Here is a 121,896-nt window from a genome sequence, read left to right as displayed (position 1 = left end):
AGCTATGAGGAGATAATGTTTGTTTTGTGTTGTGTGATAGTCTAACAAAGGAGATGCACTGAAAAAAATAAAATTATCATATCTTTCTTGCTGTTGTACCTTTAAAATATGTCAAATTAGTGTGTGATAAACTTTATACAAGCTGTGGGACACTTAAAAATTCACTTGCACCTTGTTTGAGTGACTTTATCTGTGGAATAATATGGACGACTGCACACTAGTTTCCAACACACTTGAGGAATAAATTGATTTCCACTGTGATTGAGATAAATTACCTCACCAAATCTATTCCTGCGGTGCCTGGGCCGCATCTGTGTCCAGTTTCCCCTGCTGATTTGATGTCCTACTTTACTCTCTCCCATGTCATTCTCCATTGTCTTCTCTCCGCAGATATAATTCTATACTCTTATGGTATTTCAGGGGGGAAAAACAGCGTCAGGGAGCTTACAATCTGACAATCTGATTTGATTGAAAACACGGTAAATCCCACGCTGGCCCGGGCATTCAATCTCTCGCATCATCACTGACACACAGCCGTCCCATAAACCCACTTCTTAATCCCAAAGCCTTTTTATTTTGTGGTCAATGTGCCACCCATTGCTGCAAATACCCCTCTGCCTCAGTCTCGTCCCTCCCCCATCTTCCCTGTGTGTGTGTGTGTGTGTGTTTGTGCAGGGATGGGCCTGAATTCAGGCACAGCTGGCATCATCATCCTGTAACCTGTTCTGCTCTGGGCATGTTTGTGAATGCACTGGCATGAACTGAGTACCTGCACAAGGTCAGACAGGCAGAACAGTGCAGCCTGCTGGTTTGCTGTGCTGTCATTATCATTCTCTGTGGTTCTGCTGCTGATACAAGACAGGACTTCCTTTTTGGGGGGAGCTCAGATGCAGATCTGCATTCCTGGAGAGAAAGACTACTTAACCATCTCCTCACTCCTGAAGCTGGCAGCCAAGAAAAGGGTGCCAAAGGAGATGCCAGGAGAGAAGACAAGAGGAATATTTAGTGCATTTGTGATATAATCCACAGCTCAAATGGAAAGTTACTGTTTCTGACCAGCTCTAGAAGACTCGTGTGGAAATTGGAGGACAACATCCTATTCTTTTAAGTGTCTTGGGAAAATACAACCGATCTGCAGCGGACTGAAAAAGTTTTTCCCCTCCTCCGCATCCTGCAGAGGGACCATCACAATCCCACTCCGACCCGGCCCACCAGCTCTCTGCTAGTTAAGCACGTTTGCAAATATCTCGACAGTTATCACACAGGAGCCACAGCATTTACACGCCGGCCATGTGAATAAAAAACAATTTTAAAAAAGGATATAAAAGAAGAAGTGCGCGCTCTCGGCGAAGCGCAGCATCATCACCAGCATCCGATGCGCGTCCCCGCTGCGGTAGAGGCTACCCGAGATCCCGGGAAGAGGAGTTGGAGCTGCGCTAGTTAAAGTTGGGCTAAAGGGGGTTGAGAGGATGCTGCAGAACAATCTACGATCCAATTAACATAGCCTATGCGGAGAAACGTGTCCTAAGTGAAGGATGACTTGCAAAATACTGAGCATATGCCTCTTATTTTTGGGTTTTCAACATTGCTCATCACGTAAGTCTTGTGAAACAGCAATTGTTCATCTATTATCGGCTGCTAGGGTGATATGAAAATATGTCAAAGTGTGTTTACATGCCTTATCTGCATATTGTTTTGCTTGAGAAAAAAGTTGCAGGATAATCGGTGACGATAAGTGGAAAATACCACTTGAGGGCCAAATGTAGCCTGGGGTGTTGAGTGTCTTTGAAGGGCAACGATAAAACCAGTCACGGACCATTACATTTCACTGCTTGTCTCGGCTATTGTAATTTTCAGTGAGGCATTGTTTTGTGGGATCACACAGAAAGAAAAGTATAAAAGAAGGAGAAGCACGCGGCGTCGGTCCTGCAGAAGGTGCGCACGGCGATCCCCACCGCGCTCAACTGTCTGCATTGCAGTGCTTTGCCTCCTCTCAGCCGGCACGCAAGTTTCTGCACCGTGTGCGTTCAACTCTCCACTTCTTTGCAAAGCACGACGCTGCTCGAGAGTCTATATTCACTTCTTTCTGTAATCGTCCTCCAATCGCTTTGGTAATGTGTGTTGTTGTTGCTGAGAATCCCGCTTGATAAAGTGGCGGTGGGGCGAGCAGGGCTCAGCGTCCTGAGCGGGACCAGCCCACTGCAGTACTTTTTTTTTTAGGGAAGCCTGTGTTGCCAACACCTGTCCGTGAAGCCCTGCAGGCTGCACACGACGGGCGGCGAATGCACCTGGCAGGGAAACCATTACTGCAGGATCAATGAGACGGTCATGTGCTGGGTTTAGTTGGGCAGAGGTGGGGGCTAAAATTGGTTTAGGGAAAATGTGCCATCTCTCTTACAGAGCTTGTATGCATACTAATACGCGTTATGCGTGATGTCAGTGTCAGGATGACCTCAGAGGGTCCTCACTGTTTATTAACCCCATACAGCGCACTGCATGACTCATTAGTTTTGATATGAATGGGAGATCAGGGAACTTCTGGATAATTAGAAATCTCAAATTCTACTGTAGGCTATTTATTTCTGAGGATTAAAGGTGCACTATGTCGTTTTAAGGAAAAATCTTCATTGTGGGCCTTGTTTACCTTGAGGACTGCTTGTGAGATATTCATCCAGTTTGTATTATTTTCTTAAGTATTAACTTTCTGAGTTTTAATTTCTTTCCCCAAACTCCATAGTGCACCTTCAAACATAGCTTATCACCTAATTCTGTATAAAACAAAAGCATATCCACGTTTACACTATCAGCACTGGGTGTTAATGTAAGTAAATCCACTTTATGCACCTCTCTGAGCTTTCTCTGTTAAGATAATATAGGGAGGAAATGTTCCTGTCTGACATCGAGTAATTATTTGAAGATACATAAAGTTTTTCATGATGAAAAACGGTTTGTTTTATTTCACGCTGCAGCTGCTGCTGATTACTAGAAGCTCCCACTCGTGGTTTGCTGCTGAGGGAATGGTGCTGCCTTGCCGTGGTGGTAAGAGAATTAAAAAGTGAATGAACAGGAGAGAATTGAGTGGAAGCTTGTAATCCTCACTGGATCACTGAATGCTAACCAGTGAGTGAGTGCCTGTGGGCTCGGCTTGTAGCAGATCCTGATTGTGCTTTATTGCAGGCCGACTGTATAACTGCTGTTTTGAAGCGCACAGAGGAAGTATGCCTGATTAAAAGAGCCTCAGATCCCAGAGCACCGTGACCCTGCTCTGGGTGAAGCTGAGACTCTGTACAGTCTATGTGTTTGGATTGGAGGATTCTGCATGCTTTGTGGATTCCAACATCTGGAGATTGAGCGTTCGGCCCACGTGAGGGGAACTGATATTACGAAAGAGGAACATTTTGTTCTGTATGTCAACATAGCTGAAACACAGTGAAGCTGTTTGAGATCTGAATTTCAATCTGAATGTGATCCTGAGGTGCTGCACTGTTTTTTGTTTTTTCTTATCCATGGCTGAAGTCAGACACCACCCACTGTGATGCCTGCCTGGGTATGAATGATTTATTAAAACCCCTGTTCCTAGCTAAACATGCCATGCAACCCCTTTGTTCCCTTGCAGTGTTTTAAGATATAATATTGGTGGACATCTACATTCAGCTGCACACATCTGAATCCTCAGCTGCCACGCATCACTGGCGAGTGACAGCGAGAGGAGGCGCCTCTCTGCATACTGTATGTAACCAGCATTAATGATGTGTCAGTCCAGACAGAGCAGCCTACTCTTACAGCAGACTGATGATTCAGCAAGCGTGGTGCTAGAGCTCTACGCAGCCACACCGTTCCCCACAGCACTGCAATGATAAATGGAGAAGAGACTACTCTGTGTGGTGCAGAGAAGGGAGGGGACGCAAGATCACAGGGAGACGGGTGAAAACCTGGTGACTGGATGCTCTGCGCAGCCTTACACTTTAGCTACTGCAACATGACGACGCCCACTTGGGGAGAGAGAGGTAGAGAAGTAAAAAATAGCAAGATGATGATTAGGGAGAGTATGAGGTAATGGGATGCTGTGCAAGAGAGCAGGGAAGAGTGGATGCTTTTCTGAGCTGGGATGGAGATAAAGAGCGTGGTCTCAGAGTCAGGGAAATGAAGCAAGACATTGAATAGCTGGGGGTGTAGAGTGCGTGACAGTCAGAGTGGCCTGGGTTAACCTGCTGTGGTCTGGGACGGAGCTGCTCTCCAAATTTAAAGTCAAATTCCTTTCCTTTAACTACTTAGAGAGGGATTAAAACAAATCAATATACATTAAGCCATTAGCTGCAAATGAACTTGAAGTTGGCTGTGAAACTGCTGCACAAAGCTGCTAAATATTTTTGCTTGAATAGCCATTCGACCAGTGGATCACTTGAAATGGCTCTACAGTTTAGTAATGGAGTGACTCATCAGGGATGTGTATTGATCATCTGCAGCATAGGAGGGATTTCTGTATGATAACTGGAAGAGTCAGAAAGGCTTTTAGGGAGGCCGACAGAGGCAGAAAGTCAAGGTCACGTTTCCCTTGCTCAGCATGCCCCCTCCACCTGAGTGTACAGTGTGTCCTTGCATGAAAGGTGACACATCTCACGCTCCTGTGACTAACTGAGGGAGAAAATGGTAAATCCGTGCTGTGTAATGGCTTGTGTGTGTTTCATGTGTCATTTAAGGTAGTGAAAGGCAGTGGATGAACGCTTCTTGATGTGATCACTCGAAAAGTTATTTAGAATTTGATTGTTATGCAGCACTCTCCTCGTCTTGCTCCATCTGCAGCCTGCATACTAATTCTGCTAATGTGTCCTGTTTCCAGCCTTCTCTCCCCTGCTCTGTGACCTCTGTGACTGTAAGAACAGGGATTACAATGCCAGGACCCCTGTTTACCAGTAAACAACTCCAAATGTTTAGAGATGGTTTTACTGTTATAAAGGAGGAGGAAGACGAAGGTCAGGTTGGACCTTACTTTTATTTTATTTGGTCCTGTGCACACCCAGAGTAAACATCCTTATTTGTTTCTATCTGAATACCCTCCTTTTCAAATAAAACAAGATCCATCTATATTTTGAGCCTATCTATATTAAATCTCCCAGGGGTATTAAAAGGCATACTTTGGCACTTAAAATGAGACAGTGTTTCTCTTGCAGCTCGAGGTGAGGGCATCATGCATTTATCCTCAGCAGTGACACAAGCAAGATTAGGTAGAATTATGGTCAGTTTTAATAGCCGTGGGCTGGAGAGCAAGCCTGAGCAGATGGGTGACGGCCCTATCAGTCTCATAACCCCCATGCAGAATCACTCTGACTTTCCTGCCCATGAAACTGCATTTACTTTGAAGGAATTACACAGAAATCTAAAGACATGCAAGCACCAACAGGCGCACCCACCCACAAAGATATAAGTGCGATGCTGCATCGCTTTTATTCTGTCTTGGCAACAGTGAACAACACAAGACCAGATCCATTTTTGAACTCTTGAAATATGAAGGCGGTGTTGTGTAACTGCAAGGCATTCAAAGCAGTTGATCTAAGAGAAAGTGTGCGTCATCAGTACCTTTTTCCAGCTAGTTCCACTCAACTTGTGAAGAAATTTAGATGCAAAGATGATGCACTCTCAGATGTCAGAACAGTTTTAGATTTATAAACCTTGGTCCAGCACATTATGAGGAGGATATTTAGGGACTGTGGATTATGAATGTGTGACCTCGCTATTTGTATACCTTTACCGGCAGAAAGACTTAATGTGTTTGTGCTACGCTTTGGATTTAATTGAATTGATCCAGCAACATTTTAGTTTTATGTCTAATGGAGCATGCACCAGCCTCTAATTAAACTCGTAATGGTCTTCTCTTATCAGGCTGTGCAGCTGTGACGGTCTTTTGTTGTGTTGCTCAGAACTGTATTATTCTGAATGTGATGTGTGAGAAGAAGTCCTTCTGAATAACTCCTGACCTTGGTGTTTTTGTTATTATCCCTGCAGATGAATGTGTTGATCCGCTGGTCTCTGGGCTCTATGCCTCCTCCTTCCTGGCCTCCTCCAGATATAACTTTCTTTACTCAGCCAATTTTGCCAAATTATATGGTAAGTTAATTGTAGTGTTGAATTAATCCATTATTTCACACCATTTACCATTCATACCTTACTATTTGCTCAGTTAACTTATCATGGCACGAGAAGCAGAAGGGTAACAGGTAACATTAATATAGATTCTGGTCTATTTAGGTTCTCAGTCACATTTAAGTTAATTGTTACATCTGAGTCAATACTGATACCTTGACTACCTTGACCAATTTTAGGAAATCCGTTCTAACAAAAAATTACATTCCCCGTCTTGTGGCTAGTGTTTTTCCTGCATGCCTCGAAACAGCCAATCACCAGCACTATTAGATCTTGACACATCAAGCATGCTGCATGCTTATTGGCTTACTAAAACTGATAAGATTAACTCCTTAGGTACTGAAATTTCGTATCAAATGACAAGATCATTTTCGATACTCGATATAATTGAGGAAGTTCGGCCCATGCTCTGAAAGTATCAAAGTTAGATACCCGGCCCTAGCAGTATCTGTGTGCCACACTCAGATTTGGTGAGCCCTTAAACTCTTTGGGGATCTTAAACACTATATATTTAAAGTCTACTTTCACTTGAGCAGAGGAATCAGGACCTCAGACTACATAATTGAGGGAACAATTATAACCATGTAAATTTAGTTGGGCAATCTTCTAACTTCCTTGCTAATTAGCATGTCCAGACAAAACAGCACCTGCTCATTAGTATTCCCACCACAAATTTGATTGGAATTTAATAAGCATTGCCATAAATTACAGGTTCAGTTGATGTCACAATTGCTTTGGTCATGGTTCAATCTCTGTCAAACTGTATCTGTCAACTTCCAAATCCTCTCTCTCCCCCTCAGGCAGCAGCGGTTGGTCCCCGTCTCCCAGGGACAAACAGCCATGGCTGCAGGTAGACTTGGGCAGGAAGTATCGGCTGCAGGCCATCGCCACCCAGGGCACCTTCAACTCATATGACTGGGTCTCCAAGTACACCCTGCTGTATGGAGACCGACCGGACTCCTGGACGCCGTACATCATGAAAGGAGGAAACTCCGTAGGTGTCAACGATCCATGACGTTTGGGGGGGGGGTGAGGGCCATAACAGGGATGAGGCGAGGATTAACTAGTCAACGTAATCTTTACAGCCGATTCTCCAGTCAGTGGGTGTTCCATTATATCTCATTGTCACTGCCAGAGAAACAAAGACAGCGCAGCATATTATCTCTCTCAATACTGACAAAGCTAATCTCATCATCAGTTCATCTTCAGTCCCTTAATAAGGCGTTAACAGCATTGCAGTGACTCAATAACTCTCCCCCCGCTTACTCGGTGTAATCTGTTTGCAGACGCTGCCTGGGAACTGGAATTATTATCAGGTGAAGAGGAATGTCTTCCATTACGCCTTTACTGCCAAACACATCCGTCTGCTTCCTCTGGCGTGGAACACAGAGAATGGAGGGAAGATCGGCGTGAGGCTAGAGCTGTTTGGTTGCTCTTATGGTAAAAATAACTGATGGATGATGCTCCACAGGGATTTACTGCCTCTGATTCACATCCAGGGACTTTTTACAATCTGGATGCTTAATCATATTTGGTAATATGCCAGTAAATGTAAGTGCCAGATATGCTACAATATGTTCTTAGTTAATAAATGACTAAGCTCGGTATCACCTGATTCATACTCAGGAAGATCAGAGCGAATGCCAACACATTTGAAGAGCTAAAGGAGATGTGCTACGTATCGTTTACTCATATAATCTTTAAAACCTCACTAAGTGCTACATAAGACTGTATAACTGCATGAACACCTCACGTAAAGTTTGAACAATATCTTAAATCCTCTGAAGTAATTTCTGGAAAAAGTGAATCCATTTTAAAAATGTTCTCTGCAGATTCCTACGTGCTACAGTACAACGGGGATGACTCAGTGGTCTACATGTACCCAGAAAAGAGATCCCGTACACTTCAGGACCATATTGCCATAAACTTCAAGACTCTGGAGCAGGATGGCCTGCTGCTGCACAGTGAGGGGATTCAAGGAGATCTCTTCACCCTGGAGCTCAAGAGAGGCCGTCTTTACCTGCACATCAGCCTAGGTACAGCTGAAGAAGTTGTTTGTTGGATAAATAAAGCTGAGAATATTTTGGACATACCTTTATTATAAAGACAGGACCACAGGGGAAGACATAAAGATGAAATTTGTGGAAGGGATCCTGTTGTAGAGAAAATATTGACAGTGGCATCAATCTCAGAACGAAGCAGGCTTTTCTCGATCCTGAAATAAAGCCTGTTGTCTGAGGGGGAGATCTCAGTATCGCATAACAATTCAGCATATTCTCTCTGAGCATTTATATTTAGTTATATTTCTTCCTGTCCTTGCCCTCTGTTTTCAGGAAGCAGTATAATACACAAAGTTGATGGTCGAATCACTCTGACTGCTGGCAGCCTTCTTGATAATCTACACTGGCACTATGTCACCATCAAGCGCTTTGGGCGACAGGTGAACTTCACAGTGGACAGTCAGACTGTGACAGGCATCTGCAAGGGAGAGTTCATACATCTGGATCTGGATACGCAGGTACGGGTCATATCCATGTGTGTGTAATTACAGCAATATCATATACAAACCGACTGCTCAGATAATCAAAGGAAATGATCAATGAGCTGCGTGCTGAGTACAATTACTGAATGTTTCTTTGGGAGAGACTTCTAAATGCATTTTAATTGCAACTTGAGGGCAACTTGTAAGCTCTTTAATTCATTACAAGCCAGCTAATGAGCTAATTTGAATGCTCAAGTCTTACTTTTGTGTTTATTTACAATGTGAATTAATTTCCTGGTAAATGACGATGATTGAGTGCATTAATCTCTTTCTCCTAGTTATATGTAGGAGGTGTCATAGAGCAAAATTTGCCTCACCTGCCCACCACACCAAATTTCCGGGGCTGCCTTGAAAACGTCTTCATCAATGGCATCAACATCATCGACAAGGCTCAGAGAGAAGAGCCTGAAATCCGCATCCCGCGAAAGGTGGGGCATCACACAAACCATTACACGGCTTATCGGTAATAACATCGCTGTGTCTGTTTTCACAGTTACTGATAAGGTCTTATTTGTCTTTCTCCCCACAGAAAAAGATGCATTATGCCTGCAGAGACATTCTGCTCAAACCGATGACTTTTGCTGGGCCCAACAACTACCTGCAGGTCCCGGGCTTCTTCAGGAGGCCTCGTATGTTTGTCAAGTTCAAGTTCCGCTCGTGGGACTACACGGGGCTGCTGATGTTCACACGATTTGCGGATGACCTGGGCGCCCTTGAGCTGGGCCTGAGTGAGGGACAGATCAACGTCACTATATTCCAGCCTGGCAAGAAGAAACTCCAGTTTGCCGCAGGTGGGTTTTATGCATTTTTTAGCCTTGTCACGTATGACAGCTTGATTAACTCTCATTTAGCCACTTTCTTCCGGGTTTTAGGACTCCATGCTCTATGTTCCTTGCTGCTTCGCCAAGTATTGAAATCCAAAGCTTGACAGACCTGCTGCACCCAGTTGCGGTTGCTAAGCTATCATTGGACAATCCCTGTTTTGGGGTCAGGGTTTACTTCACTGTCAATTCTGGATGCATTGTGACATGACAGGCATCTCTCCAATCTCTAGGATACAGGCTAAATGACGGTTACTGGCATTCAGTGGACTTGGCAGCCAGAGACAACCTGCTGACACTCACAATTGATGAGGAGGAGGGGTCCCCGCTGAAGATCACTAACCCTTTCACAATTCGGACAGGAGACCGCTACTTTTTTGGAGGTGAGCGGATGATTTAAAACAGAAACCTGAAAACAACTCCTCAAACAACAATGGACTGTTCAACTCACGCATTTGCATCCTCCTTCGCAGGCTGTCCCAAAACCAATAACACAATTCGGAAGTGTGAGACCAAGCTGAACCGCTTCCATGGTTGCATGCAGCATATATTCATAGACAATGAACAGCTTGATATCGACATTATTCTGCAGCGACAGTGGGGGCGCTATGCTGAGCTGTTGTTGGGCACATGTGGCATCACTGACAGGTAAGAAATGTCTTCTTGTTTACAATATGTGGCAGAAAGCATCCACATATAATTTCATGAATACCAACACACATTTATAGCACTTCAAAACGATCTTCTCAAGTCATTTGAGTCGAGCAAGTGACCAATTATAGTCATAGTCCTTGAAAGATACACACATTCTTATTAGGATTCATTATCTCTTGATCATCTTGGCTCTTTTATGGTGGAGTGTCGTGATCATATTCAAGATATTAATAAAGAATTTAGTTTTGAATTGTAAGTCCTTAGAGTGACATCTTCTGAATGGCTGATGGCATTCATCACCTCGTAAAACATTACCTCGTTAAACCTTATCTAAGGGCTCTAAACAAGAGACAAATAACACAGAGAAAATAGAGAATTACACACTTGCATCAGCCTCACTTTGTCACATCAAAATACTCAGTATAAGAATATCTTTTGTGTACAGATGTTCTCCAAATCCATGTGAACACGAAGGCAGATGCATCCAGTCGTGGGATGACTTTATCTGTCTGTGTGAGAACACAGGCTATAAAGGAGAAGTGTGTCACATGTGTAAGTGCTTCTCATCACCTTAATAGATGTTTCTTTACAGTTAATAACACTTGGCCCACTCTAGATATCTTCCTCATAATAACAAATGAATCATCTCGCCCCTCGAACAGCGGTTTATAAAGAATCGTGTGAGGCGTACAGACTCAGTGGAAAGTATTGGTCTGGAAACTACACCATCGATCCTGATCTCAGTGGACCGCTGAAGCCATTCGAAGTGTACTGCAAAATGAAGTGTAAGTAATCACTGTCATGGATAAAAAACCGCTTCATCAGCAACATGTTCAGTATTATTTTGATTCTCTGCAGGCTGTTAATGAAAAGTTAGACAGAGAAACGTCAGGTTATTATGTTCCTGTAATGAGAAATGTGCTGAAGTCCCATGTGAAATTAAAGGGTTTATAAAACAAGCCTGGGCAAGCTGTTTTTGTCTGTGCCTGTATGTGTGTGTTTGAACTAGTACTCCGTCTCTCACCTTTTTTAATATTAATCACTGTGACCCATATCTGTCATGCCTCTTCACAGCATACAAAGCTTGGACAGTGATTTTGCATGACCGAGTGGAAGGTACCAAGGTGACTGGGAGTTCAATAGACCGGCCGTATATAGGAGACGTCAACTACTGGAACGCCTCCTGGGATGAAGTCACTGCTCTCGCCAACACTTCCATGTACTGTGAGCAGTGGATCGAGTACTCCTGCTACAAGTCTCGTCTTCTCAACACACCCAGTAAGTAGGATCAGGTAGTTTATTAAATTAGCAGTGTGCTAATGGAGAACAATTGAAAGATATCATACCTAACATTTCTGCATTAAAATGTCTAAAAATGACCACAGCTTTGTTATACATTTTGTTGAATTGTGCACTTGCATTATCCCAAATGTTTCCAACAATGTTTAAACCCAGAGAAATGCCACTAAAACATACTGAAAATCACTTACGATCAACTTATGAGTGTTTTTATCCCGATCCGCAATAAAATCTTTACCCGTAGCGGCAGATATTAGATACTCTGCATTTAAATGCACCATTTCTTTTTTAAAACAGATGGAAGACCTTTTGGTTACTGGATTGGTCGTGACAATGTGAGTCACTATTACTGGGGTGGAACATTCAGAGAGGTCCAAAAGTGCGGCTGCGCCATCAACCAAACCTGCACCGATCCCAAGTTTCAGTGCAACTGCGATGCTGACTATCGACAATGGTGAGAGAAGAATACAGCGAGCAGGTTTAGTCTGTATCTGTAACAATGACGATGAAGTCTTAGCATCCTCACTCTGGCTTTTCAGGTACTCAGATAAGGGCTATTTGGACTTCAGAGACCATCTGCCTGTGAGGAGGGTGGTGGTCGGGGACACCAACAGGACCGGCTCAGAGGCACAGTTCACCGTTGGGCCCCTTCGTTGCCAAGGCGACAGTGAGCTTTAATATCACACCGTTCATTGATGTTGGAGGGATGAGAGCTGTTTTTCTTTATATATATACTTTATATTTTGATGTTTTCCACAGGAAACATCTGGAACACCATAGCCTTCGTCAAGCCCACCTACATAACCTTCCCCACCTTCACGCCTGGCTCCAGTGCTGACATCTCCTTCCACTTCAAAACCTATCGAGACCACGGCGTCTTCTTGGAGAACTCTGATGACCAACTCCGAAACTTCATACGAATAGAGCTGAATAGTGAGCTGACTTATCTCCTTATACAATTTAGAGATTTCTCTAAGAATTACTGGAAGTTTTTAATTTTTCCTTTCTATGTCTTCTTTCTTCTTACAGCCACCCATAACCTTGTGTTTTTATTCATGGTCGGTGATGGCATCATCAATGTAACACTGAAATCCCCTGTGCCGCTCAATGACAACGAGTGGCACTTTGTTCAAGCCGAGATTAATGTGAAACTGGCCCGGATCAAAGTTGATTATCAGCCTTGGGCTGTTACGCGTTTCCCAGGTCAGACCTTCGTCACTATGAAGTTTACACATCCTCTCCTAGTAGGTAGGTGCCTTGAGGTAAACTTGGAAATTTGGTATTTAAACCTTGCATGACATACAGTACATTTAATAAAAACGTTTAATCTAAAAATTAAATACCACTGATAAAAATATTCTTTGTATTAGGTGCAGCCAACCGCACCCTGAGACCTTTCTTGGGGTGTCTTCGAGGGTTACGGTTGAACGGTGTTCCTCTTGATCTGGAGGGGAAAGTAAATGAAGAACAGGGTATAAGAAGGAACTGTACAGGACAGTGTCTCAATGCTACCATACCATGTCGAAACGACGGCCAGTGTATAGAGGGCTACGCTTCTTACACTTGTGACTGTAACAACACAGCTTTTGATGGCTTCTACTGCCATAAAGGTGAGTTCATGCATTTTTCATTAGACTTTTTTCAAAAGCCAACTGACATCATCCGCAGCTTTACTTTGAAACTGCTGTAATTCCACAATGATCTTTCCTCAGACATCGGAGCTTACTTTGAGATTGGCTCGTGGCTGAGATACAACATACGAAAGAAGCCTATATCAGACGAAGCAGCGTGGGCCAACTGGATCGACCCGCACTACGACAACTTCAGCCTCGGCTACAACGACACAGCGGATGACATAGAGTTCAGCTTCAGCACAGTTCACACGCCAGCTGTGTTGCTCTACATCAGCTCCTTTGTCCAGGACTACATCGCCATCATCCTTAAGACTGACGGTAGGAGAAGCTCAGAAACATGAAATCTAGAAATTTGTGAAGCAGAATTACATTTGTAAGGAAGCAGATTTATTTTATCCACAGATTAGATCTGCAGAATCTCATTAAAATGACCTCAGGAGATGATGTAATGCATGTATCAAAACAGTATATGCGGTTGATGTCATTGATTTCTTTTATCCCCACAGGAAGTGTAGATCTGAGGTATAAACTGGGGCTCATAACACACAAGTACCAGCTGACGCACCGAAACCTGGCAGATGGATACCCCCACTATATCAACATAACCAGACACAACAGAACCATCAAAACACAGGTTCATGCTCTCACTGCTGTCACTGTGTAAACTCTGATCTGTGGTTTGTTGTTTTTTATTCTGTTTTATGTATGTATAAACTCACCGAAGTAATGAATTATGTCTTGAAGAAACATAGACTAGTAGGTAATAAAATGTGCAAATAACAAACCATTCCGATGTAGGGCCTACTTTTCTTAAAATAACAAGGGGATCCACACATTTCAACATATCTTAGAGGAAAGGTTTGACATTTTTGAGAATATGCTGTGTTAGATAAGAAGACTGATACCACTTTCATACTATGTGTAGCTGGAGCCTGTAGGCAGTTAGCTTAGCTGAGCATAAAGACTGGAAATACTGGAAACTAGCTTGGATCTAGAGGAAACAAATTCTGCCCACTAGCACCTAACTCAGCTCACAATGTGGGTTTTGTGACCTTTGTACAGGCTAGCTATTTCCTTTGGTTGTAAATATATAGCCTTTATTTTATTTTGAAATCTTGCCTTGCCCTCAGGTGGATTACATGGAGCCTATCGTGGAAAAGATAACCTTGGTGGAGGATGCCAGATTTGATTCTCCAAAATCCATGTTCATGGGCAGAGTGATGGGTAAATATTTTATTTCCCACTTGTTGATGACAACATGTAGCCTAAAGTATTTATTTGCTGTCAGGAACAGCATCATACAGGCTGCAAAATGTGTACATTATTGTTATTTTATGTTTAATGTATGTTTTTAATATGGACCCCATTAGGACTAACTGGGGTTTAGAGCTCAGGTGATTTGGATCCTATTAAATAAACAACCATTAATACATTTAATATTTTAAGTGGGAACCTTGTTGATGTTTCTTTCTGCTCTTCCAGAGGTTGGTGACATCGACTATGACATCCAGAGGCACAATGCTCCAGGCTTCATCGGCTGCATATCTGGGGTGAGATACAACGTCTACGCTCCTTTAAAGGCCTTCTTCCGTCCAAATGAAACAGACCCTCCGGTGACGACGCAAGGCTACGTCTCTGAGTCCAACTGTGGCGCCTTCCCTCCTGTCCTGGGTTACGTACCGTGGGAGGTAGACCCGTGGTTTACTGGCATAGGTGAGTTTATATGTCCCATAATGCATCAGTATAAAAGGAGAAATATGACTTTGTGTTCATCCACTTACTTGTGTACCTCTTCATTTCAGAGTATTTTTATATCCATGATGACCTAGGACTATTTTGGATAACAGGTAAGATTAAATGTTTTTCTCTTGAGACGTTGCAGTGTATACACAATACCGCCAATGTTTCTCAATGGCTGCAGTCAAAAATGAGACCAGTAATGTGACATTTAGCGGTTTATTCAGTCGACTTTGAAGCACTGCTCCTCTCCCTCATTTCTGTTTTATTTCCCTCCCGTCCCAGATGACACAAATCAGGCGTTTGAAATTCTCTCTCCTTTTTTCCTGAAATCCTCTAATCCTAAATTAGAGCAGGGTTGTCAGAGTCCAACGTGGGCTTTTGAGTGTTATTCAAGCGTCTGACTGCAGGCTCAAATTTATTACATGTGGGACAAAACATACTTATAGAAAAATACACAGCCAGACACGTCTCATGCTTTATTATCATGATACGGAAGATCAGATTATCTTTTTAATCTACTTTAGTATATGAGTGAAATGAAAGTAGAATAGATCTATCTGTCTCTGATCAAGACACAGTTTATAAACTAATATTAGAAATGATCAGTCACTTTTAAATGTTATTTTTATACAATATCCTGAAATAGATATTTATAATGAGCCTCTATTCACTTAGTGACAAAAAACAATCCCCAAAATCATACTGCAGAGACAACGGAAAGAAAGAGAAGGGAAATAAAAAAAGTTATATTTTAGTGTAATTAAAATTATGAAAGCTGCCTACGCCATTAGTTAGAAATGTTAGTTGTTATGGACAGATCAGAGGTTCCCCAAGGTCCTGATGTTAACAGGGATTTCTCAAGATCTAGGTCACAGGTAGTCAGAAGCTACTGGGTGCACCTGTGATGTTCTCCCTCAGCTGGCTGCAATCAGTCAGCTGCTCAGTTGGTTTTTGTGTTTTCAAGGAGTCAACTCCATCAGTTGGCTTTCTGCATTTTCTGTTTGGGTGAAAATCTGGGTTGAGTGTGTGTGAGATTTCTTTCTTTTGGTCATTTTCCATACATTTTGTCCCCCCCCCTGATCAGTGACTCCCACGTCACCTTTGGTTTTTGGGTCCAATGTTTTTTGTTCGTCTATCATTTTGATAGAATCAGAATCACCACCTTTTAGACACCAAGGGTACAGTTTGCTTTGACCCTTTTGTGTTTTGTGCAGTGCTTTGTTAGTTTCCCAACCTGCGACCCCCGTCCTTCAGGTTTTGTTTTCTGGGGAAATGTAACATAGTAAATATATCAGCATGGATTTTATGTTCATTCATTTTGATGTAATTCGTCATTTTGAGAGGAAATAATGGAGCCATTATATCAAAAAACTGCCTACACAGAAATGAGAACATCAAAATGAAAACATGAAACTGAGTCCGAAGTATGACAAATGAGTTTTTCTCTGTCTACATATGGATTTCTGGGAAACATCAATATTTAATATACTTCCTCATCTATTTTATCCCAACGATAACTCTGCACTTTATTACAAGGGGACATGTTGAGTGCTGAGACCAGAACAGCAGTTTTTGCAGCACAGTATTACAGATGATGGGAAAAATTAGAGCAGGTCCCTCTGCTGAGCAGGAGAGGCTGGAGTCTCAGGATTAAACTGCGGCAGAGACTCTCTGCCCTGTCGCTGTCTGAGACCTCCACCGGATCAGCTATATTTAGTCTGTGTGACTCCAGCTTACTGTTCATCATTGGTAGACGCTTCAGCTTAATAGATCATTCAGATTCAGAAGTATTATGCTAATGCAGGACATCAGGATGTCATTTAAGATCTGTGCACCACTCAGACATCCCAATGATCGTCCCCCCTGGTTATCAGACACCATCCCTGTCTGATATATTGCTCAGCATAAAATGGTTACGACTGAGAAATGACACCACTTGTTTTAAATGTCGTTGATAAAACATAATCGTCACTTGTGCTGCTGGACAAATTCTGGGGACATTGAAGACATATGTTTTTCCTCCATTTATCTCGTGACAACAGCACTTTGAATAACATTTTTGCTTCCTTACTGCTCTAAGCTCTGCGTTCAGTGCAGTATATCTCTGCAGCAGCATCGATCCATTCTCTATAGCCATTTATGAGGGTATGATCCTGAGGGGCTGTGGTGTTTCCAAGCATGCATTAGCAGAGGTTAGGAAACACTGTGTATCTGACGCTGTGTTGTTCCAGGGTTTCATTTCGACTTAAAGCCACAAAGTCTCCATCTGGAGCAAGCCATTGTGACTGAATTATTATTTTTACACTTATACTTTTACAGTTCGCTTATTATTTTCCATTTCTTTTTAATTTTCATTTGTGAAAATATTGTTACGGCCCCAGAAAAACACACAGTTGGCTCTACCTTGTGACCGGCAACATATTAAAAGGACGCCATACCGGAGTACAAGTTTCTTGTTCTCCTTACCGTTCATGTCCTTTAGTCTCTGGGTCATTTTATCGGATATTAACACAAGAACTCTGAGCATGTACAGTTTATTTTTTTCCGACCCCCTTAGAGATTGATTGCCTAGAATCAACTGATGTGGTTCAATTGGTTTCTCTAGATTCAGAATTTCTCGTATTGTCTTTTTTACCCTCTCCCAATAAATTTGTAATTTGAGGCAGTCTCAAAATATGTGAGAAAAGCCTCCTGTTAAGCCTCTCCAACAGAGAGGATTAGATTTAATAACGTCTTTTCAGTTTTCTGTTGCTATTTGATAAGGTTTAAGTAACGAAAATTGCTTGGTTAAGTTTAGCAAAACGTGACTTGGGTTAAAATACACCCTTTTGCAAAGCTCTGACATTTCAAACATGATGGTCAGTTGCAATGATGGTCCTGGAGCAACATTTATTATGTTTTTTCAGAACAACAACAAGGCGATGTGCAGAACACACCAGCTTTTGTCCAGTCCATTACACAGTAGCAACGCAGTGACTGACAAACAAACACACACCTGCAGGCAGCAGTTCACCTGACCTGCTTTTGTTGGACTGTGACAGGAAACCCAAGCAAGCGCAGGGGGGACATTAACTCTACCCTTTGTTGTAAAGCAACGGCTTGAGCTACTGAACAATAACTGTGGCTGTAGGTGCCGAAGCTCACAGGCAGCTGGTCTGTGGATGCTTAGAGTCATGGTCTTCCTCTCTAGGAGTCATTTTTTATGCTGACTTGACCTTTTAAAAATCGAATTATCTTTTACCATTCAGACCATCGTCTGTTGGTAGAAACTCAGGCTTAGACAGCAGCTAATTAAAAAATACAGCAGAATGGGTACCATCCAGGACAAAAAGATCTGCCTGGTTCCACAGTTTATTAGATTATGCTCTCAAGACCTCTCAGGCCACAAGACAACAATCTCCTTCCTGTCCAGAGAGCCTTTTGTAAGTTTTGACAATATTTATTAACAAAAAAAATATGGAAACGGTAATGTGGTATTCTGTTACGAGCACTCCCAGTAAGTTAATTTTCAGTAATTGTTTTTCTGTCTTTTATCATCTGTTATGTGTACATGTTGTTCTCCCGTGCTGTTGCAATACTGCCGCTCTTCTGTCTTTTCTTTTCATACCATTGTTATGCTTCGCTGCCTTCCCTCCTCTACAGCACCTTGAGCTGCATGCGAGAAAAGGTGCAATAGAAACAGGCAAAATGAACATAAAAGAATAAAAAGAAAAAGCTTGGTTGCGTGAGCAGTGATGCCTCGGCTGAACAGACATAAAGAACAACCAGAATTGGCCCTTCCTGATCAGAAAAAGACAAATACTTTGCAAATAGTGCTGGGCACTCAGTGTCAATGGCAGGTGAAATTCTGGGCTAATACATGCTAAATACTAAAGCACATAGCCCCAAAGATGTTGCAGAAATACAGAGTGTAGTATTCAGTCATTTCTGATGTAGCTGTACTTTGCAGTTTGGACTGACTTCCTGTTAGAAACTTGGAAGTTAGAGGCAGGAAGTTTTTTGGACTGGACTTAATCATTATTGATATAATCAGCCCTAAATTCACCAGATGGCTCATATAATGTAATAATGTAGCATCAAAAATTCAGTCAAACAGTGCCTGCTCCTCATCAGTATTTCTCGTAGCACTTCTCTCTTTCTCCTCATTGTGTTGCAGATTAACTCTGATTGTGCTATTTTTATCCCTTAGTCATTGTCATCCTGGCGCTGCTGCTGCTCTTCGGAGGCCTGTACAGCATCTACGTGTATGCGTATCAGCAGAAGGGCAGCTACCGCACCAATGAGCCCAAGAACCTGGAGTCCCCGAGCAGCGCCAGGCCGCTGACCGAGACCCTGAGGAGAGAAAAAAAGAACCTCCCAGAAATTGAAGAGGAGTTCAGGAGCGACTAGCATCACAGGACCTTTTGGGGCAGCGGGTGGGGTTTGACTGAGGGTTGGGGAGAGGGAAATAGCACTTACAACAACCACAGATACCTGTTGTTAAGTTTTCTAATTCTTTTGTTTTCTTTTTTTTCATATTCTGGTTTGTGTTTCTTTCTCCACTTGAGATGGGATCCTATGCCCGGTGCTCTACATAGTCCGTATTTTGGTAAAGGGTTTAAAGTTCACATCGAGCCCCATGTTGCGTGAGTAGCCAACAAGTCTCACACTGTAATGCAGGGTGAAATACTGAAGTGCCTCATCTGAGCAAGCTTGACCTGAGGAAACCATAATAGCTTATTCAGATAGGGTTTAGATTAGACACGGTGGGGACAGGATTTTAAGGGATGTTTAATTCTAGTTGGAACATCAGTTTCAAGTATTCAGATTTTTATTGATTGATTTTGTTTTCCTGAGCCATTTTTGAGACCGATTAAAGCTACCAATATCCTACTGTATAGATTTATCGCCATCTAGAATATACCTTTCGATGACAATCTCTCATGGAGCCACTTTTGACACAATCGCTCAGAATCCTCCTCGAGTTTGAGCCGTGAGCACATCTGAGAACTTAAAAACCAGTGTGACCAAAATCCAGATCACTGAAACAAAACTGGTGTTCATGATTAAAAACAACCAACCGAAGAGAGAACAAGCATGGAGCTTTGAGATGTTAAGCTTTGAGATGATGCATATACAGATTGTAAAAGGTATATACGCTTATATTTGTTGTATTGCAGCCTATAACAGTGCATTACCTATACAGAATGGCACATGTAAGTGGTTCAGAATCGCCATAGTGTCAGTAGATAGCTTTGCCGATCACAGTATGCTCAGATTCCTTAAACTTTCTCAGCTATTGGGGAAATGAGAGTGTGATGATTATGTACCTCTAAGTGTGAGAGCGAACAGGCTGTCGGTGTGCTGCAGAATTAAAACAAAAGTTGAGGTGATGAAGCTCGCCAGGGAAAGGGTGACCTAAAATTATCCACGTTCTCATCCCTTCTGTCTTACTTCTGGTTGCATATATATTACGGTCCAGCTGCCAACAGCTCGGTGCTACAGTGTGTCTGACCCGGCAGACATCTTCAACGACGGTATCACAGAAAAATCAGTCTTCTCACGATCCTTCCATCCTCAGTAATAAGCATCTTTCAGGAAACAGCTGCTCCCGATGGCCATGTGGAGAAGCATACATATGAACACACATGCACACACACAATAACATATGTACAGAGGACCACAAGAGTGTAAATGCTAATATTTTACTTCCAACTCATACTGCTCGAATATTTTTGCATAATGCTGTAGGACAGTAGCCGACCACGCTGTCACCGCTGCTGCTGCTTGTTTAGCTGCTTTCAGTGGAAAGTTTAAAAACTCTACCTGTAGTCTGATGACATTTCCTCCTCTGGGTGGATGAAATTTCATTTGATGTGTGGTGCAACCAAAGCTTAGAGCTTCCATCACTCACCGTGACACTAAAGCACTATTGTGTATGTGACAAAAAAATGGAAAAAAGTGAAACATTTCTAACATATTAGCTATGCATTTGTAGAGCATGAGCGCACTTTGCAGTAACATGCAATAATATGAGCTTTTATCAGCCACCAATAACCTTTATGTCTCGGTTTAATTTGCAGGTGCACAATAATAGCAAGTAGGATGTAATGAGTGTATACGTGAATATATGAATAATGTGTTAAGCGACTTTCTTTTTATTCCTATGGTTTATATGAAACAATTTAAAAACAGTTGAATGGAGTATCTTGAATGTAAATCCTCTGACTCTGTAATGTATGAGCAGACCCCACAGTGAGGACTGAGGTTTTCACTGTGGGCTGCTCAGCACTGAAAGTAAAATCACTCAAGGTAGCTTTTAAGAACGCTCAGGATAACGAAAGTACAGTCCTTGTTCTCTGTAGCACTAAAAAGACCTCCAAACTCAACATTGTTGGTTTCTTCCATTACAGATGGGCAGAGCTGTGCGACATTGTACATTGAACGGATGTACAGTAGATGTAAAAACTGCGATTACTGTAAAGACACGACTTGATGATGATGTATGAAAATGTACAGATTCGGCCAAAACTATATTTTTAAGACTGCTGTGAGAAGATGAATGGTGATGAAGAGTGAGCAAGCAGAGTGAAACTGTTGGTTTGTGATCGACAGAATTGTATGTGTTGTTTGTTAAATGGACAATCACCACTCAAAGTTCATATTAGGCGCAAGCCAACAAACTTGGGTCAAATATGCTTTGTTGCCTATTAGGAAAGAGTCGACTTATGTATTATATAAATGTATACACCTCACTGTACTCATTGGTAAATGGACTATAAACACTCGACGCCTAGCATTGTCACTTCATTCACTATAGTTAATCATGCGTGGTCCCTGGAGCGTGTGTATGTGTGACTGACTGGTTGTTTAGATGTTTGTGTATTCATAGTTTGCCCGCCCAGATACAACCAGCAGACGTTAAAGAATGACTCATTAAAAATACAAACCTGTGCACTGATGCCAACTCACTTATTGTAGTGCACCAACAGTAGAAACAAGGCCTGGATGAAGCTTAGAGCGTTCAGGCATCACGTCTGTGAGGGACAATACAGGCACATTGCATCTGTGCTGAGCTATTCCCAAAGTGTTCATCCTGCATCCTAATGATGAAGGCGAGGGAGTGAATAAAAGGGATTAAGATAAAATGACCAGTAGAGGGAGTAGGTCAGCAGGTTGTTGTTGGCTCAGGCAAGGTATCTGCAGATTTCACAAATAGTGAGATGTTTTGAGTGCTGACTGACATCAGAATGAACTATTAATAATTAAAAAAAGATACAAGCCTAAATTAAGACTTTTTCACACGTTATATGAATCTGCAGATACCCTGTCAACAGTGGTATCATGTATCAAATCAGACGCTAAAGCACCAGAATGAGGCGTAGGCAGGTTACACCAGGTTAGACTTCTCTGCACCGTCCAACTGAATCCTTCTGCAACAAGGACCAGAAAAGATCATTACAGTTGTGTTTGTGATCACACTGAAATTTAGGATTTTTTCTGTTCTTCTGTACGCTCGATTTTGTTTAGTAAAACTCTCACTGTAAATGACCATTACTGTGTAAATCAAGGCCAAACTGTCACCTCAATAAAAAGAAGCTTGAAGGAAATGAAAGCTGTGTGTTTGTGTTATTACCTCCGCCAAGGAGGTTGTGTTTGTCTGTTTATTCGTTGGGTGGTTTGTCAGCAGGATTACACAAAAACTATGATGAAATGAAATGAAATTTAGATGGAGGATGGGTTTTGGCCCAGAATAGACCCCACTTACATTTGGTGCAGATCCGACAAAAGGGACAGATCCAGGAATTTTTTCTCGCTTTGACATATTTCATTAATTTTTCAGGGAATAATTCACTAATCTTGATGAAAAACTTCAGGCGTATTTAAGTGGCTGGTATCTATGAGTGAGTAGTAAAGGGGACCGTTGGGCCTGGCGGAGGTATGAGCTCTACCATTCCAGTTTTAGGTGAGATGCTTTTTGCACACAAGAACCAACACAGCATGTTTTAATGTATAAAGTTAAACTTTTATTTTTATAGGCATACACTGTACATAGCAGTAAACTCCATTTTGTTCATCTCTATTGAGAAAGATCTCATTTCAATGTGGGCTTTAATGTTTTGATAAATGAAAAAAAGAATGAGTAACAAATCTGGACATACACTATAAAAAAATAAAGAAACGATGATAAATGATATTTTACATTCACATGTGGGGGACTTTAATATTTGGTCAAACACTGATAATTTTGCTTTAATGTGGTCACAACCTTGAAAGGGTTTCCTTTAACACATCTGTTTATTATGCGACACATCCACACTGTTTCAGCCTTTTTCTGTGTGGAATCATTTGGCACTTATATATTTATATATATATTTTCCAAAGGAAGACATTTACTGTGTGATTAGTTAATCTTTAAATCATTTCCCTCACAAAGTGTGAAAGCCTCCGGATCATGTAAACATGATGATGTAATGTTTTTTGATGTTGCTCAGAGTACCAATAGAACAGGTTAATGTGTAAAATGAAAAGAGGGATGAGATCTCTTCACCATCATCTACAGGTTACATTCAGTCAGTCGGTTTCTCGTCTGGTTGCCTATTTTTGCAGAACAATGTTATAAATGCACAATAATTTATTTCACCATAAACATGTGGTGGTGATGCTAGCCGCTGAAAGGGTTCAAGGAAGAACGTAACAAGCTGTCAAACCTGCCTCTTCTTCAAAGGTTCCTCTGAAGAACAAGCACTGGGTAACATCACACTACAATACTGAGTGACTGCACGGAGCAGCATCTGACTGAAGCTAATGCTGTGACTAACATGTTTAATGGTTTGTTTATCCAAGAGACAGCACATGCATTTCACTGGTCATCATTAGGTACGATGTAAAAGCTCGCGTTACGTATTGAGAGGTCAAACAAAAAGCCGGTCTATAAGTACAGTAACAAAACTGCTGAGAGAGTAACACACTGTATGATGGGTTATCAAAGCCTCTTTGCTTTGACGAGATGGAACAAAAAGAAAAAAAAAACGTGATCCTCTTGGTGCAGTAAGCGATACGGATTAATAGTATTTCCACTTTAAATAGTTACGTTTCGTAAGCTTGGTGTATACAGTCTTGCAGGTAGGTGGCTGGGTTTGGGCAGATGAGAGGGAGAGCTGACGGCTGTCACTGAGGGAGGTGATGTGGTGTCTGCAGAGCGGGAGCACCTGCAAACAGGAGGGAGGGACTTTCTATTTTTGGAAGTGCAGCAGAGAGGGTGGAGACAGCGACTGTTCAGCTAGATATGACGCTGCAGAGAGGGACAGAAGCACTAGTGGGTGGCTGAAGAGTTCGGGACAGGTTATGGAGGTAGGCTGCAGGTGTAGCTAAGTCATGTCTACCTCCCTCTCTATGCCCACATATTTAAGGGCATCGGCTTGGCTGTATCTGCGGGAGGAAGCAACGAGTTTTAGTTGGTATCAGTGTCTGCAGAAACCAGTAATTCAGACACATGTGCAGCAGCCGGCCTGTGACTCTACCTGTAGTCAAAGAAGAGCTCCTCTCCTTGCAGAATAGCTCGTTTGGCAAAGATTCCAATGCGGTGGTCTCCATTCACCATCACCACTGCAATGGCACACATCAACATCAGCCAACAAAAGAGACAAAATGCAAGAAATTACAGCATTCATAGCAAGAAATTCAAATCCACAGCAAAACAAACCGACTCAGTCTTACCTTTTGCGTAGCAGTTGGGGTTAACTGAATGATTTGCAAAGCGGATTTTGTTCCCCTTTCGTGTGGCATCCACAACAAAGTCTACTGAGAAACAAAGATTGAATCAAGAATTACTTCAAATGCTGTAACAGCGCTATGATTATGACCAGGAGCGGGGATACTTGCCATTGTTCAAGTTGAAAAGGAAGCTAGACATGTATTTGTCATAGATCCTTCCACGTCTGTCTGCCTCATCCTGGGATATCAGCTGCATATGCACACACACAGAAATAGAAAACACTGTAAGCACAACGACTTCAATCAATAAAACTGTTAGAATCTGAGTTCACTGCCAGGACTTGCCTCTCCGCAGTATTCAGAGATAAACTCATTTTTCTGAACTGGTTCTTTGATGAAGGTACCCCATCCAGCGACATCTGATGGAGCCAAAAGCAGGTGCTGACAGAAGGACACCACAAGTCACATGAGTCATCTAGAATAACTAGAATATCAGATTTGTGACATTTAACCATCAAGACCTTCAAGTGTCCTTGTGTACCTTTTTCAGTCCTCTCTGGATGCTGCAGTTCTTGCAGGAGACCCCTTTGCTGTCCCAGTGGTCTGCAGCGCCGCAGGTCATGCACAGATCTGGGTCACACTCCCTCACAGCCAAGTAGCAGGGACACTGTTTAGTGTTGCACTGTGTCTTACACCTGCAGCCTGGGAAGCGGTTCTGGCCTGGAAATCATTTAGACACACAGCTGCTCTGAAAGGGGGACATGCTGAGGACGTTTATGAGCAGCTTGCATGCAGCAATACAGAAATATAAAACATTATATGAGCTGGCAGAACACAATAGGATTATGATAAACAATTCCATCTCAAAATGCAGTTGCTGCACAGAAGCTCGGTGACTGAGTAATGCTGAGAAGCTCATCTGTTAGGGACCTCTGCTGGCAGATATGTTGAAATACAATTTTGCAGGCAGTAACATAACACCCTCCGGGCAGATGAACGGAAGGATCAGGCAAGAAAAACCAAAATGTCTTTCCAGCAGCTTCAGCTTGGGGAGAGCTGTCCATAAGAAGAGCTCAGGGCAGAATTTGTCTTCTCTGTCGTGCCGTTTTAACCTCCCATCCCCAGCCTGTGTGGGTTTTATGTGTCTGTATCATCAAGCGTTGTTTAGCTGGAGCAGTCTGACTCATACTGATGTTGCAGATGATGGTGTATATCAGGCACGGAGCCTGTCACATCCCTTTGATTATTCTCCAGCTCTTTAGAGCACACACATGTGCAACCGGGGGCTGCTTCCTGTTTGGCCCAGACTCTCCTCTGCTACGGGAAAAGGCGAGGTAACAGTCGGGTGAGGAGGAGGGGGGAGAGAAGGTGACTTAACCACAACAGATGAACAAATGAGGCAAAACCATCAAAACTATTGCAAAATGTTTAATTCGACTTATCCTCTTTCTCTGTTGTAAACTCCCTAGAGCAAAAAACAAAATGCATTCCTCCACCATGTGGCCATTTCGGAAAACACAGTTCTGGGTCGCTGCTGCTGCAGCAAATGCCTCATTGTGAACACAGCTCTGTATTAAACAGACACCCACCTATCCCCGCCAGAGGACAGACTCTCCTCTGATCGCTGCCAGAATACTGCAGAATCGTTTCACATTCTGCTGCCCTGCTCTATTGTGGCCTGGCAAAAGGGCTTTGAAGCTACTGAGCGCTTTCAGTGGAAAATGTGGTTATGGCAAAAATGTTTCTTTTAGTATCGCTAGGCGGAGGACGCTTCTTCATGTGGTTTTGTTCGTGTGAGACGAAAGAAGCATGCAGTACAGGAGAGCATGATCTCACAGGTAAATAAGAAAGGTGACACTCACATTCGTGCTCACACTGGCAGAACTTCTCGCAGAAATTCTGGGTCATCACACACGGGCAGGAGCTGTCGCATGGATGGTCGGGGTGATCACATGGCTGGTAGTTGTACACCTGATTGGATGAGTTATCTGGAGCAACAGAGGACAAAACCCTCAGACTGGCACAGCAAGCTGTGCTGTATTTTAGAGGGCATGGTGGAATAACAGAGTAATCAGTGAGTTGAAAATTTTGAGATGAACATACCTTTCTTTAGCTGAATCTTTGCCCATAACCTGCCACATTAAACAAACACAATTGCAAGGTTTACTCTCTAACTCCCCTAACTTGTTCAACACCTATTCTGGTTATGCACATTTCTTTACATCAGTGACAAAACTGTAACAGTAAGACTAAATGCATTATTAGACTAAATACATTATGAGTACTTGCAAAAGTGCAGAATATATTCATCTCTGCATGACTTTGAGGTTTTAAGGTACACACATTCACCATAACTTGTTGCTTATTAGTGTGCGTATTATCTTCATCTTCTTCATCTTCATCTTCATCCGCTTTGTCTGGTGGCAGCAGGCTCAGTACGTATTATTAGTCTCTCTATTATAAAGCAGTTATTAATGCCTTAATCTGCAGGGCCATATTCTGCAACCACTAGGTCATTTCTAGGTCATTTTTCAAGTGTTGTTCATGAATTAATATGCTTTTATCACAATGGGCCTTACAAGCTGGTAGTGCCACAACAATAGTCATACTCCCTTTATAACACTTAATAAATATGGTCCAATCTTATATAACAGGTACAAAACTATAAGAGTTGATAGCGTCAAATGCAAACTCGTGCCGTAGTAGTAGAATATGGTCATGCAGAATAAGGCATTAATAAGCGCTTTGTGATGACTAATAAAGTTAAAAATGCTAATAATAAACATGCTAAAAAGCATCTAGTTAATGGTGAATTTGTGAACCCTAACATGGAGTGTTACACTTTATCTATTCAGAGAAGTTTCACTGAGCGCTAAGCTCTCTTTTGCAAGTGATCATGTTTCAGTCAGTCAGCAAAAGGTGGGCGAGGGAGAGGGAGAGAGAATAAGTGGTGATATCATGCCTGTGTTTCCTTTTCTTCTTTTGGGGCGAGATGCCTCCATCAACCACAGGAACACGATGAATCAGGACCTCCTTCACTGCAAACTCGTACACCTGCGGGAAATGAACAACACATTCCCGGTAATTTCTCACAAATGTACACTACTGTGAGGAAAGTCTGTTCTCTTCACCCTAATTAAGTTGTGTAATGTATTCCCACTCAAGCTGAAAAGCACATCGCCACAAATTACGGCACAGTACATCCTGCTCCCCCCATGCTCTGCTATCAAAACTCCACTGCAGAGGCCAAACATACACATGCATGTGTGTGCGCGTACACACTCAGCCGCTTCTGGCTGCCAAAACCCAGATTTGGCCTCTTCCCTAGGACACAGACATACATAATGATGCAGCTGGTTTCAGCATTTCCACTCAGTTAAGCAGTGGGCGGGGCCCTCTGGTTGCCAGCAGGGCTGTGACAGACAGTTTAGTACAGACTCTGGACTGTACTGTAAGAGGGGCTACGAGGGAAGGATGTAAGGCTGCTTCAACTTGTCTGAAATACTGTGTTAAGATTTGTTTTACCTTTTATTTACTGCGTGCATTGTGCTCTACAGTAAAAAGTTATGAAATCTAATTAAAAAAACTGTAATAATCTCTCTAAACCCCCTCTTGTGTACATGACATAAATCTGTGAATGTCTGAGGCTGAACAACTGCATCATGAGAATATGAGAGACGTCACATCTGGTAAGCATCCTGGTTTATGGTGCCACATGCCATTCTCTCTGTAGTCAGCCCAATTATCCACACCATAAAACCGCAGGCACAGGATGCATGTGTTAGAACGCTTGCACTGACGCAAACGCAACAGGAATCATCGCTATAACTATGATGTCTACTTTATTTCAAAACTACTCTGTATCACTTTCAGAAAGTATTAGTCAGAGTTCATTATTTAACATTGGAAACTACATTTCATAGCTATTAAGGGTAGTAAACAACAGATGCAACAGCAAACAACTCACAATTGATTTTACTGCGAGTGCTGTTCCTCTAAAATTAAAGCCTCATTTCTCAGAAATTGTCTTGCTCCTATTTCCTATTTGTCACCATGCCCTTGTTTTATGTGTGTTCCATTTCTTTTCTCTTCACAATTGTTACATCTATTTCTATCTTTTTTTTTCTCATTCCACCATCTGGTCTTTTAAAGGGGAACTGATTCTGCACATCAAACTCTGTTTACGGGTCTCAGGGAGTATTACTGCATAGGCGAAAAAAAGCTGTACGAAGCCTTTTGTGGCTCCAGCGGCAACAAGAAGGAAAAAATCTGGGAGTGTGGAGTTGGGAAGAAGTGGGTTTACTAGACCTCTGAGGCTCACGGCTCTTGGCTACATTAGCCATTACTAGCATAACAACACTCTGGGAACACTTTACCATGACCATCACTTGATTAAACTTTAGTTAATAGTTATTTGACTGTTAACAATCAACAAAATGCTTCATAAATCAACTACATCAACAATATTTGAAGAAATAACAGTTTTGACATTATGATATGAATGTATTGTGCTGCAAATAAATCTGCTGAAGTTAGCATGCTAACCAGCTAGCCCCGGCCCTTTCGTTATAAAGGTCCTGTGCTAGAAGTGTAAACTCTAACATCCCTCGATTTTCTGTGCTCCTAGTTGCTAGCTGCAAAGCTAACTGAGCTAACTGAGCTAACAGTAGCTACAGTTAGCAACAGTAAAAGATTATTCTGGTCATATGTTGCCCCAAATTGTTTTGATTATGACACCAATACTACTAGGTTTATAAACATACGCTACAACTTTAAAATGGCCATCCAAATAATTTGTAGATGAACTACACAGTTTTTATTCACCAGTATTATAGCAGCTTTACAATAAACTACTGACTTAAGTTCAATTTACTTTAAATGTATCATTAATTAACAATGATGTGTTACCCACGCTTGCAATCCACTTGCATTGTGGGTAATGTTGGCACCAGTTTATGACAAGGAAGAAGAATATACTTTACTATACTATACTATAATACACTATACTATACTATACTATACTATACTGTACTGTATGTAGCAGCTTGGTTAGATTTAAGCCATATTTTGTTGTGCTTTCAATCATTATTAGTCAGTAAGAGATTTTTTTAATTATTAGTTTGTAAACATTTCACCTCCTTGCAGTTCTTTGTACCGATGAGGCGAGCGATGGAGCAGAAGTTGTTGAAATATGTGCCGTGTAGCACCCTGAACAGTGACTCCTCTGCCCCGCTCCACTGGACCACACAGCAAGCTTGCTCTGCACCGTCATCATCCGCTGGACGTAGCTTGGTGGGAGTTTGGCAACGCGAATTCCCCTCTGTTAAACACACACAGACAGAAAAAAAACACTTGAATATCTCTGACTAACCACTCTTGGCAGAATGTTTGTTTCAGATATTTTGAATCTACACACACAAACACTTTTCTATTACTTGGTCTTGGCAAAAGGTTTGTTACACCTTTTTTTCTGCATACACACAATTAATCCTAATTCAACCCTACGTTGACACATATATTACTATTCCTGGGTGTCATTTTTGTGCATCTGCATGTACACACACAGCCACAGGGGACTCTGGGCTTTGATTTCGCTTTTTGGAGATTCAGGACTGATGCTCGTACACCCACAGCTCAAGGCAGAGAGCTGAATGTTGCTTGGCAACAGGCTGAATGCAGCATTGCTGTGGCCACATGCTCCAGCACAGAGTGTCTTTATTAATCTGCTTAACAATCTGTTTTTTCCACATTATCTCAACACGTCCAAGAGAGTTTGCTGAGTCACCGGCTGAGCACGAGCGGTTTCCAAAGCTAACAGAGACTCCAGTGAGGCACTGACGGAGATGAACAACAACCTGAGAGCTCCAGGGGAGGAGAGGACGACAAAGAGCCGGAGGAGATGGCTCTTATTTCCCTCCTGCTGCTCCCCACATGAAGATGTCAACAGAGAGGGGAAAAAACAGAAAAAAAAAAAACACGGTGGGAGGAGGCGGAGAGGGAACAAAGTGTTTATGTTGGGGCTGAAGCATGCAAAACTGATGGCTGGTTTATTATGCTTGGCAAGACGGAGCTGATATTGAGAGGAGATGCAAGAAGAGAAAGGAGAGAGCAGGATATGACTTGAACGCTATAATCTTCAGCCAAATTTCACTTTTCTGAGGGGGCTTTCAGAGAGGGAGGGATCTGGGGGAGGTTATGGTAAATGATGCATTCACTCAGCCATACGGTGACTCAGAAACACATTAAATGACTGTGTCCGTGCTGTGTGAAGCCTCAGAGCTTAAAAACATGAGCAGATCTTTACAATTACGTACTCTAGAGTAGCTGGGAAAATGGGAATCTCAAAACAATAAATAAATAAATACTCAATAAAAACAACAAAGTAAGAAACTGAACCTTTTCCATAACTCCCTTAGTTATCCTACCTAAAGTAGACAAAGCAGATGGCGCTTTCAAAAGTGGCTCCAAACCAATTTCCTGTGAGATCGGACTCCCACCTGAGGAGGAGGTGGTTTCGTGGTCACTGTCGCCCTGTTTGCCTTCCTCAGCAGACTCAGACGGTCCAGGACAGCTGGAGCTGGTGGGACGCGGCTGCCTTCGGCGCCTCCGGGACCTCTGTGATCGTAACATATTCTGATCCACAAACTCTTTAGCCCCTTTCTGCAGGAGAGCACAGGGGATGGGAAAAACAACAAAGAGTTATCAAAAAGATATAACATTCACCACAGCGTACAGAGTGCACTGTGAGCCAGGCATACCTGTAACAGGAAGCAGTCCACACCACATGGTTCGCTCTCCATGTGGATCTCCTTACTCTTCCTCTTGTAAACATTGGGTGAAGCATGGAAAGCTTTACAAACACAAACAAATATGTTTTGACTCTGTTGTACATCAGGGCATTTAGAGACTGTAAGCAATCAATAAAATAAAACATCCGAGGAACAAAAACAGGACATAGTATAATCATAGTGTAATTAATCACAATCTCACTGGAAATAAATAAACAAATCAATTAATACTAAATAAAGACATTACGGTGGAGGAAACAGTCGTATTTGAAGCATCGTCTGCAGAAGAGCGTGTGGAAGGAGTGTAACGACTGCTCCCGCTGCACAGACTTAGCAAAAGGTCCGTCCAGGTTGGGGGTGCAGAGGGGGGGCAGTTTCACCGGGCTGGGGGGCTCCAAGAGGTCCTTGTACCTGTGGAGGTGACAGGATGAGTTTTAGTAGATATATATATATATATATATATCACATGTGTACAGTTCTTTTGCCACAGTATTCTCATTTGAAGTTGGAACTAATGTTTCTTTCAAAGTAAAACTCTTTCAGATGCTGATGCAATGGCTCCTTTGAGTCACAGAGCCTGAGAGGGAGCCTCCATTATTACTTCCCTCCCTGACAGCTCGCGTCGCCATGGTGAACACTAAGCAACGGTCTGTTCAGCATTGTGTTCATAGACCCCTAGTTTCACTGCACTTTTCTTACTTTTCCTTCAGCTCCTCCATGGTGCCCTTGTAAGGAAACATTGAGGCGATGGCTGTAAATATCTTATCGTTGGGGACCTTCTTGCTGCCGGACAGGTCCCTCACTTTGGGAGACAACAGAGAAACAGAGAGTAGGTTACACAAATAACCCTGTTTTGTGCACACATCAGGTTCTGTTACAGATCCACAAATAAAGCTAATGAAATATGTTGATTTAAACATTTTGCAAAGCTACACGTGTTGTCCCAGCGCTCAAGGCCAGTTTGTCCTGCAAACAATTCTCAGTGAAGATCATCGTCGTCACTGTGTAGTTTTCTTTTTTCAGTCTCTTTTATTCATGGACCCTCATAGATGGACGTGTGTGTGTGTGTGTGTGTGTGTACAAGCAGTGGTGTAACTAAGTACTTTTTCTCAAGTACAAATTCAAGGTACTCATACTTTACCTTGGCATTTCCATTTTATACAACTTTGCACTTTATCTCCACGACATCTCAGAGGCAAATATTGTACTTTTTGCACACACACAACTGCCTAACAACTTTAGTTTCTTTTCAACCACGTATCTTCAAATTTGGTGACTTTGAATTTTTCTGATAAACTGAGGATGACATGGTCTTTTATGGGTTGAGACAATTCTCCTACCTCTTAAGATAAATAAACTATTTAAAAACCCTCTAGGATTAGCATGAAAATACATTGTTGCAAAAAACATCATGTTTTTCTGAGTTCATGAAAAGATGAAGCATCTGGGTACTTCTTCCACCACTGTGTACCAGTAGCTGAATGTCTGAATGTGTAATCAGGTGTGCTTGCATTTCACTATCACTAAGTGTGTATACAGCCTAGTTTCCCATAAAGCCTGGTACGAGAGGTCATTAAGTCCTGTAATTAGAGCCAGGCCATATCAGTGTCATGGACAAACAGGTTCCCTCACTCACAGCACCCGTGCGGGGCTACAGAGACAGCTTTAAAGTAAACAATGCCTGTGGCAAGAGCTGCTGTGGCAGGGCGACCTTGTGGCAGCTGTACAGTGTAATGAGAGGAACAGTACCGGCCTTGTTCATGCTACAGCCCTCTTGTTCTCTCAAACAACACACAGCTGAAGACTTGCTCACCCTCAGTTGTGCTCTTCCTCTTCCTCCTGATGAATGCCACTGTACCAGGTTTGGTGTCTTCTGAAGCCTCCACTGAGCTCCTCCTCATCACTCTCTCGTCTTCCTTCTTTCCTGTCACCTCCACCGCCGCCGCCACTGCCGCTACTTCCTCCTCATCCTCCTCCTCGTGGTCAGAGTACTGACTCAAGGCCTCCACCAGCTCCTTAAAGATCTCGTCACTGATGAACCCGCCCTCTGGGAGACAATTAACATGTCAGAGCATAAACATTGCCAATCCATTAAATATTTGTTTTCCACAGGCTTCCAGAAATGCTAAAGGATGACATCAGCTGCATCATCAACATATAATTAAACAAAGTTCCCAAGTGAATGTTGCAGTGATATACATGATGAAAGGGGTCGGATTATGGGATCTGTGGAGACATCTTAAAGGATCAGTTCATCCAAAAATGATAATTCAGTTATTATGTACTCAACCTCATGCTGATGGAGTGCCGGGTGAAGTTTTGTAGTCCTAAAAACATTTCTGGAGCTTCACAGAAAAACAGCGTTGCAGCGTTCTCCTAAACAACTAAATTCGATGGGGACTTCTAAAAAACAGCAGAAAAAAACACCTCATGAAATAGCATGCAGCGCATCCGGCGTAATCCAAGTCTCTGAAAGCCTCGAGATGACTGATTTGAAAAGACATTACACACACCAATGTGCACTCACTTCAAATGGGAAACACGCTAATGCTTTTAGCTTAGTCGCTAAACTTAAGCTTTTTAAAAAGGGTGCAAATAATGTCTTTTCAAATCAATTTGGGATCTCCAGAGACTTAGTATTGAGCCATTTTATGATTTTTTTCACCATTTTTTAAAATGTTTTGTCCCCATCTTCATCTGTTGTTTGGAAGAAGGCTGCAACGCCCCGGAAATGTTTTGTGGACTACGAAGGCTCGCTCAACTTCCTACGGCATGGGGGTCAGTAGGTATTGACTTAAATCTTTATTTCTGGTTGAAATAATCCTTTAAAGGGACAGAGGATTCAACAGGCTCACCTCTGTCTCCATGGACACCATCGTAGTTGTCGATGAGCTCTTCCAGGAAGGCCTCGTCCTGTTCCAGCACCTCGTCGCCCATGTACGGGATGTTGTGAAGGAAGGTCTCATCCTCGACCTAAGAAACAAAAAATACTGTTCGCAAATTGTTCACATAATGTTCACACAGTCCTGCCTCACATTCCAACAAATATACACAAACGGACTGGAAATAATAAAATTAATGTAAACCAAAGGGAAAGAACATGCTTTGAGCTTGATGACATGTGTTCTTGAGCTCATACAACTGGTTTAGATGTTCCATAAACCCACAACTGGTATAATTGAATAAACTCATACAATGTCATGTTCGTTTCCATTGAACACATGAGAATCTTCAAAATTGGAATCAGGTGAATGAGCCAAACCTTATATAAGAGCTGTCTGTACCTGTAATAACACTATAATCGCATCACCCACAACATAATATGGTTTATTTAATACCATGAAGTTGTGCTGCAGAGGCGACCAGGAGTACATGAAGGGGATTCCTGCCACCGTTGACAGCGGTCTCATGGCGATGGCTTGGCCTTTGAATCCTGGGAAGCCAAACTCCACTGTACACATCTGTAAGAGCACCAGAGTCGAGGTGGCGTTGACAAGACAACAGAACATTCCTCAACATTATTGGTATATTTCATAACTATATAATCGGATACCCATGCTGCTCAACCCCCAGCAGGGAATATAAACCCATGAAACACAATAAAGTGGACCCTGACAGCATGTGGAAAGAGAAAAAGATGCTGTTATGTCCTCACTAGCTCCCACAGGGCCAAAGACCACTTCAGGCTGGCATGTGATCCAATTCTGGCACACTGCCTTTGTCCTGAGATATTTTAGTAACACCTGACAGCCAGGTGGTAATCAGAGCATAACACTGGGGCTGGTGAAGAGGACGCGACGTGATGGACATGAGGAGTTTTTCTCACGATGCATTCACACAGTAATAATAGATCGGATTACTAGTTCAGCAGGAAAATGAAGACAGTGCCGACAAGATGGTATGTAAAGTGATGTGTTGCAATGGTTATTATTTTACTCTATACAGTACACCACACACACACGCACACACGCACACACACACACACCTTCTTGTTGGCCAGAGCTCCACTGGAAGTTGACAGAGGGATGGACTGAATCCTGAGCCTGGACCACTCTGCATTCAGGAGGTTTGTCTGCTGCTCAATCTTCTGCCTGTTGGACATGAAGAGGGTCTACAAACAAACAAACAAACAAACAGAACAGAGAGCATGTCACACAGCCCCCCACACATTTTTATAAGCAGAACTGTCAATAATTGAGTCGACCCACCTTGACCTCCTCTGCTTTTTTAAGGCGTTTTAATTGGCGAAGCCGCATATACTCAGACTTGACCCTCCGTCTCCACTCTAGCAGGCTGCGGGAGGGTGCAAAGGAGGAAGGCTGAGGTCTTGGGGTTGGTGGGGCAGCACCCGTGCCAGGGGCTGAAGCTGCAGCAGCTGTTTCCTCCATGACTCTTTAAAAAGACAGAGAAGCTATGTGGAAAACCAGTCCAAAACAGGGTAGATACTGCTGTCAACTTAAAGGTGTAATTTGTAGAATATGGCTAGAATTCAATGGTTGATCCAAAAATATAAGGGGCAGCGCCTCTTGCAGTACAAAGTATCATTACGGAACAAGATGGACCCTGGCTAGCCTGGTTAGCATGTCAGTATCTCTGCAACACAATACATGGGCGTCTTTGACATAACCCCAACACTGTTGTTTCTTCACATTCTGTTGATAATGTTCGGTCATTTTTTTTAATGTTTTAGACTAAAGTTCTGACCACATCTTACAAATTGACCCGTTAAGACCAATTTAGATCCCAAAAAAGTGCATCAGAAGAATGAGCCGTACTGTAACAAGTACCCAAAGGTCATGGTTGAGTAAAAGTAAAGATATTTACTATCATATATAGTTCTAATATCGCTTTAGTAAAAGTGAAAGTCACCCTTATGAAACGTACTTGACTCAAGTATCTGATATTAAATGTACATAAGTATCAAGAGTACAGTAAGAGTTCATTATACTTCTATTATACATTATTAGTTCATTACACATGTATGCATATAAAGTTATCAAATAGATGTAGTGGAGTAAAAGTATAAAGAGGCAGAAAACTGAAATACTCAAGTAAAGTACAATTATCTCAAAATGATACTTAAGTACAATACTTGAGTAAATGTACTTAGTTACATTCCATCACTGAGAATGAGTGCATTTTTGGGAAAAAAATAGTTTTTCAGTCATTTCAAGCAATATTCCTGCAAGGCTTTACAAAGTGTGAGTGTTTAGTGAACTATCTGCACCTCCTCTTATATCATGATCATTCTCAAGACTACAGCTAACAGTTACATACTCACAATTCACACTTTTGGTTATATAGTGTGTTGTTAGACCACTTTAGGCCTGTGAGCCTTTTACTACTACGCACAGTAAACGCTTCACACAGAGACATGAAACTTCCCCATTCAGCCTCACTTGTAGTCTATCTGAAAGAGTGCCCCCCTCTGTTGGCAAAACAAAACTGACATTAAATGTAGAAAAATGCCTTCCGCACGGGTGCTTTAAACTGCTGAGGGCTGGACTGCTTTTCTCAGCCATCGATGGCTTCCTGCCCAAACACACACACTTGAACAAACACACTCATCACGTATGCACAAAATAAGTAAAGTCTCCATGAATTTTAACAGCACGGGGCATCCACATTGCTCACGAGTGGGCGTGCCTCTTCAGAAAAAAAAAAGCAATATGAAGCGGAGCAGAAAAGTGCGTAGTACAGTTTTTCTGTGTTTCATAACCACGTTAGTGTACATCAAGTTCCCTGTCTGAGCTAAAGCACAACCAAAAATGAGTACAAAGCCAAAACTGAGCTCGGGAAACTGCCACAGTGCATTTTTTTTCCTCCCTGGACTGCGAGTCGTGCACACGTTTCAGCCACAGCTATGAAGTGCGCTACGTCCTGTAGCTGCAGTCCCGTTCAGACGGAGCTACACAGTATCCATTTAAATGTGGGGATACTTTAAAGACACAATGACAGCACGTTATTCTGGCGGACGCGTGTGCACGTCTACCTCTACAGCCAGTGTCGCAGTTATTAAATACCTTCAAATCCACGTCTTGCGTCCTATTTGTTGCGACAGGAGCCCGCAACGCGATCGAGTCCCCTGTCTGTCTCTCGTTTTTTTTTTCTCTTTTTTTCTCTTTTTTTTTTTAAATAGTAGAGAGATCCGGAGCAATTAAAGGCTTTCTCTGCTATGGATCTGACGCAGATATCGTCTTCGCACGGCGAGGGGATCTCAGAGAAATCCCTACGTTATCCATGGGCATGGTGCTGGAGGTTGTTGTTGTTGTAGCTTACAAATAGCTGCGCACTTGGCTTGGTTGAGCCAACCCGAGCAGGAGGGTGACGTCTTTATTATGATCACAGCCTTTTCCTAGCAGAGGAGGATTTATGACTATTCTGCGTCCTGGGAATAAAAAGTAGCGTGGAGCAGCCACGGCACAGCCATTTACACGCGCACACAGGAACTGATGCAACTGTGCTGAGTGCGAGGGCGCCGTTCAAAATGCGTGAGGGCATCACACTCACATGGGCACGTTTAAAGTAAATACATGGAGCGATCTCACAGGAGTGTTGTATTGATTTTTTTTAAATTTTTTTTAAAATTTTCTTTTAAATTAATATAATAAACAAATAGACTGCAGGCGAACCCGGCACACATATTCACATAACACGACTAGTTGCAGCGTGTGCAGCTAAAATAAACTGTCTAATTAATGAATGAGGTGAATTTAATTATTAGGTGAAAACAAACTCGACAGTGGAGTTCAATCGGGTGGAAAACATTTCAGATGTTGTTCTGCTCTCCTCCTCCAGGGTGAGCTCAACGCAGTTTATCCTCCGGCCAATGATGCTTTCACGTCCTCGACGGAAAATCCGAACTTCGACCATTTTTAAAATCGCAAGGAAATGCAACAAAAGTATCAAATGTACAAGTAAATCCTTAGACATGAATCTCCTGGCCTATTAAACATGTGCTGGTGAAAATATCTGAAATAGAAAGTTCTCTAACGTCACAACCTGTTTAATATCGATGCGTTAATAATACAAACTCACAAATTTATTTTTTTCCATAACTGAATAAACAAGCTGTTCTAAGAGGACAATAAGGTCCCCTGAACACTGTTTGAAGCTAGAAGGTGGCAGGGTCCGCCACATATAAACAAAGTAAAACAGTATGAAATTGTGTTGTCCTTTAAGGTCAGTTTGTCTATTCAGTTTGTTTTGACATAAAAAAAAAAAATCTTTGTCTTCTGATTAAAATTTAACTACATAGTGCACCTTAAACACACTTCAGCCTAATTAATTAAGTCTCTACACATTTTACAAATTGTGATTGATAATTATTTCAAGCATGTGTCACAGATACTTAAACTGATGGCAGAAATTCCTTTGAGGGGCACATGCAGCAACGGTGAAATGTAACTAAGTAGATTTACTAAATTACTGCAACTTTGAGGGACTTGAGTATTTAAGTAGTATTTAAAGTATGTATTTACTTGAACATTTCCATTCTCTGCCACTTAATACCTCCACTCCACTACATTTTGGAGGCAAATACTACTGATAGTATTAATAGTACTTTATACCCCTCTTTATTTGATAACTTTAGTTATTAGCTACTTTGCAGATTGCATGCTGCATCAGAGCCAAAGTAATGCATTTTTAAATTAATTTATTCTATATGATAATCAGTCAAACCATACATGTATTTGTATCGGGTGACTTTCACTTTTACCAAAGTAATATGTCAGCATAACATCTTTACTTTTTACAACACTATATATTAGTACATTTCTGAGGTGATTGTTTTCTATCAGTATTTGGAGCAGCTTCATATTCAAAGTGACTGTGTGAAAAAACAAAAGACTTGTTTGTTAAACATAAGAAAGCAACACGATACAACAAAAAATGTGAATAAACCAACAAACATGACCGTCTAATAAACCCTTGATGGATGAAAGGAAACCACATGGATGTTCCTTCTCTGGCACACAAGATGGCACTGTTCAGCTACTTTTCATCTCATGGCATAACGTGTCCTCATATGTACATGTCTAGTTTGGATAAAGAGACCTGGCTTGACTTGGTCTGATATCGTGCTATGCCAGGATGACTGCCTCGCTTGTGTTTCCCTCTGATCACTGTGCTCTTGTTGATCCCTCCTGCTCACTGCCTCTGCTCTATATGCCATGCATTCTGGCTTACTAATTACGCATTCACTGAGCACAAGTATCTCAGATGATACAGCATGTTTGGCGTGTCTACAATGGTATTTGAAGTAGCCTGTGCCATGTTGATACTGAACTGTCAAACAAAAGCAAACACACATAGGAAGATAAGCACGAGCAGTGAGGCCATTATCAGCAGGAAGTTTTTAATTCTTTGTAATGTAAACTGTGTGTGTTGTTTTTGGCTCCTGGCTTTGAGGGACTCATGTCTTCAGATATAGTGCACTGTGCCTTTTATGATCTGTGACAAAGTCTTGGAGATGAAAAGATTCACAAACTAGCTGATGAAAGAGTTACCTCTGAAGTCCTTTAAAACACTAACAGATTGTGACTAAGGTATAAGAAGCATTAACTCATAGGAGAGAGACATGCAAAGTAAACTTTCAGTTTTTCTGCTTTCCCTCAACAGAACAGCTCCTCCTTGCATTTAAATCCATTCAGCTATTTAACTTCAATCACACTGAAAGTTTCATGCAAATGTACGTAATTGTCCATTTGTAGGATTTTCAGTCAGTTGTGTAAAAAAGAGTGGCCTCTATCCGAAATGAAATGTGGAAGTAATTTTGGCCTGAGCTATCTGGCTCACTCCCAAATCCAGCAGCTGAGAAAGAGCACTCGTCCTTCAGTGACGTGGATGAGTGAATCAGTTTCTAATGGAGATCCCTGCCGCTTCTCCTTTCCACAGAAGCTCAGTGACGTCAGATCTAGAGGTGGTGGACAGGGAGTGCTTGTCAACAGCACCGATGGTGTAACACAGCACTGATACAAAAAACATACTCCTTACTCACCATCACTGATAATAAATACCATGCTCTAGAAACTCCAAATCTGAAAAATGTAGTCTCCAAAAACCACAAATTAAAGAGGAACTGCACCAATTTTACGCATCAAATCTACCAATATTTATGTGAATAAAGTTGTATAAAGCTTTTTGTGGCTCCAGAGGGAGTGGCGTGAAATCAGATAGCCTCAAGTGATGTCACTTGAGTCAGTGTTGGTTGAAGCCAAAGACCACGTGTTTAAAAATCTGGAGGTGTGGAGTGTGAAAAAGGAGAGCATACCAGACCACTGCAGCTCCTTAGCTGGTCTTTAGGCTAGTAGCCTAGCTCAAAGCTACATTAGCTGCCACTCCGACTCGACTGAACAGAATGCAGTTAGCCAGGTTACCAGTGCATCTCAGAGTTACAGGGGAGTGTTGGGCTCAGCAGCCTCTCGGTGAACACGGGACCATATGAAAACATAACATATGTTAGTACATAGGTGATTTACAGCGGCCTTGACCAGGACTCTGACTCTGAAGACACGGCAGGACCGGACAGGAGAGACTTGAAGCAGGTGGAATATTTTCACATCTTACTTTGTGAATTCAGGATTTATTTGAACCAAACCAGAGGTGATCGTGGAAAGACAAACAAATATGATTTTCATGGGTTTTATTTTGTTTCTGTGGAGCGTGCAGTGAATTAAAAAGGCAATAAGCTTGTCTATCTTGTGTATGGTTGCATTTTCTGTTTGAGCGTAGGTGTGAGAATATTTCCTTCCTTTACATTTTGTGAGTTTCTTTTGTTAATTCACAAGGCAAAAGAGCTAAGAGAGCTTATAACGCTTCACAAACATCTACCAGCCGAAACTACAGCTATACTATCGTACTATTGCCTCTTGAGGTATAAAGTGGTATTACAACACAGGATGGGCCGGGGCTAGCTGGTTAGCATGCTAACTTCAGAGGACATCTCTACAATATGTCAACACGGCTGTTTTAAAAAAATGTTTTAAGGAAAAATAACGGTAAGGTTATAACGTTCTCATTGCACGTTAAAAATATTGTACAACCTTTTGTTTGAACATTCAATAACTGCTGCTTTTGAGTGACAAAACAAATATCTCATAAAAGTAGCCTTTGGATCGTGATTAATAACCATGCATCGCTCTGAGGCTTTGAGTTGGCTCCACGGCTCCTTCTGATGAAACTGACTCAGCACATAATCCCGCTACTGTTCCAAGTTTCTATTCAAGCGAAACAAACAGAACATAAACAAGTAGTTGTCAGATATTCACAGAGCAGCGTGAGTCCTTTCCTTTGAGTCCAACACAGCCCACATGCTGTCAGTACACTTGCTGCCTGAACTCATTATTGAAATCTAAATATTGCTTTTACTGATAAAAGTATTCATCAAAAGCAAAGGTAGGGGAGAGGGAGACAGAGAAGCAGAGGGTGGGGCTCTGCACAACTTCTCTCACTTTTCTCTTTCTGTTTGGAAACACAGGGTGGGATGAGAGAAGATAGAGAGAGAGAGAGAGAGAGAGAGAGAGGGAGTGATGGTGGAGCACCAGTGGACCACAGTAGTTCGAACCTTATCAGAGGCTCTCTGTCCCATTGTGCGAGTCCGCCCATCCTAGGAAATGAGGGCTTCCTGTTGTTTTATAGAGTCTTCCTGCGAAAAGGTTGAGATATGTAATCCCTACCCACCAGGGAAGACGGACACAGCATTGTCAGGCAAAATGACAGCCACTAGTTTCTCAGTTATGTTTTCTGGGTGTTTTGTGACTCTTCTCATCTGGGGTAAGTAGAGGATTTACACTGTCCATTTCTTCACTCCTATGATATAACTTCTTTACTTGCCCTCTATCTCACCCCTAAAGAGGAATGCCTGGGGGCTTTCAGTGATTGAGTGGCTTTTAGAAAGGAGCTTAGCAAGTCTCATGATTGAGTTTTATACTTAAACAGTTTGGTTTAAGGGCCATGGAGTGATTGTGATCAAGCTGAGACAGCAAATTTGATTTCAAAGAAGAATTTTTGTGTCTCTATTTTGTTTTAAAGAAGTTTTCAGCAGATTTTAACAACTACATTTATGATTCATGTTGTAGCTGTTGTATACTCCTGTTTATTAAACAATATATATTATTATTGTGGGAAAGGAATGTGTTGTAAGTTTAAATGTCCTTGAGTTGAATATATTCAGATTTCCCGAAAGCAGTGGCAGACAAAGGGAGGATGCATTGACCTGTTCACTCCCCACAGCTCCCACAACTCCTTGTAATTTCCTTGAGCTCCTCTGCTTTCTCAAGTTTTGAATGATGAATCTACAGCATCATGATTCACATAATGATCCCTGTTACAAATAATGAGTGTTTCTACTCTGTTCTTCCATTATTTTATTACTCACAGCAGGATGCACAACAGTTGTTTGTCTGGTTGATGAAAAGTTGGCAGTGCAACAAGCCACAACAATAGGTATGTGTGTTTTAAAGAAGGAAAAATTCATTCATATCTCATCAAACCACTCATCGTGAATAAGCTGACCTTATTTCTCCGCAGGGTATCACTCAACAGAGACGATGGCTGCCAGTAAGTTTACAACCTTTTTCTGTTGAACATTATTGCAGATTGACACTTACAAGTCCAAAGAAATTAAAACTGCAAATGTTCAGGTTTTCACTAAATCTTGCTTTCACAACTTAGCAGAAATACATGCATCCATTTGACAGTTACAAAATAGTGATTCTGCGTTTGTTTCCACTGGGGGATTGTTTTGTATCAGTTCCTTAAAACTCATTTGCCTGGCTGGAACTGACAAACACAGAAAGCAGAGCTCAGTGATCCCAGCTTCAGCCAAGATCTCCTTGTGTGTATTATCATGAGAATCTAAGACAAACTCCTCGGGAGGTCTCTACCAGTGAGGGGTCAGCAGCAGTAGACACGAGGCCCATAATGGTTTGGGGTTAAAGGTTAACTTAAACCTCATTATGAGCAGCCCCCACCTGGCTCAACTTCCTGAATTTGTTCGTCATTCACCCCATGCAACGTCTGTGATCAACGCATGAACTCCGAGTTGTGAAACAACTGGAACCTTGGAGCAGCGCCCCTTTCACTGTTCCTCATCCTGTGCCTTCCTTTTTTTTCCTTTCCCCTGACTGTCCCCCCTCCTCCCCCTGCCAACTCCCCCCAACTCTGAGCTCCTCCTTTGCTGAAAAGACACATTTCCTGATGTCATTACTAAATCAAAATGCTGCTCGGCAAACAGATGTTGTGAGAGGCCCAACATGTGGCTTCAGTGACATAAATTAACAAGTTGGTCATGAGAAAACATGAACCATGAATTTCATTTTTCACTCAATCAATGAAACCACCTCTCTCACACAGCTCTTTTAAGTGGTGTGTGGTGACAGTGAGAAAGTACCTTACAGATGTAGCACACTTATGAACTCCTTATGACATGAAAAACAAAAGTTTCTCACAGTTGTGGTGGAAATATGAGAATTCTTCCTTCACTATGTGTAAAGATAGTTTGTCTTTGAAACAGCTGGTCAGCTCTGACTAATAACTTCTTCAAGGTTTGGTCAAATTAACCTAAATATGAAATCATGGCTGTCTGCACAGCATACCCTGCAGAGTCATGATTACATCCACCCCAAAACGCTAAGCCCTAAATGTTTACTTATGTTTCCTATTTGGCAGAGGCAGCCCAAAAGGCAAATAAATCACATGCTGTGAGCTGGCCAGGCCTTCGACTGTGAGAAACTGAGACTAAAAAGCAGAACAAGAGTTAAAGAGTAAAGGGTTTTCAGATGTGAGTCCAGCCCAGCTTGGGTGTGCTCCCTTTTATTTGAGAGAATGGAGAGGACAATCTTTGTTGCCTCCACCCCTTTAAAAAAGGAAGAAAATCCAAAAGAAACGTGTGTTGGAGAGGGGAAGAGTTGCTGCCAAGGCGCTGGGCCGTCAGACAGATCTTCATAGAACATCTGCTAACCGCGGGTAACACTGTTTGGACATCTGGTAACCGAAAGTTACACTGCGTCTCTTCCATCCTGTCGGGTTTCCTGTTATGCCTTGCTGTACACAGTCAAAGAAGTTCAGGTTTTTTATACATGGTCATCGTTTGGGGAAAACGCACCTTTATTCATTTTTTCTGACATGAAGGGAGCGCTTGGTTTCATTGGGGTATTCCTCTCCTTTCTCTCCGGTAAGTGTGTGGTCTCCCTGCTACAGCTGTGAATGCCTGCCTCAGTACTAGTCATGTGAAGGAACTCATGAGCTACAACAGACAAAACACTCTTTGCATTGAAATTTGCTAGGATGCATGTCTTTGTTGACTTATTTAATGAACTGAATTTGAAGATTGTGACATGGCAGATTTGAAGAGAGTTTATAGTCTGCATAAATGTTTGGTGTAAAGGTTTTCAATCTAAAAATCTCATTCTTCTCTGTTCTAGATGCCACTTATGGACAGTCTGCCATGCCATTTGGTAGGTGCCATAACTTTGTAATGATACATAGTCATACAACCTAATATCATTCTGTGTAAAAAGAAAATACACGTTGTTTAAATGTTTTCTTATCTGTCTCAATCTCTCTCTCTCTTTCGTCCTATATTTCTCTTTCCTTAATTCATGCAGCTTGTGGGAATATTACTCATATGTGTGGGGAATATTGCTCTATCTGTCATCAATTTTATGCTGCACCATCAATGGACTGCCTTTCCGTGCTATTTGGCCTGTGCCTCTCAAATTTTGAGCATGCAATGGCATCACTACGCAGCACCGACTGGTGCACTTGGAGTAACGTGAGCGGGTAAGTAGTATGTGTTTATATTTGCATTTAATCATTTTTAAGATATTAATAAATATTTACCAACATCTGAATAACCATCCCCTCACTTCCTGTCTCCACACTGCAGTTTGTATAGTAACCTGAGCACTTGCACAGAGGAGATATCTGACTGTCTCCTGATCCCATGGCCCAACACTCTGGTGGAGCAGACCTTTGTGGACATTCACTCCAAGTTTTTCAAGGATTGTCCCTCAGAGGAGCTAAGTGACCCACCACCACTTATTATCTTTGCCCTGGTGATAACTCCCATCTGCCTGATCCCTGTCATGGTTAGCCTGGTGGTGCTCAAGACCAAGAATGGGGATGGCAGCTCATAAAAATCCTGAATCTCTTCTCACAGTCATCAGATTTTTGACCTGCGCTCTCTCTCGTGTCCCAACCCGACGAGGATTATAGCTTGTTTACACATACGCCGCAGCTTTCATCTCACCCACTGACTTTGCAGAGGACTGAATATTTCTTTAATCGCGCTTCACAACTCAGATGGATCCTGAGACACCAGCCAAAGAGGAAACTAGTCAAGAAAATGACACTGATGCAGAGTGAATGTCATAATCGGTGGCATCGCAATCATACAGCTGTTGTTAACATCTGATGAGACTCACTGTGACAAAATCTATGTATTGTAATTACTGTACTTATTGTGACAAAACTTTTATTTTCGACCTTCTGACTCGAGATCTGAACAGTCATATTTTCGTCACATTCATCTTGCACATACTATTCAGAAAACTGAGCTTGATTTTTACTGGAGAACCCAGTATTCAGGGTTATGATAACAAAAGCTCTGGAGCTTGCAAAAGTAAAGGCAAAACATATTTGTGATGCTGCTGCTCATTATATTGGACAGCACTGATAAAAGACAAAGTGATTTTTATTGCTGAATTCTTCTTCTTATTATTTTTTTTAACTCTGCTTTGAGCCACAAATCAGACAATGTACAGTTTGTATACAGAGGACTGAATTGGATACAGGTATGTGTTCGTGTGATCTAGGGAAAGGGTAGGGGAAATGAGTATAGTCTGATGCATGGATCTGGTTATGTGAGTCATAGCGTTTGTAAGGTTCGGGGTCAGAGGTTACAGATGGGCCACAATGAGTGGGGACGCTCAGAAAAAGAGATCTCTTTCCTGGTATTGTCTATTTTTGAGCAGAAAATCCTTCAGCACTTTCCACTGTCCAAACACCGACAATCCTCATGATCATATGATGAGCTAACTGGAGCGAAGTTTATCCTACAACTCCACCCAGTTGTGGAGTTGTACAAACGCTATGACAAAGGGACATTTTAAGTGTCTGTGCAGTATAGTGACAAACACTGAGCGACGACAGGAAGATTAGAGTGTTATCTTTCGCCTGAGTCATGATAATATCGTTATGTATTGTTCAGTCTTGAATGACGATGAAGCCATTGTAAGGGCTTTAAGATTTGCATCAAAATGTGTATTTATATACTGTGCTATTGTCAGGACTTAATGGACTTACTGTGCGGTCTGAGAGAACACATTCAGCCTGCTCTCACACCATGTACTGTATGTATTTTTATATACTTTTTTTATTTTATACAATTAAATCTTAAATTGGATTATTGACTGTTGCTTATTTTTCCTCTTGGAACCTGAAATCTGGTTCTTTTTTTAAAGAACGAAGCGGACTGTACTCAGTTCAGTTCAGCTCATGTTCGCAAGGATACATTAACAAAGTCACAAAGGTAACCTTTACCTTTTGTCAGTATTTGATTAAACACTCCTTTCCCTTGAGTGTAGCACAGATGGCAGTGCTTTGGGCCTCAGGTAGTATTTCACTGTATCTTGAGTAAGCAGTACAGCATATTGTGGAGCAGTTGCTATGCTGCGATGTGCAAGTGCTGATGTATTGAAGGAAGCAGTGACAGCAGTCATGTATCACACCCTCATCTGGCAAACACAACACTGCAGGGTGGGCCTGTGTTTGTGCATGCGTGCGTGTCTGTGTGTGTGTCTGGCAGGGCTGGGTGGGAAAGTGTGTTTGGTGACCTTCTTCCTCTCTAGATGTCGGGTCATCCTCGTCCCCACCCCCTTCTGATCTCATTCAATGCTGTGTTACTCCATGTTGTTACAGTAAGCCAGAAACCAACTCTGACGCCATTATTTATGCAAGATGTGATTGTGAAAACAAAATGAATCACATTTTATTGGCTGGATTACATCAATTGCTTCGCAAAACAATATGTGCATGCGTGCAGTACACAAAATACCCATGGTACATACAGTACATGACTTTGTTTTCAGTCAGGGAACTCTGCCCTCCAGTGGTTTTATGTGATACAACCTGCTTTATGTCTCTGTAGCAAGATTTCACTCACTAACATGACTATCATCTCTAAAAACTACTACTATGGTTTGGCAGTCAAGGAAAAATCGGCCATGTGCCGTAGTATGTCAAGTAAGTTTTAAAATTAAGGTCATGCCTATAGTGTTCAACTTGTGCTCTTTTTATTATTATTATTTAGTCTTTATTTGTTTACATTCTTGAACAGGCACCTTAAAATGCATGCAGAATCAGCTATGAGCAATTCCTGTTTGCACAGTATCTGTAGATGTATGGACAACTATCACTGGATTACTTTGATGCTGTAGAAAACCCTAAAAATGCGATGATTCTGAGGCAAGTTCTGCAGCTGCAAGGAGCCAAGTGGATGTATGGATGCGTACTAAAAATTCAAAAAGCTCCATATACTTTTGATGTATGTGACCGCACAGTAGTGTCAGATATTTTCAAATCTTACAAGAAAAGATTGGTGTGCTTAGATGGGTCTGGCCTTCTCTCTGCAGCAGTATTCTATCATCAGGAATCCTTCAAAGCATATATGAGGCCAGGAGGTTATTCTCCAGCCCCTCAGCTATGCCACAGCACAGTTACATAACATGTTGAGAAGCCTCAACTTGTATATTAATCAGCTGATCTGAACACAATCCCATGGGCCTCTGTTTCAATGATCTGTGCTGACACTGAAGTGGGTTGTCTTGATGCTGCCAGGCTGGAATTGCTCTGAGATGGACCACGCAGCCTGCAGCCCTTCAGATATGTTCTGTTATGTAAAATCTGATAGAGATAGTTTTGATTGATAAACTGAGTCACGAATACCCTTGAACTTTTTATTTTTATTGACTCCAAGCTCCAAGCTGGAGATTTAAAATATTAGATACTGTATCTGTGATTTGTTAAGGGTGGACTTTGTAGTTTTGGGGAAGAAATTTTAATCAGAAGAGACAGATCTTCATTCACTGATTTTTTTATGACTGAATAAACAAACTGACCTTAAAGAGCAACACAAATTCATACTGTTTTACTTTGTTTATATCAAACAGTCAAACAGTGTTCTGGGGACCTTATTTTCCTCTGAGAACAGCTTGTTTATTTAGTTATGGAAAAAAAAATATATGTTTGAGTTTGTATTATTACCTCATTAATATTGTAAACATTAAAATTCTCAGTTGTAATTTCTTCTCCAAAACTACATAGTGCCCCCTTTAAAGTAATTACTGCAAAACATTTTTAAACATACAAATAAAAATACAAAAATACAATACTTTTCAGTTTTATTTTGCGGTCATGTTGTTAAAAAGTATTGAAACACTACCAGTTCCACAATGGCAGTGATTGAATGTAACTAAGTTTTACCTTATTTACATTTCAAGTACTGTACTTAAGTACAATTTAAGGGTACTAAATACTTCCCCTTCACTACAGTTTGGAGGCAAATATTGTGCTTTTTACTTGTACAATACATTAACTCAAAAATTTCTTTGGTAACTTTTGTTTAGTAACATTTTTTAAAATTGATTTGTTTTATCATAACTAGATAAAAGAAACCCCACTGAATCCAATAATTAGAAAAATGCTGAATAGTGGATGAATATCTACAGTCGACCAGGCAGGTAATCAGATGAGCCATAGTATACAGAATACATACACGTAAATATATGTATAATATACTTGTACTTTTGATACTTAAGTAGATTTAAAATAAGATTTTTAACAAATATTTTAACCCAATATATTCACAAGTATAACTTTTGGGTACTTTTTAACAACGCTGTTGGAAATGCTACATTAAAAATGAGAAATTTACTTCATTGTCGCTTACTACAGTGTCTACCAAAATGAGATCCTAAACAAAGTGACTTTAATTAGGCTTATACATATGACTATCAGTGTCATCCTAAAAGTGAGACATAGACAGTGTAGTAGTGATCACACTCCCAGGCTGCAGCTGTGTCTCCAGTTGCAGGGTGGTGGGTTTTGGCTGTGGAGCCTCTGTCGGGACTTCTGAGTCCTCTCACTGTGGGAGCTGATGACTGTTGTGTCCCAGAGATCTGGCAGAGTGGTTGGAAGGACAGCGGGTAAGGGCATCTGTACATCAACTGCTGGTTCCTTTGGCAAGACGTAGTGTGTCTGGGGACTGTGGCTGCGGAAAAAATTGAGGTGGCTGACAATGTCAGCGTCTCTGCTTCATATGAAGGAGCATTCAGAAGGAAGGTCGGCTTCCTTGAGCTGATGCCAAGTTATTGATGAGTTATTGATATCTCATCTCATATACAGATGTCTTTATTCATAAAAATCTGTTTGCTTTTCTCACCGGCCAGTTTATTGCTTGTTGTGGACTGGAGTTTTGCCAGACTTTATGAAAATTAAAAGATTGCACCCACTGATGCGAGTCATTGAGTGTGACATGAGTAATTACTTTGTTGTACGAGATCCAGGCAGCTGGCACTGCTGTGTCAGAGCTGACCCTTCAGCTGGATGACACCAAGCTGGCAGCAGATGATGGTACATTCAAGTAGGTTTGACATCAAAATGGCTGCTTGATCAGTCAGAATAAACTCGAAGAAGTACAGAGCATGAACAACCGCATTGTACTGCCAACTGAAAATCTGAGCGACAAGAAATATTCTTTAGTTCTCTTATGATGATGGAAAAGGAGCAGGGCCTGCAGCAACGCCTGAAGGCTAATATTATTGGTTTGATTTGTCCCTGAAATAAAACAGCTGCAGCTGGACAACTTTGAGTGTTGGTCTACCAAGAGACAACTAGATGGAATTTTGTTGAAATAATAATGTATTTTTTTGTCACACTGAAGCAGATGAACCTGAATATTGTATCTGATCTGGAGTAGTTGTGAAAAAGCAGGAAGAAATCTTGGTCTTTGGATTAATCTCAGGCGAAGATGGGGCAACAAACAATGAGAAATGTGCAGCCGTCATGTTGGGGCGAAAGGAGGTTCACATCACATCACCACAAAAGATTTCCAGACTCATTCTAGGCATTATGGCAAGAATACTTTTCTCATGGATAATCTAAATCTACAACAGCAAATTTTGTTGCCACTTGGGGGCAGTGGAAGCAAGCACTTTTGTTGGCTCTGTTTTTGTTGCGCACTATCTCCTGAATGATCTGAACCTAAGCTGCTAAATGCTCCAGTGTTACCCAGCTAGTGGCTAACTTTGTCTGTCTGCTGTTTGGTGCTGGTCAGGTAACATTTTTTTGCTGAAAGCTGGCCTAAACATTTCTATATGAGCTTTAGATTCAACCGAACGCTGAAGCTGCATGTTAGAATATGGAAACAATGAGCTGAGAGTCATGAGAGAGGCTTGGGGGGAACAGCTGTGTAGGTGATAGAGTAAACTTCTGTGAGTTCACCGCTGCAAGCAGGTTGTGAAAATATTCATTATCAGTGCTATAAGTAGAAACGTTGATTTCTTTATTATCACTGCATTTTCAAAAGACAGAACAAAAGAAACAGTGTTTAGGTGGCTGGTATCTATGAGTGACTACAAAAGGGGACTGTTGGGCCTTGGCGGAGGTATGCTCTCTACTGTGTACCATTCTAGTTAAGTATGGGGTTGGCATCGAATTTAGTTTTTGTACAGCTGAACTTCCATCTAATATTTATAACGGTGATGCCAACACTTTTACAAGAGAAAATGTAACTGAAGAGCAGAAGCAACGTGGCAGTTCAGTTTCTTGTAATAGATCGAGTTCTACAAAGAGCAGTTTGAGTGTCCTCCCTCAAGATATCTGCAGTTACATGATACACATCTGTGTCATTCTTCATGATGAGACGTTCCAAACTAACAAACTAACATGTCGAGACAATTTCCAACGCCTTCGAGGGAGAACCTGACCTCCGACCCTCACATCTGATCCAAAGAAATGATGAACAGTCTTTGAAATATGACCCACAGATATTTTGAAAAACAAAACAAACATGTAGAACAATGCAACTCCAGCTCAGCTTGAAAACATTCAACTTTATTATTTTACACTGGTAGGCTCTCCGGAGGGGAACCCGCCTCAGATTAAGGCCTGTAATTGAGCTCCGATGACGGGGCTGCAGGCGCCTGTTGCCAGGCTGAGTGAACTATTTCAGAGTGCCAGGCCCTGCTGGATGTCATGACCTGGGCCAAGAATTGCAGCGGAGGACACAGAGGGAGCCACATTAATATACTGTCTGCTAATAATGACGAGGTCTCTAAGAAAACAAAGGCAACTTCAACACTAATTTCCACATTCTTGTGCACTCTGAATGTACCATCTTTTACTTTGGTGAAATACTCCTACCACAGTGTAAAAATACCCTTTTACAAGTAAAAGTCCGGCAGTCAAGATATTATTTAAGTAAAGTATTAAATGTGCAGATGGCCCATTTCAGAATAAAACATATTGGTAGATCATAATCATTGACACATGGAATGATGATGTTGCAGCTGGTAGTTTGTGACTTTACCACGTCGGATTAAGAAAGTTTTATTTTCTTAATCTGTAATAAAACATCATGATTTCTTAGTTGGTTATGATATATGATATTATACGTACTAAATCTGCAAAGTAATTACATTTATCAGATAAATAAAGTGAAGAGATGTTGTGGACTACAAGCAGAAAGTAGCACAAAATGGAAATACTCGAATTAAGTATCTTCAGTACTTCCGAAATGTACTTTGTTAATTGTCATCACTGATGTGACCATTATATTGTACCATCACTGTGTATCCATGTAGAGTAAATAAGATATTTTGGGCAGTGTTTTAAAAAAAGCTTTGAAAATTCCTTTTCCTCAACACTTGCCTAGAGAGATTTGAGTGTTCGAGTGTTCAAGTACACTTTATATCAGATGTGGCCTCTAGATGGCACTCTTTGAATGCATATTTAGTGGCTGCACCTTTTAAATGTACTTCTATTCACTTTGAGAAAGAAGAATATGTATTACATGACTGATTGTATCTTTGGCCATGGGTGCATACTCAAACCTCAGGTCACTAATATCAAATATTTTATTCTTCTGTTTGGACACTCCCAGTTTGAGTCAATACACAGCACAGTTCTCATGTCCTGGTAGGATTAGTTTCAAAGCAAATAGAGTGATTGAAATTCAAACAAACTCTGAAGCTGAACCTTTAATGCAAATACACTTAATGATCGGGCTCTCCCGGTAATGCAGTCTGAGCTTTGTGTTCGGCTTCGTTGATAGTGTGAAAAATTAAAACGGATCAATAATTTCCTTGTAAATATTTCATGCTGTGAAGAGACACCACCACTGTAGGGCTTTATAACAGCTGGTGATGATAACAGGGAGAGGAGATGCATGCTGCTGTGTTTACTTCACCATTCAGCCCTTTTCTATTCATAGCATGAAAACTACAGTAGCAGTTCAAATTAATTAAGAGTTAAACATTCCTTTGTGTTGTCAAAATATAGGAAAATACCAAGTGAAAATACTAGCAGTGCTAGATCCAAGCTTCTTACAGTGGGTTTAACTGTTGTTTTAGTGTGATCAGCTGATTCATATCTTATGAAAAGTCATGCCAACGTGTTTACTTTGATGCTGCACCTCCACTCATCCACCTCCCTTTCCTCTTCACATCATGGAGGATTTTGACAGAGGCTTTTACCTTGACAAACAGCCAGATTCACACCTGTTTAGTGCATCAGTTTCAATCCACAAAGGCTGAGATTCTTAAGTTTATCTACACAGGAAAATAAATGTTTCACATATCTTTTGTCTCCTGTTTAAGAAGTCTAATCCCACTCTGTTGTTGAAAGATTTTTTCAGACTTGCGAAATACAAATCACCTGGTGCACAAAAGAATGTATTTGATATGAAATATCCATCTCTGCATGCACAGGTGCATGGGTACCTACACTAAGAGTCGCTCATCACAAAAGCGTGCAAACACATTTACTGTACGTACAAACGCAGACACAAACACAGAAGCACTCAGTCACAAACACACACAGTCAACAGTATAACACAAAACATGAAAGAAGACTTATATGCAGGTGTATTAACATAGCGGAGCGACTGAAAGGGAAATGTGAAAGGAATGTGTGGGAACTTATCCCCAGTCTAAAGCCGTGACAAACAAATGTTTCTCCATCTGTTTATAGGGACTGTGTGTCATTTCTCCAATACAGTACTTGACAATGCTTCAGGGATTGAGCCTGAACAGGCCTAGTTTATGCCTCTATATTATGTATGGCATTTATGCAAATGAAATGGTGACAGTGAGCAAACCTTTGATCTGGGTGTCTTTGTGGCTCGAACAGTTAATGCAGCAAAAGGCATCATGAATCAACGGGAAAGCAGAATCAGGAAAGCAGTGTTGAGATTGTAAATAGAGTCGGGGGAACCTGATAACTTCTCCTGCGATGTAAATTAAGAGCTGATATACTGCCTCCTGCTTTAGGACCCCATATTCTCCTAAGGTTAATGACTGTTGCTGCACAAAATTGGCTGTGCCATTACTGCAAAACAGGTAGTTTGAGGATGAGATAGCACATCAAGCTTGTCATTTCCCCAATTAAAGAATTATAAAGCTTTTAGGAAGTATAATGAGTTTCTGAGCAGGCACAATAACAGGGTGTTCACCTAAATCCATCCCCGCATCATGCACCACTGCCTATAGTCCCTGCCAAGATCATAAATGCAGAAAAGCAAATGTACCTTTTAATTTTCTCCTTGAGTTTACTGGTTCATAAAAATTAACCATTGAATGTGTTTTCAACAAAAGCTGCATAACTGAAAATGTTTTAGTGTTCCCTCTGGTTCTGCCAGCAGCCATTTAAAACCCTGTTTATCTCAAAAAATCCCAGTACAAATACTGTTCTACTGAGTCTCTTAAAACAGATTCTGATGACACAATGTTTTATTTAGCCAAGAGTTTACTATTTGTTTTCATTTAGGTGTTCATGGAGAAATGGTTTTGAGTATATTTGCCATAAAATTGATCTGTAGCAGCTCTGATTTTTCAGAAAATGTTGTAATTTAGCTGCAGGTTACAAACAGAAAGCGTCTTAATAGAAATCCACAACATTTGTCATCATATGTTCTGTAAATCGTTTTAGTTTGAACAAAATGCCAGCTGTTTAGTTAACATTTAGCATTACAAAAACACTTTTAAAACACTCATACCTGTTCTATAAAACGTAGTCAGAGTCATATGAGCTTTGGTGTGCTTTAAATATTAGCAATGATCAATGTGCTTTGATCAGGTCTACATGAGAAAGGGTGTGTCCCTGTGCTGCTCTCATACAGTCCCCATGGAGCCTTTAAATTTCACTTCAAAGCAATCCTCCTGAATCCATTGACATACAGATCATGCTTTGGCTGCTATGCATGGTATGCATGCACAAAAACACCATTTTATATTCAAATATTTCAAACTCCTTTCTTTCAAGCACTTTTGCGCTTTTCTGAACTCAATCAAGAGACACACGCAAATAGCTTCGTCAAAAAGGTTTATTTCATTCCTCAGACTGCAGTGTCAAGGTAAACACAGACAAGCTCTCGGTGTGTTTTATTAAGCTATGTGCCCTCATCCTCTGGTGAGTCATCCTTTGATTTTCATTTCTAAAGGTGCCATTTTAAAACCCGATGCTATTGAAACAGACAGAGGCTTCGGCTATAAAGGGGCGTTATTGCTGCCCGGATTTATAAACAAACTAAACTCTGATCATAAGCAGATTTACTGAAGGGTAATACGCAGGCATACAGACACATGTCAGCAACAATACATCTGTTAAATCATGCGTGTTGACTGTATTAGAAACAGTCTGCCAGGTAAAAGCTCGAGGTGGAGGGATGAATTCTGCTGTGGGGATTGGTGACAGATATACAGTTTAGGGGGGATTTCTAGTACGCCTGCTGGCCCATGGGTGTGAAAAGCTTATCCCACACCTCCACCTTCATGATGGCATTTTCCAACGGACTCATGGTGGCCTTTATATCTAAGTAGTTGCCCACATAATTGATTCCTGACCCAGTGGCTTCCTCCCTGACAAACCCATGCTCTTTCTGCTTCTTCTCGTAGTACATTTCTTTGTACAAAGCCTTATCGCATTCACGGCCCTTTTTATAGATGCCGACCGCAAACCAGTTCTTGTACAGGTTGTAGTCCCAGGGAACTGAGAACATGATGGCCAGAGTCTCAATGTAGTCGTTCTGCGTCCTCTCGAAAAGGTCGTAGGTCAGTACACCGATGCTGCCGGTGGCTTTGCCGCTGGACTTGGTGAAAGTGCAGACCTCGGTCATTTGAGGGCGCACTGTGGGTTGAGGTGGGTTATATGTCTCGCCATTTTCAAGGTACACCCTAACCAGAACAGAGGAAACATATGTTACACACACACACACACACATGTTGTAAAATGTTGGCATTGTACGTTTCTGCAAACAATGGATACATTAAATTTGTATCAGAAAGCTGTATTGTGGTGGACAGAAGCAGGTATTTTAAGCCAAAACATGATCTTTCCCTAACCCTAGCATTAGTGGTTTTTGTGCCTAAACCTAACCAGACCACATACACAGAGGTGTTAAAAAATAAAATTGAAAATTGAACATGAAGTTGCAACAAAATGAAACATTTCAATATATCCATATCTGTGGTTTGCAGAAATGTACATTTCCAACATGTATTCAGGGGATTGGGCTGGGCTTACCTAGGGTTAAGGAGGCAGTAGTTGTTAGTGATATTTGAGATTTCAATGATGACACTTCTCTTCCTGTCCACATCGGCTGCGATGGCTTCAGCTGACTCTGTCATGTTGGAACGGCTGTGAGATCCGCTTGTGAAAAAAAAGGTAATTTAGACGTTAACCAGCTGAACCGAACAACCTAACAGCAGCTGTGACAAGCACTTCCCTCCACGCCCAAACACACAGGGAATCATGAGATACGTTACAACAAAAAATATCCTCCTGACCTCTGCTCTGCTGACGTGCTTTATTGGCATTACATTGACCTTCAAAAGTGCACATGGACTGGAGCTGGGTATGAATGATGCATTTCAGAGGCTAATGAGATTTCAGAACAGTTGTGAACAATCAGAGAATAGCTACAGACTCTCTTTGGCTCATTAGAGAGTGCACCTCTTCAATTACAGCATTAAGTAGCATTCAATAATGAAGTTAGAGTGAAAACACTGGAGAAAATGAGCAGCCGTTTTATCAACAGATATAAAATACAAATCAAACAAATGCTCCATCAGGCTCTGCCTCTACAAATTGCTTTTTTCTTTTAGAGTCACAAGCTAATGAGCCATTCTGTGTACTGATTTCTGTAAACTCACTTTAATGTTTTAATTTTTTTCAGCCAAAATGCTTCAAGTGACTTACCTGCTGAGATCCTCTGCTGGTGCTGCCAAATTCCAAAGTGTGAAAAGTTACCTGAAAGGGAGGTGCCGGTAGTGTTTTTTTTTTTTCTTTTTAAAACAGGATGCATGCCATCACCCAGGAAACCCTCCCACTTGCAACACAACCCCTATCAGACAGTACACACCTTCTTTCAACACACATTTAAAACACAAAGCCCCCATGAGAACAAACATTGCTGTATTTTTCCCTATGGGATGAAACTACCACACCCTGTTGAACAGTTTCCAGGAGATCCCGACCTGTTAGGTAAGCCGGGATCTTTCACTGAACCCACTCCTACAGGATTGTGGGTACATGAATGTCTGCCTGACTGAAAGATGTGGTATGGGAGTCATAAATTCTGCGGTACTGTGCAACAGAAACAAAGGCAAACTAAACAAGTTAAGACAGGAATCTGTGGAGCAACTTCACTCTTTTTTTTTCCGTCTTTTGTTGAACCTCTTGGATGCCAAATACCGCACAAAAAATGCACACACTTCAGAGCAAGATGGAGAGTCTCACAGCCAGTGAAGACCAATATTGTTATCATGCCGATTAAAAAAACATCTATGCAGATATTCCATCTGTTGCTGCTCATTAGAATTGGATGGATCCAGCTAAGAGATTAAAAAATGATTACTGTTCATCAGTAATAATGAAAGCATACTGAGTGGAAACATATCCCACACAAAGCAACGCGCATTGGGTCTGAATGGGTTTTTAGCATAATCAAAGAGAAAAGGGGGTGTAGAGTATACATAAGCCCAAGAAATAAGCTAATGGAGAATCAATGAGCTGGCTGTCAGATATTGATATCTTTCAGCGGACAGAAATTACAGATGACAGCAGAATCTGTCTTCCTCTCCTCTGGATGTTTCTCTGAATGACAACACGCAACAGTATTCAGTTCAAATGAAGTTTATTTATTCTGTTGAGTACAGAAGTAACAATGTAAAGAGGCAGAACACCAGTAGACTTTTCCACACTAGCGACCCATTTTATCATAGAGCTCCACTTTCACGATGGCTTTGCCAACACTGGACATTGTAGCCCTCAAATCAATATATGTAGCTTTATATAAAAGCCCAACGCCGTGTTGCTCAGAGCGGGTGAAGTTACTGAGGTCTTTCCCATCATACAGCTGGTCGTACAGGTGTTTGTCGCAGTCACGGGATTGCTCGACCACACCCACGGCCAGCCGGTTCTTGTACAGGTTGTGGTCAAAAGGCACAGAGAACATGATGGCCATGCGGTCGGAGCAAACCCGGCTCTGCATATGGAACAGGTCGTAGGTCAGCAGGCCAACAGCGCCCGTGGCGGTGTTGTCATCCTTGGTGAAGGAGCACACTTCGACCTTGGTGGTGCGAATCGTGGGCTGGGGCGGGTGATGACAGAAGCCACTTGACATGTACACCCTATAAAGGAGAGACAAATCCTTACCGTCACTGACAATCACTTGATAACTTTTATGTCACACTTGCCAGACTTTTTGATGAAAGAACTGAGTTTTGTAAGTTTTGTGGAGATTGTCAGCGTACTTTTTGAGTGTTGGGCTTTCCGGGGTACCTGAAATACCTTATGCTGATGGATGGAGTGTGACTGTACAAGCACTGCTGTGGACTTCTAAGCAACAGTGAGTGTACCTGCGTACGATGTGCAATGAGGCAGTGTGTGTCACTGCATGATGGATAGGCGGATGTTCTCAGCAATGTGATGTCACACATGAAAATCACCCATCCAAGATATGGTCTGTTCTGCCACAGCTAGATAAATGTGGAAGCATGGTGGAAATTCCAATAGACATGGGTTGTTTTTATTTATTTGTTTGTTTTGTTTGAGAAGTGGGAGAAACATTATTTAGAAAAAGGTGCCAACCAAACTCAATAATGTATTCATGTTAAATAGATGGTACACTGACATTGATTTAGGATTAAATACAGTAAAACTACATTGAATTAACATGGACCTTTGACTCTGGAAAGTTCATTTTTCTGAAGGGATTTCAATGCTAATAGTATCAAGATGCTGATTTGGCGCTGCAATCAGGCAGTACTGATTACAGCACTTCAAAGCAACGCATTAAGTAAGCCTTTTGAAAACAAATACGTCTGGAACCAGTTAAACTTGAATGATACTATGCAGAAAACAAAGTTGATGCAGGTCATTTAAAGACTTAGCTGAGCTGCACTGACCTCAAAGCTCGAAATGCATTTTATGTTAATGAAAAGCCATTTCATCACATTGTCTTTTCATGATGCCATTCATTGATTTATACTTTTTTTTCTGTAAACTTTTCCATCCTGGTTTGTTCTCAAATTGTATTAATGCGTTAAATTGGTAAATACATTGACAGACTTACTTGGGGTTGATGAGGCAGTAGTTTGCGCTGACGTTGGTTATTTCTATGGTGCAGTTTCTGTTGGTGGGGAGAGTGGCTGACACTGCTTCTGCATTTTCTGGCATCTTGGCTGCAAGAGGAGAAAGGCTGAAAGCTTAGAACAGTATATCCGCTAATCTGCCACCATTCAGCGGGTATTTTTGCATAGGCAAACTAGTCTTCAGTAAAAAACCACGTCTCGAAATTTGCATAGGCAAACTAGTCTTCATTGAAACCAAACTGTTTTTCCTCTTAGTTACAAAACATGAATATAGCTTAAATGTATGAAATCTGCTCTTATTTACTGAGAAAAAATGTTTTCTACAGGATAAGCAACACACAGATCACAGCTAAGTTATAATCCTGCGATTAAGTAGGAGTATTTATAATCACCTTTTGGAGTTAAACACCCGAGTTGTGCTAGACAGCAGCGTCAAGTTCCTTTTTTCTCAGATCCTGCAGAGAGGTGGAGAGAGTCTCCCTTGTGTGATTACACCTCTACAGTGCCTGTTCCAACACAAGCTCGGGCGTGTCCACTGAGAATGAGTGTACACCAGCCCTCATGGAAAACCACGTCTCGAAATTAAGCACTTTGGCCACCTAATATCCCCTGAACACAATATAGTAGACATTGTTAATTAGGTAAATCATCGAACCAAGTCATGTATTAATTAGACAACATGTGTCAGCATTTTTGCCCTTCACATCATACGTGGGTGGTAGCAGGGGTGGAAGTAGATACTTAACTTAAGCGATACAATTAAAAGTATGAAAGTATTATCAGCAAAATGTAATCAACATATTAAAAGTCAAAGAATTCATTCTGGTGAAATGTTCCCTGTCAGTGTTTAACTTTTATATATATGATTGTTTTGGAGCAATGCATCATCCTGTAACATCATCCTGTGAGAAACACAAATAAACATTTCATGAGCTCAGAAAAACAGCCCTGTTTCCAGCTTTGTGACGGTGCTTTTTCCAGCTAATCCGAGAAGATTTTAAATAGTTTATTTAGCTTAACGAGTAGAAGAGTTGTCTCAACCCATAAAGGAACACTTTATTCTTCAGTTTGTCACAAACATTCAAAATCAACACAGTTGGAGACACTGTTTTCACTGGACAGGATAATTATATTCAGAAAAATAGCTAGTGACTAAAACTGTCAGAAGAATGTGGTGAAGTAGAAAGTACAATATTTGCCTCTGAGGTATGTTGGTGTAGAAGTATAAGGTTGCATAAAATGGAAACAATCAAGCAAAGTACAAGTGCCTCAAATTTCAATACTTGAGTGACAACTCCACTGATTGGTGTTGGTCACTGTAATATGCAGCACATTCTTATGAAGACCTATCACATTATCTACTCTGTAGGTAAAACCTTATTTCACTTGGTTATTAGAGCAGTTGATTTCATCTGATCATTTTTCAATGAACTCAGCACTTTGCTCTTTGGGACCCTTTGCAGCTCAGTTGATTACATGTATTTCATAAAGAACATTAGGGGACATTTCATGTTCTGACTCGCTTGGAATGAAACTACAATCTTCCGGGAACTGCTTAACTGATTGCTTGTTGTTGCTACAGGTGATGGCTTGCGACAGATCCTGTGGGAGCCGCCCCTCATCAGTCGCAAATTTCAACACACACTTATTTAATACATTCTTTTACTGCCGACTCTGCTCCCACTTGAGTGCGGAGTCGAAGACGAGACGCTCCCTTCCTCCATGGAGGAGCAACTTAGACAAACACTGTATTATGTAACACTGCACTGCAGGGTTATATTTATCCATATGATTACAGTGCCTGAGGAGCTTCCCAATTAAGTATGTTTTGCAAACTTGGTGTGTTTTCAGATGTGTTCATTACTTCACCAACCAATTCAAGTTATATCACGGCAGCTGTTCTATTCCATACATCAGGCACTTGGAGCTCGATTTAAATCCTTCGACTCCAAAGCTTGAAGTCACCAGATGGCACCAAACATGCATTTGCAAAAATATATTTGCACTACACAGACTTTGTCAGTTAAAGTTTGCTTTCTGATGGTAAGCCAGTGACCATGGCAAAAAAATAAAAAAAATCTCAAAAACATACTCAGCATGCCCTTCATTATGTCCTGTGAAAAGGGCATGCTGCTTTCAAATACTCATAGGTGAAATGCTCAAGAGGTCAGGCAAGAGAAAAGGAAAAGGACAACATAGAGTTGATCTAAACAGACTTGTATGATAATTTCTAGAAATATAGAAATTGTCAATTTTTCATCGAACCGAAAAATGATATGTGTGTAGTGAGCGTCACAGCCGCACAGTCCCTAGAGCGGCAGCCACAACTTTTGAGAAGTGTCTTTTGAACTACACTTTATGGGTTCAAATGCAAAAAACAAAGAAAGAAAAAAGGAAAAGACAGCAAAAAAAAATCCCTTAACTTTCAATTTTCGATAAGAAATTTGCATCTTCTGTCTGACAATCAAACATTCAGTATAGCATACAGACAACCATTATCACTTTACTAATGTCAGAACAGATTTGAATTTCTTGTATTATATGTTAAATTTGATCACACTGTATAGTTATTTATCTCTGCAGGTTCTGAAAACAGTAAAAAGGCAATTAAGAAGGTGACAAAAGGACAGAAGGCTTGCGATCTCTATTCATAGGTTGCCGGGGCTCTTGAAATGTTACGATGACAAAGACAAATGTATGCTAAAGATGAAACCATATTTAATTATAGTGGCAGTGGTGTCAGTATCTCAACCACATGTCGCTCCCGTTGCTTTTTTTTTAGTCTTTTTGTCACCTTAGCTTACAGAGTACTTTCATCAGAATCATTTTATAGATTGTCAGACCCATCATTAACCTCAAATCTGAGTTAAAGCTGAACAAATACGAAATGAATATAATTGAACCCTCTGTTTCCAGATTGCTTGTTGACTTAACTATTCAGCCTTGATTAAATCTGTAGTTGGTAAGATGGTAGAAACCAAAAGCTAATTTTTGAAAGCAGCCAAATGAAAAGAAATCCTATCTCTTCCCTCCAAAGCCACTCCCCCAAAACACATGAACAAACACTGCCTGAATAAGCCGACGTAAACTACCGACATCTCGCTGGCCAGCGGGTAGAACAGCTAGTTTGCTACGATACACAAGCTCGATAACCTCAGTCCAAAAAGACGACCCGGTGTGACAGATGCTCTTTGCTTCTGTAGGTGTTTGCTTTGTGCTACTCGACAGTCCGTCACTGCCACTGCTGCTCACTCTGCCTTCGGCTCATGGGCTGTGTGCTTTGTGCTAATGAGTTATCTAGCTGCTGAGCAACAGGCCCTTACACGTACGAAAACCTCTAACATCATCGGAATGGGCGTAAACAACGGACACAACTGTTAGCGCTCAGCGCTGTCAAGCTAGCAGGTTAGTATTGGGGAATTTTGGCTGCACTTTCTCTGCCATTCTTGTGCAACTAGCTCACTGATAGCTTTAGCAATATATCCGCCAAACATCTTACCAACCCTAGCTTTAAAATGTAAAGCACTTGACTGCACTGAAAATAGCCATTGACAAGTTGCAAGTTGTTTTAAAGCTTCTATGTGTGATAAGAACACCTCCACCTCAACAAGAACTGCTGTAGGCAAGCTGGTGAGCTAAGCGTTAACTCACTAGCTGGCCCAACTAATCAGTCACAATTGCTTCTGGTGCTTCCTCTATTTTTATTGTACTCATCCGTTCACCCCTGGAATTTAGAACACAACAGCAAGTACACACAGTTTGTTTTAAAGCCCTTTTTGCACAGTACCATGCTGTTTCATAATTGTGTTCAAACCATTTCTCTGTTGTGTTTTTACACCGACAGAGGAGGTTATGGTACAACACTAATAAACTAAGATCACGTCCTCCACATTGGGCGTCTGTCCACCCACGGTCAGCACCGCCAAGACAGCTTGCTTGCAAAGTTGTGTGTCAAAGTTCATCAAACTTGTTGTCTACAAACTTTGACTTTAAGGATAAAGACGTATTTTCAAAGTACAAAATCCAAACTGTAAAATGTGCCAGTTAAATTCATTGGGAAACTCTGAAAACATGACGTTGAAGTGTCCCTCTGGTCAAAACTTTTGGTGCCTGGTGTCCATTTTGTCTGAAATGATGAGTCACAGAATCCAACTTCACTCTGCTGCTCCTCAATGATTACTCACAGTTAGATTTGAATGAAAGACAGCTTGCTGGTTGGTCTTACAGCTGCCAAAACTTTTAGTGCAAAGACGGACATATTGACATATTTTCAAGACATTGTGTTACTTGAGCTGTCTACCACCTGGATTAATAAAACAAAATATTTGTCTATTGAGACTAATGGGCAATAAGAAGCATCTGTGCAGGCAGATGACGTGTCAGGTGACAGACTGGGGATACCTGGTGGGCAGGTGTGGAATAGCTTGTCTGTAAACGGCTAAATGAATCACTCAGTAAAGTAATATGCAGCGGGGAGCAGGAGGAGCAGGAGGTGCAGGGAATGGGAGGGAGGAGTAGCTGTTGTCATGACATCAGTAAATCATTTACAAACATTTTTGGTAGCATGTAATAACATGTGTTGAAATATGAGACTGTCACAGGCTTTCTAATCTGGTTTATGACATTTGTCCTCAGATCAGGTGCAATTGTAAGACATTTTCGTGATTGATTTACAGCACGATGAAGACGCCTCAACAAAAACAGGACGACAGCCTCTTCCACTCGTTTCTATCAGAGAAGTAAAAATGCTACATGTACTCAATATACAGTACCATTGAAAAATAGCTGGATTTTTTAAAGCATCACTATTTTAATACCCAAAGGTGATAATTTACACTCACAATGATCCATAGCAGGAGATTCACTCTTTAACGCTTTTTTAAATAAAGTCCATCAATACAAACACAAATACACAAACAAATGATAAATGCATTTTCATACAAATCTACAGACGAAGATTGATATATTAGGACACAATTTCATATTTTATCAAACAGATAAAGACCAGAAATAGAAGAAGTTTGTATTTGTAGTGTCCAGTATGTACACCTCACAGCTCTTACGTCCTTTATCAGACACACAGTAATGCCTTGTCATGTCCGATTTTGTTTCGGCCTTTTCCAAGAATCACTACCAAATGTGATATTGACATTACTGAGCTCTGGGATGTAGGATTGGCCACTCAGGACCAGTGAAAACAACCCTGATCATAAATTGATCCTTAGCAGATGTGCCAGACCAATTTCAAATTGATCTGACTTTGTGACTTATCATTTCTTTAACTGATACAGTGTAATTACATTTTTGCTAATTTTTGATTGTCTGGACACAAAGCATTGCATTAGGTTAACACGTTGAGCATTCATTGCATTAAAAATGTAATGCAACACAGTGAAAACACAGCCAGTGACAAGATGAACAACTTCAGATTTGAATGATTCGATCACATCCAAACCTTGTTTCACTTCTACATATCAGGCCAAACACTTTGCGGCTCTAATGATGTGTAACATTAGTGACATCTCTTGAGGGCACACCTCAGTTCTGTCTCTTCATTATTGCTGTTATATCTGATGATAGTAGTTTTCCTCATGTAATGTTTCTTAATTGTCAATTTTAGACCAATCATTTTAAAAAATAATCCCAAACTGCCGTATTATATTACACATTTATTATGTAAAATGTCTAAAAAAATAAATAACTAAATCCCCCTCTTTCATGATTCACTCTCCAGTCTACCAGCTGTTAAGGTTTTCTCACAATCATTGTGTTTATGTAACATTTAAAGTTGTGTCCAACATGGAAAACATAATGATTTATATGTAACAACAAAACAAACAAAACTTACCATTACCATTTGCAGAAACAGTAATTATTTGAGACATAAATTGTAGGAGACACATGTTTTTATTTGCTTGAGAGACCACAAACTCTAAATTCTACTCATCCTACAAATTCATGTAAATGTAAATCCATGCACCCGGTGGGAGCATAATGAAAAGGGCAAGTTTATGTGGCTTTGTTTTGTTTTCAAGAATGCCCTATTATCATATTATATCTTTGTTTCAAAGGTCTGACATAAAATAGCCAGTCATTATTAAAATGTGTCATATTGTGTAATGCTGTTCATGATAACAACAATAACCTCAGCGGGCTAATCAGTATTCAATTGAGATATGATTACCTTCATAACTGTCTGGGAAGAGAGGACATATGTGTTTCACTACATTGTCGTTCATTATCTGTTCATGCACCCACCTCCATTTCCTCAAGAGAAGTTGGAGTTGTTGACAAGTACATTCATCTGCATCATTAATGTGTATACTGTATATGCTTCCAACACTCCACTTCCACTACACACTGCGTTACAAACCATTACTAAACAGTGGGATGTAAAGTGTGAAAGTGTTATCGAGCAGGGGTCAGCAACAAGTTTCAACCAAGTATTTTATCCAATTAAGTCGGACCTGACAGATTTACAGCAGCTTAACCTAATACTCATTTGGCAAATAAACAACCCATATACATGAAAGTATGTTCTGTGATGCACTTCAAGACCAGAAATGTATTTTATAGGTTTATCTGCACAATAAACGCGGGTGTGCTTCATTTATGGTTCAGTCGAAGTACTGCACCATTATTTCTGTTGACTGCCATCAGCTGTATTTGTGTTTGAGAGAGACAAATCTGTTCTGGTCAAACAGACTAAAGCCGTGGAAATAAACTGTGTAAGAATCCACAGGATACTTGTTTTATGTGAATTAGTCCGTTAAATTTGATTTTCTTTTATTTATTGTATGTGTTAGTTGTGTTATTCATCCGTTTGAGTTAATTAGCCTTCATTTCAGCACAATGCTCTGTTTCAATAGCCTGGAGTGTAACCATGCAAAGAAACCTCTGCTTTTATGCTTCCCATCATGCGGGGGCAGTTTTAGATGTTGCAAGGTCATATTTATTATGATTTACTGGAGCCTTGCATTTATATTGTTATCTACGGTACATTTATGAGAAATTTGTGTAAAGGTTCTTATGTTATCTATGAAGTTGTCATTGGCGGAGTAAATATTTTTCTTGTTTTTGTGGAACTGGCCAGCCACTGTAGAGTACATCTGCAATCATGCTTGTCAGACATTATCAAATTCTTTATCTGTCATCTCCCTCCCCTCACAAACAAAAGGTCAAAATTAATTTCCTGTCATTGTAAAATATTTAAAAATGCACTAACAGATAGATAGATTTTTATTTTCACAACAATACCACACCACTTGTCGCCACATAAAAGCGCAGCAGTAATCACCAGCCATAAGGGCAAACAGGGGGATCCTGCTCTCTGCATATTCAAGAGCAGAATGGACCGCTTCTTTATGGAGATCTCTCTCCTGATTGGATAAAGTGGGCAGGGATACCAGAACATTTATTTTCTGTTTTACTGCATGAGCAGGGGGAGGAGAGACATGGGCTACTGACAAAACGCTCTGTAGCAGTGATTACTGTTAAAATATAGAGCTATTTAACACTTATTTTAGTAAAAATATATCTTTCACAGCAGCTTTAAGATGTAGAGGCATTGCACCTTTTTCCATCTTTTCAGCTGGTACGTCTGAGTTTAAACTGATAATAATCAGAAGAGGAGAAATTCATGATCATCAGAATCAAATACTTCATTTATATCCTACGAGCACTTGAGATCGTCTGATGAAACCCTGCACGCTCAGACAGACTCTCGAGGTTTTCAGGGCAGCATTGCTCAGGATCTCACGATGTAGAGCCGTGTACAATTTCTCAAAAGTACAAACGTAAAATTCCAGACAATCAGTTAAGCTTGAGATCCAATTGCTGAATATAAATACCTCTTCTTTTTTTTTTAAATACATCATATTACCACTGCATAAAGTCTTACAATTTCATCAGCCTTGAGAATAGAAGATTCTGATTAATCCCTTCAGTCATCAGAATGGTCTTCAGAGGTAAAGGTTCTCTAACGTGGGGTAATGGGTGGGGGGAAGCAGAGGGGGATTATGCAAACTTCACAGTGATTAATTTTGGCCTGAGACGTATCTCCACTGATGGTAGCCGGGAGAGGAGCATATTGATTGATTGCAGCAGGGGGCGCGAGGTTCTGCACATTTACTTTTTGATGAATAGGCTGTCAGGGCCACGAACAACCAAATATGGCTCCGTAAATGAATGTTTAAGCGATTATGGTATAAGTGTAAATATTACACATCCATTAAGGAGGATTACATTTGGTGCCACTTTGAAGAGGGGAGGAAATAAAAGGGACAAGCCCGTAGAATATCCCACAGCAGAGTAGGTGCATGGAGAGATGTGGTTTTAATCTGCATGTATAATGTTTTAGAATTCCAAATGGGAAAGTCCTTGACATTAATCTGTGCGTGCGCGAGTGTCTGCGCAAGCATGCGTGCGCCAAAGTGTGTATGTTTATGTAGGCTGGGGTGTGTTTTCAAGAGGGCAAGGACTGAAGATGGGGGCTTTAAGTTGACAGAGCATGCCACTGCATCCACCCGCTTAAATTACCACACGATAAAAAGGGAGTCCGGGGTGTTGCACTGGAGGTGAAAGTGGGAATAAATGCCTGCTTCAAAGATGATTTGTGCTCAGCGCGGAATAATTCTCCCACCTAAGAAAAATCAATAGCACTGTGTGCAATAGGAATACATTTGTGTCACCTCATGGGGACAAGGAAGTGAAAACACAGCTCAGAAGCAGGTTTCGACAATACACATCAAAATGACTAAAACCCAGCCAACAGCTAAACTGGTTAGGAGGCTCATTCTGGAGAGCCGCCAGTAATTAAGCACTCTCTCTCTTTGTCTCTCCGTATCTCTTTCCATCTCACAGCTCAGAGTGAATTAAATACATTTTTCCAAAATAGCACTTGTATAATCTTTAACTTTTGAAGCTTGAGCATTTGATCACTCAACACATGCAAATTTATTCATCATTCATTGTTCAAGTAGCACTTCCCATCTCGTTTTTTGTCATGCATTACCTTACATTCAACCCTCGTATCAGTAATCTATTTAAATGGGAGATGGGCTATTTTGCTTGATTTGTCATTATTGGTGAGCATACTGGAGTTTATGTACATAACGGCACACATGGATGCAGGAAAACACATGAGGAGAAACATGAGCTACATAAAGACATTCTGATTTTAAACATAATCAGAAATTCTACAGGGAGAAACCAAGTGCAATCTTTTTTTATATATATTTTTTTCAATGGCATGTCAAAACAAATCTGTGAGCTCATTCTGTTTCAATTCGCCTAATTAACAAATATGAATACTTAATGCTTTTTCTGTCCCATAACAGCTTGCGATGTTTTCTTAAAAACATCTTGACTTTTGCCCTTTGCGGCTGTGTCATCTTTCAAAGACATTTTGGGACAATATGTGCATCATGCAAACATGCTGTATTGCAGAGTTTGCTGCACATTTCCATATCCCCAGACAGAACGTCCTCATCCTCACATTGACTACATGATAAACACCGGGGCCTCTGTTTGCCACTGATCTTCTGAAGAGAAGACAGACAGGAGATCAATAAAGCTCCCCACCCTCCATCCCATCTGTAGGCATTGGCTTTTCTTCTGTTCAAACCCCCCCGCTCTACCCACTCCCAACCCCTCTCTTTCCCCAAATTGTCACTCTGTCATCACATCCTCCAACAGCCCTCGTGCAGCCTCTGTGACGGCTCGATCCTCTGCCTTTCACACACACACACCCACGACCCTGTGCAGCCCTTCCCGCCGCCCCCACCTTCCTCTGCTCCGTCCTGCTTTATAAGAAATATAATCCCATTGATCCAAAACCCGATGGGAAGCGTTGATCTGTAAACACACGAGTGCTCAATAAGAGCTGTCCAGTCCTCTGGAGAGGAGATGGAGGGATGGTATGTGTTAGGGAGGGTGAGGGGTGCAGCTGGTACTGGAGAGGTGTGCTTGAGAGGGGAGAGTAGGTGGTGGTGGTGGAGGTGGGGGTCTAAGTATCTGTGTGTCTTGGCATCATTTATCAGAGTTATTGCTTTCTTGTCTTATTGCTGGGTGCCATCGCCCCTCACCTGGCCCTCCTGCTCCGGGTAAACTGTGCTCCCATCGCTGCCGCAGCCTCGCTTCGATAAAACTATGTTCCGCCTGTGCAATTAAAAGTCTACAGCTCAGGGTGAACAGATGAAAGGTGTGACATTTTGCCTTTGACTGACGATGAATTCAGAGTGACGGGCCGGACAGACGCATCCAGGCACAGATATGGATTTATTTTTTTCCGTTACGTTCCCACACTCTCCCCACAAGCCCTCTACTGCGCCCTCCTCCTGCTTCCCCTGCTGTCTTATTTTGCCTCTTTCCAAGGCGATGGGGCCTAGCTGTAAGGGAGTGTGCCCCACACTGCACCTCACCCTAAATCATTACTTGACAGTTTAAAAGGGCACAAAGCAATGGATGGCTTTTTTCTCTCTGTGTTTCCATGGTTATTTTCTTTCTCTTTAACCCTTTCTCTTTTGTGTCTTTGATGAAGTGAGTGGGTCTATCTGTACTTACGCTTCTTATGTGTCAAGGTCATTTGTCATTGAGAGAGTGAGGCACAGGCTCTCGAGCCAGATTGAGGGTTTTTTCACTGGCTCATATACAAGAGATGTAAAATTGGGATTGTTTTTGGCTGTTCCATTTTTAGCTCCGAGTCCAAATACAGGATTTATGCATTCCATCTGAACACGGGTTAACTCGGTCCATCTTAGCCACAGGTGGGGGACGCCTGAGCAGTAAAGGCTTTTTGTGGTCAGTCTATCGATCCTGAGCATACCTAGTTTTAGAGGATGCTGCAAAGTGTTACTTGCATGGTCACAATCAATAACAGGAAACATTCAGGAATGACCATAAAATATTGGAGAAAAAGACTCCCACCGTGTGAACAAAAAAAAAATCACAGAACTCAGAAATAATTGCTTGCTAACAATGATTTCACAGTGAGTTTATTCATAGTCAGAAACTGCTCTTTTTTTCTGCATTAAAGAGTCATTAGACATATATCTTTGCTCACATGTTTCTAATGATAAGACTGAGATGATGTTACAGCCATTGGCAAAACAAATACATGCACACTATTTCATAACATAGTAGTAAAAGGTACAGCAGAGGTACTATAACACACTATTTTGATGAACAATTGAATTAATTTTGATTAATTGGAGACCGTAAAAGCCGTCTGACAGAAAAGACATTTATCTGCATTCAAACATGCAGCACATTTGCAGACACACACACACAGCATTGATGCACACACAGTCCAGAGAACCAACCTTAAGGTCAAAGGCTCATTCTTGCTAATGACCTGTGAAGCAAACGGTACAGTTTATAAGGTGACATCAATACTGACATCTTGAACTCTACTAACACAGGTCTCTACCAGTGTGTGCCCACGTGAAAACACTCCATCTTAGGATTCTTCAACCCAAAACCAATCAGACTTCAGAAAGCAGTTAGTGGAGTACATCTGCTGGAATAGACTATAATCAACACTGAGCATGCATTCTTGCTTTAGGCCCATCCTGAGCAATTATTTAGGGAGGTTAATGTGACTTATGTTGTCAAGATGTTGGGTTCAGTGTTTTATTGTTTCCTGTTTTATTTTGTACAGTTCATCCTCATGTGTCATGTGGTGTTACTTCCTGTCTTGTCTTGCATTCCCTCCCTTGTGATTATCCTGATTAGTTTCACCTGTCCTTAATTAGCCTCCTGTGTATTTAATGTTTTTCCTCTTTCTGACTGTCTGTTGCTGTTTGAGCTGTGTTTGTTCTTCATGTTTCATCTGCTGTCCTGTCTGGGTTGACTTGGTTTAGTTTTTGAATGATTTGTACTTCTTTGTACTGATGGTTACATGAGACAATCAACACATTCAGCCCAACTATCCTCCTGGTCCTATCTGGGCTCTCCACTTGTGGAAATGTCACAAATACCCCAAACATGTTGTCTCATTCTGCTCTGAAATGTGGTCAGTGATGGTCCAAGTTTCGTGCTGTGCACACATGGGGAGTTGTTATTTCTAGTTTGACCTATGACCTGTCACACAATGGGCAAGAAGATGGTCTTTGATTCACAATTAAGCAGAGAGGAAAACAATCTCCCTTGGTATACACACGTCATGCACAGAATTTGAATTGAATCCACGAGACAAGAATAGTTTCCGTCTATTGAGTTAATGGGCAAAACACAAGTGACAAACCATCCATCAGACACCAACATGACCAGTCAGGACCATTGATCCACTAATGTTCCCAGTCAGCAGTAATCAGGTGGCTCTCAAGCATTTCAAACCCCCAGAATCCAAACACGCTGTCCCACTCTCTGAGAAATTAATTTCCATATGGAGAGAGAAAAGCAGAAAAATATTGTTTTAACACAGGCAAAGGTTGAAAATGTAGTAGATCAGTCCAAGAAGTGCTGGCAAAAAGCAAATCTGACTCAACAAACAAATGTGCAGTACTATTATGCATAATTAGAAACAAGAACACATTATCATTTAATGTTAGAGGTTTAACAAACATGTTTTTTTTAAAATTACTATAGTTTTCCTGAACCTGTAAGTTGTCCAGAAAAGATGATCTCACAGAAGAGCAGAAACCAAAGAAAAATTAATGTTTTTTCTCCAAAATCTGAGCTCAGATTGGATATTTCATTATTGTGGGTGTTAAGCCAGCTGTAACCTGCCTTTATTGCCGTTTTATTGTGCTGTCTTAGATAATATTGTTTTTCCGCTATTACTAGTATCAAGTATGACATTTTGTTGTCTCTTGCATTTTTTTTTATATTTCTTTCTGTCTGTCCTGCCTTTGATGTGTCCACTTTATCTGTCTTTCAGTGTTTTTTATTATTTATTATAAGTTTATTTGGTGAGCAAGCAGGTGCATAAGCCTTTTTCTCTTTTTTTTCCACCACACTGTTTTCAACTGAAATATGCAAAATGGGGATCAGTCCAAGAAATGCAAGCATGGGAATCCAACAGCCTTTCCGTGCCATCATCGTTTCAATCATGCTGTACTGCTGGCAGGATTTGCTGGTGCAGACTTTGGTATATTTGACCTGAGTATCAGCTGCAGTTAGCAGCACTAAGGGTAGCTTTGGGCCAATGTTGGCTCTGGGATTCATCTGAAGTATAATAAATATGCTGTAAATAAACTTTTATGTCCCCACTGTGATGCTGAGCGCAATGAATTGAGTCAATTCAAGTAAATTAAAACGTGTTTTGTCAAAAGCACATTTCTAGTCTTCTTCATGTCTGCATGCATGTTATGTTGGTGGGATACTCTGCAATAATGTCATCATTTTAAATATATATGTTCATGTTTTTTTCTTGTTATTGCCCAAAAATGACAGTATTAATTAATGTCATACCATGTGTAAATAAAACATTCATTCACCCTTGAAAAGTGAGGGATGACTCCATTATTTTGGATCTCCTTGGTAGTGTAATCACCTTCTTTGTCATCAACAAATGACTGCAATGGCCAGGGTCGACTTAGCAAGTAGACAGAAAAATCATAGTTGGGCAGTGTTCATACATATTAATTGTTGCATATTTGGTTTGAACTAAATATATGTAATATTACTGTTTTCAACCATCATCAACAATGTGACGAGCCTGGCACTGTGGTGGCTCATTTTTGTCTGTGTGCATTTCTCTCCAAGACCTGCAGGATGAAGCTGTCGCAGACATGGTGAGGGATTTGAAGCCAGACCAGTCGAGTACACTGGCTGGGTTCCCATGAAAAACATCTTATTTTTGACATCAGTTTCTCTACTTTCCTGTAGCTTCAGCCATTTTTCACTTGAGTATTACTGCAAGAAATTTCAGCAAGGTGTTTCCAGGAGGAAGAGAAGCAGTGGGAGACAAATAGGGAGAGGCAGCCATTGCTATTGTTATAAGTGATCATTTATAGATGAGAGTAGATGTTCTGCATCTGAAGGAATGCAATAAATAAATAGAGGTCCCTGTTATGCCATAACATACAGCAGTTACTGTAGTTGAGATTGTCCAAAAGTAGCAGCTTCAGATACCAAATGTATCTGATTTTCTGATAAAAAGCAACAAGCTAAGACTGAATATACAAAAAGTTGTTAGTTTGGTAAAATAATTTAAACTCCTGTGGACTCATAAGTGGATAAGTGGTCTCTGTGCTCCATCTGTTCCTCTAAATAATTGCATATTTTTGCTCAACTTCTCACCAAATGTACCATAAACCAATTTCACAACATCTACTAGTGACATATTTAAACCGCCTTTTCTCAGGAAACCTTTCGTAACAGAGAAATTTAGACAAATAGGATCTAGAAACTTAAGTATTGCCTAACAAAACTTTTATCATGGTACTGAAAAACTCTCTCTTTCGACGATGAGTGATAGTGAGAAGTTTCACTGGTCTTTAGCCTCTATTACAGCTTGTGTCTCTGCTGGAGAACAAAGGTGTTCGACAAAGTACATGAGGAGATCCCTCAGAGGTAACCTCTACACAAACGCCTGAGGCTAGAGAATAAATATGCAGTGCCTTTTAACTCACTTACCTTTTGATTTCTCTTATTGTCCTCAGTCTCAACAACACCTCCCTAAAGGCCGCTGAGCTTTAACTGAAGGACTTTGATGCTGCAGGCTTTACTTAATTGTTTTGTTCACTTTAGAAAAATCATTAAGTGTTTGTGTGTGTGCCGGTGTGTGTGTGTGTGAGTGAGTGGGTGTGCGTGACGGGCCATCTTTTCAGCCCTAAGGAACCAGGGGAATAATCTCAGATTGATCCAGTAGAACTCCCAGGCTGTTTTGGCACCTGTGCAGATGGCAGACCTTAAAATATCAGTTTCCTCTCAGTGGTGAGAGCTTGAGAAAGTGAAGCACCAGGCTCCATAATAAAACTCACACCAACACGTTGTCATAGGAGAGAAAGAACAATGTGCAATGTGTTGCCACTATGCTGTGGGCATGACATTGTTGGAGATCTTTGAATGTACGGACTAAATTTAAAGAGAATGAAATAGAATGGTTGGAAAATAGATATTATATATATAGAAATAATACATCTTAAATGTTTACTGTAATTTAATTGTTGTTATTGAAAAATTTCAGAGCCATTTTATTTATAGGCAGTTAGGTGTGTCCTTTGCTGAGAAAAAGAAAAATCTAAATACTGCATGTTTATGCTTTACTATATCCAAACAACTATAAAAAAAGCCACTCTACTGAAATATTTATACAAAGAGAGAAGGGTGACAAGACCAGGGTGTTGCATGGCAGAGTCATGGGAGGAAGAATAAAGTGTCGCACACTCTGGATCCATATGCATTTTCTCTTTAATTCAGATGATGTTTCAGCCCGCAGGCCTTCTTCAGGATCAACAATCGACACAGCTGCAAAGGAGGAAGTGAGGAGAAGTAGTATAAAGAGCAAAATGTCTGTATAGGGAGGAGGTTGGGAATGGATGGTCGGGTGAAACAACGGAGGACTTTTTATTCAAGAGCTTTGTTCATGTCTTGAAACCAGAAGTCATCACTGAGATAGTTTAACTCACTAATGTCGTAAAGTTACGTCATGTACCTAAGGTCGTAATCTTGGTACGCTTGTAACTGAAGTTACAGAAGTAACAGTTATTTTAACCCAAACTGCACTGTTTTCCTCAACCTAACCAGGTAGTTTTCTTGTCTTAACACATCTGATGGTTGAGTTAGGTTGAGAGAAAAAACAACAACCAAAGAAGCCTTCAGCAAACAAAAAAACAACCAGTGTCAGAAGCTACAGCCAATCAAATTACTTTAAATGAAGTGACAAGAACCACCACGTCTCATACGTGATATACATTTTACTACGTTTTTTGTTCTTAGTATCTTTCAAGTACCTTGCGGATTGTTAAAATTCTATTCATTTTTCATTAGAGATACAGAAAGAGTTAAACATCAGCTCTAAATGAACATCATAAAAACATCTATATATCCAACAAATTGAGATACATTATAGGACACATTTAAAGTCATATTGTATATTCAATCCATGAGCCTACAGGTTTCTCTGACTGTGGATCCAATCGTTTTCACTCCTGGAAAGGAAAACATCCAGGTTACCTCCTCCTCCTGGAGTGATACCAGGCTTGATCGTGATGAGCTGCACCTCGCCTGGAAAGTGGCCGAGAGCAGGTGGCAGCAGCAGCGGGCAGAGACTAAAAGCTGTAGTTTAGTCGGACAATTTTTCGAGCAGCTTTCAGTCTTTACAGGAAGTCAAACAAAAACATTTATTCAAATGTTATCAGACCCATACACTGTTAATAAATATGATGAATGTATATTTGTATGAGAGTTTTGGTTATAATCAGGTTATTACGTGTATGTATAATCAACAAAGCTTTCCTCACATCTACCAAAGGAAGTATTTTCATGTTAGAAGAGTCAGGTAGTATTGAAGGACGGGACGCTGCTGCAGACTCGAGCTGATGTTTAACAACGGAGATACATTGGTGTGAACTGTCCTCTGCCGTCAGCCTCAGACACTTTACTTGGCTCCAGCTCCATCTTCCCTATTCAGGTCTAATAGGCAATCTCTCAGTCCCTACTATCTTCACCCTTGTGATGGGCAGCTAATTAATCACAATTGTGCAGTGCTGCTTTTTTAACTTCTTCCACCTTCCAAGTCCTTTTGTCCATGTGTTGTCTTTTCAGCCACAGAAGCAAATGTTGCTCTGCGGTCGGTCCAACACTTTGATACAGAGTGAAATATCTTAAAAAATTATTTGATGGATTGTCATGAAATTTCGTGCAATCATCTACGGTTCCCGGAGGAAGAATCCTATTATGATACTTCTATTTCTCATCTAGTCCCACCAACAGGTCAAAATTCATGCTAACTCATGACATAATACCTCATATACTACACTTAAAGGTCATAGTGACATTTTCATGTAGACAAATCGTTTTTTTTTTTTAAATAATACATTTACAGAGCTTGCAGAAAGGTGCAGAATAAACTCCTGTACTTAAAAACATTATCATGATTGTGAATTAATAATTTTACAATGTTTGTTGGGTCCGAAAAAATATTGTTTTGTTTATCTCTGTTTGTTTCTGGTGGCTGGTTCCAGCTTCTAACAAGGTTTGTGAGCCAAAAGTATAATGCCGTTGGTATCTCGTGATATCTGGAACGTTAGCTAGTGCAGCAAACTGGCAACCACTAGAGGGGGCAGACGATTCGAACGACAGCGGTGTTGTGACGAGAATGCAATGGAAGGGGGAGATGGAAAGCCACATTTAGTTGCTGATTGTTGTTGTCAATAACATCTTTAATTTCTAATTTCTTCTGAAACATAGTACTTTCTACTTTGCATTTGAATTACACGTTATTATGTGTATATGTGAGTGTAAATATATCAACAAATGATCATTGTTTACTGGTGTGTGCTTCGGCCTGAACGTGTGATTTAGATTTGTAGAGATAATTGTATTCTGATTATTAAGGTAATTTCTGTCTGATAGTATTTTCTTAAAAACCCTGAAATGAGAATAGATGGCATTTATTTCCACTTTAAACGAAAGTGACATCAGACAGACAGTCAGGCAGCCTGTGTGAAAGAAAACGAGAGGCAGAGGATGCCAGGAACAGAAAGTGGGAGGCAGGGAAGAAAAAGATGGGCAGATGAAATTACACCTGCAGGTCTGTTAGCTTTAGCAGCCTGAGTCTAGCAGTGTGATGTCCCATAACATACCCCAAGGGTCCGTAAGGAATAAAGAGTGAGTAAACCTCACATATCAAAGTTTCTTTTCTCTCACACTCCTGTTATTGCTCCTGTGCCTCTCCTTGACAGCCCTGTGATTCATTTCCTCCTGCCTGAAAGACGGGAAATGAATAGAAAGCTTGGATATTGTCAGGCGCTAAATGGGAAAGCAGTTGCTCTGGAGACACAATGCAGGTGCAGGTAAGAACGGTGAGTTCAGTTTAAAATGCCACTCAGTCCCACTGCACGGCACGCAGCAGCACCTGTCTCACACGGCTGAGGGAGAAAGGGGGGCCGGTTGATTGGGTGTACATTCACACATCAGCGTGGTTTATGTTTGAGTGGGATATTCATCTCTTTGCTGCAGGATCCTGACACTTTGTTATAAGCGTGCACCTTGGAACGAGAGGGGCTTTTTTCACATTTGCATTTGGCAATAAGAATACAACTGACCTCAGAGTTTAACCTCTTTTGATAAAAAACAAACTGGCAGCTGGTCAAGTCTGTGCGTTGCCTACAAGACGAATCTGCTGAGATTTTCAGGAGTGCATGTGGGTTGAGCGTACCCACAACACCTTTGATGTTTCCTTAGCACCTGCTTAGATGAGCTCAGTGCTGAATCAAAAACACATATACTTGCCCACATGCTGACATGCTCACATAGCGATGTCAGTACGGGGACTGAATAGCACATGAATGAGGTACAAAGCTGAAATGTGTATAGTGAGGTTGAATGATGGGGTGAGTTATTTCAGTCAGGGGATCAAGAACTAAGTCCATGTTCTGGACTTATGGACCTTTTATTTTTTTTTTGCATAGATGCTGTTAGATCCTCGCAATTGGAGAATCTCCAAGGCTTGGGTGGGCTTGAAGCTCTTGCAGTTGAATCATCATTACAAAAGATGAAAACACCTCCATCTTCGTGAAGAAGTCAAGAACTCCCCAAGGAAGATATAGTTAAAAAAAACACTCCAATAACTAGGGATGGTTTGTCCTTAAAGGCAGAGGTTGTTTGAATATTTTGAAATTTTGATGAAAATGCTTGAACAGGCCAAGACAGGTAAGAGGGGAAAGGGCACTCTGTGTGTGGTGGTGGTGTTGGGCAGAGGCTCCGGTTATCTTCCTTAGGACGGGATCTCTTTTATCAATTTAATGTACTTGATTTTTGAACCCATTTTTTAGGAATGCCTTGAGTAAATATCCACTTGGAAGGATGAACTGATTAGATTTTCGTGGTCAAAGGTCACTATGACCACACACAACACATTCTTTGGCCATAACTCAACAATTCATATGATAATTATGATCCAAATATCTAATCAGATCAAATTATCAAGTTATGACATTTCAAATCTAAAAGGTCAAAGGTCAACTTCACATTGACATCATAATATTATACTTAAAACATTCTGGCCGTTATTCAGTGCCAAAGCTCAGGAACAGCTCAACTTGACTGGTGCACGGAGGCATACGACCCTGAGGCGGTAATTCTAGTTTTCATACCAATATGTTGGCAAAAACAAAAATGGTGCTCCAATGGAGGACGTCCTCCCGACCCAATGTGGTAGGTCCAGTAGTACTTTCCAAATTCTATCTTCAGTTCTCTGTAATGTGAGAGATTCACAAACTGGACACATTAAGACCATCATTTAAATACAATTCTGAGTTCATCCATTTTCATGATACTAAAGGGAACGTGTTTATCGTATGAAAAAAATGAAAGTTCCAGGTTTCAGTGTGTTTCAAAGCTATAATGACTTAATGCCAACGGCTTCTTCTATGCTTGAGGATACTGAGTCACACTTGAAATCATCGAGCCTTGAGATGTGTCTGAGTGGTGTTGTAAGCTTCCCACAAGAACATCTGAGATAATCAGGATTAACATATGAAATCCAAGAAAAACACTGCTTATAAGCATGGAAGACATATGGATGCGTGCTCTCAAGCCATGTTAGAAAAATAGATTTCATCTGACTTAAATGTCTCCATACATTTTAATAGGCTATGCGTAAAGCTCCACAGTGCTGGGATGACAGTAATTTACCCCGACAGGCACAGAGGGACGAGGGGACGTCCAGAATCTGAACCAGGGGGGGCTGTCCAAGATGTGGTCTCAGACAGGGAGGATGATGCTGTTTGTGTCGGCTGGTTCAGCACGGTCGGTGACCTTCTCTCCACATGTGTGCTCCATGGGGCCTCACTCGTTGTTTGTGATGGTATTGGTCTTGCTGGGACGTGCTGCTCAGCATGTCTGCGCCTGAGGTGGCTACCTGCTGGGATTTGGACTCCAGATGTGAGAGGGTGGAATGAATGTACGTTAAGCTAAAAAACAACTTGTTTTTTTTCTTCTCCTACATACTTCACGAATGGTTGAGCATTGATATGAAGAATAATTGTATGCATATTGCTTTTGTTTTGTTCTTTGCATGTCTAGCCATGTTCACGCTGTCAAACTGATTTCTTATCCCTCTATGTGGATGAATGGATGTTTGCATAGAGCAATTATAAACAAGTTTGGCTCATGGCCATATTTTGAAATTAGTGTTAACATGGGGAATGGAGTTGGATTAGAGATACATTACATATCTCCTGTAACACAAAACCCAGTGAAGAAAGATGTTAATACCGTAGGATGTAGAACATGTAGTAGGCATAATGTTCAGGTAGCGATTAATTAACATAAATCTACTCTAATGGTTCTGACTTTTAGCCCACCTGGATGTTTAGAAAGGATTGTGGTAAAAACAAAAAGGAGGTAAGTCCTAGTTCCTGGCTATACAGCTGGTTGGATGTTTTCCACTGATCTGGGGTCTCATCTCTCATCTCGTTCAATATTCCTTCATTTTTCTCTCTGCTGTCTTTTCCTGGCTCAAGGCTGCAAAAAATAAAGTTGTTTTATTTCTGGCACATTTTACAGGGGCTGGATTACATGGTCAATTAACGCTCTCGTGGTCACCACAGCCCATTTTCAAGACTTAATTAAATTGATAAATCAGAAACCAGTATACCAGAATTGTGAATTGCGATTGTGCCCCCAAAATTACTTTATTTGCAACAGCTTTAAAAAGAAAAAAGCTGCAGTGATGTTAAAATTGTCATCAAACTGGCAATAGACAAGTTGTCTGCTTCCACGTGTCGTCATGAAGTAAATGTTTTGCACAATGTAATGGATATAGAATAATGAAACCACCGTCATTTACACTGAAACCCTATAAACCATCAGCGATCCAGATTAAGTCACAAAAACTAAAAACTTGTAGGGTTAGGAAAAGATCATGTTTTGGCTTACCTGGGCCTGTCGCCACTACCACAGCTGGAAAATGTCCCGATTAAATATACATGTAATGTGAACATGATATGAAACTGATGGACTGAGAGATGGAAACCAGAGAAAAAGCAGGGAATGGATGCAGCAAGCATGACAAAAGGTTTGTGTAATCGTTCTCAATTACTGACCTCTGTCACCTTTAGGTGTCTTGGACTGATTTTCACCCTAAAAAAAAAAACCCCAAGTGGGTGAGATCAATCAGCGAGATGCATCACTGCTGCTTTGCTGCTAACTGTGTTATCGACATTTATTTGTTGAATTTTTGGTTAAAACGTGTCGTAACTACAGCACACTGGAGTGTGCTTTACCTCCTCTACAGCACTTTCAAACTCCTGTACTGCACTGTGGGAGAGAATGCATTATTGTTTCTGACACTGGGGATTACAAGTAAATTTTGTCTGTGCCAGAGCCCGCTGCTGCAGAGCTGGGCCGACACTAGATTTAAAAGTCTTCATGCCGGGATGTTGAATTAAACATTGCATGCATGCCATCCTCAATCTGCGCCCCTTCAAACACTCCAAGAGTGTGTAATTAGTCACACGGTGCTGTCTTCTCTTTTGGAGATGTGACACACTGAACACACACAAGGCTAAAGTAGGGATTACCGCATGTGAACAAAGTGTCCCACAAAGAGGAAGGACAATTATGACAGCTTAAATCCCACAGCATGTCCCCATGGTCGCCATCATTTGTCCAGGATGTTTTCTCTCCAAATTTGTTGCCGCTGCTGCTTTTTGACAATCAAGCCACCTGTCAATTACTGTAAAAACACTTGCAGGGAGATGAGTGCCCAGTGGAGACACTCCAAAAAAGTTACTCTCTTTCAACCAGGATGCATAGAAGTGTGGATTCATGACATCCCTCTGAAGAAGAGAGATCAAGATCTGTGCTTGTGGTGCCACAGAGTCAGAAGAGTCAAGTACCCCCCTGTAGACAAGCCATATGGCCTAGGAAGAGTTTCATGGGTGAATATGTGTGGCAGCAAGCACCATGCCAGTCCCTCTGCTGATTTCTCATTATCGAGGAATAAATAGAACAAGACAACAAAACAGTGGCCCCGTTGTGTCATACGCATTCTGACATCGGTGTGAGACAGATGGTACAAACTAAATGGCAAGATTTGAATAGTTGGGGAACTGGGCAGAAGCACAACAAACAGAAAACTGTGATGAAGAGAGCATTTATTCTGCCCTTTTCTCTATGTTTTGTGAATAACACTATAATTTTCATTCTTTGTCACCTGTTTTTTTGCTGCACAACCAAGTGTCACTTTTAACAGCAGTCACAATGACTGCACCCGCACCAGTCTCCTTGCTTTATTGCCTATGCAAGCAGAGCGTGTGTTTGTGGCAGTGGCGTGGGAGGCTGCAAGGGAGTCACTGGGAACAGCAGATGCCAGGTCTCCTCCAAGGTGGCTGACGGGCGTGCAGGCGCGGCAGACAAGTGCAGGATGCGAAAAGCTGAGGCAGAAAGGCTACCTGTAAATATAGCACGGCAGCTCAGAAGCTTCGGTTTCCATTAAATAGCCATGTATTTCCCAGCTCCTGGCTTTATTGCACCGCTGCTGCGGGAGTAGGAGCCCAGGAGGCTCTTCAACATTATTAGCAGCTCACAGTACATAATCCCACAGCAGATTCTCGTCTATCTTCAGACCAGACTCAGATATACAGAGAGATGAGGAGTGAGAACAGGGAGGGCGGTTTAAGAGAGGGAGTGGAGGGAGGGCTGGTGGCAGTTGCCAGTCTTTGTGAGTCATTGACGCAAAGAGACAGAAAGCGAGGCAGACGTATTGTAAAGCCTCTGTGTTTCTCATCATGGTGTCAAGCTAATTCACTGACAGACACCAGATGGTGGCCTGTCTCCAGAGGTCCCATGTGTCTCACTAAGTCCTGAGGCCAGACACGGCGGCAGTGTCCTCCTCTGCCATTCCTTTAGAAGGGGGTCGAAGCCACCACGTTCGGCCTCCCCGATGTCTCGGCCTGGTTCGGCTTCTGACGCCGCTGGACACTCAGGTGCTGTTTGCTTGCAGAGAAACTGAGAGGGGGTGAAAAGGGGCAAATATCCAGTTTTTAAACCAAAATATCAGTTCCTGTACATTAGAAAAAATTGAGAGCTTTAAATCCTCCATCTTCATGTCAGAAAAACATCAGAACATTCATCATCGTTCAAGGGTTGCAGAGTAAATTTGGGCTTGCAGAACAGACACTGACTCATCATCATTTATGCAATATGGGAGAAACACACTCGCTGCTGATGCAAAACAAAAGCAGGAATACTTGTTCAGAAAGGTTGGGTAGGTAGCTCCACAGGTGATGTGGTGCTTATGTCTTGTTATGTTATAGCCCTATTTTGTGAATTATTTTGATGTTAAACTTGATGTTAAGAAAAGTTCAGTCAGACAACTCACGTTTGAAATGTTTATTAGAACAGCAAAACATAGTTGGAGTTAGAGCATCTAGGTGCCGACCTCATCACTCCCCACAGATATGTTTCCACAGATATTGGGGAGTGATGAGCAAAACATCTTGAACCCCCCACCCAGTTGGAGCCTACAGGTGGATGCTGGGGTGGTGGCGTCGCTCCATTTAAGTTGAATGTTTGTTGTGAGAAATAAGAACATGATGCGTCACAGCTGACGTGATGGACTGTAGTGCCGCTGTTATTCAAGGGTTCTCATGACGTTCCTCTTAGGAGCAGCTGAGTCACACCACAGCCGGTGGTGAAAATTGGCAGGAAACCTCATGATTTGAAAATGTTTAAATGGGCCCAACCTTATTGTTCAGTGTTTCATCTGTGGATGTTTACTCACTGGGCAGCAGATTGCATATCCTGTATGTGAATTAATAAACAAATTAATAAATATGTCATTTTAGTGAGGTATGGTTTCTTTTCCGCTCGCAATAGGTGACAAACTGAGAGTCATCCAGTCAACAAACTTAAGCATTACATCTAAAGATGCTGGAGTCACAAAGAAGTGTTGAGACTGTTTTGTTCCATTTGAATCATGATCAGAAGGTCAGAAGTGTGTGTAGTTTATTGTTTTTTTAAAAACAACATATAGCCATACACATACTTTCACAGAAGCGACAAAGCCTTTGATACACTGTGTTAAGTTTAAAGAAACGAGACAGAAATAAGGAGAGGAAAATGAGGTGGCAACCACATGAGTACGTGAAATGTTCTTCAAATAGATGAGCCATCAGGATACCAGCATCCCACAATTAGACACTGTACACAGCAGCTCATCACACACTGTGTCGTTGACATCTTGTGTCAGAAGGTGAAGATACAATCTTAATATCCTTCAGCGAAATGTCTCATTAACATGGGTAACTTATGTGGTCGCCACGATGCATGGCAGCAGCTGGTTATTAGATAATCACTAGATTAGAAGCGGTGAGGGACAAGATGTTGGAGAACAAACATGACATCACAACATTCCTCATAGCACAGGCCTGTCTCGTGTGTCAGTGTGTTGCTATGGCACAAAACACACCTCCTCACCCTGTGCACTCTGTGATTATAGGCTAGTGATGGCACAAATAAACAGTGTCAAAGCATCAAATGCTCCGCTCGCCTGAGTGTTTGTTCTCCTTTTAGTTTGTCATGTAGAACCTGTAATCTTGCCCACGTCGGTTTGTGTTTTTGCTCTCTAAGTAATCTGAAAATAAAGGTGATCTGAATTGAAGATTGCAGCAAGAGGAAGGAAATAACTGGGGTTTGTTTTATTTTGAAAGATATGTTTCAAATGGGTAGTCTAACCACAAATGATTATGCACAATCACAATTCTTAGTTTGTGATGTAAACTGTGTGAGAGGCGAGAAGGAAAGAAAACAACATCATTTTAAAGAACATCTGCACTGACTTCTATCCAGTCATATAACTACTAACAAACAAACAAACAAACGAACAAACAAACAAACCATGTTTATTGTTATCCATACCTCTGACAAAATTATCACTTTATCTTACTTCAGTACCAAAGATAATTATAGAAAATCAATCATTTTGACAACCCTAAAGCCTGAGCATTGTCTAAATGCACATTGGATGGATGAAATCATTGTTCCTCCTCAGGGAAGGTGCATTCAGCCTTCTGTATGTGCATGTCATTGCTTCTCATGTATTTTGCCTCTCAACTCCCCCTGTGGCAAAACCCCTGGCTGCCTCTGGCTGGCTGCTCTGCTATCCTTGCTTGGCACCATCACTATCACTGCTCGCCACTTAGCATCTGCCTACTAGCATCTCAGCAGCATTTCCCATCCTCCCCACTTACCAAACTTCTCCTCCCCTCCCTCCCCTTGCTCTCCGCCCCTCCACTCACCCTCCTCTTAGCACTCTGCGGCGGCCTCTCTGCTGGCTGGTGTGACATTTGCCATTTAGATGAGGGAAGAGGGACGAACCCTTATCCAATCTCTGACCTTTTCCCCCCTCTCCCTCTCTGGTGTGACTCACTGCCAATTTCACTGACAATGAATTTCAGAGACTAAAAGTTAAAGTCAGGACAGCCATTGATTGCACATACCGCCTGCAATTGACTTGTGTTTTGGGTTTGTTTGAGCTGGGTTTCTCTATCCGATGATATCTGTCTGATTACCTGTCTGAACACAGTACCTAACAGCCTTGCTTAATGCAGATAACTGCTACAGCAGCAATAAAGGTTAATGAATGCTCTGTGAATGCCACATGCCATGAGCCGCTTTGGGGCATTAGGTATTCAGCTTATTTAGTGGTTGGCCTCATGATGATCTGCTGTACACTTTCTGTCCACAGCGGAGCAACTAGAAATATCCTCTTGAGACGGTATAAATATCTCATTATGTCTGCACTACATGTGAAGGACAAGTGCTTAAAGTTTAAACCCTCAGCGTTTTTTCTCTGCTGTATCCTAACAACTACCTTTACTGCCAGAGCAGTTAAAGAGCTGTTATAGTCAGGGAGACTGTCATTACACAACAGGGTATTACTAACCCAATAGCCAGAATTAATTTACACTCCTTTATGTTTAATTTTATGTTGTGACAATGCTGTGCTTATGGTCTGGTTAGGTTTAAGCACAAAACCAACCTGGAAGGGTTAGGAAAAGATCATCGCCATTACCCAGCTGGAAAATGTCCTGATGTGGTTGGGTGCTTTCAAATGTTGAAATTCTGCCTTGAACAGTGGTTTCTAGTTTGGCAGCTATCACGCCTAGCTGTCACACCACCACCATCCCCTCCACCTCCTGACATAAAAAGTCAACTCGTGGCAAGAAATGTGAATTTAGGCGGGCCTCTGGGATAAAAGATGTGCAAGAAGCAAAGCAAAAAGTGATCATTATTTAGAGAGGAGGAGAGCCGCAACTTTGTTTCTTCATTCTATGTTTCAAAAATTCCCCAATAACATTACAGCACAACAGTTACAGCAGCTGACTGCAATGGTCTACTCATAAACATCTGCACATTCGTCTATTGCTGATAGATCTGTAACAGTTACAGCAGCATCATGCCCGTGGGGGCATCATGGGCCGCGCTGGAGCAGTCAGTTTTGGTTTAGAGGCTCTTTTCTGACTACCCTTGATTGTTCCTCTTTCTCGATGCATGGCCTCCTAAAAAACTTGTTCAGAGAGCTTTGTTTTGACACATTTGCATTTTAAATCAAATCTCCAGGCCTGAGCCAGCCAGCTACTGTCGCTTTCTGTAATGATCTGTGACTGGCCACCGACTGAAGAGTGTAAAGGCAGCAAACTTAAACTTTGAACTTTCTTTACAAGTGATTCAAAGTCTCTCTATAAGCCTATTTATTCCAATTAAATGTAATACTGTAAGAAATAATGAGATATTATTATATATTGTTGAGTGTGCCAGCTTTAGATTTAGATGGCACAGGCACATCTGGTAATGTAATCTGAACATGATATGCCACGTATTGTATAAGTGTTAATAGTATGAAAACATGCACATTTAAAGTATCTGTTGTACACAGAACACAAACACTGGCAACATTTTACTCTGGTGACTGTGCTGCTAGTTTAAGACATATAAGGGCTCAGGGGTTCAGAAGTGTTTGCTAAGATAAGGCCTACCTGACATGTCAAAGCAAGCGCCATCCAACAATCACCTTGTCAACGCTGTGATCTCCTTTTCCTTCCCTCCAGCAGCAGCAGCAGCAGTGGCAGCAGGGCGCTGGTGACACATATGGCCAATTATAGGTGGAAGTGGAGAAGATGATGTGAGCTGAAAGCTTGTTCACACGTGGCGGGTGTCCAGACGGCCAGCGGCTGCATGGTGCAGGGCCGTGGGAGAGAAAAACTCATCAATAGCTGAGCTCTCCTCACTTTTTCCTCTCCTCTTTTCTTCTCTCCTCTCCTCCGTTCATCCGCGGGTCTGTGGCAAATCAAAGACTACTTTTAGGCCGGTCAATACTGCCCCTTAACTTCCCTTTATTACTCCACAGCTAGAATAAGGGTTAGAGAGGGAGATGCAATATTCAGTTCATAAATCATGCAGTAGAAAAATGTCAGGGGGGTAATTGTGGTTTTCTAACACCCTTTAAAGGGAGGCAGATTTTATTAGTGGGTTAACGTCGCCGGTCGACCCCCATTCCTTCTCATTATGGGCTCATGAAGGCATCATCAAACCTTAAACGTTGCAATGCTTCTCAGCGGACGGCGGCCTCGTTTCTCAAATTCACACCTCTGCTGAAGATGCAGGTGTAAAAACAAAGTAACATGATGTACTGATGTAAGAAAAAGATGGGATTGTCTTGGTCAAACTCATTACCTGAGCTTTTTTTATTCTTAATCATTGATTAGTTTTGTATATTCCTTTCTATACTGCTGTTTCCTGGGCAAATAAAAAGCCTCCTCTCTACACAAATACACAGCACAAATAACTGAAAGGATTGTCTCATTAAGGTGCTACAAAGAACTGTTTTCTATAAGTCTTATTCCCCCTCTCTCGGTTTCTCTTCTCTCTCTCTCCAATGAATTTCAATTGGCCAATAATTTTCCACCATATCCCCGAGTTACAGGGTTTTTTGTCACATCTTTTAGTGATTAAATGGATCGATTTCTGTTCTCTGTGGGTGATTAATCCCACAGGGTTAGAGAGATTACAGAGAGGGAGCCACAGGGAAGCCTTCTTAATGGATTCACACAGAGAGACTTCCATTCATAGGGCTAATGAGATTGGATTACAGGACCGGGGCTTCAGAGAAGAGAGGAAAACTCACAAGAGGAAACTCATGTCCAATAGGATCAAATTTAGGAAAAAAAGAAGAGGGGCTTTATGATGAGAAATATCATGGCACATGAAATGAATGACCTCGCCTGTGTGCTGTCCGAATGACCTTTCTTGCTTTTTTTTTTTTTTTACTGTGATAGAAAAGCTGAACACCTGCTTGGCTGGTGGGGGTTCATACCTCAGCCTTTATCTCATGTGATATTCTTGCAGTGAAGTCTCACATATGATTGATCATAGTCATTATTAACCAGTGGGACGGGTGAGCAGTGCAAGGGATCATTGCAGCAAGCCACTGCAGCCACTACAGTCATTTGGGTGCCCCACATAGCCCAGCTGTTTTAGGCTGCAGTGAGGCCGTTTGGATGATGGCAATGGTGGGTGGGGCCTTAAAGCCAGAGGCTCATATCTGTCCTCCACAGCTGGAAACAGAAGCGAGAAGGGAAGCCGTGACTCTTGAGGTTCAGAGAACTGGAACTCTCCCTCATCCTGGCGATCTATGTCACGCCCCAGAGCTTCAAACCTCCAAGCAACCCACCGTACACTTCAGGAGGGGGGCGGAGGTGGAAACAGTAGGCAGGAGGTGGAGGAAGGAAAGCGTGTTGAGTTTTAAAACACATGTATGACCCACAGGGGGGGATCAGAGGCCCCAATCACAACTGGAGGTCATCCGTGTTACTGGGAGGGAATAAAAGGCAAAGCTGGCTGAAGCTGGTTACTCCAGGTCACTGCACAAGCGATAGCCCCATTTTATCCAGAGTGTATAGACTAAATGCCCACAGAGAGTGACAGATTACAGAGCGGAGAAGCACAGTCTTTAATCTTTCTCTGCTCTCTCAATGGATCTGAGGCTCTGACGAAATGGCGTGTGTCTGTATGGGGTGTTTGCTGTGTTTTTCATAATGATTGTCTAATGTCACTCTACAATGGGCAATAAATGGACGGAAGCTGTTTATTGCATCGAAATGAGGAACTCATATTCGCTAGCAAAAGGGCATCAATAAATCACTTTCCAACGTTTGTATGTTCGGTCGATATTTAAGGCTTTTGGAAAAATGAAAGAAATACACTTATCTCGACAAATCATGGGATAAATGTATTTGTTAAGACTTCGGTGCATGTTTTGTATCGGTCACACCACTGTACTCAAATGAGTACTGACAGGTCACGAGGGTGCAATGAAGAAGCAAACAGGGCCCTGAGGTAACATGTCTCATCCCAGAGCAAAGGGCGCTGCTGACAGGAAACTGTGCACCAACTAAAAAAGCAGACAAGCGACCGGGTGCCCTCAGCAAACTGTCCCCAACCCACCCTGTCTGCTGCAGCCTGGTCAGGATATCCCTGACATCACAGGGATATCACAATTTGCATCAAAACATGTACTTCCTCTTGGAGTCAAATCTCAGTTGAATTGGATTGCACATACATTGATACATGTATTTTCAGATTCAGCATAGGCTTCGAAGTACATGAACAAGTATATGATACTTAGATGTTTCGTTCAGCACAATGACCTCAACAAATGGACACCACTTTTATGATTTATGAAGCGTAAATGCAATCAACAGAAGTAAAAAGCTAACGCTAGGCTATAAACAAACTACATAACTGTCGCATGACTTTAATGTCACAACCACTCGCTTCCTAAGTTGTACAGCTGGAATAGTTTGCAACTAAAGTCCGCCTATAAAGACGTATTTGTGAGTAGATGAATGTCTGTGTTCGACGTGATGACGTTTAATGTCCCCCACAACTTCTGTAATCTCATTTAGCCACTTGTAGCAACCACATTTTGTAAGACAAATAGACACTTGAAATTCACAAGTGGGGTGCTTACTGATGTATTTTATTTCGTAGAACAAAACATGAAAATCTCCTAAGCTTGTGTTAGCCCCAGGCAACCCAAAAGCCCACTGACTTTGAGTCGAGGGAGCCGGAAGCGCAATAATGCTACCTGGATTCATTCCTGCGGCACTCTATTGACATAAGCTAGATAGCTTATGTTAAGATTGTTACTGCAGCTACACTTTGTGTCAGATAAAAGTAAATCAACCCTGTAACATCACAAGAGATTGCTATTGCTATTTTTTTTTTTTTTACTACACACTCCTTAATTCCACAGCTTTGCCATCCTTGAAATGAAAACAGATTTGAATATTACTGCAAACACACACACACAGAAAACATTTGTTGTGAAATCAGGAGAGACAAACTTTCTAAAATCCCAGAGGGACAACCACTTATACATTTACAGAAGCTTTTGTGACTCACATGACTCACAAATCTGGGTGAGCTGAGCTTGTGTACTCACGCAGGGTTATGGTTTAGAATCCAGTCCAAGGTCAGTTTCGTGTCACACACTTCTGACGTCACCGTGTTGCAGTTACAGGGGCTAATTATGGACCAACGCAGGGGGATTTCTGCCTCTAGTGAAAGCTGTTCACGTAGAGGGGTTAGCCGTGCTGCTGACTCCTTCAAAAACTGTCTGTCTGAGTGAGGCACTCATATATATAGTATATATATATATATCTACACACACACACACACTCCATATACACATACACACAAACCAAGTGTAGCCTATATTTTTTGCAGTGCAGAATGTCTCCAGGTAGAGAGGCAAGAGTTTTCCCTCAGTTGCAGAAGCCATTAGTCAGAATGGAGGTGATTTATGGGTTGTCTCCTTGCAGAATTTAAATTAACTGCCATGCTGTATGGAGGGAGGAGGGAGGGTACTACTGCTTTTTGGGCTGCTCCCCTTTGCACTCCACCTCTCGCTCTCTCTGTCTCTCTCCTCCACTCTGTCTTGCTTTCACACTCTCTCCCTCTTTAATCTCACAGGAGAAATTTGGACCGTTTTTTAGATCCAGGTGTGCTGTCAGGTGGTCAGCTCACTCATGGAAGATTTCACTGGAAAATATGCTCAGCCAGGCCAAATGTTGTTTTTTTTTTCCTTCTTAGAGGAAAAAGATTAAGCAGGAATCTGAATCATAAACAGACACATACAAGGTCAAGGTCAGCAGTTACTATGCAGAAGGTGCTGTCTCTTATTGACCAGCATATACTCCCGATCCAGCTGCAGTAACAGCTTCTAATCTTTTAATGTAAATATTGTTTACACACAATGTTTCCCACACTTATATTTTGTATGATTAATAATAAATGTGTGCTCACTGCATTACTAATCATGGGTTTCTCATTATTTGAGGAAGTGCTCTCTCTGCTCCCAGATCCATATTAATGATTTTTATATTAATGATGTTTTGTACTGTAGTCTCTCCTCCCCTGATGGCTATATGATGTATAACTGAGCTGGGAGACAGGCCTGCAGTGTGTCCTGGGAGCTTAAGGGACAGGAACTTCATCAGAGTTCATCGGAAATTCCCTCCACGCTGCACATGATTCATCGAGAAGACTTCATATACATAAATACATACTTATTGCATAATACTGTATGCTGTGTGGATGGTCCGTGCCGTGAGATGGAAGCTGCAGGGCAGGGCGTGTAGCTGGCTGGGGTCGGAGGTTGGGGGCCCGAGGGTGACTGGCAGCGAGAGGGGAGAGGGGTGAGGAGTGAGGATGACTCCATATGACATCGCTCTGTAAGGAACCCAGGGTTTTTCATGATATGTTAGTGTTGTGAATACGGATTTATACCCATTTTATTTTTGTTTCTATAGATAGATAGATAGATAGATAGCTTTTACTGTATTTGTCCCTCTTTGCTGATGAGCAGATTCTTCACCAGCAGCTTTATTGCTTCTATCCCCAAAGCGCACACACACACACACACACACACACACACTGCATTTACACACACCTCCTGATTTCCTCCTGCAGGCTCAATGGGCTCACAGTGAAATATGTGTTGATTTCTATATGCATCTTTTCCCCCTATTCCCTTCCTTAACAATTATTACTTATAACTTAGAGGTTTTAATATTACTATATGAGTAAGACAATACATTCAGCATTTTGCATAATTTAGAGTCGTTTCAGGGTCTTTGTGTTTTACATGAAGAGGTGATTTGAGGACTCAGGTAACACAGCAACATAACAAAGACTTTTTATTAAGTTCACACATAAGAACCTGGTCTTGTGGGAAACTAAAGTTAATTATGTACAAATTGGTCAATAAAGTCAGAATAAATCATTAAAAGTATAGAGTATTGTTTCTATCATAACATCAGAACAATTGGTACGTTGGCCAAATGAGTTTAAAGGGAAAGGCGTGAATCAATGCATCTATGTTCTGGCAATTATTTCAGAGAAAAAGTTCCACATGTTAGAGAATAGACTAAAATTGGCTTTCTTGTCAAGAGTTGAGACGACTGATCCACTGTCACGTCTGCATGCTAAGTGTGAAGCTATCGATAGTTTAGCATGAAGGCTGGAAAATAGGGGAAACAGCTATTCTGTCTCTGTCCAAAGATAACGAGACCTGCCAATCAGCCCTCCTGAAAGTTCAATAATTATCTACATGTTGCATCTCATTTTAATCTGCACAAGAAACATAGTGTCAAAATAACAATTCACCACTGGCTGCAAGACAACTATTGCTGCCCGAGAAGTAGCTCAGTACATAACCCCTAGTAAAATGGAGGAAGATCTTTTTACACTCTTACATTTTCTGCACAGATTAAACAAATTAGATCACATGATACAAATTCCTGACAAAGATGTACATATTAGGTTGATCGGTCACTCTGAAATTGCCCGCAGATGAGAATGTGAGTGTGAATGGTTGTTTGTCTCCATGTGTCAGCCCTGTGATGAACTGGCGACTTGTCCAGGGTGTATAATGCTTGCCCAATGTCAGCTGGGATCGGCTTCAGCCCCCAAGACCCTGTAAAAGGATAAACGGTTACGGATAATGGATGGAAAGGATGGATTGAATATCTAATTTCATTATAATGTAATTAATGATAGTTAGAGGTGCTGCTGGGCAGATTTTGTTGCCTTTGTACAGAGCCAGGCAGGCTGTGTCCCCTGCCTTCCAGTCTTTGTGCTATGCTAAGCTAAGCTAAGTGGCTGCTGGTGTTGGCTTCATATTTACCATACAGACATAGGAGCGGTAATGATCTTTTCATGCACTATAACAAGAAAACTAATAGCTGTATTTCCCCGAAATACAAAGTTTTCCTTCAAGGGACCAGTGTAGGTTTCAGTGGCATGTAGCAGTGAGGTTGCAGATTGAAACCAACTGAATACTCCTCATCTCATCCTCATACCTATGTAGAAACAAAAGGCTAATTTAACATTAACGAAAACAACATTTCTTATTTTTAGGTAATTATACACTACAAAATGTGTCGTGTCACATTCACAATATATCATCATGACCTGATTCATTATCAGGCGGTGGAGGGGACGGTGGCGGACTAACAGCAGTTCAAGACTGCGTTTCAACATTTGTCAGTGCGACACCACTGGATATTTTTTAACGAGACCTCGAGACATTTTCCAGCCGTGTTCGTGGTGACAAAATTGAGTGTTGTTAACAAGACCTTGGGACATCAATTTAAGCCAAAACATGGTGTTTTCTTAACCCTAGCCAAGAGACTTTGAGCCCAAACCTAGCCAGAGCATAAGCACTGGGTAATCACAAGAACCAATTAAAAATTTAGCCTAAAGAAACAAAGTTGCAAAAGAAAGAAATGCAAAGTTTAACACATCTTTGCAGAAACATACAATGCCGACATTTATTCTGGCAACTGGGTTGGATAAATGCGCTGCACATATGCAGGGGATATAACAGCTCACTCCGAACACTCATCTCCCCCCTTCATCTAACCTTTGGGAGAGTTGTCTATTGCACAGACGCTTGATCCTTTTCCCCAGGACAGAATATTCCTCTGTGGTTTCTCTGCTGCAGCCCTTCCATGCTGGGAGCAAGTCCAGGCCACAGAGAGCCTTCGATGGACTCCAGCTGAGGTTTTGACAAGCTCTTGTCTTCATGCCTGGTTGAAGGAAACCACCCTGGGACTTCCCCTGGGTCAGACAAGAAGAGGGGAAGAAGGAGAACAAGCACACAACGAGAACGAGTAACACAAGATCCTCACTTCTATACACCTAATATTTCTCTTACAAAGAAATATTTACACCCCTCAGTTTTAAATACTGATTCTGCAGCGATGTGTGGTGCTCAGTCAGTTATTTACCAAAGTTGTTTACTCAAAGCTTATCAGAGGGATCATAAAATGTCGAATTAACTCTGATGAGTGTGGAGTTCCAAAAAACGCTTGTACAAAGATAGCTTTCACACTCTCAGGGCTGAAATAACAGTTCAGTAATGTTTTTGTCTGCACTACAATTTCACACAAACGCTAATTAAAACAATTACCTTTTACAACCAGAAGCAAAGCACTGACAACATCTTCACAGATTTTGACCACCTGGGTCAACATTCGATCCACACTCATTACTCATCAACAGACAATGCACACATTTTGAATTTTATGTTCCTGAAGCAGCTTATTTTAAGCTTTTGACATTTTTTTCAGTCTTTATAAAGAAAAGAAAAAAAACGAGTTTAACTGACAAAAAATATGCACACTGTACCAGAAACCTAATATGAATTTACACGGTGTTTCAACAATCCTGTTATCAAGGATAAAGTCCTGTAAGAGTAAAATCAAATTCCTGTATGTCTTACACGACTAATGAGGAATGACAACGTTTGTATGGCGCTTCAAAACAACACTCAGGCAATAAATCCTGCAGATATGATGAGCAAAAATATAGAATTTTGACCTTTCTTCTAAAGCATGATCCAAATCAGATGCAAGTGGAGGAGGAAGGCGGAGTGCAGAGCGATGTGAAGTGTTTAAAGAGGAGATGAGCTTTCAGAGCATGCTGTGAGTGACGCTGCAGTCCTGGCCGAGGTGGAAAGGTCAGCCCATCATTTGGGAGCCTGGAGGGAGAGAAGTCAAGACCGAGTGAAGCCACAACCAGCTCGCTGCAGGCGAGGCAGGCTGAGGCGCATGAATCATACACACACATAATACCCCACATCACCACATTCATTATGATACCTGGATATATTAGCCAGCCCTGCAGCAGTGAAAAAGTAAGCCTGTGATTTCTCACTTCTCCTAGTTCTAGAAAGACAAAGAGTTAAACAACAGTTTCCTTGGAGCTCTGCGGCTCAGTGAAGGAAAAAAATAAAGACAACATGTAAACAGACTATAAAGATCAAGCCGTGTTCATGGGTGACAAAATTCAGCTACCCTGCACATCTTTACTAAATTGTCTGTACAGTATTCTACTCTCGGCTGATAAGCGTGTCTGTGCAATCAGCCAGTAAGCATTTCATAATCTTGCATACAAAGCATGCAACTGAATAGTGCATGCAATAAAACTGATTCGACTGCACATGTGACATAACATGTCAAATGGTTAAAGCGTGGCGTAATCACTTTGGTATCTGGGGACTTTCGTGCAAACATGAATCCCTGAATGTGAAGGAACACCAGGCTGACTCACTCTTAAGTGGATGAGCTCTGGTCGGCGAGTCAGAGTTATTATGTCTTGTAAAAATGCAACACTGTCACATGCTTTGGTAAACAGGGCAGACGTCAGGCTTGATAGAAGCATGGCTGCTGTAGTGAGGAGGAACACATGGCCTCAGGGTATTCTGAGTGTGTGTGTGTGTGTTACTTGTTTTCCTCTGGAGTCATGTCCTTCACTGTTCCTGCATTCACCTGGATATTCTGAGCATTATAGCGCGTGTCAGCAAGAAATCACTGAGGCAGAGAAGGCTTAAAGCAAATACATATTAATTTTCTCAGCACATATATAAAACAACTCCTCCCCAGACTCAAAGATTGCCCTCTTCTCCGCTTCTCTCGCTCTGTCATGAACAATAACGCACACACACACACACACACCTTTATTCCACAGACACTTTGCAGAAGCCGAAGGCAATTCCCTTCCGAGCTCAGCCTTTTTCTTTTCCCATTTTCCTTTAAATGCACAAATGCACCATCTCCTCTTCACTCACCATCTTCAATTTTGACTTCCTCTGCCTTGCCTTCTTTGTTTTGAAGCCACCCCCACACACACCCACCTTCCCCTCCCCATCTCCAAACCACCTCAGTGGGTGCCAAGCAGTCACAGCAGTGGCTTGATCCTGGCACTTATGAAAGGAGCTCTTTGATAAGCCTCGGCCAGGAGCAACACAAGGGAAGCAATCAGAGACACAAACTCAACTAGAGATGAGGCATCTACTGTGTTTGCTTGTGTGTTTGTGATGTTGTTTTGTTTCTTTGACCTGTTAAACTTTCCTCTTGAAAAAAATAAATCCTTGAAAGTCTTTTTTTTTTTTTAACTTCTTCTCTATGTTCTGTGGTTTCCCCTTGTGCACTTCTGAAACTCCTGCCTCCCCGTCTCTTTGTAACCAGGGAGAACAACAAAGTGATTAAAAGCGTTTGAGGTGTGTTTGGATGTGGCTGAACGCTGGACACAGTGCTACTGAGGTTGTGGTTTCCTGTTCTTGCCTTGTCCTCGCATCCGCTCACTTATTGTTTTTCAAAAGCTTTCTCTCTCATGACAGTCCAGTCAGCTGTGCAGCACAAAAACTCTCTGAACTCCCTTCAATCACAGGAATTAAAGTACATACATAAAAATAAAATTACTTTTGTAATATTGGCTATTTTTACTGATTATGATGATGTTTTACTCACAAACATAGCTGCTATGGTGCAGTTATTTAATTTATTGCATCCTCATGCTGCTTATATGCCTGAGTGGTGCTCAGCTAAAGCATGTACTTCACCCTCAACTTTTGTTCTACATAACCAACACATGAAGGACAGATTATAGAGCTGTGTACTCTGTAAGTGTGAGTGTTTTTGGTCGATGATTGAGTTTGAGTGAAGAAATAGTTTAAATGGGGTTGAAACCAAGGAAAGACAGAGACTAAAAAGATCAAGTCTACTTCCCATGAACTGTGATTTTTCTGTTCTTGGGTTGGAGGTGGTAGAGAGAAGTGAACATTATTGTCATAGTCAGTAGGTCTTTACATTTAAACTTAATGTTTACAATTTTTCACATTTAACATATGTGAGAAGAATATCACTGAACCTCTGTAACAAAATCATAAATCATGGTTTTTATTGGCCATAAGTGAGCAGATTGTAACGTGATGTGAAAAATGAGACCTTCCCTGTCTCCTGCGGTTGCCTATACGAGCCTGTGGACGATTTGTTTAAGTTGTTAAGCCCATTTAAGGGTGATTTTTTTTTTTTTTTTTAAGTATGGAAGTCCTTGAAAATAACGATAATCAGTATCTTTATGATGGAGCACATGACTATTTGTATATTACAGCTGTTGCTCATAGAGAGCCAGATATTTTCTTGAGGAGCTGGTAGAGACCAAAAACAGAGCTTAAAGGACGTGGCCAGAAACATGATGCTAATGTTGCTCTGTGACTGCTGCATGTTTAAATCACCATGTGTCATATCACCAACTTTTTGCCAATATAGGATAGTCCGATCCTTTCCGATTCATTTTTGCCACTTGCTGATGCCGATATATGCCACCGGATTACAGAGAACATCAAGTCTCCTATCAATTTATTGTTATGCTTGATGTCCCACATGTTTTTCAACCTGGTCACATTCACTGGGCAAAATATTTAAACCAGTGAACCGTGTGTGTTCTGTGGGTATTATTAAAGTGCCTTCCTATTGCCCGGTGAGATCAGCAAAACACACCACACCTGCAAAGTTAACAAAATACAAGGAAGAATTCTTCTTGCACTTTCTATCTTTTCCTATTTTGCGATGCCTAATCCCTGAACACTGCAGTTCTTATCACAACAGTGTTGCTGGTCCTGGTGAGGACAGTGAACAGATATCTCCCTCCTGCATGAAACATAGTGTGATACCTCTTTCACAACCCAATGGCCAGAATAAATGTTGGCAAAGTACAACTGGAGATGTCCTGATGTCTCGTTTAAAACATCCATTGGTGTCATGCTTACAAATGCTGAAACAACTCAAACTGCAGTCACCCGCATGGCAGCCTTGTCGCTTCTTACTGTACCATTCTCTGCTCCACCTCAAGATATGAGAGTCAATAAACATGTGATGTGAACATGACAGGATGCGTGTTGGAGACATGTCAATATGGTACGTAGCCTAAGACACATACACATTTGAATGTATCTGTGGTTTGCAGAAATATTGACTGTTAACATTGTATCCTAGAGACTGGAGTGTGTTTCACATGTCAGGAAGGAGCCTCATTCGTGTGTAAAACATGGGTTTTCCCCCCATGGAGCGTCGCCACAGCAAACCAGTGGGATCCGCTAGTGCAGCAAAAAGGTTGAGAATCTTTGTCTGGTTTCCCACCGAATGTGTTTTCTGGATCGCACCATGCCTGAGGTGAAGCAAACCTCAGACAGGAACTTTATCTCTGCACCTCTCACGTGGACCCTGACTGTTTTCAAAAAGTTGAAAATCTGTCGCCATCACATCGAGCCATTCAGGGTTTTAAAATATGTCACTTCCATTAAAATACATTTTGCCATGACTGTCATCGACACTGATGGATTCTCTCCCTATATGCTCGAACAAATCAAGCAAAACAAACCAGCCCCACTGATATAAAGCTCAGCTGTCACAGCAGTTAACTCCCTCTCCATGTTGTACCTCTTGCTCCCCTTCTGCCTCTCGATTGCTTGTCTCCCCATCTTCCTCATCTCTCTTTCATCGCTATCGCACTCTGTTTGTCCTCTCGAGTGTGCATTGATCTCTGTGGTTCAGAGATTTAGAGATTTGGGGCACAGTGATCTGACTGGCAGTTACAGCCAGCAGGTGTGGAGAACAAACAATGGCCCCCTAAACAAACCCCAAAACCAATTTAGGGCTTGTGTGCTCCCTCATATAGGCAAACTCCATGTCTATTATGAGGAATAAAACAAAACAGGCAAATATGCATTGCAGGCACACCTGGTGTGCCAGTTATTTGGGTATGTCTCACAAACTCTGCTCAGTGATAAATTAGACAACCAACTGGAGATGCCATAAGTTTGCAACTAAAGTTTAATGATGATGAAGAGAGAGAAACGCAGTGAAATAACTCGTGACATGTCAGGTTTAGTGGTGACAAATAGTCAGGCATCCTGCTCATTGATCCATCTCAATCCGTCACAGGAGCTCGGTCCAGCTCGGGCACAAACAGTCCTATCTAAGCCAGGAATAGTCAACCATGTGACGTGGAAAGCCAAGAGTCTGCACATCTTTATTCCAACCAGTGACTACACCAGCTGATTTCACTGATGAGCACACGTTTAAACAGAAAAGTGAGGAGTGAAAACACCTGGAGTGAATTAGAAACCTGGAGTATCCTCGAAGTTATGATAAACAGCACCAGATACTTCCTTTCAGACATGATTGTGAGAGACTGAATATAACACATAATTCAGATCTTTGTGACCTTGAACTGCACATTGTGTGTGGTATTGAGCAACCAGCTGTATTGGCTTCAGTTTTGTGATTCAAAGCCAGAGATATCAGTGAAAGAAAAACGCCCGCCTCTGCTGTTTTTACCATTGCCTCTGTGAGGCTGACACGAACACTTTTTTTTCTCCAAAACGGCAGTTCATTCGGACATGGACGTGCCATATTCTCCCCATCCAACTTGATTTATTTGTCCATTTTGTGTTCTGAACTGTATCAGACCAAAAACACCTCTCTGCAAACATAACACGTTTTTCAAATGATGACTGCGTTTGTTTGCCATCTACAGACTTTGTCATTTGCTTTCTTACTTTACCATTCATCACTCTAAGGGATGAAAATGTCAAACAAATGACATCACTGCCACATATGGATTTCTTTCTCCCTACCAGGACCCTTAATTTGATAAAAAAAAACATGAAATCAATACCTAAAAAAAGACACCAATAAGAAAAGGTGTCAGTGCATTCAGGTGGAGAAACAGGGTTATTGACACGGGGGAAAGGCAAAGAGGGGAATACAATAACAACAGCAGAAGAGCATCATTGTCGGTGGCCCCTAACAGAAGGATAAATTGGCGGCTTTTGCCCTGACAAAGTGCTCCTATGTGACGTGCCACCAAAAGTTTTCAATTAGTCCTCTGGATGTCGGGTTGCATATATGTTTAAATGGTATAATGCTGTTCAATCTCTTGGCTCATGCATTCATTCTTGGCATTAACTTTTGTAATTAGCACCTTTTTTTTTATTTGAGAAGCTGCTAGCATTTCCTGGCGAAGCAGATTTAAGTGTTGTGTCTGCGCACATACTGTATATGCATGAATCTCTGGAACCCACCTCCAGGAAAAGAAAAAAAAATGTCTTTCCACAGCTCCATCTTTATTTTTAGAGGCTGGATGCTGATAAGAGAGAGGAGAAAGCAAGGGAGTGAGAAACGGCATCAAAAGTGGGGAAAAAGGAGGGAGAGTGAGGAGAGAGGAAAAAGAGAGGGATGAAAGAGGGGGGAGCGAGATGGTCAGGGGGGGTTGTGTTGGTTCCTCGGTGGGTTCAGGAGAGTGGTAGAAAGAAATGCAGTGTGATGAGAGTCCTTCCTCTGAGTGAGCCGGAGAGAGAGAAGGGGATGTAACCACACCAGCCCCTCACTCGATGGGGGAGCAAAGGGGAGGGAGAGGGGGAGCTCTGCTGCTACTGCCGTATAAAAAGCCAAGCCTGAGAATCCGGCACCACAAACTCACCACACATACACACATACACACACACACACGCACACACACAGATCCAGTGGCTGCTCTGTATCTCTCACCCTCACCCACTCTCATCATTTTCTCTCTCTCTCTCTCTCTCTCTCTCTCTCTCTCTCTCTCTCTCTCTCTCTCTGTCTCGCTCCCTCTGTCTCTCACTCCATTCCTCTGGGCTCTGCATTCTTGTTGCTTCTTCTCACAAGTCAGATTGTGTTTGTAAGTATGCGCTGAATGTCTCCCTGTGTATGCTTGGGCTTCCTTGGGTCTTTATGCATGTGTGAATGACTGGTTACCTACTTTAGTGTGACTGAGCAGAGCAGAGAGGAGTATCAAGTGTATGTGGGTCTCTGTCTCACCCTCACACACTTGCCGGTCCTCTTGCAACTCTTCTCGGGATCTCTGGGTCCCTTTCCTCGGTGACAGGCTCCCCACATCAAGCAGTCACCATTTCCGCCCCCGGGAGACCCACGCTGGCTGCGCAGCCCCTTCCCCGACTCAGCATCGGGAGGAAGACCCTGGTGGCGGCTGCCGTAGGGGTTATGCTGGTCCTGGTGCTGGTGGTCCTCATCCCCGTGCTCGTCAGCTCTGTGGGTACAGATGCCAGCCACTATGAGATGCTGGGCACCTGTCGTATGGTGTGCGACCCCTACCTGAACAAGGGCACCCCAGCCAGCAGCACTAGCTCTACCGGTCTCCAGGCTGAGGCAGAGGCGTTGAGCGACCACAGCAACGTACTTCCACCTTCCACCTTACTGCAGGGCCCGCAGGGGAAGCCTGGCAGGCCAGGCAAGCCGGGACCACCTGGACCGCCAGGTGAACCGGGGCCACCAGGACCAGCGGGGCCTCCTGGTGACAGAGGGGATCAGGGAAGGACTGGGATTTTGGGTCTGGGGGGGAACGGAGCTATCAGCACAGCCACCTACAGCACAGTGCCTCGGGTGGCCTTCTATGCAGGGCTTAAGAACCCCCACGAAGGCTACGAGATCCTCAAGTTTGACGACGTGGTCACCAACCTAGGCAACAACTATGATGGCATTTCGGGCAAGTTCATCTGCAGCATACCGGGCACATACTTCTTCATCTACCATGTGCTGATGAGAGGAGGGGATGGCACCAGCATGTGGGCAGACCTCTGCAAAAACGGCCAGGTTAGTGCTTTGAAACTTTTTTCTGACTTTCCTTACCTGACTCCTCTGGTGCTCACTCTCCTCATCTCCCTCGCTGCTGCCTCCAGCTGCTCTCTCTTAAAAAAGAAAAAAAATCCATATTGTAAGAAGTTGATTTTTCATAATGCCAGGGAATAAAAAAGTGACATTGCGAGGGAAGCGTGCGCATCTGCCGTGCGCCTCAGAAAAGCCCAAAGCGCACAGCTGTGGCACCCGGCGCGCCTGGAGATAAAGACGTGTTGACTGGTTGCAACCCGCGTCTCCTCTGTGCATGATGCGTCCTGACACCGCCGCGTCCCGCGATCCAAAGGACGGTCACAGCTTGAGCCGAGCGAGGAGTGCGCGCCGATATTTGTGTTTTCACACTGTAAAATTTGGACACCGATCATGCGTCCCTTTTTTTTTCTGACTTAGGATTTTACATGTAGAGGAATTTAATGGCAGTTTGTGCAGGAGCGTGTTTTAAAGAAGAAAAGCAGAATCTGCTGGAGTTGGAAATGTTTCATGTGGTCGGCATTTAATTCTAATTTATCACAAAGTGTTAATTGTCGTTTTAGAGTGATTATACCGCATTTCGAGTTATGCATTAGTTAAGCATTTATTACAATAATTATCATTTTATTATGATTTATGTTAAAATCCAGTGTGCGCGCCTCATTTCTGTCGCATGCAACTTTTAGACTGTGTGAGGTTTGGCGGCTCGCTGCGCTCTGAGTGTAAAGAAAGCAGGAGGAAATATTAAAAAATATCCGCTGATAATATTTTGAACACCTGTCTTTACGAGCCCACCGGGTTAATGCTGCCTGTCCGCCGCTGAGCCCATCCATCCTCGCAGTCGTGTTAAACGCATTAGGACGTGGACGTGATCTATTCTCGGCTTCTTTGATGCATCGTTTTAATGGGGCTCTAATTTTATTTAGCGCCCCGCAGGGTCTTCTCAGGTCGGTAATGTGTGCCAGTGTAGTTTGCAGCCTTCCGATCAGCCGTCACATCTCTTATCTTCAAAGTGGCTCCCAAATGCGTTTTATGCGGGTGAAAACGATGGATGTTAGAGCGGAGTTGTTGCAGATATTGTTTGCTTTGTTTGCTCAGGATGCAAATCTGTCTCCTGTAGTTTGTCGTGGGCATCATGAAGGAAAATGTATCAACGCAAGGAAAACAAATCAGAAAATAATCTATGTTATTAAAAAATGCTTTCACACTTGCTCCTCCAGAACACATTTCAGTGAAAAAATAAATGAATATATATATATATAAGTCAATATATGCAAAAATTAAATACTTTAAATACTAAGTGGAGTTCAGTTCTGTGTTAAAATGTGTTATATTATTTAAATATCATGAGAAAGTTTAGGAGGTGCTGGCATTGCATCCCACACACTGTCTCCACACATGCCTCTCTAATGTTTAACTGCATGCCTCACAAGCTCAGCTGCACTTTATTTCTTGCCTCCATAATTTAGTGCTCAAAGTAAATTGTACACACCGAGAGACAGTAGTGCAAGGAGAAATACCGGTGACAGACATTTTTCAGTGTGCATGATAAGTGAGTCACTTTTTTACTTGCTCTACTTCACTAAGGTCACAGGAAACGCATCATTTTGAGTCTATTTCATGAACACCTGGAGATTCTGATTCAGCATCATCAGCTTGTTCTGCAGTCAGGAGCACAGCGGCGAGATAAATAATAAATGTAAGTTGCAATCCACCTAATATGATCCTCAATTGTCATGGCCCAGAAGCCTCTCTGACCTGCTTCACGTGTGCCCGCTGTGAATTACTTTTATTTTTTGATGAATTTTCATGTTCTGAACTTTAATATCAAACAGAATCGCGTCAGTTAATAAACACAGAGTTAGATCAAGGCAGAAAGCTGTCGAGGTCTCACATGACAAGTGCTGAGATCAAGAAAATGTGCAGGATGGAGATAAAATAACACTTGGCATCGGCTCCTGTGTGCCGTGAACCTGCAGTCTCACCGAGGCAGCGACTAGAGGTTAATTCCTTTACCCTCGCCAAGTTCACGCCCAGCAAGAAAAAGAGAGTTACAGCGATCACCTTCTATATATAATGTCTCACTCAACAGTAATGTTTATGGGTGGGCGTAAAAGCATTGATATATAATAGGCGAAGAAGAACATATGTTCCTATAAATCGCCTTCTGTTCCCGCTTCATTGTGCTCCCAAGAGGAGGGTGCGGAGGTACTTAAGTTAGACGCGCACAGTGTGCATCTCCAGAGACCCGGGTAATGTTTATAAAGTGGTAACTGCCTCTCCTTCTCTGTCCTATGCACAGCTTATAGAGATGTAGTCCTCTTGCTGTGGTGTTTGTGTGCCTGGTTAATGGAGAAGGCCCCAGAGCCTCAGTCTGTGTAAATGACTGTGAATGGTTATAAATGCTCGGCCAGCTTATGCTACATCATTGATGAAGTGCTGAGAGTCCAACCGAAGCTCCTACAGCCACAGTGGTGCTTTCCTCAGCTCATTAAAGCTGCAAAAAGCTACATTGTGAGCTGGGACAGGGCAGGCCAGGGAATTGTGGACAATGCTGGTATTTTATCATCTTTTGGCTTTAGTGAAGCGGTGGGTTTCCAGGCCCTGCAGTGCCGCTTTGCTCCAGCATGTGCTCCTCCCACTCCAGGGGTTCTTTCAAGCTGTGTCTAACATCAACATCCATGGGTTACTTTCCTCCTTCTCAAATTCTTCCACTTCTCTTCTTCCACTTCCCATTTTCACTTGGCAGACTGGAACACAAGGATCCCAACACTGTCCCCAGAACTTTGACACTTTTCAAGTCAGACCCAAAAGTGAGCTTCCTGGTAAACAAGCAAATAAGAAATCTATTTTCAGCACAGCACACTTTATCCGCTTTCCAAGTTCCTCTCCACACACTCTTTTGGCTTCTTCATCGCCTGTTCTTTTGCTCCCTTGCCAAATACTCCAACCAATCCGGAACTCTCTCCAATAAATCAATGCTTTGCTATAACCTGTCTTGGACACATCCTGAGAGACACAGCAGCGACAATGAAGACAAATTCATTGGGCGCAGAAGAAGGGGGAGAAAGAAAAGAGGACAGAAAAGACATAGTTATTGTGCTATTGTGCCACCGAGTCTATTTAATTGTAATTAAAAAGCTTGAACCAGATCCAGGATGTGTTTGCGCTTCTCCTCTCCATTCCCTTCTTAATATTGTTATTAATCCGCAAAACCGTTTCAGAGTTAATTAAAAGCAATGACTTCAGTGTCAGTCTCTCAAGAGGACCATAGTGAATAATCACTCTGTCTCCTCCTTTAATAAGCCTCAACGTCCTTCGTGCACATGGCTCTTCCCTAGCAATTACCGCTGCAGTCTCCTCCTCACATACCCACACAGCCACACATGCTCACACACGCGCATGCTTGCACCCACCCCACCCTCCTAACCCACCGCCTCAACCCACCCCAACTGTGCACTGCCCTCCATCTCTCCTCTATGTCAGGTCTACAGGAGCTCACTTTTCTGAAGGAGCAGAAAGTTTTCATCTATAAAGGAAAAGTTTGTTTTCGGCACAACAGAATCCAGATTGCGCTATCACAGAATCGATTTGCGAACACACAATGCCATCAATATACTTTATTGCTCTCAAGCGATGCATCGCGCTAAAAAAAAAAATAAGATAGAGCGGACCATCCTTCTCTTGGATTCTGTTTTTGCGCTCACTTCTCTTCAAAGAAAATACTTTTTTACCCAAGCTCAGTTTCAGACGTGTGTCACTTCCTTGTCAAACCATTTGCCATCTCTAACTCCTCCAGGGAGGTCTACAGCTCATGAACACAAGACTGTTTATCCTTTTTGCTCTGCACACAGGTGAAACCCACGCATTGTGTTTAGCATGTGCTATCAATCCCAACATTAAACATAGGCACTGAGCCATCTGGATGAAGGTCTGTTCTGTTTGAATTGGCTATTGACGTACGCTCTAAGAAAAGGTGTGAATAACAAATAAAGAGATTCCAACAGCAGCTTATCACTCAGGATGGGCTGTGGTCTTTATTGATTTTTCACAAGGTAAAAGCGGCATTTATTTTTAGGAGCGTTTCTCATCCAAAAATGTACGGAAAACTGTGAGCGACATTTGCAAACGCACAAGTTGTCCACACAGAGATACAGCAATACTTCCACTTGATTGATTTTAACATTCTGGGAATGTTCAGACCTGCTATTCTTCATCGTGGTCTGACTTCAGCACTGAGAGGCCTCTGTGTGTCTGCCGGGTGTAACAGAGAGACTCTGTCTGAAATAGACAGACTGGGTTTGAGAGAGCCACCCTCAGTCTCTCAGCCCCTTCGCCTGAGGTATTGATCCCCTTATGTGTATGTGTCCATGCTTGTGCGTGCATGTGTCTCTTTCCCTTTTCTGACAGACTCCTTTCTTTCTGTGTGATGTATACTGTGGCATTTCTTCTATAATCAGCCAGAGAGGTAGTGGAGGCGGACCTTTGGCCTTGATCTGCTGTGTAATTGGACATTGGATTTGACACTCTGCCGAGTGGAACATTAGAGCTGGCCTAATTAGGTGCGAGGGCTATCAAATGAAGATTGGCCCATGTTGTTAGGAAATACCACACAGATTGGAAATGTCAAGATGACATCGGGCTGTCATCTGCAGCACGGGGAAGAAAATCTATCATTTATTGGTGAAGTTTCAAAACTTGCTCGAAAGCTGCCCACCACTTGTCCGTAATAATTATATTACTTTAAGACATCTGACGCTCAGCTCTTCAAACAGAGAGCCATTACGGTCCAGGAGTGCACACACTCCAAGCACTGGCATCTCACAGTAAGTAGCTCATGAAATACAGCTATAATGTCTCGTGTATTGGGAGAGCAAAAACACGCGGTCTAAAATAGGCTATGGATTGTCTCCTGTGACTGGCTGACTCAAGGATGCTATGGTGTTGACTCACAAGGCTTCTTCATTATAATGAGGGCCATATGGGAGATAGACAAGTGCCCCTGGCCCTCTTATGCAAACATCTCTCTCTCCGTCGCTCCCCACGCCCCTGACATTTAGCCGTCCCCCGAATTCAGTTTGCAGTGATACCAACAATTATCCTGTCCCTCTTCACGGGGAAGCAGCGAGTCAATGGCTTCAAATGACTCACAGTCTGCTGCTAGAGAACTCAGTGCATTTAACATCTCCTGCCCCACCCCCTCCTTAAAATGAATATCGTTAAGACATCAACAAACGCCCCAGTAAGAGAGGATGAATTGTATGAAAAATGGATGTCACAGCAATGCTTACAGTCAGCCTCTCATCCAACACTTAAACAGAAACTCACTTTGCCTCCTTTGAGTGGAACCTTTTTTATTTAACAAAAAAGGGAAAATTGCTGTGCCGCAGGGTGACTAGGAAGCACGCTGGAAAATAGGCTCAGGGTGAACAAAGGTTGAAAATTTTGCAGCCTCTCAGATAACGCTGCGAGCAATGATTGTGGTCTCGGTGCTGGAGGCAGACAGTGCTGTGTGTCTCAGTAATTAACTGAGCGTGATGAGTCAGACACAAGAAAGAAAAGAGTGGCTGGATTGCAGGTCAAAGTTGACGCCTGTTCTTTCCACCACTGTTATCCTCCAACGAACCTCTTTCAGAAGGAGCTGGTTTTTATCCTTTTTGTTGCCCCTGCTGAATTGCGTTGAGTTATTCTGGCCTCTTGAAGGTTTCCACAGTATTTGGATCAAGTGGTGAACGTGATAAATGAGCGCCCCGACACCAGGCTCACCTTTAGCATTAATGTAAGCAATTTCATGGGTTTGTGCAGTAAAAGCCATTCTGTTTCAGAGGAGGCTTAGCAGGTACAAAGAGAACAGCTGGTGAAATTAATTCAGGAAGCCTTTTTCTACTCTCGTCTGACAGATGGCAAATCTCCTGTTACCATTTCGTTCCTCTTATCATGTTTTCATTTACGTTCCTCCGACAAATAAACCTGCAACACATGGGAGACTCGCCGCTTTCTGACACAACCATTTTCTCGCAACCCCTCGTAGTTTCCTGTTGTCATTATTTCAGTAACATTGCGTCTGGTGTGAATGTGTGCCCACGAAATAAAGCATGTGGATGCATGTGCATGTCTCTCCTCCATTCTCTGTGTGTGTGTTTGCATGTGCGTGGCAGTGAAATGTTGGACGAGGCTCAATAGTGGTGGCAAGCTGTCTAAGCTGCTATTAAGCATGCAGTTCACGGCTGGAATGTTCAAACACAATTAGACAGCAGTACACTTTGATTTGAAGAGGACCAATAGACTCGTTGATCCAAAATGGAGGCTCAACATCAAGTCAACAAATCCCTGTCAGAGAAGCCACGATCATGTCCTTGTCACAGTGACAAAGCCTCTTGTAGGAAAACTCCTTACAGGCTCCTCCTGCACCAGGAACAACAGATAAAACTTCACATGTTTTATGAACAGCATTCTAATAAAGGTTTATAGAACACAATCCACTCAACTCAGACAATACAGCCTCTAAATGAAGTTAATGTCAAATGCCTTTTCAGTAGAGACTGACTGAAATGCCACTTCATTGAGGAGCAGTATTTCAAAAACTACCATAAATGAATCTCTTTTCTTCACATAAGCACTGACGTTATTGATGACTGTGATATTCACATCCACAGCTGTAAAGTGCACAAGCTACAGTATGAGAATCCACACTCCACTTTTCCAGGCACGCATTATGTATTAAGCACAAGCACAGCCTTGAATTATCTGTGGCTCCACTCAGAATATTATTCAATCAAAGCCATCACGGTGACGATGTGACTGATGCAAACACGCACGAGCAGCCACAAGGAAGACAACATCGCATGACACCTCATTTACCATCGCTGCAGCCGGCGCTTACACCCTCACGCTTTGTTTGTCTTGTCAATGTTCCTCTACATATTCTGCGTCAAGGTCACGCACTGCCAGTCGGCTGTTTGTCCTGCTCATCTCCCGCTTTACATCTGCCATACCCTGCATCCGAAACCTCTGGCTCATATCCCTAACAAGTTCCTTGTGTGCACTGGAGACAAAAAAAGAAAAAATAGCTCCGATAGGAGCTCCCTGATCATTATTTCAAAAACAGTGAGAGGTTTTATTCATGCGTGCTTATCATTGAAAGCAAATGAAGGAGGCCTAGACTGCAGGCAGTTAGTCTCAGAAGGGGATAAAAACCATTAGAGCAAAGAAACAAAACAAAACAAAAATATCATTGTGGAAGAACTGGAAGGATTTCAGGGATTTCAAGTCTGCTTTCACCAGGGCTTTCCTTATTCTGTGTCTGTTAAAGGAAAATGTTATATTTGTTTTGCCTCCCTCCCCCACCAAAACAACATCAATCGTGCACTTGAAGATGTTCTAAATTTAGCTCCTTAAAGAGCAGAGGAAGAGAATAATTTAAGCTATATTACACATCTGTGACATTTCCTGAAGTTATGTGTGAACACCTGAAAGGCAAATATTTTGATAAAGTTTCATTAAAAATCTCAACTAATAATCCTCCTGAGCAGTCATCACCCACTGCCAACCCAGCGCGGTAACCCTCTAATAGGATGGTGTTGACTTTGCATGCTCGGGGCACATCATATCATATTAATATGCACTGGACGCCGGCATCTCAGAATCAGAACAGGAGGCTTTGTTTGCACACCGATATGAGCTGTGCAAGATTTAATCAGCAGGATAAACAATAAAAAAATGTACAATATTCCATATATTACTCCTGCATCTTAAGACCTCTCCTCAGAATTTCATTAACAGGATTAGCCTTTAAAGCACCCGCACACTTCACACCAGTGTGACTTTATCTGTCCCTGGTATGTTGTTAAAGACACCCTCCAAGCCTCCCCCTTATTTAAACATAAAGAAGGTGATTTGGAAGATATAGTAAAGTTTGCCTCGCTTTCTATGCAAATATTTCTTTAATTAAGTGTTGTGCCCATGCTTGATGTTCCCTCAAATTCATCCATCTCACTCTAAACGATTTGTTTTTCCAGCTTCTTATTCCTTCCACCTTCCTATTACAAATTTGAGGTTTATTTAAAATCCCTGACAATAATGCTGTTAAAAAGGCTGATGACTTGTCAACCCTGCTCCTCTCTGCTGTATTATTTAACACACTGAGCTGAAGGCGATGCAAAGAACAGTTCTCTCTTTGAAAATCATTCAGAGAATTGAATGTCTGATGGTCTGGACTTCAGAAGAAATCCAACAGAATATTGGCCTAAAAGCACAAAAAGAGCACAGTTAGCTGCAAGTGATTAAAACATTTTTATTTTGGTGGAACTTTTGGGAAATGTTTTGCAGTCCATGCTGGCCTTCTGTATTTAATGTTGAATCAGAGAAAAACATAAATTAGCTGGATAATTCCTCCTACCAAGCAACACGGAGAAACAGCACTTACACGGTTGATTTCTGGGGGTTACTGGCAGAAATGTTGTCACACCTAAGATGAAGTGTTGAGAAAAGATCTGTAACACCATGTTAACAAAGCACGCAGCTCGGTTTGGTCAGGTTCAAAATGAGGTGTCACAGATATGGCACCTTACCACTTTAATGCTTTTTACAGTAGTTCTGATTCCAATCACAGGCTTTCATTTTTGTGTACCAATTACAGATTGAAAACATACACACTTAAAGAGCAATTTGCTGAATATGACTGTTTCTCTACCCTGTCATGTTCTGTAATCGTGATCCAAACTACTGCATATCCAGTTTCAAAAACTTAGCTATTTTAATAAGACTTTGCACGCCTCTGCACATCCTCTGCACGCTTTCATGTTTCCAACAGCAGATTGTTAAAGAACAACTGATGATGTGCTGAGGGTTTAGCATAATCAGTGATAGCTATTGTGGCTGAACAGATCATAGGAAGAACGTCCTTTAATAACACTTAGCTTTAACAACAGAATCAAAAGAAAAAGACACAGTCCTAATCACAGTGACTGAATGAGGAGTCACATCTGGGATGTGATGAGTAGAAACACGACAATATTAATAAGAAAAAACAAACAAACAAAAATAAATCACTGATGTAAATTGTGCCTATAAATATATACTTGATTTTAATATATCTACATGTCAAGAGAACCTGTTCCACGTTCCCTGTTAGCTTTGGCAACATTTCTTTGCTTTCTGTGCAGGAGATCTCTGTCAGTATCTGGCCTTTCCTCGCATTTGTCAATATGCCTGTTGTGTATACTCCTTAAATAGGCCAACTAATTATTGGGCATCCTCAATGCCGCCTGTTGGGCCAGCTTGTCGACACCCGCTCGAAAAGCCCCGATTTAAAGCTGTGTGGACAAACACAGAGCCGAGGCAAGGGCCGGGGTGTTCTTTGGAGACCCGATAATGAGCCACAAGAAAACACTTCAAATGCACGTAAAATATTGATTTTGATTCAACCTCGCTGACCGGACTAAGTGACTAATTGGCTTATTTAACCAGTGGCTACTTTAAAGGATGTACAGTACACTCCTTTTTCATCTGAGGAGAAAATAATGATCTTTTTGTTCAATTGTGTTTTATTGAAGATACTACTGACACGGTTCTCCTTGTTAGTAAATGTTTAATAGCACTGAGATACTGTGAAGATGGCACAGTTTTGCTCCATAGCCCAGCCTGCACATTATAATGAAACAATGCCTATTAGATTAAAGTACCGACCTTTAGTTTAAATTTAGCCTCCATAGGGTGAACAGTTTTGGATTTATAACTGTAGTTTATGACCCACAGACCCACGGACCTGAGGCCTCATTAGTCAAAATATTCTTAGATTTATGCTTGAACTGAAAGATAAGTTCCAAAGGTGTGCTTACATTTGATTAAACAAAGATGCTGAGTGTAAAAATCCTATTCACACCTGTGATCTGTGAACCTCAAATCAACTCACAGCACCTGCTTTGTCTTTACCATGCATAAAGCCAGCACAAATGAAGGTTTAGTCAAGAAAAGAAAAGAAAAGAAAAGAAAAAACTTATAATCAGTGTTGATCTTATGTAGAAAACCACATATAAGTAGTTACTTCTGAAACCTTTCTTTGATGTACAAGTGATCTTATCTCTAAGCAAAGTCTAGACTTGACTTAGGTGATTTTCCTGCTGGTTATGTACACATTTTGCACCTGAGCCTGTGGTGTAATTTGCACAAGCTTTAAGAAAAATGTGTGGCAGCGACACACTCCCAAGCTGCGTGTTTGACTTTGTCAACTCACAGAATAATATGCATTGGTCCATCTCTAATCCCCACTAAACTGTCATCTGTGCTGGCATTATATACGTCAATTTAAGTTGATTTGAGATTTATAGATCACAGGTGTTTACAAATTGGACTCTTAGAACCTGTTTAAGCAAAGTTTAAAGTAGCAAGTTTTTATGCTAAGCCTCTTTTATGAATCGAAACAAAAGGTAAGAAATGATCTAAAGGCTTCAATAAATTGTTTTTACCTTCAGTCCGGTCTTTGACAATTGATGCACAGGCTAAGTTGGACTTAGATCAAGTGACTGAACTGCAGCATAGTCTAAAAAGTCCTATGCTGTTCTCCTGGCACCTTCTTAGAGCTCTGTGTTGTTGTTGTTTCTTTAATTGGCTAGGACAGGTGAGAAGTAACAGGAAACAGGGAGAGAGAGAGGGGATGACACGCAGCAGAGGGGCACAGGTCGGAATCGAACCCTGGGCCTCTGCGGCAAAGGACACAGCCTCTACACATGGCACATGCTCTTCCAGCTTTAAGCTTATAGTCATTGTTTAAAGGGGAACTGCACCAATTTTACACATCAAAGTGTAGTTCCATGTCTTGGGGTCTACAGTAGAGACTGTTCATATCTGATAAAACTTGTATAAGGTCTTTTGTGGCTCCAGAGGGAGCTGCACAAAAGTGAGGTTAGTGGACCTCTGCCGCCCACTCCTCATGTCTGATTGAGGCTCGTTGCTTGAGGCTACGTTGCACTGTTACTAGCATAACACACCCAAATCTCTGATCGAATGGTTGCTGGTTGCATTGTGGGTAATGTAGGCACCAGGTTGAAATGGACCAATAAAGACGACATCTCTGGTTCTGCTGCAAAAAACTTTATTTTTTTTACAATAGTTTTTTTTTTTTTTTTTTTTACATTCTAGACTTAATGTGCTGGAATGAAAACAGAAAAAACTTGAACTCGCCCTCCAAATACTTAACAGACTGCACTGTACAGAAGTTTTTTGGACGACTACATTTAATTAGACCTGGTTGGCTCATTAGACAAAGGCACACATTGTATGCTGGCAACATCCGGCCAAATGACCTTCTCTGTATGTCACGGCTGATTTCTCCGAACTTTCTGCTCACTTTGCTTTTGATTTCATTCCTTTTGTATCTGCCGTGGAGAAACTTCCAGAGCAAGCAGTTACTCATCTTAAAAATTACAACTTTAATTTAGTTGTTTTTTTTTTACTCATAATATGCACAATTAGTCTGCCAGACACACACAAAGACTCACACATACGCTTGAAAACACGGCTATTGTTTCAGCGCCCGTTTGGCACTGCAGCTACTCTTTCCTCCCCTGAGAGAGAGAGCATGTTTGTGGTGAAGGTCTTAATTAGCCAGGACAGGTTATTTAGAAACGGTTCCAAATGTCCTATAGCCAGACTGTCAGACACATACACACACACACACACACACACGCACACACACACACACACACACACCCACAGTCAGGCAAACAGAGATATAAAAATTCTCATTTCAATCATCCTTGTCACTCTTCACTATGAGTTATCAAATATTTCTGCTCATATTCAGCGGCTGTCCTCGATGTTTTCTATTCGATTGTATTTCCTCCACAATGAGAAGCCCTCAGAGCCGGCCCTGTTGTGCGTTTCTCAGTCTTTCTCTTTCTCTGGCCTTTTTGTTCCAAGGTTGAATGTTAGGTCTTCTGTGAATGACCACTGGCGTGATTGAAATCATAAATCTGTTTGACAGAAAAGCCTGAGGTGACTGACCCTCTGGTTGCTCCAGTAGATTTAATATCAATATGAAGAACTATTTGTGCCATTGTTGTGCCTGGTAATTCATTTAAGTTCAAAATAAAAAAAATTGTGAGATTAAGTAGTTGAAAAAATATACTTGAGTTTTTATTTTGATATTCCCGAACTGATACATTCTCCTTCTGTGAAACACACTGAGCTATTCTCTTGTGGTGCAGCAGCACAATGATTTCTCAGACTGGTCGCACTTTTTCATGCTCTTTTTGGTTCTTCCCTCATTACCTCTGCCAAGAAGTAAGAGAAAGTTTTTATGTTTTGTTTTTATCAATTTGGGTCTCATCTGTTTGTTTGCAAGTTAATTAGCAGAATTTCTCAGCACACATCAATAAAAATGCTGAACTTAAGGCCATGGAAGAAGAAAAATGTTACTTTTGGTCTTGGTGGAGATAACCAGGTGTTAATCCTTAAAAGAATATTTAAAATAACAAATGCAGGATTGTGAAGCCTTGGTGGAGATCCATGAGAGTGTTTTCAAGTTCCAAATACTTTCAGTCTTCAGTATTCAACAGTTTTAGTTGATGAAAATGAGATGACAACTAAACTAATGCTGATTAAAACTCTGATGAAACCTATTGACACGTATGTCAACAAATAAAAACGAGACAGAAATGTTAAAGGAAACATACAATGCTAATTTTAAGGCAAATATTTTTATTTTGCGTTACTACTGGAATAGTTTTACATGCTTTATTTCTTATTCCCCCTCTGTCTGAAACCCTCTGTTTTAGCTTCTGTCTCTTTAAGGCCACCCCTCCCGAATACCCAGTCTTCTCTGATTGGTCAGCTCACACACGCCTGAGCCAGCACCCCTAACACCAACGGAGCAGCTGTGCTAAATTAATTCTTACGAGCCAAATCAGCCACTCAGCATAAATTATGCAAATATATGACACCATGACGGAGTGTGATGTCATAAAGCCACGGAGTTAAAGGCGAGACTACTGACGAGGCGTTTCAGGTGCAGTGTTTTCTGTGGGAGAGAGGAGCTTCTGTTGGTGCAGACTTTGATCCATTTAACTTTCAAGAGTTTTTACATGCACAAAAACCTTTATAAAACACTGAAGGAAAGGAAACAAAAAAAAAAGTATAATAGGTCTCCTCTAAATAGGGAAAAGTTGGGAAGAGATCCAATCAGAACTGAACTCAAAAATGACAAAATTAGATAGTACTGACACCTGAGAAGTTGCTAGTTGACTTCTGCATTGCTGCATTTCTCATAAACTGTACAGGATTGTCAATATTTGGGGGAAAGAGAACAGACAAATATATATATATATATATATATATATATATATATATATATATATATATATATACACACACATATACTGTATATATATATACAATATATATGATTCATATCACAACAGTTAAACCTGTGTCTTCCAGGACTATATAAAAACAATTAAATAATGCTTTATATTGAAACTGTTATTGCAGTCGAATGATTAACTAAAATCTAAGACTAGACTAAGAAAAAAAAGAAATAATTCAGATGACCAAAGTATGAGTAAAACTAAACGACATTACAACTAAATGAAAATTTACTATCAAAATGAGAACTTGTCCTAATACGTTGTGTAGCTAACCAGCCTGCCTGCTCTCCTACGTGTTCGTCTGTCCCTGTTCTTCCAGGTTCGTGCCAGCGCCATTGCCCAAGACGCTGACCAGAACTACGACTACGCCTCCAACAGCGTCATCCTCCATCTGGACGCAGGGGACGAGGTTTACATCAAACTGGACGGAGGCAAAGCCCACGGAGGCAACAACAACAAGTACAGCACCTTCTCTGGCTTCATCCTCTACGCAGACTGAGAACAGACAGACACAGAGACAGTCAGACAGGAAGTGATTGAGAGAAAGAGTTGTACGACACAGGGGGGTGGGGGGTGTGTGTGTTAAAAGCCGGAATGCTTTCTAGTTTTCCTAATTCTCTCCATCATCATGGACACCTCTGCTTCGTATCCATCAGACGAGACATCCGGGCTCTGTAGCCGAGCCTGGGTGCACATCTCCTGAGGACACACTGAGAGGGGCCGAGTGGGAGGCATGGGAGGAGCGGGACGTGGGGATGTGTTGTTTTCTGCGCTCCTCGCCATGATGCCGACATGTCAGGAGCTCCTCGCTTTCAGTGTCCCTCCTCTTCAGCCCTGCTCCATTGCACAGAAATATCAACGACAAAAATGAAAACCCTGCAGAAGTGGATGATCTCACCTCCTCTCTCCACAGTGGCAACAGTCAGCTGTACTGTCAGTGGACTCAATTGACTGAAACTCGTAGTGTTGTTCCGTGCAATTTTCCTTAGATTGTGTTTTTATTTTGTAGACATGCATAATATTCTACACAAATGAGATTTAAAAAAAAAAAAAGAATATATTTGTCCCTTGTGAAGATATTCTGTTTGACTGAGAGAACAGATTTGTTGAGATGTTATATGTGATGCAGCTCAGAGATCTAACAGCTGGAAAAGAAAATCTTTAAATTAAGACTGTCAGTATTTCTTGGCAGTGGGTGTTTTTCTTCATCGCTGGGTACAGCAAGGTAACTATATATTGTTCATGTGGAGAATAACATTTCTGCACCTGTACCTTCCACTGTATCTGAATAAGGAAACATCTCATATCGACAGTATCCTCTCCTCAAACCACCTCACGCTGTCTCGCACACACAAACACAATGTCCTGCTGCTGTTTGGATTAAAAGTAGAGTTCAAATCGTCTCTTCGATGTTCTAGTTTTATGTAGACGCTCTACTCGGCACAAACAGCCATGTGATCAAGCAAAATCTTCACATTCAGAGGTAACCTAGTTGAAGAGCGCGTGCGTTCTTTCTTCTTCTGTGCTGCGCCGACCTCCGAGCCGTCTCGCGTGGGACAAAAAAAGGGTCTTCAGAGGCGGAGGGAGAGAAAGTTACGAAGACAGAAAGAAGAGAGTGAGACGGTGGGGAGGTAGAGGCGGAGGGGTTCAGGCACAGTAAGAGTGAGTGGGCAATTTTTCTGTTTCAATGTCTCTCAGCTTCACTGGATGTCATCCATTCATTAGCTGCATATTCACTGACACACAGGCATTATAGTAATATTTACTCAACATGGCGGCCTGACAGCTTGCTTGAGAATGAAATTGATTGGGTGAGTGACTTGGTCTGTTATGACTGCACGTTTGTGTGTGTGTGCGTGTGTGTATGTGCGTGTGTTTGTATGTGCGAGTACGTATGTGTCTGTGCATCTTAGCATGTGCCGTGCCATAGCTACATCGTTCTTTTTCCAAGAGTTATTCTGTGCTACAGCCAATGACAGATATTTTACTCAGCAGCCAATGAGATTGTGCTCTGTAGGGTGGGGAGCCTCTATAGATACGATGAGAAGAACAAACAGCTTGTAAATGAAATCTATGACATGTTTGTCTATCTTATCTTTTGGAATTGTTGAATACATTTAAATAATAAATGGGATTTTTTGAGCGACTTGTCTCACGAGAATTCTTGTATCCCAAATAAGGCTAATTAGAGAAAACGATCTGTAAAGGATCTCATTTGCTCTGTGAGACTAACTAACTACAGCGCAAACAGCATGACTGGAGATGTGTGTTTCTTGTTGTGTTTAAACTCAGAATTTTAACAATGGCCTGTCAGTGCAAACATTAAAAAAAGATCCTATCAGCAAGTCCCTCATCTCTCTTTTCTCTCCAAAAAGTGAAGTATATTTAGGTTGATGGGTGTCGAGGGAATGTTTACTGTGTTTATTCTCCCTCCGTCCCCTCCTAAAGTGATCCTGTGAGCTTCTCTCCATCTGTAAAGGTGCGCTTGGAGATAAAGACCCTCCAACTTTAGCAGCATCCACCAGTGGAATAAAATGCAGTACTTGAATGCTGATGAGTCCTTAAGGAAATGCAGCCTATTCCTCAATCGGCAATCAAGGCATCTTTTCACAGATTCTCATCAACAGAGGCATGATATACCCAGCAAGGAAGTTTGGATGGAGGAGAGAGGACAGGGGGAGGAGAGATTGAGCGAGAAAGGAGAGGAGCGGTATATGGTTTGACAAAGACAGATGGAGACACAAGAGAAAGAGTAGGCCACAGAGAGAAGTAATGGGGAAGGGATAGATAGGGAGGGAGGGTAAAGAGAAATATAAGGAAGACAGACAGAGGGAGAGGGGGGCCGGTACTGATTTGGGGTGGAGAGGGAGGAGGGCTGGATTGTTTTCAGGGTAGAGTGATTCCCTGTCGGGGCTGTGTGAGGTGTCAGGAGAGATTAGCTGGCGTGAAGCTGGAGGAGAGAGCTTGAGATAGCTTGGATTGGACAAGTGTCAAGGAGTGGACATTCCTCAGACCTGGCAGGAATGGGATGTGACACTGGCTGCTATGTTGGTCTGCACTACTCCACGCTTAAGGGAGCCAGTCACCCCTCTCTGTATCATTTTATTTATTTCCCTGCAGTAAAAAAATCAAGCTAATGTGCTGAGAGAAATTTGAGCCGTGTTTAATGGCACTTACATCTGTAAATTGTCTCCACAGTAATTTCAAAGACATTATTACCATCACTGAAAAGAAGCATCTAGCACCTGCGTTTTAGTGTTTGACACCAGGTTAGATTTTGTTTGAAATGTTTTGATTTACAAAAAGTGGGAAGTGGCTGCTGTTCAGCACAAATGGACTTAACGCTGTTAGAGTTTCTTGTAAACACAGATGGTGAAAGAAGTAAAGGGGCAAAAGAAAAATTGATTTCCTGTTTCATCTTTTGACAAAAAAAAGGATCCGCTTTGCAAAAGGGAGCAACGTGGAAAAAATGTGTCTCGCACTTTAGCAGCTCAACTCTTAGAAGAAAGAATAATAAAGCAGTTCGGGTCAAAACTGTAAAGGGCGCAATGGATAGAAGGTGTAAAGAGATCTCTACTGGACCGGATGATGACCCTGTTTATTAGTTGACACTCCTTTTTCATGTGGCACAACCTCCTTATCATCGGTGTGTGGCAAAACAAACTCACGGTGGATGCGAACGGGGAGAAAAAAAGATAACACGACTTAACATGAAGAAATAAAGAACTGATAATGATCATGATGACATACCAGACAGTCATAGTCTGCTGCATTGAAACTTTCCTAGCAGAGGTTATACATGTAAAAAAAAAACGTAGAAGAGTAGAAAAAGCAGACAAGACAGAGGCTGAGGTCTTCCAGAAAAGATTTCACTCATCACAAATTCCTGTAATGGAAGCAGAGAACCGTCTCACTAAGCTGAACCATTTACTTGTCTTTAACCTTCAGCTGTCAATCAAACCTTATGCCCAAATACTTTCTAAATGTGTTTGCGCAGTTGATTGCACAACAGCTCCTTAACAGTTTCACAGTCTTTTAAATGTTTTTTCTTGTGGATACACCTGGCAGATGTTGACTGATTGCTCATTTGCTCAGTTCCTCTCAAGAAAGAAGCAACTGTGGTGACTCCAGGGTTAGTAATGTCACCTGCATATTGTCATGAGAGAAGATGGGCCCAGGTGTGTCTCATGCTGCTAAAACAGGATGCACTCATTTGCAAGCAAACTGTGCTTGCAAACTGAACCCATATGGGAGGATCCTATATACAAAAATGTGGTGAAGCTCGCCCCAGCCTTGCTTGTGAACATCTGAGCCTTTTGATGATGACTCTTTCATACCCAATCATATCACCTGTTACCAATTAACCTGTTTACCTTGTTTCAAATTTAGAACAAGAATATATTTACAAAAATCACTGAAGTTGATGGGGTAAAACATTAAATATATTGTTGTTTTCAACTGAGTATATGTCAAAAGGGTAAGCAAATGATCACACAAAGTAGTGTCGCCAGCATTTACAATGCTACAATCCCAAAAAGGAATGTGTCTCATTTTTCTGTCGGGAAAATAACTGCTTGTTCTGCAACTGTCCACCTGTCACTGATGATACAGTAAACAATTTTGGACACTGCGATAGAGCAAAAGACCAGCATGTCTGATCTATATTTTCAACTGCTGCTGCAAGTTTCAAGAAAATTTCAATTAGAGGGACGATGAAGTTGAGTGAAGTTAAATTAGGTGAGGGGCCATTTGAGAAAAAAGGCCAAATCCTAAATCCTTTAAATCCCAGTCTCTCATTTGTTAGTTTAATTAAACTAAGGTGTTGATTAATGTGATCCTGACAGTCATATTTCATTTTATATTAAGCAACTTTAACAGCAAGGTTTCACAGCAGAACCCTGTGGGCAGAAACTGTTAAGCTCACGAGTGCAGCCAGTTGAGGTTAGAAAATGTCTTCTTCTACAGTGATTACTTTTAGAAGTCCGACTTGCATGCACTCTAGCACCATCAACGTCTTTCTATGTTCAAGCCTGACCTTTTTCTCTCACTTTCTTTTTTCACCTACTTTCTTTTCTCCTTACTGGGCCCTGCCGTTAACCTGGTATGACACACACAAAGGTCAGGAAAGCAGTCAGCTGTTAGTAGACCAATAGGCCTCCTCCTGCTGCCCCAGAGCCTCTACAATACGCACACACACACACAAGCATAAACGTACACACAGAAACCGGATGGATGATAGTGCAGTCACACATTAGCACTGTCAACCTTGCTCTGTTTGCTCCTACCGCCGCGCATGATTCCTCTTGTCAGTTTGGGTTGCGGCCGTGGAGGAAGCCTTTCCCAGTTGTCCCTGGATGGTCTGATGCTGCCAGGCCAGGTGTACTCTGCAGTCACTCCCTGTGCCGGCTGGGCTGAGCTGAGTCGCCCAGGCTCTTATCTGCAGGCCCACCCTTGGACTCTGTGATCCCGTGACCCCACCTTGCCGCTCCACCGCCTTGTATACATTTGTTGAACACTGCAACAACATATTCCTGGCTGCCGCAGAATGAAAGTTGACTCACAGAACTTCAGACACCTCTGACCCTCACTCCTTTCTCTGACTTTAACTCGCCACAACTGCTGTCTTACACTCTAATCGCCTTGTACCTTTGTTCTTCGTAAATGTCTGATCGCGGCCTGTATTTGCCCTAACATGCTGTGGGCAGAAACGGACAGAAGGAGATGTGGTCAATGTTTCTCTCTTTCTCCGTCTCCTCCACCCTCACAGTGAAAACACCATGGTATCCTCACATGTTGCTGCGCCACATCTCCAGAGAACGCACTGTAAAGAGAGATAAAAAAGCACAAACAAACATCCAACATGCCTTTTTCTCCCCTTCAGCAGGCTGAGTGCATTAGTGACCTTTTAAAGTGCTGTCTCCCTAGTGCTTTGCACACACCCCAAAGAAGAACAAACTACTAATAGGGCTAAAAAGCTGACACACTTTAAACAAAGATCAAACCATTTCTTGGCTATGAGGCAGTGCTTGCTACATTAATGGAATTCAATTATGTAGCCAAGACAAACAAACATCTCTGTAGGAAAACAGCAGCCAAATGTGTAAATGTTTGCACAGAATGAGGACCGGAATATGTAAAAATACTGTTTTACTTCCTACATAGAGTGTTCAGTGTCGCAGTCACGCAGTGCTTCAGAATCTTATATAAAACGCTGTAGATCTATGCCATAATCCACAAGAACCTCAGTGACTTTTGTGTTTACCTGTTAAACAGGGATGGGAAACAAAAGGCAGAGATCAAAAGGCAGAGACTCTGGAGAAGAGATGCAGATGGAAAGAGACGAGGACACTGAATGCAACTGTATTAAACGCATTCAATTCAGCGCTTGGTTCAAGGAAAAGACGGGGTTGCAGGGTACGTTCGAAAAACAGCAACTTGCAGAAATGGAAGTATTTGTTTTCTTCATCTGCAAAATGACCTTATTGGTTAGATCCGTGGGAGGCAGTAAGCTCACACCATATGACTCTAATTGCAGCAAATCCGTATGTGTGTGCGTGTTTGTGCCCGTGTGCACGCTCGTGTGCACAGAGTGCAGTGGAGTTTGTGTGAGTGGAAATCAGACGGAGCTACAGGGCCTACGGCGGGGAGCTGCGACGAGGTGGATGAGGTCAGAATTGCAGAGGGCAAATGTCAAAGAGGAGATATTACCGTCCACATTACTCCCACTCAACCAGGATAGGCTATTACATGGTGTATTTCAGACATTAGCATGCAGATAAAATAGATATTGACAAGTAAGAGAAGCAGTCACCTTAGCTGGCAAATTAAAATATTGTTGATAATACATGAAGGCCCTACATGATGTCTGAGAAAGACGGTGCTACCAGGAAGTAATCAAGACAAACTTCTAATATAAAATAGCCTCCAGATTCTTGCATAACTTTGAGCAGTCGGCTTGGACTGAGTAATAACTCCCCAAATTTAGCTCAGTTTGCTCTCTCCTGCTGCTTCTCACAGTCTGATGGATGTGTGGCATGCTAGTCATGCCGCCTTGTGTCACCTGTGCTGCATTCACTCCGGGCAGGGAGGCAAAGAGAGAGCCATGGGAGGTCTGGAGGAGGCCAGAGAGGGAAAGAAATAGACATCTGTGATTAACACATACAGAC

At 41.7% G+C, this 121,896-nt stretch overlaps 6 protein-coding genes across 13 annotated transcripts; 3 read left to right on the top strand and 3 right to left on the bottom strand.

The window, feature by feature from the left end:
* Positions 1 to 1,535: 1,535 nt before the first annotated feature.
* cntnap1 (contactin associated protein 1) lies at positions 1,536 to 19,220 on the top strand. The gene is made up of 24 exons (XM_073494657.1): positions 1,536 to 1,596; positions 6,004 to 6,105; positions 6,942 to 7,135; positions 7,428 to 7,581; positions 7,974 to 8,177; positions 8,475 to 8,659; positions 8,962 to 9,111; positions 9,213 to 9,474; positions 9,738 to 9,887; positions 9,978 to 10,152; positions 10,604 to 10,710; positions 10,821 to 10,943; positions 11,233 to 11,436; positions 11,755 to 11,911; positions 11,997 to 12,124; positions 12,217 to 12,390; positions 12,487 to 12,705; positions 12,828 to 13,067; positions 13,170 to 13,409; positions 13,598 to 13,725; positions 14,222 to 14,315; positions 14,574 to 14,804; positions 14,894 to 14,938; positions 19,021 to 19,220. Exons 1-24 carry the CDS (start codon positions 1,536 to 1,538, stop codon positions 19,218 to 19,220), a joined length of 3,927 nt encoding a protein of 1,308 aa, XP_073350758.1.
* Positions 19,221 to 22,814: 3,594 nt separating this feature from the next.
* Positions 22,815 to 37,770, bottom strand: ezh1 (enhancer of zeste 1 polycomb repressive complex 2 subunit). 6 transcript variants are annotated; one of them, XM_073493925.1, is made up of 20 exons: positions 37,339 to 37,770; positions 35,524 to 35,707; positions 35,301 to 35,426; positions 34,654 to 34,776; positions 34,171 to 34,288; positions 33,129 to 33,362; positions 32,015 to 32,117; positions 31,563 to 31,726; positions 31,286 to 31,377; positions 30,953 to 31,187; positions 29,663 to 29,847; positions 27,490 to 27,581; positions 26,631 to 26,659; positions 26,390 to 26,515; positions 25,069 to 25,247; positions 24,873 to 24,968; positions 24,696 to 24,777; positions 24,531 to 24,611; positions 24,335 to 24,419; positions 22,815 to 24,242 (listed from the first exon to the last, which is right to left on the bottom strand). In XM_073493925.1, exons 2-20 carry the CDS (start codon positions 35,701 to 35,703, stop codon positions 24,182 to 24,184), a joined length of 2,391 nt encoding a protein of 796 aa, XP_073350026.1. In that variant the 5' UTR covers positions 35,704 to 35,707; positions 37,339 to 37,770; the 3' UTR covers positions 22,815 to 24,181. The 6 variants fall into 6 exon arrangements, with proteins under 6 accessions (XP_073350026.1, XP_073350028.1, XP_073350024.1 ...); XM_073493927.1 differs by having other exon boundaries at positions 31,025 to 31,187; positions 37,339 to 37,762; XM_073493924.1 differs by having other exon boundaries at positions 24,091 to 24,242; positions 24,531 to 24,614; positions 37,339 to 37,424.
* Positions 37,771 to 41,987: 4,217 nt separating this feature from the next.
* ramp2 (receptor (G protein-coupled) activity modifying protein 2) lies at positions 41,988 to 46,724 on the top strand. 3 transcript variants are annotated; one of them, XM_073494904.1, is made up of 6 exons: positions 41,988 to 42,091; positions 42,701 to 42,763; positions 42,848 to 42,877; positions 44,743 to 44,775; positions 44,926 to 45,100; positions 45,207 to 46,724. In XM_073494904.1, exons 1-6 carry the CDS (start codon positions 42,031 to 42,033, stop codon positions 45,454 to 45,456), a joined length of 612 nt encoding a protein of 203 aa, XP_073351005.1. In that variant the 5' UTR covers positions 41,988 to 42,030; the 3' UTR covers positions 45,457 to 46,724. The 3 variants fall into 3 exon arrangements, with proteins under 3 accessions (XP_073351005.1, XP_073351003.1, XP_073351006.1); XM_073494902.1 differs by having other exon boundaries at positions 42,015 to 42,091; positions 42,698 to 42,763; XM_073494905.1 differs by lacking the exons at positions 41,988 to 42,091; positions 42,701 to 42,763; positions 42,848 to 42,877 and adding an exon at positions 44,066 to 44,492.
* An 8,589-nt stretch (positions 46,725 to 55,313) lies between these two features.
* On the bottom strand, positions 55,314 to 56,223 carry apnl (actinoporin-like protein). The gene is made up of 2 exons (XM_073493792.1): positions 56,120 to 56,223; positions 55,314 to 55,770 (listed from the first exon to the last, which is right to left on the bottom strand). Exons 1-2 carry the CDS (start codon positions 56,221 to 56,223, stop codon positions 55,314 to 55,316), a joined length of 561 nt encoding a protein of 186 aa, XP_073349893.1.
* A 1,574-nt stretch (positions 56,224 to 57,797) lies between these two features.
* LOC141018901 (uncharacterized) lies at positions 57,798 to 59,275 on the bottom strand. The gene is made up of 2 exons (XM_073493647.1): positions 59,172 to 59,275; positions 57,798 to 58,227 (listed from the first exon to the last, which is right to left on the bottom strand). The coding sequence occupies exons 1-2, from the start codon at positions 59,273 to 59,275 to the stop codon at positions 57,798 to 57,800; spliced, it is 534 nt and encodes a 177-aa protein (XP_073349748.1).
* A 41,470-nt stretch (positions 59,276 to 100,745) lies between these two features.
* Positions 100,746 to 115,229, top strand: c1ql1l2 (complement component 1, q subcomponent-like 1-like 2). Its single transcript, XM_073494824.1, has 2 exons — positions 100,746 to 101,354; positions 115,050 to 115,229. Exons 1-2 carry the CDS (start codon positions 100,746 to 100,748, stop codon positions 115,227 to 115,229), a joined length of 789 nt encoding a protein of 262 aa, XP_073350925.1.
* The last annotated feature ends 6,667 nt before the right edge of the window (positions 115,230 to 121,896 follow it).

This window comes from Pagrus major, chromosome 23 (genome assembly GCF_040436345.1).
Source record: "Pagrus major chromosome 23, Pma_NU_1.0".
Classification (NCBI taxonomy): Eukaryota; Metazoa; Chordata; class Actinopteri; order Spariformes; family Sparidae; genus Pagrus; species Pagrus major.
Note: the sequence above shows the minus strand (reverse complement) of the source record. Positions and strands in the feature narration are given on the sequence as shown.

Coding starts and splice junctions, on each gene's coding strand:
- cntnap1 (XM_073494657.1), top strand. CDS start 1,536: ATGACTTGCAAAATACTGAGCATATGCCTCTTATTTTTGGGTTTTCAA. Junction 1,597..6,003: donor TTTTCAACATTGCTCATCAC/GTAAGTCTTGTG, acceptor TTATCCCTGCAG/ATGAATGTGTTGATCCGCTG. Junction 14,805..14,893: donor CCCGTGGTTTACTGGCATAG/GTGAGTTTATAT, acceptor TCTTCATTTCAG/AGTATTTTTATATCCATGAT.
- ezh1 (XM_073493922.1), bottom strand. CDS start 35,703: ATGGAGGAAACAGCTGCTGCAGCTTCAGCCCCTGGCACGGGTGCTGCC. Junction 34,289..34,653: donor CTCTGCAGCACAACTTCATG/GTATTAAATAAA, acceptor TTTGTTTCTTAG/GTCGAGGATGAGACCTTCCT. Junction 26,563..27,489: donor AAGAAGAAAAGGAAACACAG/GCATGATATCAC, acceptor TCTAAAATACAG/CACAGCTTGCTGTGCCAGTC.
- ramp2 (XM_073494902.1), top strand. CDS start 42,031: ATGACAGCCACTAGTTTCTCAGTTATGTTTTCTGGGTGTTTTGTGACT. Junction 42,092..42,697: donor TGTGACTCTTCTCATCTGGG/GTAAGTAGAGGA, acceptor TATTACTCACAG/CAGGATGCACAACAGTTGTT. Junction 44,776..44,925: donor ACAGTCTGCCATGCCATTTG/GTAGGTGCCATA, acceptor TAATTCATGCAG/CTTGTGGGAATATTACTCAT.
- apnl (XM_073493792.1), bottom strand. CDS start 56,223: ATGACAGAGTCAGCTGAAGCCATCGCAGCCGATGTGGACAGGAAGAGA. Junction 55,771..56,119: donor TACTGCCTCCTTAACCCTAG/GTAAGCCCAGCC, acceptor TGTTCTGGTTAG/GGTGTACCTTGAAAATGGCG.
- LOC141018901 (XM_073493647.1), bottom strand. CDS start 59,275: ATGCCAGAAAATGCAGAAGCAGTGTCAGCCACTCTCCCCACCAACAGA. Junction 58,228..59,171: donor TACTGCCTCATCAACCCCAA/GTAAGTCTGTCA, acceptor TCTCCTTTATAG/GGTGTACATGTCAAGTGGCT.
- c1ql1l2 (XM_073494824.1), top strand. CDS start 100,746: ATGCTGGTCCTGGTGCTGGTGGTCCTCATCCCCGTGCTCGTCAGCTCT. Junction 101,355..115,049: donor ACCTCTGCAAAAACGGCCAG/GTTAGTGCTTTG, acceptor CTGTTCTTCCAG/GTTCGTGCCAGCGCCATTGC.